This window comes from Natator depressus, chromosome 5, assembly GCF_965152275.1.
Source record: "Natator depressus isolate rNatDep1 chromosome 5, rNatDep2.hap1, whole genome shotgun sequence".
Lineage (NCBI taxonomy): Eukaryota > Metazoa > Chordata > Testudines > Cheloniidae > Natator > Natator depressus.
The window spans coordinates 44,153,161-44,281,725 of NC_134238.1; the positions used below are offsets into that span (position 1 = coordinate 44,153,161).

General features: G+C 42.5%; 2 protein-coding genes and 1 pseudogene across 2 annotated transcripts; 1 reads left to right on the plus strand and 2 right to left on the minus strand.

Moving 5' to 3' along the window:
* Window positions 1-23,849: 23,849 nt before the first annotated feature.
* On the minus strand, window positions 23,850-45,890 carry LOC141987385 (betaine--homocysteine S-methyltransferase 1). The gene is made up of 8 exons (XM_074952673.1): window positions 45,749-45,890; window positions 42,002-42,134; window positions 36,291-36,409; window positions 31,463-31,654; window positions 29,980-30,127; window positions 29,298-29,480; window positions 25,491-25,719; window positions 23,850-24,196 (listed from the first exon to the last, which is right to left on the minus strand). The coding sequence occupies exons 1-8, from the start codon at window positions 45,794-45,796 to the stop codon at window positions 24,004-24,006; spliced, it is 1,245 nt and encodes a 414-aa protein (XP_074808774.1). The 5' UTR covers window positions 45,797-45,890; the 3' UTR covers window positions 23,850-24,003.
* Window positions 45,891-46,124: 234 nt separating this feature from the next.
* Window positions 46,125-115,333, plus strand: DMGDH (dimethylglycine dehydrogenase). The gene is made up of 16 exons (XM_074952672.1): window positions 46,125-46,395; window positions 49,183-49,357; window positions 63,402-63,500; window positions 67,433-67,597; window positions 69,124-69,328; window positions 80,102-80,350; window positions 81,430-81,628; window positions 84,658-84,827; window positions 86,384-86,537; window positions 87,483-87,648; window positions 88,785-88,915; window positions 90,599-90,816; window positions 91,720-91,877; window positions 92,422-92,481; window positions 112,593-112,727; window positions 113,435-115,333. The coding sequence occupies exons 1-16, from the start codon at window positions 46,289-46,291 to the stop codon at window positions 113,648-113,650; spliced, it is 2,607 nt and encodes an 868-aa protein (XP_074808773.1). The 5' UTR covers window positions 46,125-46,288; the 3' UTR covers window positions 113,651-115,333.
* Window positions 57,064-58,131, minus strand: LOC141987889 (sphingosine 1-phosphate receptor 3-like; annotated as a pseudogene).
* Window positions 115,334-128,565: the final 13,232 nt, after the last annotated feature.

Below are 128,565 nucleotides of genomic sequence, written 5' to 3' on the forward strand. Positions count from 1 at the left end.
GGTTAATACAGTGGAATGTCGATTCTGGGCCCGGCAAACAAGCACAGATTGGTGGGACCGCATAGTCTTGCAGGTATGGGATGATTTCCAGTGGCTGCGAAACTTTCGCATGCGTAAGGCCACTTTCATGGAACTCTGTGAGTTGCTTTCCCCCGCCCTGAAGCGCAGGAATACCAAGATGAGAGCTGCCCTGACAGTTGAGAAGCGAGTGGCGATGGCCCTGTGGAAGTGTAACCCTTCTGCCCATCAGAGTTGGCAGCAACAAGGGCCGGGTTCAATATCTAGGGGATCCATTCCAATAACACAATGCAAACCGGCTCGAGCCCCCACCCAGTGACCTGGGACAAATATATACCACCCCCGCTGGGCGCCTCCAAGAGGCAATACTTCCCCTCTCGCAAGCACATAGTCTGAGTGTAGCAAAAGCCTTTTAATAACAGGGAGAAACAATGTGGCATTATGTTGGGGAAACACCACCAACAGGATTCATAACACAACCCATGAGCAAAAAAAAACCACCCCAAGCAAATTGGGGCATGCCCCTTTCCCTCGGGTTCTTGAGTCCCAGCACCCAAACGTCTCTTGAGTCCAGCAATCCACAAATCACCCAAAGTCCAAAAAGTCCAGCCCCAGAGTTCAAAAGTTCATCTGCATAGTGTTACTCCCCAGTCTGGCTAAAATGTGAGTGTGTGTGGGGAAAAGGGGTAAGGGGCACCTTACGTGTCCTGAAGCTGACTGCCCCACAGGGCTCTGCTCTGCTACGCTGTCTCATGAACGGCTCTGCTCCACCACGACCGGCTCCACTCTGCACCGCTCGCCGTCTCACGAACAGCTCTGCTCAGCTCGCCGTCTCACGAACACACCACTGTCTCACGAACGGCTCCACTCCACCACGACCGGCTCTGCTCTGCACCGCTCGCTGTCTCAAGAACAGCTCTGCTCAGCTCGCCGTCCCACGAACAGCTCTGCTCAGCTCGCCGTCTCACGAACACACCACTGTCTCACGAACGGCTCTACTCCACCACGACCGGCTCCACTCCGCACAGCTCGCCGTCTCACGAACAGCTCTGCTCAGCTCGCCGTCTCACGAACACACCACTGTCTCACGAACGGCTCTACTCCACCACGACCGGCTCCACTCCGCACAGCTTGCCGTCTCACGAACACACCGCTGCACTCTAGATCTTCTGGCTCCCCACTACTTGACACAGTGCTCAGTGATTTCAGCTCATAGTAGTGGGGGCCTTAGTGCTGGTGCACCTTAAGGCCAAAGTGAATGCAGCACAGTACCTGTAGCAAGACTCTTAATAGACCCAAAATTAGCTCTGACATTCCACAGTGGAGAGAGACAGAGGTGCAATTGGTGCTTCAGGCCCTCACAAAGGGGCCCACACCACCAGGTACTAATACCTGTCTCAAGTCTCTCTCAATTCACACAGTTTTGGAACCCATGACCCTTGCCTAGCGAATGCTACTTAGTTGATGGTGAGTCCCTCCATCATAGCAAAAGGCCAAGTACAGTTCCAAGCACAGTTCCCATAATCAGGGTAATAACAATTTATTCTTCCTGCCCCAATAACAGAGACACTGAGGATCCCACAGCAGCCGAAGTGACCATTTGGGCAGCTATGGCCTCAGTCTAGGCGGGGTGGGTGTGCCTATGCAAATGAGATCAGCCCCTAAAGTTTTTTTTTCCACAACTTGCCACACCTCACCACCAGATGTCAGGGTGGAGCTCACCCTGACACTGCTTACATCCTCCCCCCAGCCGAGAATTTGTCGTCCCGACAAATCACACGCCCTTTATACCAACTCATTGGTTTCCTCCAAAGGGCCTCAGGAAGCCCACTTTAGCTTCCACAAGCCTGTGTGCTAAATGTATTGGCTCCTCACTAGTCACCCCAGGTGCATCATAAGTTAACCGTTTCACTGGTCTTATCACCCTGTCTCGTCTATTGAGACTCTCTGTTGCCGAGGTAGGGGGAACATCCTCTTGAGTGACGGATGGAGAGGCTTCCCTGGAGGGTCCCTCGGCTACTGGCGTAGGCCCCTGCACTCCTAGTTCTAACGCTGGAGGGTCCAAGGAGCCCAGGGCATCCTCTACCTGTGTGTCTCCATTGTCCAATAACCTGTGTGTGTCATCACAGGGGGGTCTCATCAGCGGCACCGGGGTGTCAGAAAGGGGCCTAAATAATTCCGCCATGGGGTTTAGGGCGGAAGAGGGAAAACTCTCGTTTGGTTCAGCTGATCGAGTCTGAAATCTTGTCTCCATCCCAGGATACACCAGGGTTGTGTCTTCCTCCTCAGACTCACTCTCAGACGTGCAGAATAGGGGTAAGTTAGCTGCAGGGGGCCCGCTGTCTGTGTTGGATGGCGGCTTTGGTCTAGCACCTCTGTTCTGCCCAGCTGCCCTGTTGTGGCCCGTCTCATAAGGGATGCTTACCAATTCCCCCACAGGGAGCAAAAGGTTTCTATGCACCGTCTTTATTTGCCCTGGGCCGTCTTCAGGTTTGATCTTGTAGACCGGCAGATCTCCCAGCTTTTCCATCACCAGGTAAGGTATTGCCTTCCATCTGTCAGCTATCTTGTGTTTGCCAGCAATACCCAAATTTCGCAGCAGGACTCTGTCCCCTGGCTGGAGCTCCTGCGAACGCACTCTAGCATCATATCGATGTTTGTTGCGGTCTGCGTTCTTCCGAGCCGCAGCGGTAGCTAAGCGATAAGCATCCCGCAGCTTTTCCCTTAGTCGGGATACATATTGCTGGTGAGTTTCATAGCTATCTCCATCCTCTGATACACCAAAGCACAAGTCTATGGGTAATCTTGGTTCTCGCCCAAACATCAAGAGATATGGGGTGACTCCCGTAGCATCGTTCTTTGTGGCATTGTAGGCATGCACCAGAAATGCGACATGCTGGCTCCAGGTTGCCTTCTGCTCTGGTCGCAAAGTTCCCAACATATCTAATAGGGTTCGGTTGAACCTCTCTGGCTGAGGATCACCTTGGGGGTGATAAGGCGTTGTCCTAGACTTTTTGATTCCTGCTATCTTCAGCACCTCCTTCAGAAGGTGACTCTCAAAATCCCGCCCCTGATCAGAGTGTATCCGAGCCGGGAATCCATAGACTGAGAAATATTTGTCCCACAATACTCGAGCGACGGTGGTGGCCCTCTGATCACGTGTGGGATATGCCTGTGCATACCGTGTAAAATGGTCAGTCACTACTAGAATGTTCCCAACCTTCCTCTTGTCTACCTCTACCGACAAGAAATCAATGCATACCAATTCCAAAGGTTTGTTGCTGGTGATGTTCTTGAGATGTGCAGCCCTCGTGGGCAGAGTTTTCCTTTGAACACATCGAGCACAAGTCTCACATTTCCTGCGAACATCTTCAGCCATTCGGGGCCAATAGAACCTACTACGAATAAGTTCCAGGGTCCTCTCCATCCCTAAATGCCCAAAGTCATCATGCAGAGCCCTCATGGCCAGGGCTCTGTACTTTTTTGGCAGCACTAGTTGTGCTCGTTGTTTTTGTAAAGGGTCAGTGGTCATTCGGTGTAGCACTCCCTGAATCAGTTTTAGTTTGGTCCATTCTCTCAATAGTAGTTTACCCTCCGGGTTAGGTGGGACAACCGCAGCTGGGCTTCGCCCCTCCCTTTTGGCAAGTAGTGTATCACGAATGTCAATATCTTGCCGCTGGGCTTCTTGCCAGTCAGCTGCATTGAGCATGGGCAAAGGAGATTGGTCCAATGCAATATAGTTCACTGAAGCAGAAGGCATGCATTCAGGGGGCAGGCCCAAAGCTTCTGCAACACATACCTGAAGGCTCTCACGGGCCTCTGGCTCTCGGCGACTCACACTGCAAATAGCTCTCACGCCATCTGTGGGTATCACAGCAACTTCTGGAGCCTGTGGACGCCTGGACAATGCATCTGCATCTACATTGCTTCTCCCTGATCGGTACTGAATGCTGAACTCATAGCTAGCCAAGGCGGCCACCCATCTCTGCCCTGTAGCATCCAGCTTAGCACTTGTTAACACATAAGTCAGTGGATTGTTGTCTGTCCACACCTGGAACTGAGCACCATACAAGTAGTCTCGAAATTTCTCAGTGATGGCCCATTTCAGGGCCAAAAATTCCAGCTTGTGGGTGGGATAGCGAGTTTCACTATCAGACAATCCTCGGCTGGCAAAGGCTACAGGTTTACGTTTGCCTTCCACTTCCTGGTACAGGACTGCTCCCAGACCCTCCAAACTGGCATCAGTATGCAGGATAAAGGGTTTGCTTGGGTCAGCAAAAACTAGGACTGGAGCATGAGTTAGGCAAGTAATGATTTCTCGAAAAGCCCTTTCACATCTCTCATCCCACCGTGGCCCAAATGGTTCAAATGGGCCATAGTGTCTCTGCACAGGGGGCTTTGGAGACCTCCCCTTATTCTGGGACTTAGATTTGTTCTTGCTGGACTGATGTCCCCTGGTGAGATCGTTCAGAGGCTTTACAATCATAGCATAGTTTTTCACAAATCTGCGGTAGTAGCCACTAAATCCGAGAAAGGTCTTGAGTTCTCTGTAGTTATTTGGACGTGGCCATGTAGTGAGTGCTTCTATTTTATCAGGATCAGTACTCACACCCTCTTGGGACATGATGTGACCCACATACTTCACTGAGGTTCTGCAGAACTGGCATTTGTCAATTGAAAGCTTCAGACCATAATCCTCCAACCTATCAAGCACTTTAAGAAGTCTTTCTTCATGCTCCTCTAAGGTTCTTCCAAACACAATCAGGTCATCCAAATAAACTAACACTTGCAGTAAATTCATGTCTCCCACAACTTTCTCCATGAGACGTTGAAAGGTGGCAGGTGCTCCAGAAATCCCTTGGGGCATGCGTTCGAACTGATAAAACCCTAATGGGCAGATGAAGGCTGTCTTCTCCTTATCTTCTTCTCCCAGAGGGATCTGGTAGTATCCACTTCGAAGATCCAACACAGAGAACCACTGGCTTCCCAGCAAACAGTCTAAGGCATCTTGCACTCGAGGCATAGTGTACTGGTCGACCACAGTACGGCTGTTTAGGGTGCGGTAGTCAATACACATCCGAATTTTCCCATTCTTTTTACGGACTACCACAATGGGTGAGGCGTATGGGCTGTGGGACTCTGTAATGATGCCATTCGCAGCCAGCTCCTGAAGATGATGTCGCACATCTTCCATCTCAGAGAGAGCAATCTTCCTAGATCTCTCCCTGAAAGGTCGAGAGTCATGGAGTCTGATATTGTGCTCTACTCCTTTTGCACATCCCACATCCCACTCATGCAGTGAGGACACCTTGGATCTTTCACAAAGTTTCTTCCTCAGGCGATCTTTCCAGTCCTCGGACACTGGTGAATCTCCAAAGTCAAACTTTGCTGGGTCTATTGTGGGAACTTGAGTTTCACACTGGGGTTTTACAATCGACTCAGGCTCAAAGAGGTCTGCTATCTTTTGTCCTTGCTTCACAACAACATCACGACTCGTTTCATTAGCAATCAGTATAGTCACCCTTTCCTGGGCTTCAATGGGTAGAGTTATGACTCCACTGGGGACCAGCACTCCTTCAGGGAGCTCTCCTCCCATCGGCTGCTCTATCATTGCTAACGTCCGTTTACTGCCTTTCAGACAGGTACTCATGACAAGCACTCCTTGCTCCGTCCTTGCAGGCACTACTAAGGGGGTCGTGCCCGCGTACTTCAGTGCCCCAAGCGGTAGCTCAGATGTCTCCCTTTTAGCGCTCTCAATTTTCCTATAGGCTTCAGCACAAAGCGTATGGATCATCAGGGTATTCAGGTACTGGTCCCCAGCCCGCCTTCTGCAGTAATCCGCGAGTACCTTGAAGAGACTGGAGTTGGTCCCTATCAGCACAGACATATCAGAGGTCCCTTTAGGGTCAGGGCATATTAAGGCAGCTGTGTCTACCTCTTCTCTTACCCCAGCAACCTCCTCTGGGAATTCCAGGTGCACTATGACATACCCTTGGTAGGGGTATTCATCCATGCTGAGGCCACACAGGCCAACGCCAGTCAGTGGCTGTATAGGCAGGTGCCTAAGCATCTGCTGGTAGAATGACTGAAATATAATAGTCACTTGAGATCCAGTGTCAAGCACTGCTTTACACTCCACCCCTTCAATCCTCACCGTGACCTCTGCTCGAGGCCCTATCAGTCCTGCGGGGATCCCAGCTGGACAGTCTTTTCTGGGGGAATCTTCAAATCCTGCAGACCTGGGGGGTCCCCGTCCCCAGACCCTCTGGCAGCTACCGGATCTCTCCCAACTGATCCTCAGCTTTCCATACACTAAGGAGGGGTTTTCTTCATTACGGCACTTGGCAGCACTGTGTCCATCCTGACCACATCGGTAGCAGAAGAATTGACATTTCCCCCTTCGCCTGGGTTGGATGGTGGCTCTAAGTGCGGGCTTCTCAATCGCCACCGTTTGAGGCTTCTTATTCCTGGAAGTCTTAACTTGGTCAATGGTACTTTGCAGCTCAGCTATCCGTTCCGTCAGGACCTGCATTTGTTGGGCAAGTTCCTCTCTGGTGCTCACCATCAGTACACTGGCCGCTTGCAGTGGTGTTGTGCTGGCTGGATCCGATGTTTGGGCTTCCCAAAACTCACTGGCAGCCTGCCTTTCTTCCTCCTCTCTGACCTCTTTTATCAGCTGGGAGTAACTTGGGGGATGTTCCCGTCGTTCTCTTAGCTGGAGATGAAGTAGAATCGGGTTCTGATACTGAGTTCCTCTTACAATTTGAGCCAGTCTGGTCTGATCCATCTGCTCATGGGTTGTGTTATGAATCCTGTTGGTGGTGTTTCCCCAACATAATGCCACATTGTTTCTCCCTGTTATTAAAAGGCTTTTGCTACACTCAGACTATGTGCTTGCGAGAGGGGAAGTATTGCCTCTTGGAGGCGCCCAGCGGGGGTGGTATATATTTGTCCCAGGTCACTGGGTGGGGGCTCGAGCCGGTTTGCATTGTGTTATTGGAATGGATCCCCTAGATATTGAACCCGGCCCTTGTTGCTGCCAACTCTGATGGGCAGAAGGGTTACATTTTTGGGGGCTCGCCACACCTCACCACCAGATGTCAGGGTGGAGCTCACCCTGACACTGCTTACAGAAGCTTGCAGTGTCTGACTGCTACTGGTCAGTCAGGAATCAATTTGGAGAGGGCAAATCTACTGTGGGGCCTGCTGTGATTTCAAGTAACCAATGCAATCACTGACATTCTGCTATCAAGGGTAGTGACTCTGGGAAATGTGCAGGTCATAGTGGATGACTTTGCTGCAATGGGTTTCCCTAACTGTGGTGGGGCAATAGATGGAACACATATCCCTATCTTGGCATCGGACCACCTTGCCAACCAGTATATAAACCGCAAGGGGTACTTCTCAATGGGGCTGCAAGCACTGGTGGATCACAAGGGACGTTTCACCGACATCAACGTGGGATGGCTGGGAAGGGTACATGACACTCGCATATTTAGGAACTCCGGGCTGTTTGAGCAGCTGCAAGAACGGACTTACTTCCCAGACCAGAAAATTACTGTTGGGGATGTTGAAATGCCAATAGTTATCCTTGGAGACCCAGTCTACCCCTTGCTCCCATGGCTCATGAAGCCGTACACAGGCAGCCTGGACAGTAGTAAGGAGCAGTTCAATTACAGGCTGAACACATGCAGAATGCTGATAGAATGTGCCTTTGAACGTTTAAAAGCTCACTGGTTCTGTTTGCTGACTAGGTTAGACCTCAGCGCAACCAATATTCCCATTGCTTGCTGTGTGCTCGATAATATCTGTGAGAGTAAGGGGGAGACATTTATGGTGGGGTGGGAGGTGAGGCAAATTGCCTGGCTGCCAATTTTGAACAGCCAGACACCACAGCAATTAGAAGAGCACAGGTAGGCATGATGCGCATCAGAGAGGCTTTGAAAACCAGTTTCGTGACAATTGTGTTTCTCCTTGATGCAAACCCGCCCCCTTCGTTGATTTTAATTCCCTGTAAGCCAACCACCCTTCCCACTTCGATCACATCTGGCAAAGGAAATAAAGTCACTATTGTTTTGAAACTATGCATTCTTTCTTTATTAATTTTTGTTAAAAAGGAGATAACTGACAAGGTAGCCCGAGTGGGTTAGGGTGGAGGAGGAGGGAAGGACAAGGGCACATTGCGTATTGTAGCCACCTACAAATCAAACTGTTTGAATGACAGCCTTCTGTTGCTTGGGCCATCCTCTGGAGTGGAGTGGCTGGGTGCCCGGAGCCTCGCCCCCCCGCGTTCTTGGGCATCTGCGTGAGGAGGATATGGAACTTGGGGAGGAGGGCAGGCGGTTGTACAGTGGATGCAGCAGCAGTCTGTGCTCTTGTTGGCTTTCCTGCAGCTCCACCAGATGCCTTAGCATGTCCTTTTGCTCCCCCTTGCCTCTTCTCGTCGCGCTCATGTAATGCTTTCCTGGACTCTACCACTGAATGCCTCCATGCATTCAGCTGTGCCCTATCAGTGCAGGAGGACTGCATGAGCTCAGAAAACATGTCATCACGAGTGCATTTTTTTCACCTTCTAATCTGCGATAACCTCAGGGACAGAGATGATAGAGGGAGGATAGAAACATTTGCACCTGCAGTGGGATAAAAAGGGAGAGTAAAATTTAAGATGATACATTTCTGAGAAGAAAAGGAATCAAGCAATTCACAGCAGATAGCACATGTGCTTTAGGTACAAGGTCGCATTTTGCCTTTTATATTGAGCACCTGCCGGTATGGTGACACATCACACACAGCTGGGCAACAGAATTCGGTTTCCAGGCAGCCATGGTAAGCCAAAGGGTATGCGGGTTTGGCTTCTAATGCCTTCATAACATGTGGGAATGTTTTCAAACTGCAGCGTCCTCCTTTCCCTTAGCAAGCAATGCCGGTTGGGTTTGCTATTTAAAAGGAGGGACTGCAGTTTTCAGGTGGATATACAGCACACACCTCCCCCCTACCCCACCGCATGGCTATGGGATGATCCCTTTTAGCCAAGCGCAAACAGTCCAGCATGAACGGGGTCCTTTTACTGTTCCCTTACAAAAATTCCCCTATTTCAACCAGGTGACCATGACTGATATCACTCTCCTGAGGCTAACACAGAAAGATAAAGACCGAATGTTGCTTGAATGCGACCAAAATCCAGGACCCAGGACTTTGTGCTGCAATGATTCCAGACTACTTGCTACTGGGTTGGTATCGTAAAGTGTCCTATCATGGAGGACGAAATAAGGCAGCCCTCCCCAGAAACCTTCTGCAAAGGCTTTCAGAGGACCTCCAGGAGAGCTTCATGGAGATGCCCCTGGAGGATCCCCACTCCATCCCCAGACACGTTAACAGACTTTTCCAGTAGCTGTACTGGCCGCAAATGCATCCCAAGTCTTCAGGGCAAATCAAACATTTAACGCTATTGCTTTTAAACCTTGTACTGTAGTTACAAATGTGCACTCACCAGAGGTGCCTTCTCCGCCTTCAGGGTCGGGGATCCCACCTTGGGAGGGTATTGGCTCCAGGGTGATGAAAAGGTCCTGACTGCCGGGGAGCACGGATTCACCACTTGCCTGCTGCACATTCTCCTCCTCCTCCTCTTCCTCATCCACAAAATCCTCCTCCCTGTTGCGTGAGACTCCCCCCTTGCAGGTATCCATGGACAGTGGTGGGGTAGTGGTAGGGTCCCCCCCTTGAATGCCATGCAGCTGATCACAGAAGCAGCATATGTGGGGCTCTGACCCAGAGCAACTGTTTGCCTCCTTTGTCTTTTGTTAGGCTTGCCTGAGCTCCTTGACTTTCACGCGGCACTGCTATGTGTCCCTGTTGTAACCTCTGTCCATAATGCCCTGTGCAATTTTGGCATATATATTAGCATTTCTTCTTTTTGGTCAGAGTTCTGCCTGCACAGATTCTTCTCCCCATACAGCCATCAGATCCAGTGTCTCCCGTTCACTCCATGCTGGAGCTCTTTTGCGATTCTGGGTGGACTGCATGGTCACCTGTGCTGCTGAGCTCGCCACGCTGACCAAACAGGAAATGAAATTCAAAAGTTCCCAGGGCTTTTCCAGTGTACCTGGCTAGTGCATTGGAGATGAAAGTGCTGTCCAGAGCGCTCACATTGGAGCACTCTGGGATAGCTTCCGGAGGCCAATAACATCAAATTGCGTCTGCACTACCCCAAATTCGACCCAGCAAGGTCAATTTTAGCGCTACTCCCCTCGCCAGGGAGGAGTACAGAAATCAATTTTAAGAGCCCTTTAGGTCGATGGAACAGGGTTGCTTGTGTAGATGCATTCATTATAAAATCGACCTAACACGGCTAAATTCAACCTAACCCTGTAGTGTAGACCAGGGCTAAGAAAGATAGGAGTTTCTCTCCCCAGGATCTTGCTGTAATGGAGCCTACTGAACAAAGACTCTATGCTATACTTATGCGATGGGAGAATCCATCTTGAGAAGCAGAGACTCTGAAAAAGATTTGGGGGTTGTGCTGGATAATAAGTTGAACATGAGCTCCCATTGTGGCCAAAAGAGCTAATGTGATCCTGGGATGGTTAAACAGGGGAATGAGGAGTAGAGATTATTTTACCTCTATATTTGGCACTGGTGAAATTGCTTGTTATGGGGCTTATTCATTCACCCACTTACTTCCCTGGTCCTTCTCGCATGAACAGAGAGCAACAATACCCGAAGTCCAGAGGTGCAAACAATTCGATGTTTATTGGGGTGAACTTCCAGCAAGCATGATTCCAGTTTCCTTCCTTAGTATCCTCCTTCCCAGCTCTGACACCACAGAGCCTTACACCTGTTTCCCTGTTCCCATTCCTGCCCTTAGCCAAACATGATTCCAATTTCCTTACTCCCATTCCCTGTTCCCATTTCCCCCTTTAGCAAAACATGATTCCAATTTCCTTATCGCCATTCCCTGTTCCCATTTCCCCCACACACACACACACCCCCACCCCCATTCCCTGTTCCCATTTTCCCCACACACACCCACCCCCCCACTTCCTGATTGACTGCAGACTATATAGTAAAACTTGAGTTCTGCTTAGCTATACCTTAACCAATCACTTTCCTGAAATTTAACTAACCAATCCTAACATATTGTAACATGATTATGTAACCAATTATATCCCACCACCTTAATTAGTTTACACCCAGCAAAATTAATTATACAGCAGACAGAAACAATCACAAAACCAGCCAGAGATTATACAGACAAACAATAGCAAAGTGGGAACTATAATGACAAAACAATACAGAAGTGAGGATTTCACATCCCAGCTATTGGTGAGTTCTTGCCAGACAGGATGCTATCAAACTAAGTTTCCTTTTACATTTTCTAGGCACTTCCCTTTCTCTGGAGGTGATAGACACTATCAGGACAGGACTGTATTCCAAACAGCCCAATAGCATCTTATTTCAATGTGACTAGTTTGGAATGTGAGGATGTGACCGGTTGCTTCCCAGATTATGGCTGCTTCTGTTGCTTAGCCAAAGGCCTTAGCCTAAAAACAGGGCCTCAGACTGTCACAGTAAGAGAAGGACCTTATACTGGCAGACAGTGATTTTGATTCTTTCTTTTATACCTCTATAACTAGCCAAGTGATAAGAACACACCTAAATTCTTAAAGGACAGGCCTTTGCAGACAGGCCTGAATATCTATATCCTAACATTGCTCCGGGAATATTGCATTGTTCTGGTGTCCACAATTCCAGAAAGATGTTGATAACTTGTAGAGAGTTCAGAGAAGAGCCGCAAGAATGATTAATTAGTAGAGGAAGCAAAAGTGGATGGGAACCTGGGAGGCAGTGACCATGAGATGGTCGAGTTCAGGATCCTGACACAGGGAGGAAAGGAGAGTAGCAGAATACGGACCCTGGACTTCAGAAAAGCAGACTTTGACTCCCTCAGGGAACTGATGGGCAGGATCCCCTGAGAGAATAACATGAGGGGGAAAGGAGTCCAGGAGAGCTGGCTGTATTTTAAAGAATCCTTATTGAGGTTACAGGGACAAACCATCCCGATGTGTAGAAAGAATAGTAAATATGGCAGGCGACCCACTTGGCTTAACAGTGAAATCCTTACTGATCTTAAACACAAAAAAGAAGCTTACAAAAAGTGGAAGATTGGACAAATGACCAGGGAAGAGTATAAAAATATTGCTCGGGCATGCAGGAGTGAAATCAGGAAGGCCAAATCACACCTGGAGTTGCAGCTAGCAAGAGATGTTAAGAGTAACAAGAAGGGTTTCTTCAGATATGTTAGCAACAAGAAGAAAGTCAAGGAAAGTTGGGCCCTTTACTGAATGAGGGAGGCAACCTAGTGACAGAGGATGTGGAAAAAGCTAATGCACTCAATGCTTTTTTTTGCCTCTGTCTTCACGAACAAGGTCAGCTCCCAGACTACTGCACTGGGCAGCACAGCATGGGGAGGAGGTGACCACCCCTCTGTGGAGAAAGAAGTGGTTCGGGACTATTTAGAAAAGCTGGATGAGCACAAGTACATGGGGCCGGATGTGCTGCATCCGAGAGTGCCAAAGGAGTTGGCAGATGTGATTGCAGAGCCATTGGCCATTATCTTTGAAAACTCATGGCGATCGGGGGAAGTCCTGGATGACTGGAAAAAGGCTAATGTAGTGCCCATCTTTAAAAAAGGGAAGGAGGAGGATCCTGGGAACTACAGGCCAGTCAGCCTCACCTCAGTCCCTGGAAAAATCATGGAGCAGGTCCTCAAGGAATCAATTCTGAAGCACTTAGAGGAGAGGAAAGTGATCAGGAACAGTCAGCATGGATTCACCAAGGGCAAGTCATGCCTGACTAATCTAATTGCCTTCTATGACAAGATAACTGGCTCTGTGGATGAGGGGAAAGCAGTGGACGTATTGTTCCTTGACTTTAGCAAACATTTTGACACGGTCTCCCACAGTATTCTTGCCAGCAAGTTAAAGAAGTATGGGCTGGATGAATGGACTATAAGGTGGATAGAAAGTTGGCTAGATTGTCGGGCTCAACGGGTAGTGATCAATGGCTCCATGTCTAGTTGGCAGCCGATATCAAGTGGAGTGCCCCAAGGGTCGGTCCTCGGGCTGGTTTTGTTCAATATCTTCATAAATGATCTGGAGGATGGTGTGGATTGCACCCTCAGCAAGTTTGCAGATGACACTAAACTGGGAGGAGAGGTAGATACACTGGAGGGTAGGGATAGGATACAGAGGGCCCTAGACAAATTCGAGGATTGGGCCAAAAGAAATCTGATGAGGTTCAACAAGTTTCGTGACAATTGTGTGTGTTTCTCCTTGATGCAAACCCGCCCCCTTTGTTGATTTGTCCTGCACTTAGGACGGAAGAATCCCATGCACAGCTACAGACTAGGGACCGTATGGCTAGGCAGCAGTTCTACATAAAAGGACCTAGGTGTTATAGTGGACGAGAAGCTGGATATGAGTCAACAGTGTGCCATTGTTGCCAAGAAGGCCAATAACATTTTGGGATGTATAAGTAGGGGCATTGCCAGCAGATCGAGGGACGTGATCGTTCCCCTCTATTCGACACTGGGGAGGCCTCATCTGGAGTACTGTGTCCAGTTTTGGGCCCCACACTACAAGAAGGATGTGGAAAAATTGGAAAACATCCAGCAGAGGGCAACAAAAATGATTAGGGGACTGGAACACATGACTTATGAGGAGAGGCTGAGGGAACCGGATTGTTTAGTCTGCGGAAGAGAAGAATGAGGGGGGATTTGATAGCTGCTTTCAACTACCTGAAAGGGGGTTCCAAAGAGGATGGCTCTAGACTGTTCTCAGTGGTAGCTGATGACAGAACAAGGAGTAATGGTCTCAAGTTGCAGTGGGGGAGGTTTAGGTTGGATATTAGGAAAAACTTTTTCACTAGGAGGGTGGTGAAACACTGGAATGTGTTACCTAAGGAGGTGGTGGAATTTCCTTCCTTAGAAGTTTTTAAGGTCAGGCTTGACAAAGCCCTGGCTGGGATGATTAGTCCTGCTTTGAGCAGGGGGTTGGACTAGATGACCTCCTGAGGTCCCTTCCAACCCTGATATTCTATGATTCTATGATTCTAAAAGATTAGAAAACATGCCTTATAGCGGTAGACTCAGGAGCTCAATCTATTTAGCTTAACAAAGAAAAGTTTAAGGGATGACTTGATCACAATCTGGAAGCACCTACATGGGGAACAAATATTTAATAATGGGGTTGTCAATCTAGCAGAGAAAGGTTTAACATGATCCAGTGGCTGGAAGTTGAAGCTAGACAAATTCAGACTGGAAATAAAGCGTAGATTTTTAATGGTGAGAGTAATAAACCATTGGAACAATTGACCAATGGTCATGGTGAATTCTCCATCACTGACACTGTTTTAATCAATATTGGATGTTTTTCTAAAAGATCCGTTCTAGGAATTATTTTGGGGGATTTCTGTGGCCTGTGCTATACAGGAAGTCAGACTAGATGGTCAACAGTGGCCCCTCCTGGCCTTGGAATGTATTAATTATACTGTATATAATATTTATGGCATTATACTGTATAATTATTATTTATTAATAGCATTATTTTATGTATTTATACATCACCAAAATTGTGCATGGTGCTTTACAGATAAATTGTCCTTCTCCTCAGGAGAATTCATTCTAATGGCTTGCTTGTGCCCATTCTTATGTAACTCTACAAGGTGGAGGGGAGAGTGTAAGAAGTGTTCCTTCATCTCTCACCCCCCTGTGCAGAGGCTGGGTGCCATGCAGGTGTGGAGCACTGGGTTTGTTCCCTGTCTAAAAAAGGGTGGGGTAAAGTGAGTTAATGACCTTGCTTCCCTCCATGCCAGTCCACAGACATGAATGGAATCCTAGAAGCTCTAGGAAGAATTCTGAGTCAGATGGCCTGATTCTTAGAAGTGCTGAATACCTGCAGCTCTCAATGACTTCAGCTGTTGTTATCAGTGCTGCTCATTGCTAAAAATCAGGCCCTGTATTTCTTCTGTGCACTCCCACCCACACCATTTCCAAGACAGGACATAACTTAAAACCACAATCTGGCCCTAAATTCAACATCACTCAAAAATAGGGGATGACAGACACCAGTTGTGGGGTGTATGTGCCAAGCACAGTACATAACCAAATTAATTTAATAACACTGTTGGTTCTCTATGCTTGTGAGCTTGTTCCTTGACATAATAAATAATTTGAGAATTGATGTATCTATTAAAAAAAGACCACTGGCCCGGGCCTCTGAGTTGAGCATTGTTATTATTTTGCTGATAGATAATATTCTGCTGTTTCTTCCAGAAACCACTGAGGGGCAGCAGGTTTTCACAAAGAAAATATTATTTGCACCTTTCATAAGTAAGAAAATGTTGAATTGTGACTGACAGACTTAATTGTTTTAATGAATTTTGTGCATTAGCTCACAGAAGCTTATAACAAATATGCCATTGTAGGGAGACTCCACAGTAAATGTACATTGTTTTTACTATTTCTATAGTAGCATTGATGTGTATACACTCTATAAACAAGTAAAAAATAAATTGGAAGTATCCTTCAAGAGATGTCTGTGTAAAGCGCCCCTGAATGGCCAGAGGTGTGGTAAGATAGAGTACTTGAGTAAATTTATCAGCTCCCAAACACACAGCTTGGTATTACATTTGGGAATGAAGCCAGGATATTAGGAGACAAGAATAAGAAAAGCTATGATTTATTAACCTGCAGCTAGCCAGATGTGTAATGGAATAGGATGTTACCCACACATTTCTTGAAGCTTTAGATAAATAATTGATTGTTAACGAGTCATTTTATTAAACCAGATATTGTTCTAGATAGATTATTAAACCAAACAATGAATGCATACACAAGTACATAATAGGGAACACCAATGTACCCTGTTCTTAATGTTCCTGCTATAGTTAATTTAGCTATACCTATATATCCTGATTCTCCACTGCCTTGTATCTGTATAGTCTTTTACACCGGTGAAAAGTAGACTGACGTGGCGTACAGGAGTGGAGAATTCTGATTTATGTGCATTTTACATTCACTTTACCAAATAATAAATAACTATATAAGATGCAAGACAGCAGAGAATCAGACCCATGATTTTTTACTTTTATTTGCAAGATTAAAATAATTAATCAGTTTTGCCCTACAGATGAGGTTTTCTGTTTGATTCATTCATGAAGGTGAAAAAAACATGGGCCAGATCCTTGTCTGGCCAACCTGTTTTCTGCACAGGACCCAAAGAGTGGTGTGTTGGGCATTATGACACATATCTGCCTTCTCTTTCCCTGTAAAGAGCAGTGACCATCTTCCTGATACAACTTTTCAGCATTGCCTCAGGGCTGCTCTAAATTACATGAGCTGGTAACAGCCTACTAGGGGCCATTCTGCTAGCCCAAGATGATTGGAGTGCAAGGTGTTCTGGCCACACTCCTACACTCTTGGAATACAACCTATGCCAAGAGATGGGGAGGAACAGGTGATATAGAGCCAGCTGTGCCAGTTTTGTGCCACATGGAGATTCCTTTATATAAGGGGTATCCTTAGCTGACTCTTTAAGTCACCTTTCTGTCCCGTCTGTGCTGCCATAACAGTGCAAAGGGAATGGATCAAATCCATTCATCTCAAACAAGCAAAAGTTAATTGTCTCTCCAGTCAACAATGTGAATATTAATCTACATAATAATATTCCAGAAATGTCACTCTGTGTGTGTGTCACTCTGAACCCTGTTATGTCTTTAGAGTTAGTGTGAAGCAATGGAAACAGCTGCAAGCGTGGTTGAGGGCTCTTTTGTTCAGACTATCACCATGTTGAATCATCACTGGGTTCCATAGTTTGTTACCATCCAATTTTTAAGCTCTCAGCCATTTTGATTTACAAAGTACACCCATCCAGTGTACAGCTACAGCAAGGCATGTATCTATGCCATGCAGAGAGTCCTGGACCATTGTAATATCAGATAACTCACCCAATCACCACCCTCACTGTACAGCTAATTTGAATGCAACAGGTTCGTTAGTTATATGAAGAACACTGCACAGATGGTAGATTACTTGGCCCAACTGCCACACCTGTGGGCCCAGCTGCCATCCACACAAATCAACACAGATGTCCCAGCACAATCCCCTTAGACACAAATCAACACAACCATCCACACTCTACAATCAGCACACACAATAGACCCAAACACACCTACCCTCTCACCAGAACACATACCTCTCATTCACCACCTGTACAATTATTACAAACATCCCAGCACAATCCCCCCAGACAACAGCATAGTCAGTTTACAGAATAACTCCAAACACATATATCCCTGGAACCAGCAGAACCAGTCATACTAAATATTTAGATGTAGTACAATAATAGTAATAGGGTGGAACAATAATAGTGTGTCTGAGACTAGAAGCCTAACATACATAAAGTCATTAAGAAAGACAGAAGAAGCTTTAAAGAAAATGGTCCTGATTCACTCTGTAGTTCCAGGGGCAGCCAGGGGATTAGGGAGAAATTCCAGTTTCAGGACTCTCCACAGAAAACATACATCACTGCATTCTTACCTCATCACCTTAATTCTGTCCCATTGTGTGTATGCAGTATGGTACAGTGTTTAATTGTATGATCACATATTATTTTTTCCACAGGACTCAGTGCACAGGCTGAACTCACAAGGGAACAAAATGAAGGTTGTTTGGGCAACCCCTAAATCTTGCATCTACTGACTTCCAAGTACTTGCATTTGCAACCTAAATAATGTTATTTTATTGTAGTTTTTGTTTTGTTTATTTATGTAAATAGAGTTTGTTAACCAGTTAGCTATTGTTAAAAGATCTTTCACTTCATGTTTTCCCCATTGTCCTCGTCTTTATAATTAAAATCTATTTTTGTAGTGAGTCTGATTGACATATTACGTCTTGGTATTTTTTTTTTTTTTTTTGAGAAGTGCTGACTTGACCATGTGGTTTTTCTGAGGCAGGCAAAGTGAGGAGAAAGTAACAACCAAAGGCTTCATGGTTTGGGACTTAGTTACCTATGATAGGTCTTTTAAAGAAAATGCTTCCTTGCACAGTAAAAATACATAAGTGATTCTGTTTTCAAATGAAACCTCTTCAATTAAAAAACATTAGTCTCTCTGCCTGCGTATGCAAACATGAAAAGCAGTTTGAAATTAATTTTCTTCCCTTTTGTAACCATATAAAAACTCAAGGAGGCAGTGTTGGTTATGTTTTAAAAAACCTTGTGGATGAAAAGAATAACGATATTCAATTTATTGGAAAAAACAGTTTGTGTGGAAATCATGTGATCTGTTTGGGTGGACTTTCAGGAAGTTATACACAAGTGATAATTCTGAAGAAATGCTTTTTAATATTTTAGAAATGCACTAATTACTGCACAGGTAAATGAAAGTAAACTGGACAGTTTGGATCGGGGTTCTTGCTAGGATTGCCAACTATCTACTTGCACAAAACCGAACACACTTGCCCCGCCCGTCCTCCAAGGCCCCGCCCTGCCCTGTCCCTTCTCTGAGGCCCTGCCCCCATTCACTCCATTCCCCCCCCCCCCGTCACTCGCTTTCCTGACCCTCACTAACTCGCTCATTTTCACTGGGCTGGGGCAGGGGGTTGGAGGGCAGGGGGATGAGGGCTCCGGCTGGGGGTGCAGGCTCTGGTGTGGGGCTGAGGATGAGGGATTTGGAGTTAAGGAGGGGGCTCCAGGCTGGTGCTGAGGGATTTGGGTGCAGGGGGTGTGAGGGCTCTGACTGGGGGGTGCAGATTCCGGGATGAGGCTGTGGATGAGGGGTTTGGGGTACAGGAGAGGAGGGAGCTCTGGGCTGGGATCGAGAGGTTCGGAGGATGGGAGGAGGATCAGGGCTGGGGCAGAGGCTTGGAGCACGGGAGGGGGTGAGGGATGCAGGCTCCGGGTGGCGCTTACCTGAGGCACCTGCCGGAAGCAGCAGCATGTCCCACCTCCAGCTCCTACACAGAGGTGCGGCCAGGTGGCTCTGCACGCTGCCCCGTCTGCAAGCCGCCACCCCCGCAGCTCCCATTGGCCAGAGTTCCTGGCCAATGGGAGCTGCAGAGCTGACGCTTGGGGCGGGGCAGCATGCGGAGCTCCCTGGCTGCCCCTATGCATAGGAGCCGTAGTGGGGACATGCCACTGCTTCCAGGAGCTGCGCAGAGCTCCGCTGCACTGCTGACCAGACTTTTAACAGCCCGGTCAGTGGTGCTGACCGGAGCCGCCAGGGTCCCTTTTTGACGGAGCATTCCAGTCGAAAACCAGACACCTAGCAACCCTAGTTCTCACAACAAATTTTTTGGTGTCCTCAAAGTGTGGCTACCAACTCTTGCTGGTGGCCACACTGACACTTTTCCCTAAAATACTTGATTAACTTTAAGAAAAACAATTAAATAGCACATATACTCATCCACATCATTGTCATTTATTTATGTAGGGTTTTTTTTGCAGACTCAATAGTAAAAATATTACTGTGAAAAGTAATATTTATAGGTTTGTTAATATCAACCACTTTTCACAGGACACTTAGTAGCTATCTGGAAGACTGTGAAAAGTGATACTTGCATGTTTGTTAATATCAATATGAAGCCCTGGACGTGTGGTGGGGTGGGGGAATGGAGATGGAAGCAGTGGGGGACATGGTGGGTTGGATGTGCGCCGGGGAGGCAGTGGGGCCCCAGGGCGATGAAGGGGAGATGGGGGGCCAGGAAAGCGGTGAGGTCCAGGGGCGATGGGGAGGGGTACACCGATGCGGGGCCAAGAGAGAGGAGGGTGGGTGGTGAGCCCCGCAGCTGTGCAGCTGGAGCCAAGGGTTGGCGCCCAGGGGTCAGTGGCCCTGCTGTGCGGCCAGGGGTCAGTGCCCGCAATCAGAGCAGGAGCTGCGTGGCTGGGGCAGGGAGTTGGGAGCCCAGGGCCACTGCCTCCCGCCATGGCCAGAGCTGGGTGTGAGTGCCCGAAACCCTGCAGCCAGAGCTGGGTGTTGACACCTGAAGGGATGCTTTGCCTCCCTCCCCCGCTATCAACACTCAGGAAGCTGTTGTGGCCGCAGGGAAACCCTCTGGTGGCCACATGTGGCCACAGTGGCCGCATTTGAGAAACTCTGGTATGGATCATAATAAGTATATCTAGTTGCATAAAATGGAAACAAATTTGAGCTTTCACATGCACAGATTGTGGTTTATTGAAAACTGTGTTACAGTTGGACCAATCCTGAATTTTTGCCTCAGATCCCAAATGGCCCCCTCAAGGATTGAACTCACAACCCTGGGTTTAGTAGGCCAATGCTCAAACCACTGTTACAGTTGTGATCTCTCACTTTAATTTGGGGTGGGGGGGAGGGGGAGGGTGTTTCTTGGTCATGTTTGCAGACTCAAGGCTTTGTAGGAAGCATGTAATCAGTCTGCAGGCAGCCAGCCTAAAGTAAAGTGGGGTGAGTTGTACCTCTCTGTTTTTTAGGGAGCAGCCTACTTTTTTGTTTCTATTTTGGGGTTCTTGTGTGTTATTCTGAATTCTAGTAAATAAAGTAGTGTTATGTTGCAACCTTCTAGCAAGAGTATTTATGTTTTTAATCTAACTTCACTGTGTGTTTGCCATGGATATAGAGAAAGCTTCTCTTATTATTTGTTTTGCAGTAGCACCCACATTGTCTTTGATGCTTTCCATGCATATAAGAAAAGGCAGTCCCTGCCACTAAGACACGATTTTATAGACTGAGTCATGCTGGCAGACACTTTGCCTGTGCAGATTCTCACTGAAGTCAATGGGGCTCTGCACAGGCACAAAAGTTTGGTCACACAGATCCAACTGCAGCACCCAATCCTGCAAGAATGTGTGGTGAACGCTGCTGGATTATTTCTTTGACTGATAACTACGAGTCATGCCTTGGAGTGCATACTCCATCATTAGTCGTTACTGGCTGGGATGCAAAGATGTCACTACAATCTGTCAGCTCCCCAAGATTCAAAAGGGACTCGGATACGTTTGACCCATATGTAGATTTCAACCTTGTTGGAATTGGCAATGACAAGTTCTATGAAGCTGTGGCTTGCTTTACCCAACACCAAGAATTTTTCTGAGTCAGTATGACTCCTGAGCAGGTAGAGTTCCAGGGGCATGGTCAAAGATTCTCTGGTATGACTGCTTCATAGTATTGCCAGTCCAAATTGGCCCTAAGGACAACATAAAAAGCCCAGGGAGGAGCTCTTGGTAAAGTAGTTGCTGCCAGGATTCCCTTATGTCATACCAAACTGACTGTGTTTTTCGGTCCCCTGGCCAGTTTGCAGCTCTTCTAAATCAAAGGCCTCTTAGACAGTTCTGACTTCAACCAGGAAAAGGATCTTGTACAGAGCCTGTAAATGGATCAAGAGAGTGTAAAAGTTGTTTTAAGCCACCACTGCACGTGCACCTAACTTGTGCTGTGTACACTTTAACTGTAGCCAAAGATATGGCCCATGTTGTTTCTAAGTTCTTATGTCCTCCTGGTTTCTGGAGGAAGCCTTTCAGCAGGACTTAAGATGAGAAAGTTTGCAGTGTGGTGCAAATATACCTAAATGTAGGCTTTTAAGTAATCTGCATAAAAACTGTTTGGATACTTTCTTCATCTGTCTGAAGCGGTCTTAAAACAAAATCCTTGTACAGCAGCTATTTCAACCTATTGAAAAACATGCTGAAGGGAGACCAGTTTCTCTGCAGACTCTTATTGCCAGGTGGATGTGGTGCTCAAAGTAGTACCTGAAATTCTCTACTAAAAAGTTTCTCTGAGTTGTAGTCTAGTAATATGATTGTGACTAACGTGATGAAAAGCTTCTTTTGGACTACTCATTCCATGGAAACTCAGGTGTCATTTGTGAAGTGCTGTTTTCCTGGTGGTAGCAATTGTTTGCAGAATGCACTTAATGAGGCTGTAGTGACTCATTCAACTGTCACCATGTTTTACAAGGATAAGTTGGTGCTAGGGCTGCATCCGAAATTGTTTTGGAAGGTGATTATGAACTTTGTCATAATGAGCCAATCGTCTTGCCAACATTTCTCCTGGGCTTGCATGCACTCATCCCTATGAGCCCCTTCTCCACTAGTTCAATATCAAAATGTCCTGGGGTTTTTGTTTTTTTTTTGGTTTTTTAAAAAATCTGGAATGGTCTAAAGTTTCCACAGAGCTTTGTTTCTTCTGACATTAACTCATAGAGCTTTGCTACATGACCAAGAAGTCCATTTCTAAATGGCTCTCTGATTGCCACTCTCCCTTCTATGATCTCCTGGGCCTGTTGCTCAAAGGTTATTTAAAGGCATATTTCATTCAGAGGAGAGGCTTTGGCTTCAACCTCATTTGTTTTGGTATAGAAGGTTTCAAAGCAGCTGTGCAGGCTCCTCCCACATTTCCAAAACCATACTGCTTGGATTTGGAATCCAGACAGAATCTGGTTTAATTTTTTGGAGGACTACAGAACCCAATTTCTAACTAGGTTTATCCAAATTTTCCTGCCCCTTGAGTTCTCTATTGGGGGGGGGGGGGGTTGTCTCTACTTGAGAGAGTCACATTGTAAAAACTTTCCATGGAGGTGTTTTACTCCCTCCAAATACAGGACAATTTTCAGAAGCGTCATCTACTAGGGGGAGCTTCAGTTTGAGTGCCACCAAGCTGGAGAGAATTCTGGATCATGGTTTACTGGAGGTATATTATCCCTTCATAGTAATTTTTTTTTAAAAGCTCTTAGTTCATATGGTTTTAGGCATGCTAGGTTAATACCATTACTACTTCTGCCTATTGCACTTTGACATTTTTATTTTGGAAACTGGAGTAAAAAAAATTTACTTATAATTTTTGTTCTCTGAACATTTAATTAGCACTGTACTCCTTTTAAACCATCATGTTACCAAATAACAGCACTAAACAAACCCTAATGGTAGCTTAATTATTAATATGTCAGCCTTCCCTACCTTGTGTTAAATGAATTTCTAAAGAATCAGAATCACTGTCTGCCTGTGTAGGACCTTTTCTCACTGTGACAGTCTGAGGCCCTGTTCTTAGGCTAAGGCCTTTAGCTAAGCAGCAGAGGCAGCCATAAACTGGGAAGCAAATGGTCACATCCTTACATTCCAAACTAGTCACACTGAAATAAGGTAGTTTCGGGCAGTTAAAAAGATGATCCAATCTACCACCTCCAGAGAAAGGGAAGAGCCTACAAGATTTAAGGAAAACTTAGTTTGATAGCATCCTGTCCGGCAAGAACTCACTTAATAGCGGGGGCATGAAATCCTTATTTCTTTGTTGTTCTATCACTATAATCCCCATTTCCCTATTGTTTGTCTGTATAATCTGTCTGGTTGTGATTGGTTTACACCCAACAAAATTAATTATACAGCAGACAGAAACAATTAAGGTGGTAGGATAATTGGTTAGATAATCGTGTTACAATAGGTTAAGATTGGTTAAGGTATGGCTAAGCAGAACTCAAATTTTACTATATAGTCTGTAGTCAATCAGGAAGTAAGGGGAGGGGAAAAATGGGAACAGGAAATGCAGGTGGGGAATTGGAATCATGTTTTGCTAAGCAGGGAGGAATGGGACAGGGACACAGGCAAGGCTCTGTGGCATTAGAGCTGGGAAGGGGGACACTGAGGAAGAAAATTTTAATCATTGCTTGCTGGTAGTTCACTCCAATAAACATTTAATAGTTTGCACCTTTGGTCTTCGGGTATTGTTGCTCTCTGTTCATGTGAGAATGACGAGGGAAGTAAGTGGGTGAAGGAATAAGCACTAGCAGTCTTACAGAAATGTGTTTTATTAAGATTTGATCTCATTTGCAATCAAATTCTGTCTGCATTTAGCTTCTTCCATTACATATAAATGGATACATGGACATTTGTCTTCACAAGTTATTTCATGTGATGCAAACACATTTGGAAATTCTCCATACATATTTCAGGCTAATACTTAAGCTACTATATTGGATTTGAACGTCTGTTTCTTAAAGAGCTCCTTCAGCTGTTGTTCAGTTGTTGCTTCTTTCTGCTGCATCAGCTCTGCAGTGCCTTTCGTCACTCCCCAGTTATCTGGTTTTGACATTGAAGGACAATATGGCCTGCCTGAAGCAGGCAACAGATTCTCCCAGTACTCTTTTCTTGCCCTAAAGAAAGAAAAAATGTTTAATATTTTTAAGGAATGAGGCTGAGGAAATGTTACAACAGTCTAAAATATTTTAACAACTAGATCAAAATAGTCAGTGGATTTAATTCATTTGCATAAGTTTTAGCTCAATGTGAGGTCTGGATACAGGAAGAAATTTATGAAGATTGGCGGTGTTAAAAGAAGTGTTTTCTATTCTTTTAAAGCAACATTTTAAGCCACTTACCAAATAGGTATTAGCATGGTAGTCTATATTAATTCTATATCTTAGAAGTTGCTATGAATAACTTTCATGTTAATCCAAACCAAAACACATTACAATTCTTTCATTTTAAGGGGCCTCTCTAGTTTATGTTCCCAAAACCAATACAGATGCACTGAATTGTATTAACCAACAACAAATGGGGGGGTGGGCACAAATATCAAGACCAATCCTCAAAGTAGTCTGAGAAGACCCATTGGGCAAACAAATTAAAGCGTAAGAATTTATTTTTTAACATGCTATAAGGCATTTGTGACATTTCACACCATATTCTTTATGAAAATATGCTTATGATATGACATAACTGAGATGTACTTTATGGAAGATGGGTCTTTTAAGATATAATTGGAAAGGTTATAATTTACTGAAATGACAGGTTTCAGAGTAGCCGCCATGTTAGTCTGTATCCGCAAAAAGAAAAGGAGTACTTGTAGTACCTTAGACTAACAAATTTATTTGAGCATAAGCTTTCGTGAGCTTTGTTTAGCTTCTAAGGTGCCACAAGTATTCCTTTTCAATTTACTGAATGCGATTATCCAATGTGTATGCCTGTATTATTTCTGTATCTGAAGTTAGGAATATTGACTATGTATCTGTATTTCAACTGTGCTACTTTGGGGGACTCCCACTGCTAACATTTCAGGTACAACAATTGAAAAGCCAGACAAGGGGGATAGTCCATCAGCAAGGACAATGGACTGTGAAAAGACTTGGCCTTCCTGCAGACGCTCCATACTGCCACTGACTCATGGATGCTGTGATACTACTGAGTCAGGTGGTCTTGTCACCTGATACTAAACAGTATCTGGGACTTCTTGTAACTTTCCACTGGAAGGGAAAGGGGGTGGGTCAAGTTTGGGAAACAAAGGATTCCCACCTTATGTAAATCTTATTTAAGGGTGGGAAGGAAGGCAAATGGGACTTCTCCTCCTCTCCATGGCCAGTCTGCCCAAGAAGAAAGACTGCTAAAGCCACCTGAAGGGAGCATATTTAATGTGCCATTTAAGCGAAGTACTATAGTTATTATACATACCTTGCTCTGACCCAGGGTTTGGTATGCATGCTCAAGTTATTACCCCAGCTACCATGTTTCTCAGAAGCCGGTGGCAAAAATCCTCTTTCAGTGGCCAGCTCCTCAGCTATTGCTCTGATGTGATAAGGCTCAAATCCACAGCAGCCTCCAATGTATCGAATCCCTAAGTTATAGGCCTCTCTTGCATATTTTTGCACATCCCATCTCGTGAGAATTCTTGGCTCCAGAGCTACAATGATATGTGTCAGCTTTAACTGTAATACTTAGTTTTAGCAGATATTTAGTAAAATTGCTTTACATTTTCAGCTACAGTTAATTTCGCAAAAGTACAATGTCACAGGCATAATTGGGCTATTGCAGTAAAGATTTAAACACTGTTAATCAGGCTGGACGCTACTGATACAATATTTCATTACATTTCAGCTTTTAGGTGTTGGAATGCTCCTCTGTTGCATACTTGCCAGAAGTTTCCTTGTTCCAGAGGGATAAAGCCTGCCAAATTCTAATCTGACAAAGCCCTAAATCGAGTGCCAGCTACTAGGTGGGTATTTAAGTGTAAATCAGAGGTCACACTTAAAATACAGGCTTTATTCATATTTAATTTCTTATTGATCTTTACTGAGAAATGCCAGTACCTCTTAAAATAGTATGAGTGTTTAATTCTACTCAGCTTCTATGTATGTGGAGTAATAGCATCTCAGTGCTTTAAGAAGCCCAGTGTTAATGCCTGCACTTCAGAAAAACAAAACAAAACAAAAAAACACACAACCAACCACTTTGTGCCTGGGGAAACAGACTTCAATAACTTTAATCTACTATATCAAAAGGCTATCAACTCACCTGCAACTGGGTGAAACACACCAATAGCCCCTTGCACTTCTCACCTGCTTTTTGAGTGTGAGCTAGGGAACAGCAGATGTGGCCAGCTGCTCTGTCAGATAACAGGCTCAATAGACATTCAATTCCACCTACCACGTGGCAGATGGCCTCTATCCTACCCTTTGTCCCCTCTGCTGCTGCCTGGAGGGGAAGAGAAGACAGCTATGCTTCCCTTCTCCCCCAACCGTAAGTTACTTGCAGGGGATCAGAAATGCCGCATTGAACCAATGTAGATCTAGCTACTGCCTCTTGGGGAGGTGGATTACCTATGCTGATGTGAGAACCCTACCCATCGGTGTAAGTAGTGCCTACATTGAAGCATTAGTACATAAGATAAATTATGACTGGGTGGGATAAATCTCATGACTGGGATATTGGCATAGAGAGGCATAGCTTGTTCAGGAAGGACAGGCAGGATAAAAAGGGACGAGGTGTTGCATTATACATCAAGAATATATACACTTGTTCTGAGATCCAGGTGGAGGTGTAAGGCAGACCAGTTGAGAGACTCTGGGTAAATACAAAGGGGGTTTAAAAAAAAAGTTAGGGGTGATATCATAAGGGTCAGCCATAGGCCACCAAATCAGGAAGAGAAGGTGGAGGCAATTTGGATGAAAAATCATGAAATGTTAGATTTAATGATTTTAAAGAAAAAAAGGAAGGAGTGAGAGCAGCAGAATAAGGACAATGAACTTAAAAAAAAGACTGTCAACTCAGAAGACAGGTAAGGCTCCATGGGAAGAATTCTAAGGGAAACAGGAGTTCAGGAGAGCTGGCAGTTTCTCAAGGAGACAATATTAAAACGGCACAACTGCAAACTATTGCTATACAAAGGGAAAAAAAAGACTAGTTAAAAGCCATTAAGGAGCTTTTTAATGGTCTGAAAAAAAATCAAGAAGGAATCCTACAAAAAGTGGAAACATGCATAAATTAGTAATGAGGAATACAAAAGAATAGCACAAGCATGTAGATACAAAAATCAGAAAGACTGAGGCACAAAAGGAGTTACACCTAGCAAATGACATAAAAGAATCTTTTCATATTACCTTTTAATACTTTAGGAGGAGAGACAGGAAAGTGTAGGTCCCTTTACTTAGCAGTGAAGGAGAGCTAATAGCTGAGGACATCAAGAAGGCTGAAGTGTTTAATGTCTATTCTGCTTCAGCCTTCACTAAAAAGGTGACCAGATACTCAACACAATTAGTATTAATAAAGAGGAAGGAACGCAAGCCAAGATAAGGAAAGTATAGATTAAAAAGTCTACTTAGACGTGTTAGATGTATTGAAGTCAGAAGGGCCTAATGAAATTCATCCTAGGAACCTTTAGGAACTAGCTGAAGCAATCTGGAAACCATTAGTGATGGTCTTTGAGAATTCATGGAGGACAGGTGAGGTCCCAGAAGCCTGGAGAAGGGCAAACATAGTACCTATCTTTAAAAGGGGGAACCAAGAGGACCCAGGGCATTATATATATCAGGTGGTCTAACTTCAATGCCTGGAAAGATACTGGAATAAATTATCAACCAACTTGTAATAACCTAGAAAATAAGAGGGTTAGAAAGAATAGCCAGCAAGATCTGGCATAATTTTTTTCTTGACACAACCTACCTAATTTCCTTCTTTGACAAAGTTACTGGTCTAATGGATAGAGTTAAGCTGTCAATGTGATATATCTTGATTTTGGTAAGGGTTTTGACATAAGAAAATTAGGGAAATGTGGTCTAGATGAGATTATTGTAAGGTGAGTGCACAACAAGTTGAAAAACTGTCCCCAAAGACTTGTTACGAATGGTTTGCTGTCAAACTGGGAGGATGTATCTAATGGGTTCCAATTGCGTTAGTCCTCCGTCTGATACTATTCAATATTTTTGATAAATTGAGTGAGTAGGTTTATAAAATTTGCAGATGACACTAAGCTGGGAGGGGTTGCAAGCACTTTGGAGGACAGGATTAGAATTCAAAATGACCTTGATAAATTGGAGCGATTGGTCTTAATTCAAGAAGATGAAATGTAATAAAGATAAATGCAAAGTATTTCTCTTAGGAAGGAAAATATTAGATGCGCAGCTACAAATTGGGGAATAAGTGACTAGATGGCAGTACTGTGAAAGAGGATCTGGGGGTTATAGTAGATCACAAATTGAATTTGAGTTAGTATGATGCAGTAGCTAAAAAGGCTAATATTCTTGGGGGTATTAACAGAAATATTGTATGTAAGACACAGGAGGTAACTGTCCCGCTCTACTCAGTACCTGTGCGGCCTCAACTGGAGTAGTATGTCCAATTCTGGGCACCCCATATTAGGAAGGCTGTAGACAAACTGGAGAGAGTCCAGAGGAGAGCAGCAAAGTGAGAAAAGGTTTAGAAAACCTTAAAAATGAAGATGGGCGGGGGGGAGGGGGGGAGGAAAGAGACTTGATAGGTCTTCAAATAAGTTAAGGGCTGTTATAAATAGAAAAGAAAAAAAAAAAAAAAAAAAAAAGGACTCTGATCAATTGTTCTCCATGTCCACTAGAAGTAGGACAAAAAGTAGTGGGGTTAGTCTGCAGCAAGGGAGATTTAGGTTAGACATTAGGAAAAACTTTCTAATTATAAAGGGCAGTTAAGCTCTAAAACAGGCTTCCAAAGGAGACTGAAATCTTCATCACTGGAGGTTAAGAACAGGTTGGACAAACGTCTGCCAGGGATGGTCTAGGATTACTTGGTCCTGCCTCAGTACAGGGGGCTGGATTTGAGGACTTTGAGATCCCTTCCAGCCCAACAGTTCTATAATTCTAAAATTCATTTTGGTTAATATCAACTGCTCTGACTTTCCTTAATTTGAAATTCTGCACAATAGTATACGGATTGATGCCACTGCATGCACGGATACCACTGCAGCTTTTTCTTTACCAAACATCACTAATTTAAAAAAGGTCTAGGTCTTACCAAAAGGAAATTCTGGAAGATCAATAAAGCCCTGCTTCCCACAGTCAGGGGTATGGAAAGCAAGAGGCTGAGACATCAGATGTGCTTTCAGTTTAGCGGCCTCCAAGCCTTCTTTCATGAGCTTCACAGTTCTCAGGCAAGTCTCTGGATCAAAATGGCAGTTCACTCCAATAATAGAAGCACCTGTGAAGAAGACAACCTTCCAGTTACACGGCTTTCCAGGAACTGGGCAATGATGTAATAGCAATTAAAATTCTTAGCCAGAGTGCTTTGGAAGCAAAGCATTCAACCTCTACACTACCAGTACGACCACAAGCCAATCAGAGCAAAATCAAGTGGCAGGACAGGAGATAGAGACAATCTCTTAAGATCCTGCATGGTCCCCCCCACAGTATAAGTACACACACACACACACACACACACCGCCCTACCTCTTACGTTTCCAGGGAAAAAATTTTCACTGGACAAAAGACTATATAAAAATATATAGTCTTGTCTGGTGAAGATTTTTTCCCTGGAAACCCCAACCTCCCCTTTACACTAATTCTTATGGGGAAATTAGATTCGCTTAAAGTTGCATTTTTCAGGCACATAATTACAATGTTAAGCGAGGAGTTACTGTACTCCTAAAAATATATAAATATATTTTTTTAAGGAGTATATGGGGGAGGAAATTTCTTACCAGCCTTTACCAGTTGGACAGCACATTCTCCAGGTGGTACACCATGCAAGTCTCCCTCTGGGCCAATGCACAAGGTAGCTGCGACTGGCTTCCCAGATTCTTTTAAGGTTTCAACAGCCCATGCAGCTTCTTCAACATGTTCAAAATACTGAAAGAAAGTAAATCTAATCTAATTTTCTTGCGCATGAGGACCCAGCCTAAGTGTTACACACTTCTTAATCTCTACCCCTCCCACCCAGGTAGATTTCAGGGCCTGAGTCTCCTCATTTATATTGGCGTAACTATTGACTCCAGTAGTTACTCCTGACTTACACTGCTGTAAAGATTAACAGAATCAGACCCTCAGCCTCCGTTACTGGGATTTAGATCTGTTTGTACAATTTGTTCTGTGTAAATGGCTGCGCATAGCACCCCAGAGAAGGAATTATGCCTCGGAGGCATGATTCCTTCCCTATTCTCCCCTTGCTCCAAGTGGGTGGTCATTTGCTATTGGTTAGTGCCAGAAGCAGATTATTAACCCTCCTATCTCACCAGCTCTGCTGTTCTCTGCCCATTCCTTGTCTCCATTCACTCCCACTTGCCTGCATGACCCCTGCTTACCCTTCCTCCGCCTGTAGTGGAGATGTGGGGATATTACACTGGAGCAGAGATAGGAGGAAGGTGTTATGCCTCCTTATGCTCCTGTGTGGCCAGAATCTGGCGCTGAATAATCAAAGATCCTAATTCCACAAGGAATACCAAGAACTGTCATCAGCATCATTTGAAGGATTACGGGCCAAATACTAATGAAGATCTTTCACTTCAATTGAAGTGAACAGGACTGGGAAGTGCTTAGTGCCTCTCTGGATTTAGCTGCAAATGAAGACAAAGGGCTCAATTCTCCATTCTACCTTGTTCTATGGCCCCTTTACACCAGTCTGGCAGCATAAAGGAGCTTTTAAGGTAGCAGGCCTGCCCAGCAGGGAATGTTGCTGACAGAGTCTTCCCTAGATGGACAAAACTGACAGTTCCACATCGTCCCCCTCAGAGGATGTGCTGGAATGTGGCCAGGGGAATGGGACAATGCCTGGAGCACTGCTGCATCCAGCTATCATCAAGGGTCATGGGTAGCAGAGTGCAAGTTAGAACAGTCTTAAGGTTCCTCTAATTTAGGATGGTAGCAGAGAAGGCACACACAGTATGGGGAGGTGCAAAAGCGGGGTAAAGCCCCATCACCCTCCCCTTTCATTTCTGCACAGACCAGAACAGAGATTTGAGGTTAGGGTCTCGCTTGCACTCTACACTGCAATGTCTGCCAGTATTGTATTTGGAAAAATATATCTGCTACTATTTGCATAAGAGCACAGTAGCAAATTTTAAAGGAGGCATCAACATATACGTTAATTCCCAAAAAACTGACTAGAGACTTCAATTCTAAGGAAATTTGATCAGCTGGTAAATTGCATCAACTGAAGGCACTTTGTTTCTTTACAGTCGGATTTACCTCTGCAATTAAGAAGTCCACATTTTTTTTGGCAAAGACATCCAGCTGCTGTCGAAAAATTGCTTTAACCTCAGCTTCATCTTTGCCACTCAGGTATGATGGTGTCTGACTGACTCCTCCACCTACCAAAGCATCTCCTTCTTTAGCCACTTCCTTTGCAATGTCACAAGCAGCTTCATTCACAGTCTGGCCCTAAAATATGAGAACAGACTACATCAGTACTGATTTACTACAGAAATGCCTGCATTTCAGAAGAAAAATGAGTCTTAGGAACAATAATTAGTTTCATGTTCATTTCTAAAACTAATTTAAAATTTTAGACTTTGCTTCATTAAAACATTTTAAAGTACCAACTAATGCAGGGCCATCCTTACCCATACACGAAGTATGCAGTGGCATAGGGCACCAGGAAATTTGGGGCACCTACGCAGCTGCATGCTGCTCCAGCCCCTGCTCCTCCCCCATGCCCCTGAGCACCGCAGCAGGGCCGGGGCTGCAGTCACCTGTGGTGGGAAGTGCAGAGACCTGGCCGCAGCCGCACCGCAGGTGAGTGCTTGGGGGTGGTTCCCCCCTTCCGCCCAAGCCAGCCCCCGCACAAAGGCCTGGGGCCCCCCCACAGAGGAGCTGCTTAGGGCCCTAGAATAAAGAGTACCAAGTCTATCTGGTTTCTCACACCTCACAATGGATCATTAAGAAGTCTGTTGGTTAACCTGTTGTACTGAGTACCTGACTGGTTACTCACCAGTCATCACAGTACGGATATTTAAAGGTTGGTTGGGTTTTTTTGGTAAGTTAACTATATATAAAAAGACAACATATTTCCAAGAGATTTTCATCATACTAAGATGTTTTGGATCCCTCATAGTCAAGCCATAATTAAACGTAGTTAGTATGTAGACAACACCTCCATCAAGATATTTTATATAGCCACATATAAAAGAACCTCCTATGAATTTTCTGCTTCTAAAATAATGCTTATATAAGCAACTGTTTGGTTTTAAACAGATTCTTTTTTACAGTTCAAAAGACCACCTTTAGAGCCTAATATGGATATGTTTATATATATATTTTTATAAATTGAGAAGTGTTGCTTGTCTGTGGTTGTTATATTATAATTTGGAAACTCAAATTACTAAGCTGGATCTTTTACATACATCTGTGAGAATCAAAATAAATTTTAACTAGTGTAGCATTAATTTTCCCATTGTAAAGATAATAAATCAACAAATTTAAATATATGGTGTGGCAGAGCTCTGACCCTGTCCCCGTGGGTCCTGCGCTTCCAGGTGGTTTATGCTAGCCTCAGAGGCTCACTGTGACCCTCTAGGTAGCCCATCTTTCTCTGGGGCCAGGTACAGTCTACTGAGCGCTTTTCATCATAAGCCAGCAAGGAAGTTGGTGAGAGAACTTGCACAGTCTGTTGTCCCTATGGGCTTATTCCAGAACAGTTTAGCCTCCTGTCTTAACAGGGGCCTGTCTTCCCCTCCCAGGAGGTGTTTCTGTAGGGGCAGGTTGGGAGGAACCTGGGCCCACTCTCTACTCCAGGTTCCGGCCCAGGGACCCTAATAGCAACAGCTGTTGGGAGCGGACCTTCCACTGCCAGAGTTGCTACATTTCCCTAGGCCGCTTCCCCACAGCTCTCCTGTTTCCCTCTCAATGCCTTCTTCACCTTTACCTTAGGGCTCCCGTTCCAATGGCTTGAGAGTGTCTTCTTTACCCAGCCCTTCAACCATGCTTCCACTCCTCAGCCAGACTGGAGTGGGCCCTTTTATAGTATCAGAGGGGGCCTTAGAGTCAGGTGTTCACATTAGTTTAACAGCCTCACCTGACTCTTTGCAGGCTAATTGGAGTCATGTGTCCACCCTAGCCTGGAGCAGCCCCTGCTCCTGTCAGTCAGGGAACAGAAAACTGCTTATCCAGTGGCCATTGTATCTCCCTTCAACTCCTCTGCTGTACCCAACTGACCTGGGTCGATCACAATTGGTGTATAAACGAAAACAGATATCAGTACTTATGTAGACTGAAAGCCAAGTACCCCATACACCCAAGTTAGCAGTGCAAAGAGAATTTGTGAAAACAGATTAAACTGGGTGGAAAAACAACAATTTGTTTAAAAAGTCATGATTTGGGATTGATTGAACAAACAGCAAGGTTCTCCTTATAGGTATGGAAGCATGTCCAACCAACAGAAACAGGGATTTAAGTTAAAAAAAAAAATAGACTAAAGCATTCATCCTCTTTATGCAAACTCAATCACTTCAATCTGAATGACTTAATAAAAACATAGGTAAATATGGGTCCAATGTTAATGGGGATAGAAGAATTTAAGAAAAATGTTTATAGCAATGTTAGAAAAAGTCATTTGAAGGCATTCTGATCATAGAGTAATGTATAGCCACTCTGTTTTGAGAGGGAGTACTTGTGGCACCTTAGAGACTAACCAGTTTATTTGAGCATAAGCTGCTACTCTGAAATCTGTTTTGAGACACTCCCACATTGGGATCTTCTTGTCAAAACAATGCACAGTGCCACAACATGAGTAATGACTCAAGGCTCAATGCTTCCCCCCCTTTTGGGACATAAGCAACTCTTTTAGATCCCACTGGAAATTCTTTGTATCTTCTGGGTAGAATCAGGCTCAGCATATTTATCATTAACTGGATGGAAGTATGAAGTCAGGCTGAATATAAGTTATGACAGTCTAAGTGGGCAAGACCTGATGATGTGGTATAAGAGCAGAACTAAGTATCTCATTCTGATACATGCAGAGGCTTTAGGATAACCTTGATTTGTTAATTAGGCCCCAAATGCTGCCCCAGCACTTAACCTGTTAACATGTTGTTCCTTGACTTTAGCAAAGCTTTTGACACGGTCTCCCACAGTATTTTTGCCAGCAAGTTAAAGAAGTATGGGCTGGATGAGTGGACTATAAGGTGGATAGAAAGTTGGCTAGATTGTCAGGCTCAACAGGTAGTAATCAATGGCTCCATGTCTAGTTGGCAGCCGGTATCAAGCGGAGTGCCCCAAGGGTCAGTCCTCGTGCTGGTTTTGTTCAATATCTTCATAAATTATCTGGAGGATGGTGTGGTTTGCACCCTCAGCAAGTTTGCAGAGGACACTAAACTGGGAGGAGAGGTAGATACGCTGGAGGGTAGGGATAGGATACAGAGAGACCTAGACAAATTCGAGGATTAGGCCAAAAGAAATCTGATGAGGTTCAACAAGGACAAGTGCAGAGTCCTGCACTTAGGACGGAAGAATCCCACGCACCGCTACAGACTAGGGACCGAATGGCTCGGCAGCAGTTCTGCAGAAAAGGACCTAGGGGTTACAGAGGACGAGAAGCTGGATAGGAGTCAACAGTGTGCCCTTGTTGCCAAGAAGGCCATTTTAGAATGTATAAGTAGGGGCATTGCCAGCAGATCGAGGGACGTGATCATTCCCCTCTATTCGACATTGGTGAGGCCTCATCTGGAGTACTGTGTCCAGTTTTGGGCCCCACACTGCAAGAAGGATGTGGAAAAATTGGAAAGAGTCCAGCGGAGGGCAACAAAAATGATTAGGGGACTGGAACACATGACTTATGAGGAGAGGCTGAGGGAACCGGATTGTTTAGTCTGCGGAAGAGAAGAATGAGGGGGGGGGGATTTGATAGCTGCTTTCAACTACCTGAAAGGGGGTTCCAAAGAGGATGGATCTAGACTGTTCTCAGTGGTAGCTGATGACAGAACAAGGAGTAATGGTCTCAAGTTGCAGTGGGGGAGGTTTAGGTTGGATATTAGGAAAAACTTTTTCACTAGGAGGGTGGTGAAACACTGGAATGCGTTACCTAGGCAGGTGGTGGAATCTCCTTCCTTAGATATTTTTAAGGTCAGGCTTGACCAAGCCCTGGCTGGGATGATTTAGTTGGGGATTGGTCCTGCTTTGAGCAGGGGGTTGGACTAGATGACTTCCTGAGGTCCCTTCCAACCCTGATATTCTATGATTCTAACCTGAGTAATTTCTCAGGGCATGGAGATCTCCACAGGGATGAGGGGAGGAATTTCTTCCCCTCATAGAATCCTTTCCACGTACCAAAGGCTTGAGCAGGCAATGTGACCCCCTTCACAGGGAGAAGAATGAGAGGAACCACACAGTGGCAAACCCTCCATTCCCAAAAGACTTGCTATACAGGGCTCTTGCAGAGCCCTGAGCTAGAGTCCACACCCACTCCTATACCCTGGGGGCTCACAGTATCTTTCTTCTCCCCTCTGCAGCACAATCACAGTAGTTCTGCTGTCAGGGCCCCTCTTCACCTAAAGAGGGGGCAAGATTTACGACCAAAATCAATATTTTGGATCTACTGGTTATTGCTGTGTTGTAGAGGATATGCTCTTAGCACACATTCATTTGTTATCCACATATTTTCTCTGGGATTCGTCATAATTTCTAGGATTGGGTCCTTTCTCCAGATGCTGAAGGATCCCCTGTTACCACTGATCTTGCTGTTTGTGGATTCAGTCCTTAATGTACCCCATGTAAGATAACTCCAGATAAACTAAGTTCTTTAAGTTGAATAAAAATATGACTCAGTATTCTTTCCCCCTCTTCTCACTACTCCCCATGTTTTGATTTTTTTCCCCTTTGCCATTGTAAGCCCAAGGTCCTTCCTACCACTTCAAACTATGATATCAAAAGCCACACCCCCCCATTTGATTCGAATTTTTATTTCCATGCCCTTGAATATCACTAAATTAACTCTGACAAGCTGTAAAAAGAAACCTGTGTTCAAACCAGAGAAGAGTGTCCATTTTCCATAGATCACCATTAAAACCAGTGTTTTACTCACAGATATTTTCTCAGCTACATAGTTGCCCCTATTCTCTAATTTATCTTCGCTGGCATAAAAGGTGAATGTCTGTAAAACATCTGATCCAGCTCTGAGGAATTCCCGATGAAGCTGACGAACTGCAAGATATTAAAAAAGGCAAAAAAAAGTTTGATATGGTTGCTACCATTTTAGCACCTGCTTGCACAGTTACATGTTTATTGGTTAGGTTATGTTAACTTAGGAAAGGTTCTGAATTAATGGTATTGTAAAAAGACATCTACTTAGTTTTGGAGCAAGTACAGCATCTGCAGCAAACACTGCCACCTTCTCTGTTGATTTACCTCTAAACCTGGAGGGACAATTTATAGGGGAAAGCAGATAATTCAGTCTCCTTAGCCAGGCAAACAGCCTCTGCTGAGACTGTCAGTGATCTGTCTAGTCAACCATGGAGGATCTTTTACCCTACACTTACTCTGCCAGTAAGCTCACTCACTGAATCTTTGGCACCTTGCCTATCTTTTGCTGTACTGCAGATCTCCCAATCTGTAGCCCCCGAATTGACGTTTCTGCATGTACCTCAGAACTTGACAGCACTGCAGTCAGCCATTTTGTATGTTCAACCACTGGCAGCTGAAACCCAAACATCACATAACTAGAAATAGTTTTAGGGCCCTGAGAGGCAAAGCCATGCAGCTGCACGTTTGCAGTTTTGTCATCAGAATGGGAGTTTGGGACAGGAAGTTAAGGTTCCCCGAAAAGAGAAGGAATATTTGGACAGCCAACCTCAGTTTTAGGCACTTCTGACATGTAAGTTTTATTGTTTTTCTAATTAGAAATGCTTTTCTGATAAGGAGAATAATGAATTGTTATAGGCTAACAATTTCCCTAGAAACAGCCAACCAGGGACTATTTTGAGATATAGGCTTTCTCTGGAGAAAATTTATAAAAAGTTTAATTAGAAAGTGTGCTTTGGAGCAGTCTGAGGAAGTCTTCTTTGGGCAAGGATCTGATAACTAAGTTCCCCAGCAGCTAGACAGAAGGAGGGGCCCCCCAGAAGCCTAGCTGTTGATTCCTCAAGGCCATCTTAACTTTGGTAAATATAAAGTTTAAAGATGCTCTGAACTACTGTGACAATATTTGCGTGTGCTTAAGATCTAATAAAAAAAAGTACTTTTAGGTAAAAACACTCTAGTTTGTATCATATATCAGACAGAGGAACTGTGTCCCCACTGATTTATTCCTGACACCACCTGGAGAGAAACAGTTACGTTACCATTGCTTTGGGTTCTGAAAATCCTGGGTAACAAAGTGTCACTTAGCAGGATTGCTGTAAGGTGGTAAAGTGAATGGGAAAGGAAAGCAGATGTCAGCAAAAGGAAGAGGAAGTATGGAAAGAGATGAGACTAAGGGCATGTCTACACTTCTGGCTAAATCAGCACTGCTGTGATTGATGCAGTGGTGTCAATTTAGTAGGTCCAGTGAAGACACACCAAGTTGATGGCAGAGCGCTCTCCCATCGACTTCTGTACTCCACCTCCTTGAGAAACATAAGATAAGTCGGCGGGAGAGTGTCTCCCATCAACACAGTGTTGTGTAGACACCACTGTAAGTTGACCTAAGTAACGTAACTTAGATTGACTTACAGCTTTAGTGTAGACCAGCCCTTAGATCGGTGTGAGAAAGGGAACACAGCAACTGCCCAGGAAATTAGTCAATACTGAAGATAAGAGAACTGCTCTAGCCTGTGAAAAACAAAATAGTAGTTGTAGCACTGTGGCCACTTATTGCTGCCTGAGTGCCCCTTTTCCCTCTTTCACAGGGCTCCTTAAACTCCACACAGTCTAAAGAAAAATTAGAATATTCTCCACCTGTGGTCCAATTTATTCAGTCCCCAGGCACATACTGGCACTCCAGGTCCCAAGCCCAGTTTAGTGTCTCTCTTTCCTTAGTTGGGGGGTTCCTAGCCCTCTTTCCCAGAGCTGGGTCCAAGTTCAATGTCTCTGTAGGAACCAGTCTTGCTCCCTAGAGATGCGTCTTCAAGCCAACTACAGCTTCTCTGGTTTCTGTTTCCTGAGCATTTCCCAGCTTACCACCAGGCTTCCTGTGTGAAACAGCCTCTACCACTCTCTCTACCACCCTTTCTCTGCAGCTCCCTGCTGGCTTTCATATCAGAATCACCTGATTCCTCTCAGGTGGGGCTCATCTTGTAATCAGGGCTGGCTTAGCCCCAAACTCTCCAGCACACAGGCAGGCAAGCCAGCCTGTCACAGGAATAACTATCAATCTTGGAAATTAAAAAGCATAAAAGCAATATTTTATGTGAAAATGTTAGTGTACTGCCAAGCACCATCCTCTTACAGCCAGCAATTGCTATTCCCCCTTTTCTACCCAAACTTAATACTATTTATTATTTGTACAGTGGTAGCACTCCTGCCCTCAGGAGAGTAGAATATCTATGTACATGGTCAAGTTTGATTCCACTCAGTAGAGGACAGTGCTGAGCACACAAACCAGACCACTCTTATTAAAAAGAAAATCCTGCACTCGCACTCTGGAATAACCCAGGAGGCTGCTCTAACAGAACACTGCTTATACCAGCTATTACACAAGAACCAGTCAGGAACATAGCTTAATGCTCAGCTTCAGAGTTCTAAAAGTTCTTCAAATCCTGCATCAACTAGCAGTATCAAGTTTCAATCTCAAATCCTTTGAACAGAGGCAGTAAAAACACTCCAGGTGTGAGCAGCATTTATTTTTAATTATAATTTTAAAAATAGGTCATTCATTCTAAACAAAGGGCTACGTCAGAAAACTTTTAGGATCCACTAGTTTGTTTTTCTATCAGCCACTTTCCATAAAGGGTCATTGATACAGCTAGTCAGAAAATTGAAAATGCTTTTTACAATTTTCACAATTTTTGTCTAATTTTAAACAATTTCTGGCTAGCTCTCCTTATGGATCCTGTTTCTGCTGTGTGACACTACAGCACACCCTCTTCTAGTGCAGTAATACCCATCATTGTAGTATAGTATGCTGGTGCCTGTGTTACAGGATAAAATTAGTGCTGTTCCCCTGTGAGCCAGCAGAAATCGTACCCTACTCTAAAACGGTCAAAACATGTTCAAGACTCACCCCCTTCTGAGGGGTTTGTGTGTGTGAGCGTGCGCACATATGTGTTAACTTTATTTTAAAAAAAAAAAAAAAAAAGTATCACAAGAATACAGCCAACCATTCTCTGGCCTTAGAAACTTTAGTTGCAGCTATCTTAGTACAGCTGAGCATTTTGGGATGTATAAGTAGGGCCACTGCCAGCAGATCGAGGGACGTGATCGTTCCCCTCTATTCGACATTGGCGAGGCCTCATCTGGTGTAGTGTGTCCAGTTTTGGGCCCCACACAACAAGAAGGATGTGGAAAAATTGGAAAATGTCCAGCGGAGGGCAACAAAAATAATTAGGGGACTGGAACACATGACTTATGAGGAGAGGCTGAGGAAACTGGGATTGTTTAGTCTACGGAAGAGAAGAATGAGGGGGGATTTGATAGCTGCTTTCAACTACCTGAAAGGGGGTTCCAAAGAGGATGGATCTAGACTGTTCTCAGTGCTAGCAGATGACAGGACAAGGAGTAATGGTCTCAAGTTGCAGTGGGGGAGATTTAGGTTGGATATTAGGAAAAACTTCTTCACTAGGAGGGTGGTGAAACACTGGAATGCGTTACCTAGGCAGGTGGTGGAATCTCCTTCCTTAGAAGTTTTTAAGGTCTGGCTTGACAAAGCCCTGGCTGGGATGATTTAACTGGGTATCGGTCCTGCTTTGAGCAGGGGGTTGGACTAGATGACCTCCTGAGGTCCCTTCCAACCCTGATGTTCTAGGATTCTATGAGCTCCAGAACCTAAATTGTGCTAACCACAGGAGCCTTTCCCATGTCTTTTGTATCCTCCATGGGTCAATGGACTGTCAGCAAGGCTGAAATAGCATCTCCCTGAAGGGTTCCAACTTCTGCTAAGAGTCTGGGTCAATAAGAGAGCACACATTCTCTTAGAGCTCCTTAATAATGCTTGACTTGTTTTATCTACCTCTCCCCACAGGCTTCGAGTGCTCTTTGCTTATGATTGTGGCATCCCCAGCAGACTACAGTTCACAAAAATCAAGGAATTGGTGATGCAGGTGAACTAATAAAAAAAATTCATAAACATGCAAATTAGATGACTATCCCAAACAACCAGGATCCAAGCAGGATCTTAAATTTGTCAATATTTAGAAAGGAAGGATGGCCTTATGTTTTAGACACGGGCCTGAAACCTCTCAATTAATTAAAATTAATCAATTTTAAGGCCAGAAAGGACCATCACGATCATTTAGTCTGACCTCCTGCATAACAAAGGCCAACAAATTTCACCCAATAATTCCCAGCTGGGCTACAGATTTCCTAGGTGACTTCTGGCATGTCACAATCTCGCTGTACATTTTTAAATCTCTTTGTAAAAGTGGGATGTTACTTTCTTTGCCTGTCTTGTCTATTTAGATTGTAAATTCTTTAAAGGCAGTGATTGTTTCTTCCTCGGTGTACAGTGACTAGCACAATAGACCCCATCGTGGTTGGGGCCTCTAGCAACTACAGGAATTTTGACAATAATTTAAAAGTTCTTTGCAGTCATAGTTGAGATGTATTAGCTAAAGATGTGCTTTATTTTTAAAGTGTCATTATAAAACTCATTCAAATCATTTTTCATTTCAACCCACCAGGTGGACAAAATCTGACCTCACACATGTGACCAAGCAATAGTATTAGAGATCTTGCAAGGGTTTCAGTACCATGATAGCATTTTAAGTTGTTTACACATCTCACATTGTAGGCATTTAGGGCTCATTTCCGAACTCTCTAATCTCTGCTCAGGTAACATTTCTCACCCCTACAAAAAATAAAATAAAACCCTGTCCTCCCTGTCACCTGCCCTGCCTATCTCCCCCCTCCCATGTTCTCCTTTTCTTAGTCCTCATCTTCTCCTTCTATTCCTAGGCTCCCACTTTCTTCCTCAGTTCTTTTTTCTTTCCTGTCTCCTGTCTAGGGCCTCCATCTCTTATGTGCTTTCCTTACAAGGTAGGAGAGATTTGATACTCTGTAGCAGTTCTCATACCAACTGGCCCAGCCAGCTGCTTCCTCCATTTTCCACACTACTTTCTGTGTAACATGACCATGCAGGGTGGAGGAGCAAAAGTCAGCAGTGCAGAGGAGGCACCACACTGCACAGAAGAGGAAATGTTCACACTTCATATTAGTATATTTATAAATAGCATATAAAGTGTTAATAAATGTTATAAGCATCTTATAGACATGAGAAATAGGTTATCAGCACATTAGTTGCAAGTGTCAGATGGTTTTAAGCCCTGGTTAAAAGACACTGTGAGAAAGCTTCCATATAAAGAAAGAGACTCAAAGAAGACTGGAAGGATTAGAGTGAGGAAATAGGTCTATAAAATAACTAATGTTATAGAGAAGGCTACTCTGGCACTCCTGTTTCCTGTATTCAGTTTAAGGACACCACATTTAAAATGTCTCAAAGGAAATACTTTTCTACCTATTGTAAACTGGCTTGTGGAACATGCTGCCACAGGATGTTATAAGGACTATTAGTTTTTAAGAAAAGATTGTGTACATAAATAGCATCTACATTACACTTGTTATGCTATAATTTTCAATCCTCATGCTTTGAGGCAGAAGACTGACCTGCTTCTGGGTGTTCTACTGCAGCTTCTGGGGTCCAAGGTCCAGCTTTTACATAACCTCTCTTTTCAAGAGCTATCACAAATCCTCCATCTCCAATCACAATTTCTCCAGCATCTAGACGTTCTAGAATACCCTGAATAATAAAGGAGGAAAGGTTGATGGACTGTAGCTATGTAGTTTTGTAGGCTACACACTTTTCAAGATAGGGACTTGGTCATTCTTTGTTTTTTGGGAACAGCCAAGCATAATTTGGGGGCTACTGCAAACAGCAGCAGCGTCATGTTATTCTGTTTCTTTAAAGCATCTTTCAGGCTTAATCAATGGCAGAAAGTCAGTTGTCAAAAAAAGTAGGATTTTATTATAATAAGCATACATATAGTACCTAGGCTCCCGACTATTATCACAATTTTATTAAAAACCGAAAAATGCACTGTTCCCAAAAATCACAAGTGAAGGGCCCTGTCATGCTCCTGTGAAAGTAAATGGTTAAAATCCCACCCGTTATAAGCCCTAAGTGCTCCCAAAAGATTTGTTAACTTTTGGAAGAGAAACACTAGTGCATCAGACTTTTTTAGTAACTCATTTACTCTTCAGCTGAGATAAAAGGTCACCTAGGAAATGCTACACTTGTGATACAAAATGATACAATGAAGGTATCATGCCACAGTTAAAAAAGCATGCATGCATGCAACATTTCACTGACATACATATCTCATTTTAGCTTTCTGTGCAAGCTGTTTTCACTTGGTTGGATTTGTTCACACACATTTGTAAAAATCAAAGAGAATCTTGCCCATTTTGCATAGCCCAGAAGTTTAAAAAGATGCCAGGTTCCAAAAAAATTCAGCTTTTGCATGTTTTTCCCTGCCTCTTGTCTTGAATTGTAAGATAGTGCAAAGAAAATGTGTATAGTTTTCTTTTTATAATATGAACAATATTGGAGCAAGATAATGTTGTACTGGTTGTATCTGAAAATATTAGATGTCTCGTATTCCTCTCATTGGTTTACGTACCCCAAGACTTCTAATAAGTGTACCACAATTGCACAATATCCCTACATATTAGATTCCACATTTGGATCTCATATTTGTTTGTATTTTATTGAAGAAAAAAAAAAAAATCAGGTGTCCCCAGACATTTTCACAGTGACTACACAGTGATGGGCGTGTTAAGGCTAGCCACATTACCCTCCATATCTATCCTTTCCAGATGGCATAATACAGTTTATTGTTTTATGCAGTAGTATCTGAGCTCAGGAGGAAAATGAAAGCTTTGTGCAAGTACAGTTGTGTGTGGCTTGAAAGCCCTTGGTAGAAGACTTTTTCCACTTTTTAGTCTCCATCCTTTGATAGATTTTCTCTTTGAGAGGTGTAAAGTAAAACCTCTGTAATTAGCACTTCACTAATCCACACATCTCAAACTGTGTACAAAGAAGAGGACCAGTTATTTCTCAGCACAGCTTTGACAGAGATCTGAGTAAGCTCTCACATTAACTTTGTTCTACAAATTATACTGTAAGAACACTGATTTACATACTATTTGCATAAATATTTCAGACTAAAATGACATTTTCCAAATAAATGAACAAAGTAAATTGAATAATCCAGCGTCCCTGCTGTTTAAAAAGAGATTTGCTTTTGCACTGTGAGCCCGATACTGCTCCAGCTAACATCAGCAATGGAAGTTTTGACATTGATTTCAATGTGAGCAGGAACAGGCCTCAACTTGCAAAATTCAGCAACTCAGAAGGTGTTTCCCAGTCATTAATGTGCATTAGTGAATTTCTGTTGTAACTATAAAAGTTCAGAGCCTTTGTTAAGTTTATTGTTTGCAAATGAATAACTGAGTGCCTAGAATGGGCCTGGCCAAGAAAAGAGTAAATCTGCCATGTAGAACAGGGGTGGGCAAACTTTTTGGACTGAGGGCCATACCTCGGTATGGAAATTGTATGAAGGGCCAGCTGGGGCAGGGGATTGGGGAGCATGCGGGTGCACAGGGGGGAATGAGGGCTCTGAGTGGGGTGCAGACTTTAGGTGGGGCTAGGGATGAGGGGTTTGGGGTGCAGGAGGGTGCTCTGGGCTGGGATGGAGGGGGCTCTTGGCTGGGGAAGGGGTGCACAAGGGCAGGGCTCCGACTGGGAGTGCAGATTCTGAGTTAGGGCTGGGGATGAGGGGTTTGGCATGCAGGAGGGTGCAGTGGGCTGGGATCAAAGATTTGGAGGTCAATCAGGGTTGGGGCACGGGGTGGGGGGCACTCAGGGGTGCAGGATCCAGGCGGAACTTACCTGAAGCAGCTCCTGGAAACAGTGGCCTCTTCCCACTCTGGAGGCAGGGCCATGCTGCTCTGCCCTATCTACAGGCACCACCCCTGCAGGTCCCACTGGCCATGGTTCCCGGCCAATGGGAGCTGCAGAGCTGGTGCTTGAGGCAGGGGCAGCATGGGGAACCCCCTGGCTGCTCCTGCTTCCGGGAGCCATGCGGAGCTGCTGCACTTGCGGAGTGGAACGAGGCAAGCCCCTGACCCCGCTCCAATTCCGCTTCCCAGCGGGAGCTCAAGGGCCAGATTAAAAGGTCTGATGGGGAGGATGCGGCCCATTTTTTGCCCACCCCGATGTAGAAGATCATAATCTGGGTCTCTGTTTCCATGGTCTGCCAAGGAAGCTTTCACCGGGGGAGTTCACTTCAAAAGTTTAATGACGAAGGAGCGGGCTGAAACTTTAAAGGGGAGGAAACAGTGAATGTACATATCACCTCATGCATTAGTTACGAGCTACTACAAACTACCATGTACATGTTAATATGAAATATGGACACTATGTTTTAATGTGATAAGTTAAATCAAATCATACTCTTTAATGTGAACTTGTAAGCCATTATTCTGTTAAAAATGAATTCAAGGCAGTTTTTCCTGAAGCCAATTGCAGAGGTCCAAACCCCAGCCCCCCAAAACCCACATTTTTATTTAAAAAAAATTTTTTTTCAATCTCTGTGTGGGGCTTTCACCCAGCAAAATCATCATGGAAAACTAACTAAGGCTTTTTAAATTTCCTACCCATGCTACTGTGAGTGGGGGGGTCTGCAGACATTGCTAAGATTTCCAAATGGGTGCAACCCACGTTTGAAATTTTTTAGGTCTCCAAATGAAAAAAAGTTGAAGAACACGGTCCTCGGAAAGAGCAGGCCTGCAAATTTTGTTACTAAAGGTGACAATGCCTGTTGAACCTGCCAACTATAGAAACTGCTTCTCAGCCTCAAATTCTGGGGCTCTCCTCCCATGCCCTGGGAGGAAAGGGTCTGTGCCTGGAAGGAGGTGGCGGTGCCAGAGCGGTGACTCGTGCTGCTGTTCTCAGAGCAGGATTTAGCCCCACTCAGTTTGCATGACGGTTCTATTTCCCCCCCACCCCTCCTCAGCCATGCACTAGCAGCAGCCCCGAGTGGGAGCAGGGGATGGTGCCCGCCCATGGTAGATCAGCGAAGCGATCTTATTTGTTCTAACGCCGCTGCCTCTCCAGACTTTGCAAGTGAAGGCGCTCAAACCCTTAGCGGCAGCGTGAGCTTTGGCGGCCTCTTCTCCTTGGGGCATATCACAGGACAGCTGGAGGTGCCATACGCTGCTACCCCCAACGGAGCTGCCGGGCCGACCGCTCCAGTCCCCCCAGCGGCTACAGGGCGCCTGCACGTGGCACGGACTGGGGACTTCCTGCGCTTTCAGCGACTCCTAGGCCAGCGCGAGTCCCGGGGCCTTTACCTTCTTCTTGGCGTGCTGGGGGCTCTTTCCGCCAGGCGGCGCCTGCATCTTTCCGGGGCGTTAGGAGCGCTGCCTTTGCACCCAGCTTCCGACTACCGGCGGCGCTGCGAGACTCAGCGCGCCCCGTCCAGCCCGCCCCTTTATAGCCCCGGCAGAGAGGCGGGATGGGGGGTGGGTCCTGGGTGGCCGGCGCTGCGCCCAACACCCATTGCGGAACAGGCACCACCCTCCTACCCTAGCCCCGCCGCGGGGCTGCCAATGCTGTATGAGCCGCGGGCGCGCGGCGCTTTGGCCCCTTTCCCCCTCCGACGTGATGTAACTTCACACTCGCTGACAGGGAAGGCAGCAGGGACGTTCTTCGCTGGGGGTAGCTCTGTGCCCCCCCCCGCCGCAAGTCAGCTTTCACCCCCCCTCCCTCGGTCGGTGCAGGCGGACCCGGCTCCCTCCACTAAGGAGACTGGCCACTGGGGAGGGAGACCGTTTCCATCCCTGCCGAGTGAGCCAGCCCAGCCCAGCGCCTGCGAGGGTCCGACACGCGCCATGCTGCGAGGAGCCCGGAGGCTGCTCCCACCCCAGCTGCGAGGTCCAGAGCTCGCCTTACCCCGCTGGGCGCGCCCCCTTAGCAGCGGCTCCTGCACTGCGGGGCGGTGAGTCCTGCCTGCAGGCTACAGCCTGTGGTGGGGGTGGTTCGCGACGCGCGCTCTCCTCGGGTTTTTCTGGAGGGAAAATGTTGGTGCGGATAGAAGTACTGCGCTAGGCGAGAGCTTCCCTGTGCACAGGCGCTACTCCCCCCGCAGTTGTTGTATGACCCCGAGTGACAGAGGCGAGGGCGGGCGAGCTGACCGAATATAGGTCTTCACTGTCCCTAAACTCTGCCAGAGCCATTCCCTTCATGGTTTTAACAGCTGAACAGCAAGTTAAGTGTTGCAATTCACAGAAAAGAGGCACCCTCGAATCACACTAGTCTGCGGGCTTTGACAGCGAGGAAGCCTTTAAAATACTAGTGAAAAGGCGTCGGACAGTTTTGGCTTCATTACAGGTGAAGAGGGGAATCCATATTAGCAGCTAGTGCTAAAATTAAACCTATTCCTAGCAGCGCTGCATAACTTACACCCCAGAGTCTTAAAGGAGCTAACCAAGGAGCTCTCTGAGCCACTTACTTTTAATTTTTAACAAATCTTAGAAACCTAGGGCAATTCCAAAGGATTGGTGGAATGCTAGGGCATTTCCAATGCTTAGAAAGGGAACAACAGACCATTTTAGCCTGAGATCAATCGTCGGCAAAATAATGGACTGGTTAATCTGGGACTCTTATCAAAGAATTAGAGGCTAAAAATATAATTAATGCCAGTTTAGCATGTTTTTTATGGAAGGTAGGTCTTGTCAAGAGCTACCTTTTTTAAAAGAACAAGATTACAGCAACTATGTTGATTTACAAAAAGAGAAGGAGTACTTGTGGCACCTTAGAGACTAACCAATTTATTTGAGCATAAGCTTTCGTGAGCTACAGCTCACTTCATCGGATGAATAAATAATAAATTGGTTAGTCTCTAAGGTGCCACAAGTACTCCTTTTCTTTTTGCAAATACAGACTAACGTGGCTGTTAATCTGAACCATGTTGATTTAGTGTACCTGGATTTCTCTGTGGTGTTTGGTTTAGTACCAAATGACATTCTGATTTTTAAAACTGCATTAAGTGGAACCATCAGGGTACACCTTAGATGGACAAAAACGATCTCACTAACAGATCCCAAAGTTTAGTTAATGGAGAGATGTTTCTAGAGGGGTCCACCAGGAACTGATTCTTGATCCAACATTATTGAATATTTTTACCGATGATTTAGAGTAGACCATGATATATATATCTTTGCTGATATAGTTTGCAGATTGGTGGGGTAATAAATAACAAGGAGGACTGGCTACTGTTACAGGGTGCTTTGAATTGCTTGGTTAGATGGTCACAATCCAACAAAATGGATTTAACAAAGCTGAATTAAAGGTAATACATTTGGGAACAAAGAATTCAGGTTATACCTACAGGGATACTTGGTTTTGGAAAGCAATGACTCAGAACAGGATTTAGGGGTCATCATAGGTAACCACCTCAACATGAGCTCTCATTTCAAAGCTGTGATAAAAGGTCTAATGCAATCCTAGGATACATAAAAAGGTGACAGGTTTCAGAGTAGCAGCCGTGTTAGTCTGTATCTGCAAAAAGAAAAATACTTGTGGCATCTTAGAGACTAAACAAATTTATTTGAGCATGAGCTTTCATGAGCTACAAAAGGTGAATATCAGGTAGAAGTAGGGAAGTGATTTTGCTTTTGTACACAGCTTTGATAACGCTGCTACTAATACTGTGCCCAGTATTAATGTCTGCATTTCAAGAAAGAGGTAGAAATACTAAAGTTCAAAGGAGGGCCACAAAAATGATCCAGAAGCTGGGTTTTTTGTTTTGTTTTGTTTTTTGCCTTCCTCTGAAACATCAGAGGGTGGCCACTGTTGTAGATGGGGCACTGGACAGAGTGAACCAGTGTCATACAGACATAGAGTGTGAGGCCAGAAAGAATCACCAGATCATCTAGTGTTATGAGATGGTAAAGAGCAGTGGTGGGCAACCTGTGGTCGCCCCACTGCCCATCAGGGTAATCCGCTGGTGGACCATGAGACAGTTTGTTTACATTGACCATCCGCAGGCACGGCTGCCCGCAGCTCCCGGTGGCCACGGTTTGCCGTTCCAGGCCAATGGGAGCTCTGGGAAGCGGCGCAGGCCGCACGGACTTGCTGGTTGCTGTTTCCCACAGTTCCCGTTGGCCGGGTACGGCAAATCGCAGCTACTGGGAGCTGCAGGTGGCCGTGCCTGAGGACGGTCATTGTAAACAAACTGCCTTGCAGCCCGCCAGTAGATTACCCAGTCTGGCCGCATGCGGGCTGCAGGTTGCCCACCACTGGTATAGAGGGTCCTCTGCCGTAGATGCCTAGCTGGTGGTCTTGCTCAAATGCTCAGGGTCTTACTGATCTCCGGATCTGGATTCAGGAAGAATTTTTCCCCCAGTTCAGATTGGCAGGGACCGTAGGGTTCTTTCACCTTTCTCTGCATCGTAGAGCATGGATTACCAGCTAGTATCATCTGGCATATCGAACCTAATCAGTTACCTGCCATTCCAAGGGCACTGGGCATTGGTAACACCTCAGTCTCTTCTGTTCTCTGCCTGTGTCATACAACTGTTTAGTCTCCTGAGGACTGCAATGCTTAGTCTAAACCAATTTACTGGGCTCAACACAGGGGTGACTGGGTGAAATTTAATGGCATGTGAGATACAGGAGACGAGACTAGATAAAGGTAAATTTTTAAAGGTAACTTTTAACTACTAGCTTAGGTGAGAAGATGAAAGATCAATTTTGTGTCCTGTTTGTGACTTTCTTTTTCCAGGGAAGAAAAGCCATCTTCCTTCTTGGGAACTAAATGGAAAGATACAGCAGAGACAGTGATTATTGGAGGTGGTTGCATTGGTGTAAGTCTTGCTTACCACCTGGCCAAGGCTGGCATGAAGGATGTCATTCTGCTCGAAAAATCTGAACTGACGGCTGGATCTACTTGGCATGCAGTAAGAAAAATCTTGTTAATCACTAAGATCTCAAATACTAAAAGAGATTTCAGATGACTTGTAAAACCTGACAGTAGAGCAAAGATTTTATTTCCCCCACCCCATGGCCTTCCAGAAAATCAGTTTCTCTATTATTTATCTAGATACAAAGGATAGCACTGGATTCTGTTCCTAGATCTATGATAGACTCACTGTCTGACCTTTGAAGAGTCACTTAGGGTATATCTAGACTGCAGTCACTTCTGTGATTGCAGTTTGAGCCAAGACACTTGAGCTACCTTAAATTAAGCTAGATGGGCAGTGCAGCTCTGGCAGCGTGAGCTTCTGTGTGGGCTAGCCCAACGAGAAATAACCGAGGGTTCTGGGAGGATTTTTACAGCCTGCGCTGAAGCTCGTACTGGCACGGCTTTACTGTTCTGGCTCCCAAGATAGATAGATTAAAGCTTTCTTGAGTATGTTGACTGTGATTGCATCCTGTGATTGCAGTGTAGACGTACCCTTGAACTGCCCATGCTCCCCATCTGTAAAGTAGGATAAGTGTTGGTAAAGTGTTTTAAATCCAGGATATGCCCACACCTTGAATACTGCATGCAGTTCTGGTTGCCCCATTTCAAAAACGATGTATTAGACTTGGAAAAAGTACAGAGAAGGAAAACAAAAAATATTGGGGAATGGAGCAGCTTGCATATGCAGTCCCCGGATTAAAAAGACTGGGACTGTTCAGTTTAGAAAAAAGATGACTAAGTGGGGATATGATCAAAGTCTATTAAATCGTGAGTGGAGTGGTGAAAGTGACTAAGGAAGAGTTATTTACCACTTCACATAACACAGGAACCAATAAAAGATATTACCTCGCCCACCTCGTCTCACAAGAACCGGGAATCACCCAATGAAATTAATAGGCAGCAGATTTAAAACAAACATAAGAAAGTACTTCTTCACTCAGTGAACAGTCCACTTGTGGAACTCATTGACAAGGGATGTTATAGCCGAAAGTATAACTGGATTTAAAAAAGAATTAGATAAGTTCATGGAGGATAGGTCTATCAACAGCTATTAGTCAAGATGGTCATGGATGTTACTCCTTGCTCTGGGAGTCCCAAAGTCTCTTACTGCCAGAAGCTGGGACTGGACAGCAGGGGATGGATTGCTCCATAATTGCCCTATTCCATTTATTTGCTCTGAAGCATCCAGTACCGGTCACTGTCAGAAGACAGGATACTGGGCTAGATGGACCATTGGTTTGATCCAGCATATTCTTATGAGATTCTTGGAGGGATGATGCCACAGAAGTGAAAATAATTGTTAAAATTTATTATAGAAATGTGGCTATAGTTTGGGTTTTTAAACTTTAATTTTTACTTCTAAAGGAGATTTGTTATACTTAAAACAGCAATGCAAGAGAGCACTATAAATTAGAACAACAGCTTTTTTCTTAAGTTGAACAAAAATATTGTTGTCCTTCCTTCCAAACCTAATGTCCCATTCTGACACCAGCATTGGCCCTCTGTCAAGTGGTAATATAACACACATGCTTGTACTGTAGCAATACTTTATTGTACATATTTTTTTTTTTAGCCTAAGGAGGGGAGAGAAGCAGTGAGGAGGTGACATGGATTTCTTCTTGAATCCTCTGTCTCTGGCATCTGCATATGTGCAGAGAACAAAGCAGGACACAGAGGCCTGGTCTGTATTAGAAAATTAAGTAGGCTTAACTGTGTCGCTCAGGAGGTGTGAAAAATCCCTGAGGGGCATAGTTAAGCCAACCTTACCCCCTGTGTAGACAATGCTAAGCCGACAGAAGACTGCTTTCATCGACCTAGATACTGCCTCTCAGGGAGGGGCTGTAGCATTTCAAGTGTAGACAAGCCCTTAGAGAAGGGCCCAGAAGTATCTCAGGGTGGGATGTGTGGTAGTTACTGGGCATGCTCAGTAAGCGGTCTCTGAAGCTATGCAGAGGGTTTCCATTAAGGGCTAGAAGTCTAACAGATTCCATACAAATCAGTGTCTGAAAGCTGAGTCAGTCAGAGCTCAGTAGGGAAAGGTTATAAATAAGAGGATTTGGAGACTGCTCTGTGGACTCAGTGGCTGAACAGTACAGGACTAAGATGTGTCTATTGTGAGAGCTGGGTCCCAGAGCCTCTGCCACATTGGATCCAGACTCTCTATCTTGCTGAAAGCAGAGGAGATGACCAACTATGGACACCAGGACTGCAATTACTGCTGGCCATGGGGCTCTTCGGACTGTTGTTGCTGAATTGATTCTGAGGAGATGCTTGAAGAACTAGGTCTGAGGAGTCCAGCTGACACACATTGCAAAATCTTAATTGTTAAATGAGTACCTGGCTTCATGGAAAGCTTATTTGATCTCAGTGAGGGTTTTCCCAAGGAGGAGAATCAGTTGAGAATGGTGGTCTCCCTGTAGAGAGTAAAGGCTGTTCCTCTCAACCTAGCTCCAGGGAGGAGAACTGGGGGGTTTCTTTGTATAAGAATAATAGAAGACTGGTGAAAGCTGAGTACCAGCTTCAGGGAGGAGGGTGGGGTGGGGGTTCTTTGCATAATGCTGATGAAAAGACTGCTGTATCACAGCTCCTGGCAGAGAGCTGGGAGTTCCTCACTTTAAAGGAAGTTTCAGAGACTGTTTAGAATAAAGTGTCAACTCGGGAAACGAGAGTGGGACCAGAGCCCTAAGTGAAGGGGTTTCTTTTCTTGCTTGGTGGACTCTTTATTGAATAAAGGGGTGTTCTCTAATATGAAGCCTATGTTGAATTTATTGCTAGTCCCAGAGAGGGAGGGACTAAAATGGAGTGTCTACAATGTCATGACTGACCACTAGGGGCCAGCAGCAAGCAAGATGTGAGTCTGTTACTAGTCCTCTCTCTCCGTGATTTAACTTTGTATAATATTTTTATAAAAAGAAATCATGAGAGGACTGAGCTCTGGCCTATACTTTAGCCTACTTCTCCGCTGAAGTGCAGGGAAAGGGGAGTATATTAATTACATATATTACCTCAGGACCTGCTAACCCATTGCAGAATATTGGTGTAAGGCTCTGTGGCACTAGAACCCTGGTCTGTGGATCCTAGGTTGGCTGATATTCCCAAATTGCCACTGGGAGAGTGTGACGGTGCCCCGCATAATGTTTTATGGAAATATGCTTATGAATATATATGACATAACTGGAATATGTTTTATGCTGCATCTGCCATGTCACATATCTCTGTAAAGGTTATGATCTACTGAATCTATTAATCCCATTTGTATGCATGTATCATTGTTGTATTCAAAGTTATGAATATTGGCTATGTACTGGCTTGATTTCTAAGTAGCCTTAGTAGAGCATTTGGTCAGCTTCTTGAGAAAGGAATGTGCAAATTAGGTGCCCAATCAAGAAACACTCAAAGGGCAATGAATCTTGTAAGGCTCCAATCCACATAAGAAGTCTACCTGAGGACGTTTAAGGAAGCATGTGAACCATGGCTGCTAACTGTAAGTTCTGAGTCATGCATGGACATGTGACTTGCCCATGTGACTCCAAAACTCCATCTTGGAGCTGGACTTTGCATAGGAGAGAGGAGGGGGTCTCCACCCACAAGAGAGAGTCTGTTTAAGCCTGTGGGAGACCCCTCCATTTGGTCTTCAGCTGGCTCAAGAGATAGCCTCTCCACCCTCAGGGATACCTGAAAAAAACTGGAACAAAGGACAGTAACTACAGGGGATGTGAGTGATTGCTGGACCCAGACTAGAAGGAGACTAGTCTGTAAAAGGAAGCTTACTGGGTGAGGTTTTTATCTGTATTCAGTTTTGTTAGACATAGACTTGCGTGTTCTATTTTATTTTGCTTAGTAATTCACGTTGTTCTATCTGTTACTACTTGGAACCACTTAAATCCTACTTTCTGTATTTAATAAAATCACTTTTTACTTATTAATTACCCAAGAGGATGTATTAATACCTGGGGGGGGTGGCCAAACAGCTGTGCATATCTCTTTATCAGTGATATAGAGGGCGAATAATTTATGAGTTTACCCTCTAGAAGCTTTATACAAGGCAAAACGGATTTATTTGGGGTTTGGACCCCACTGGGAGTTGGGCATCTGAGTGTTAAAGACAGGAACACTTCTTAAGTTGCTTTCAGTTAAGTCTGCAGCTTTGGGGTATGTGGTTCAGACCCTGGGTCTGTGTTGGAGTAGACTGGCATGTCTGGCTCCGCAAGACAGGGTGCTGGAGTCCCAAGCTGGCAGGGAAAGCAGGGGCAGAAGTAGTCTTGGCACATCAGATGGCAGCCCCAAGGGGGTTTCTGTGATCCAACCCCAATGGGAGCTCTGAGGACAGTGCTGGGGATGGGGGCAGCACGCAGAGCCACCTCCCTCCCTGCCAGGGGCACGCAGAGACCTGTCAGCAGCCCACTGCTTCTGGGATCTGCGTGGGGCCAGCACAGGCAGGCAGCCTGCCTGAGCCCTCTGCACCGCCCTCCAGGAGCCACCTGTGGTAAGCACCTCCTGGCCAGAGCCTGCACCTTGTACCCCCTCCCGCACCGCAACCCCCTGACCCAGGTCAGAACCCCCTCCTGCACCCAAACTCCCTCCCAGATCCTGCATCCTCTCCTACGCCCTAATCCCTTGCCCCAGCCCAGAGCCGCCTCCTGTTTATATTCAAATTCAAATGGCTCATTACCAAGGCAACTGTTGTCTACTAATAAAACTCCTGGAATTTCTTGTTAAAAGGAAGTGGATGTGGTCTGTCTTTACTAGTATGTTCCAACCTCCAACAGTTTGAAAAAGTCTGAAGTCAGAAATAAAACACATCCGATAAATACCTTCAATCAATAAAATGACAACCACAAAGAGAAAGATAGAAGATGAACATTGAGAATTTAAAAATGATTGGACTGAGTCTTACGCTTTTATCGTGAGTTCAGCCGGACTCCCATTGTCCCTCGTTTGCAACGAGAAATTATCCAACAATAAGAAATCAAACCTAGAAAGACATTTTGAAAAGAAACATTTTGAAACCTTTCAGAGTAGCAGCCGTGTTAGTCTGTATTCGCAAAAAGAAAAGGAGTACTTGTGGCACCTTAGAGACTAACAAAATAACCTATCCAGCTGGTGATGTGAGGAAAAAAGCAGTAGAGGAGCTCCAACACAATGCAGAGCAAACAAGATTTACATTTGCTAAATGGATGAAGGCGCCAGGCGAAACCGCTACTGCTAGTTTCGTAGCAGCTCAAGAAATCGTCAAATGAGGGAAGCCATTCACAGATGGAGAATATGTGAAAGAATGTTTCATTAAAACATCTGAGGACCTCTTCGGCAATTTTAAAAACAAAGATGAAATAGTTAAGAAAATTAGAGAAATGCCATTATCTGCAAGACAATAAAGGACAGAACTATTAAGATGGCCAGAAACGTAACCAGCCAGCAGGTTAGTGACATTAGATCAGCAGCAGGTTTTTCTATTGCCTGCAATGAGACATGCATTGTGGATGACATTTCTCAGGTTGCCTTACTCAGCAGATACGTTAATGATCAAGGTCCTCAAGAAGAGTTGATTGCGTTGTTGCCACTCAAAGGACAAACTCCGGGTGAAGATATTGCATCTGCTGTCACTGAAAGTCTGAAACAGAAAGATATTGACATCAACAGAATAATTTCTGTTGCTTCAGATGGAGCACCGAGCATGAAGGGGGCACACAATGGTTTCTTTTCTTTTCTTTTTTCTTTTCTTTTCTTTTCTTTTCTTTGAAAAAGTATGGAGCACGATGTAATTTCATTTTGTTGCATAATCCACCAGGAGGCGCTGTGTGCACAAACCTTTACAGAGGAAATCTCAAAAGTAATGGAAATGGTCATGCAGCTTGTTAACAAAATAATGGCAAGCGCTCTCAATCATCGGCAGTTTTGTGAGCGTCCTCGAGAAGTCAACAGCCAATATTCTGATATTCTCTTCTATAACAAGGTAAAATGGCTTTCCAGAGGTACAGTCCTGGTGAGGTTTGCATCATGTCTTGAGGGAATTAGGGTGTTCCTCCAAGAAAAGGGCCTTAAATATGCAGCGCTAACGGATCCTCACTGGTTGCAGAAATTCAATTTCATGGTGGATTTAACTTCTCATTTAAACGTGTTGAATCGGAAGCTAGAGGGAAAAGGAAATACTGCAATTTTGCTTTTGGAAGAAGTTCTTTCATTTGAACGAAAGCTGTCTTTGTTTGTTAGGGACATTGAGATGGGCATGTTAGTGCATGTCCCAACACTGAAGCAATACAAACAAACAAATGACTATGACATTGATGTTAGGTTCCTTGCGGAAACAGTCATCAAAATGCAAGCTGCATTTGCTGACTGATTTCACGAGTTCAGAAGGGAAAAGGCCACTTTGTCATTTCTGTTGAAACCGCTTGAAGCTGACACTTCTGCACTGAATTTTTCAGCATATGCAGGAATCGATAGAATGCAATTTGAACTTGAATTAGCAGACTTGCAAGACAGGGATTTATGGAATTCAAAATTGAAAGATCTTGTCACTGAACTTGAAAATCTGGAAAGGCAGAAATCCTCCCTGGGGCTACAACACAAATGGTCTGAAATGGGCGACCTTAAACGGCAAGACCAGATTATATTCAACGTTTGGAATTGTCTACCGGATACGTACAGTCAGCTGAAGAAATACACATTTGGGCTTCTCTCAATGTTCGGTTCAACGTACTTCTGTGAACAAGTGTTTTCCCACATGAATTTTGTCAAAAACAAACTGAGGAGCCAACTGCAAGATGTTTGTCTTGAGTCCTGCTTGAAAATGAAAATCACGGCATATTCACCAAACATTGAGCAACTCTCTAAAGATGTGCAACAACAGAAGTTGCGTTAAAAGTATTGGTGAGTAGTAATAACTTTAATATGTTCAATTATTATTAGTTGATAAATTCTAACTCTACAAGTAGCTTCACGTGTGGTGCAGCTCTCGAAATATTTTGATCAAAGACGCACACAAAAACAGGCTCTTCTTTGAAAGGTTGCCAACCCCTGCTCTAGCCAATTAAGCCACCGTTGTCAGGTCTCCTCCAAGTTCCTAAACATTTTACATACAATGTACCTGTGACTCATCTTTGTACAACCCTCCATTTGAATTGTTTGTCTCGTAGTCTGGGTCCAGAGTCTCAAACAAAACTTGGGTCAACGATTTGGCCTTGTGTTTCTCCTCCGCATTGTCCTTGTGATCACATTCAACAGCAGCAATCTCTGTTGCCCTGCTCCCAAGACACGTCTCAAATTCTTATGTGTCAACAGTATACTTGTTTCTTTAGTTCCCGAAACCTCGCGTGTATGATGTCTCTTCATGAGCTGCTTGTTCTGGGGCTTTTACGCACTTCCATCTTTAATCAACAGGGCTGTAACCACTCGTCCTTTTTTATGCTGCAACTGTGTAATACTCTCTTAGCCAATAGTTTAGGACTAATGTTTCAAAAGTCCATTGGTCTCTCTCCCTAAGCATGGAGGAATTTTTGTTTAAGGGCACAGGATGACAGGGGCTATTGAACCCTGAGCTTTGTATTACTTTTATATTTTTCCTGAGGTAGTTCTCTTACAAAATTTAAAACTCAAATCAAAACAAGTGATATGATAAATAGGTAGTCTAATTTAAAATGGTTAATGTTTTTTCCTATGATTTAAGTGTGTGAAAATTGAAAAAAAAATTGTAATTAAATCCTAAAAAGCTATAGACTTACTTGGACTGTAATCTGCTTTGGGCTGAACAGGCTAAATCTGGCCTCTCTGGTGTTCACTAGACAGCCATAAACAAGGCAAAAGAAAACCCTCTGTATTTCCTTGCTAGCCATCGTGTAAATGCTGGGATGCAGCACAGAATTAGTGACTGCCCAGGCAATGAATCAATCAGCCTTGCATAAAATGGCGCACTCTCCATCTATGAGCAACACAATAAACAACAAGGAGTCATTGTGGCCATAAGCTTTCGAGGGCTAAAACCCATTTCATCAGATGCACTCCAACACGGCTATCCTTCAGAATAAACAATGGAGCCCATCAGACTATGAATACACTGACTACAATCACAAATGTCCGAAACAGTACCATCAATCTCTTCGAGTTGTTATGTTTAGTGACATTACGACTACTGGACTTTACCAGTGTCTAAATATGCACATAAAGGATGGTTGTCACCAAAACAGTAATAAAGATACTTATGCAAAATACAACCTGTTTCTTGGAATAAAGAGGAAATATTGTTGATCAGTCTGCTGAGTTATTGTTATTATTCCAGCCGAGGATTGGCAAGGTACCCAGGGAAACCAAGATAAGCCAACATGTTCTAATAAGTAGGAAAAACCATGTACTTGCATCATAAGACATCCTTTTAATCATACCTCTCAATGGCTATGGGTAACAAACTAAAAGTGGAAGCTCCTAGGGCTACAAACATACTGCCTTCCCTAATAAACCACATCATGTGGAACAGGCTCAAAGTTTTCTTTCCAGACATAAGAATGTTTACTTTGTAAACTATTCCAGTTAACAAATCACAAATTACCAATAAAAAAGTACACCCAGTTGTGAAATTTGTTTTTCCAAGGGTGATCAATACCATCAAGTCCACCAGAACTATGAGATTACATATAATCAACAATGCAACTTTTTAAAGTCCATGCAATCCGTTTCCTTTTCTCGTAGAATAAGTTTTTGTGTATAATTATAAATTAGCAGTATCAGAAAATCAGCCTCTTCATTTCCTTGAGGGGTGAAAATAGGCACTTCCATCTTTAATCAACAGATCTGTTCAAATGGCTCATCCTCTTTTATGCAATGGTTGTGCAATACTTTCTTAGCCAATAATCTAGGGTTGATACTTCAAAATACCATTGGCCTCTCTTCTTAGGTGGAGGAGAAACTTCATAGTATATTGCGGTGAGGGGGTTGTGAAAAGGGAAGTAGGTTGCACCCTTAGTATTGAATTATACTGTTGTTAGGATACAGTTTGTCAACAAGAAAAGGCATATGGATGTCCTGTTCCCCTTGTGTTTGTGCATGTGTGTTTAGGAATATAGGCAGTAGCTCATGTGGGCCATCGCAAAGTAGCCCCTGTACCCTTCTTAAATTGTGCCCTCTGCCACTTGGGCTGTGCCTTTTAATTTCCCCCAGGCACTCTGCAATAGGGCTTTAGTTGTCATAACACCTCTATTTTCTCACTATTTAATGCTGTAAAACATTTAGGGTTACAGCTTATATAAAAGTAAAATGTAAAGTGTTATCTGAAAACATAAAAATAATTCTTTACGGCCCTTTGAATGTAATGATAAACAAAAACAAAAAAAATGTAATTGTTGCTTTGATGGTGCTGCTACAAAATATCTCCATGCCTGTAGCCCCTCAAAATGTTTTTGTTAATTTTATTTATTGTTTCTGATAGTCCATTGTATGGGGGGAAATAATGCCTCATAAAGTTTCTGTATGACAAATGCTTGCTGATGCTAAAGCATGATAGCCAACAAAGAATGGCTACCTACAAAACTATTTCACAAAAAAGGTGTCTGTTATCACTATTCCCTTGAAATCCAGAACAGCTCTCTTATCCCTCTGGTCTGTAGTTCATGGTAAACTTTTAAAAGTTTATTTGATAAGATTAAAAACTGTGTGTTTAGCAAAAGAACGTGACAGTTTTAAATCAAGGTGGTGAAAGTCAGGAAAGGACGAGGAAGTGGGCTTGGAGCTGTTTCTCCAGATTACCATGTTAGAGGCTATGGCCTTATCTGTGAACTTCATGCAATGACAAAGCTATGCTGTTGTCTTTTAAAAAAAATTTTTTTAATTGTAAAACCCATACAAATTTTAAAGCTTTCTTTACAGTTTACAAGTAGAACAGGTTTTGTTTGTTTCTTTTTCCTGCACTTTTAAAATTATTTCTGTTCTCTTCCTTTTTCTGCAATTTTAAAACTTCCTTTCTGTCAGCCTTTCTCTCTCAAATCTGCTTTATTTTATAAATTATTTTAAAAGGGCTTATTCTCTGTCTACTGAACTTTACTTAAAATGTGTAAAAAACCTGTTTTCTTCTGAATATCTTCCAACTGTGACACATGAAAAAACTCACAAATCATTCAAATGCACCCAATAAAGAAAAATATTAAAAAATTTCAAAATTGCTACTGGGCCAAAAGTGTACATGTCCAAAAATGGGACAGGAGGGCAGGACATAAATGAAAAAAGGGTCATGGAAACTTGTCAAAATGTATATGATGAATAAAGGTGCAACAGTTAAACTACTTGCCAGCACTTTGGTCTTGATGGGTTGTAGTGGAGTTTCAAGGTGAAGAATTCTGTAGTAAGGGGGCAGACAAAATGGAAGAAAAAGCTCCCACAACAGGATGATGATTGTCATATTGTGAAGATTGTGATTGTCATATAGTCAACAGTTCTTGCTGCAACAGAATTTGGTGGTATTACAGTAAGACAATAAAATACTCTGCTTCAGAACATCGTGTTGTGATACAGGTTCAAAAGAGAATGCCTATTATGTAAAACTTCAAAATGACATAGTTGAAAAAGAGAGGAATGAAAGTTATTGTCAGTAGTTATGGCTCATGTCATCTAGATACTGGCTCATATAACAACTGTTTTGCCTGTAGTAATGCCACACTAGGCAGCACTTAAAATATATTTATTTATTTTATTTAGCACGGTACATGTTCATAACAGTTTTACAGACAATATAGCAATATATTGCTCCTGCCCCAAGGAGCTTACATTTTAATTCAGACAATATACTGCTTCAGATTTTCTCTTTCATAGTCCAGCCAGCATTGCTAGAACTAAGGGTCACAGTTTAAATCCATTGTATTTCTGTTGTTTCTGAGTGCTGAAACTTAGCTTGCAAGTTCTCAGCTCTGGAACAGTGTTACAAAATTTCAGATAAATTGTGTTAGCTGTTTTAGGCACAGTACTGTGAAAAAGTTGCTTGACTTTCATTTTATTTAAATAAAGACAATACAGAAAGCATGGATTTTACTCTAACATTAATAGGAGACACAACTATCAGGCCAAATTCTGCTCATATTTACACCCATCTAACCACCTTTGAAACAAGTGGTGGTTGCCTGGGTAGAAATGGGAGCAAAATTGAGCCTTTGACAGGTTCATAGATCTTTTCAAGCCCTATTCTACCCTGAATCACTGGAATCCCACCGAAGTCATTAGGGCTGCACAAGGAGTAAGTCAGTCTAGACAGAATCTGACCCTTTGTTTTTAATTTGAACAGTTGTTTTCTAAAGCAGTGCTTACCATGTATCATCCCAAAAAACCCTTTATGTAATATTCTTACTGTGCAAAATTCAATGTAGTATGCTGTTTAATTATTACAGAATACCTAATAGATCACAGCACAAAGAAAATAAAGTCATAGTAAGGTGTTCTGGTCAAATCTGTAAGGGGACAGATTGTGTGAATATGTGATGAAAGAAATAATGCCGGTTTCCATCAGAATGCTGCTGCGGTAATGGATGCAGTATAAAATCCAGAATAGAACAGAACTAAAATACAAGAAACTAAACATATAATAGGATTCTTCTGTAATTTTTATAAGGATGGATTTTGGCAATATCTGTTTTGATTTTTATATGCAAATGGTCACCACATCTAGATCTGCAAGAAGTTACCTTCTCAAATCAGACATATATAAAGGAACAATCTCCATCTGGCAAAGATAGAGCAAACTCTTCTTGGAATTGTAATCCTAAAGTAGGTTGGTCAGGTTATAATTGGCTCTAAATAGCACTCTTGAAACCAATAACATTCTTTATCTACAGCCAAATAGCACTCCAAAAAGTGTGAAATTCCTTCCTACATTTAAAAAGGTCAAAGATATTACTTCCAACTTGATCCCTGTAACTAAATGCCCATGGGTATGGGTATTATTGTGTGGTGAACACATCAGAGCCACTAGCAAATGGTTTGGGGAAGTAATTTGTGGCCCATATAACTAAATTATTATTACCAACAGTGATCACTACAACTGAATTTCACTGTATATAGAAGATTATTAAATACATCCAGGGGAGGAACAAAAGACTGATCAGGCAATGTTTGTACAAATAAAGGAAGACAGTACAAAGATTATGATATGAATTGAGAGCAAGCGAAATACATGTAAATAGCTAGAGAAAAATGAGTGTTTTAAGAGTTAAGATATAATTTATTTATTTCTTCATTTTATTGAGCAAAACAGTAGATTAGACCTTGAGGACCTAATTTTTAAGAAGTGATCAAGACATAAATTCATTGCAAAAACTGCAATAAAATTGCACTAGGTTCCGGCTCAAAACAATTAAAACAAAGACTTTCAGATTGTGAACAATATGGAAGATACTTATGGATCCAAGCCTTAGTAACAAAAATAATTCACAGTAACCACAACTGTAATATTTATGTTTAGGTGGATGGTTTTAATAGGTTAGATTGTTTTCCACGGGTCTCTTTTTGGGGATAAGGGTTTATACTGTTGTATAAGTTTTAAAATACCAAAAAAGAGAAAATCCTCATAATGAAAATTGGGAAACTACCGTTCCTTCAAAGTCATTGAATCTATCCCCCTGCAAGGGCAGAATAAAGTCCCTGGACAGAGCATTTCTAAGATATTGTTGAACTATTACCACTTTTGATCTTAGTGATGCTATATATGCTTCTTATGGCAAAGTATAAATTGTTATAGGAATAGCATTAAAATTAAATTCAATACAAACAGAAAGATGTTTTTAAATAAAACCAAACCTGCTAGCCTTATTCGAGTCCCATTGATTTGAAAACTTAAAGGCTTAAGAAAAATATACAATGCAAAGTAACTAGAGATGGCAAACTGAAAAATGTCAAAACCAAAAGTAGTTTTACGTATGTGCTTATTTGGAAAATGTAAAGTGAAACTGTCTGCATTCTTGAAAAAATTAAAAGAGGACTTTTAGGGAGACAGGATGTAATCAACTGTATTAGGATTCAGCCAGGATACCAGTGTTTATATCCCTCCTCTTGAAAACTCCATGATCTTTTTTATTATTTGTTTATATTTTATTGATTTTTTTCCTTCCAAAAATAAGAGAACAGACAAAAGAACAAAAAAGTGAAGGAAGGGAAGCAAGAAAAAGGACAAAAAGTGGTAAGCATAGGAAAGAAGAGCAACATCTCAGTTTCCAGCTAGCAGACATTAATCAAAGGTTTCTAAAAAGTTAGATCAAATCTTATCAAATGTGTCTGAGGTCCCTCTTCTCTTAAAAATTAGCTGTTTTTTAGATGCTAGGTCAGCCAGCTTCTTGTGCCAAGCTTCTGTTCCTGGAGGCAGTCTGCTCTTCCACGTTAAGCAGTGTAAGTCATTTGGCTGCAAGCACTGCTCTACAGAACCAAGCTTTCTGTGAGTTGGAAAGTTTCTAAGATGATGGAATATATCCCAAAACACAGTTCTGAGAAGTAATTTTTCAGGAGGGATCCGTTGTTATATTATTCCTCTTGCCTTCTTCTAACCAAAAGGATTGTATCCTGGGATTGTCCCAAAATATGAGCCAGTGTGGCTCCGGGGGACCCACATCTCCAGCAGCAGTATATTTTGGCAAGGCCCATGTTCTGTAGCCTATATGAAAGAACTATAGGATTTTTAGAAACCACAGCTAGTTGGGAACTCAGTTTTATGTCTCATCCAAAAGATTTATGTAGAAAAATGAATAATTTAAGCAAGGAATGAAACTATAGTAGAGAACAAGTACCACGGAAATATTGTGACTTGACAAACTGATGAGAGAAGACAGTTGGAAAAACATCTGTGCATGGAAGGAGAGTGCTGGTAAACTAAGAAACAATTTTTTTATAAATGAATTAATTAAATAAAAAGAACTGTTGGCTCCAGCCATGTGTTGCTTTTCTTTTTACAGCCATGTGTTGCTTTTCCTGACAATTCCTTTTGAATAACATCTGGGAAAAAAGCTGCCTAGAAAGGGGGAGAGAAAACAATGCATTTCCAGAAATACTCATATGTTGTTTTTTGTTTCTTATTCAAGGCTGGGTTAACAACTTACTTTCATCCTGGAATAAATCTGAAGAAAATCCATTACTACAGCATCAAACTCTATGAAAAATTGGAGGAGGAGACTGGGCAGGTGAATTAAACACTTTAAAAATGTTAATTCAAATCAATATTAGTCATGCTAAAAAAAAACTATGGGAAGATTTAGAATGGATACATTGTGTGTGTGCGTGTGCGCGCACATGCATATAAAGGGAGCTCTCATACCACAAGGGCTCACTTTGTCTGAATGTAGTTTGCTATTTGTATGTCTATCCTACATTCATTTTCTAGCATTTAACTCCAGAGTACTGTAGATGCTCCCCCACAATCCTTCTAACTCTTAAATAGAAAACAGATTTCAAAATTAAAACACTTATAACTGAGAAACCAAGCAGGCAAAGAGACTGCAGTATCATCTTTCTATTTGAGTTAAAACAGCATTCAGGAATGAGCAATCTGACAATTAGGCATTCCTGGTTTTAATTTAAATGATTTAATGCTGTCCGTAATTGAGAAGATTGCTGTAGTTCATCGTATCCATTTCAGAGCTGTGCTTCGCTTTGGTGACTATATCATTTTCTCCAGCCAACATTTTCCCTCCTTCATGTTTGACACTGCAACAAACACAGTGATTCTCTCTCACTTTGCTAATCTGCCAATTTGATAATTCTCACAAAAAACCCTGTGGCCTACCCTACTTTTCAGCAAGATTAAAGATGTTATCAGAATGCCAGAGTGAATTCTGCTATTACTAGATCTAATGTAGTACATGCACTCATATACTGGGAGGTATTAAAGCACAAATAGTTTAAACTAGGGCTGTCAGTTAATCATACTTAACTCACGCAATTAAATAAAAAAAATTAATTGTGATTAAAAAATTAATGGTGATGAATCACAGTTTTAATCCACTATTAAACAATAATAGAATACCAATTGACATTTATTAAATATTTTTGGATGTTTTTCTACATTTTCCCATATATTGATTTCAATTTAAACACAGAATACAAAGTGTACAGTTCTCACTTTATATTATTATTTTTATAACAAAGATTTGCACTGTAAAAATGATAAAAGAAATAGTATTTTTCAATTCACCTCATACAAGTACTGTAGTGCAATAGCTTTATAATGACAGTGAAACTTAGAAATGTAGAATTTTTTTTGTTCTATAACTGCATTCAAAAATAAAACAATTTAATACTTTAGAATCTATGAGTCCACTCAGTTCTTCTTCTTGTTCAGCCAATTGCTCAGACAAACAAGTTTTTTTATATTTATAGGAGGTAATGCTGTCTGCTTCTTGTTTACAATGTCACCTGAAAGTGAGGACAGGCCCTTTTGTAGCTGGTGTTGCAAGGTATTTATGTGCCGAATATGCTAAACATTTGTATACCCCTTCATGCTTCGATCACCATCACCAGAGGACATGCTTCCTGTTGATGACACTCCTTAAAAACATAATGTGTTAATTAAATTTGTGACTGAACTCCTTAGGGAAGAATTGTATGTCTTCTGCTCTGTTTTACCCACATTCTGCCATATAGCTCACATTATAGCAGTCTTGGACACAGCAAATGTTCTTCATTTTAAGAACACTTTCACGCAGATTTAACAAAACACAAAGAAGGTACCAATGTGAGATTTCTAAAGACAGCTACAGCACTTGACCCAAGGTTTAAGAATTTGAAGTGCCTTCCAAAATCTGAGCGGGATGAGGTGTGGAGCATGCTTTCAGAAGTCTTAAAAGAGCCACACTCCGATACGGAAACTAAAGAACCCGAACAACCGAAAAAGGAAATCAACCTTCTGCTGGTGGCATCTGAATCAGATGATGAAAATGCACATGCATTGATCCTCACTGCTTTGGATCGTTATTGAGCAAAACCCGTCATCATCCTATGGAATGGTGGTTAAAGCATGAAGGGACCTCTGAATCTTTAGCACATCTGGCACGTAAATATCTTGCGACGCCAGCTACAGCAGTGCCAGGCGAATGCCTGTTGTCACTTTCTGGTGACATTGTAAACAAGAAGCGGGCAGCATTATCTCCTGCAAATGTAAACAAACTTGTTTGTCTGAGCGTTTGGCTGAACAAGAAGTAGGACAGAGTAGACTTGTAGACTCTAAAGTTTTACATTGTTTTATTTTTGAGTGCAGTTATTTTTTTGTACATAATTCTAGATTTGTAAGTTCAACTTTCATGATAAAGAGATTGCATTACAGTACTTGTATTAGGTGAATTGAAAAAACAATTTCTTTTCTTTTTTACAGTGCAAATATTTGTAATAAAAATAATATAAAGTGAGCACTGTACACTTTGTATTCTGTGTTGCAATTGAAATCGATATATTTTAAAATGTAGAAAACATCCAAAATATTTTAAAAAAAAGAAGGGTCAATCACCTCTGCAACAGCACCCACCCACCTTGCCCTGTATTCTGTGGAAGGCACTCAATTGATACAGGAGTCATCTATATATGGAGGAGCTGGGCAGTGGGCAGGTTGAGTGTGGGGCAGGAGGGACATGCATTGTGCCTCCACTGGTCCCTCAGAGATTCTTCATGAAAGCTAATATCAATCCAAGTTGTATTAACTTTCTGCAGCCCCTTCTATGCAGTGGAGATACCCCTTAGAGTGGGAGGATTCCTCAGTCAGTCACCAGCTCAGTAATCTTTAGTGGTGCAGCTCCAATGGAGCCTTGCTGCAACAGAATGGAGAGGATATCTATTGCAGGGTCACAGAGTCGCCATGTGGATTGCCATGGCGTCCCAGTAGTCGCTCAGCCTGTTTGCAAGGGGGTTAGCTCCATTTCCTAACAGAACAATTAGAAGAAGAAATCTTTGTGATGTGGGGTGGGGATGATCGGGCCACAGTAAGTAATGTGAACAGGCACTTTCTAACTGGATTTAATTAATTATACTTCATTAAAATATCTTTATTTTTTCAGTAAAGATGTGTGGTCAGTTAACTTTTTATTGTTTATTTTGTAATATTGTCAATGTTTAAAATGCTGATTCTTATCCCTTTTGACCCAACTAGTTAGCCAAATTTAGGGCCCTGTGGGTTGGTTCTGTTAGGAGGAGAAATTGATGATGGAGTCAGGTATCTTTGTACACTGTTAGCAAATAAACAGGACTGCATCAAAGTCCTGTTTCTTTGAACACTGTAGGAATCAGCCGCAGGAGACAGTTTCTCTGCTCACAGCTCTAGCCAAGCCCCGTTCAGCCAGCACACAGTGCAAAAGCTCTGTCTGGGCTTTTCACAAGGCCATGTTCCCATTGCTTATTCAAGCAGTCTCTGGTTCTTCCTTGCTGCCTTTTCTCTCATTTTCTCTGGTCTTTCTAGTTTCTCTCTGAGACATGCAAACCTTCACAAAACAGTAGCCAGTGAAACCCCTTCGCCCACATTTGCCTTGCACATGCCTTTAATTTGGCTGGTGAGATGTGCCTGTGTTTGATGTAAATTGTTTCATAAAGGAGATTAATGGCTTCTTACAACTATCTTAAATGAAGGACAGTGGTTACATTCTCTGGTTTCAGAAAAGTTTACCCAGCTCATAATACTGACACTGAGATTATATTTGTATAAGATACTAAACATTTACTTTTAAATTTATCTGATCTATTTTTGAAAATGTATAAATAGGTGGGATAAAGCCCACAAAGTGGGCTCATTAATCCAATCTTAGAGGTTCAAAATTAATAGAGAATGATGAAATACGATACAGAGAATCTTTTTTTTTTCTTTTTTTTTTACAGCTTATTTTGAAGGTAGTGTACATTTAAGTAATATGCTCGCTCAGCTTAGTTAGGCTTTTATGTGGTTACAAATTGTTCCTTACTCCCCCCAATTTTACATTTGAGGCCTGATCCTTCAAGGGGATTTAGGGCTTATGATCACCAAAGTCAATGGCAAAACTCCCCTTGACTTCACTGGTGTAGGATCAGGCATTTAGACAGGGATGAGACAAAGTCCTAATGATAACTCATTCATTTATTTTTGCTATCCATGTTTTAGGCTGTGGGGTTTCATCAGCCAGGCAGCATCAGAATTGCTTCCACCCCTACTAGAGTGGATGAATTCAAGTACCAAATGACGCGAGCTGGTTGGCATCCAACAGAGCAGTATCTTATTGGGCCTGAGAGAATACAAGAGCTGTTTCCCATATTGAACATGGAGAAGGTAAAGAATAACATTTTGTGAAAACAACTTTCCTTGTGGTTAAATGTTGGACTTTCAAAGACATACTGTAAATCCAGGGCCTGATTCTCTTGTGCACTAAGGCCCTTAGTATAAAGGGTTTCGGCTCAAGCAGTGTAAAGGGGCTTAGTGTAAACGAGAATGAGCCACCTCCCCATGTGATTCTATTAAGGCAACTTTAACAGGATCCTCTGGGGGAGTTTCTATTGTGTGGGAGAGTAAATTCGGGAAGAAAGAGAAACGCAGAGCCTGTTCAGGACACAGAGCCGAGACTCAGATCCAAGTATTCTAGGAGAAAGCTCAGCAAAGGCAAATATGAAGGTTAAGGTTGGCATATTGTTTCTATTCTAAACCCCCTTGTTTAGTAGCTCAGAATTAGGCTTGGCAGAATTTGATTTTTACTTTTTTATAATTTTGCTGGGTAATATGAATGTTTATTTTTAAGCAATTTTTATTTTTATCAATTTAAATTTTCACAGTTGCAGGAAATTGGGATGCATCAGACAGTTGGGGGCATCTGACAGTTAGGGGTAGCTGACAACAGACATTGAGATTTAAAAAGTGACAGCTTTATAACTGAAAACACAAATTGTCAACATCACATGTCAAAATATACAAAGTAAATATCCTTAAATCAAATTTTAATCAGTTCTCAAGCAGCACTTTTCTTTCTTTGCCATCTGTATGTTTCTGTTATCATAAATGGAAATATTTTTTCATTGGTTTGTATGTGTACGGTGAAATCCGTGTTTACTAACATTTACTGATAAAAAATCTAATCCTCCCAAGCCTACTCATAATGAAGCAGTGCTGTCATGGAGTAGGATATGACATTGATACTGGAGACCAAGAGCCAGAGTGGAGGCACAGGGCTTCTGTGTGGATGATGGCTCCCTTCAGGTACCTTGGGATTTGCATAGATCCTAGGGATTCACTGGACTTGTGAGCAAGAACTGCAGCCCATTCTGTAGAAGCAAAATCATTTTTCTAGTGGAACAATTCAAGGGAACTCCATGAGGTGAAATTTGCAAAGATTTCCTCCCATTAACTCCCTCCTCGCTGGTTTTCCCATGAGAGGGGGTTATCAGGGCCATTATTTAATTTTTAAAATGTGGTAAATGTTTTAACAGCTATCATAGATTTTCATGGGATGAGAAATGATCATACTCATTTTAAAATGTGCAAATGATCTAAACCTTCTGAATGTTACTACTTATGTTGAATTGTCTGAAACCCTTTATGAGATTTTTGGAAGACATTTGACACATTCTGTTCATTTGGGTTTCTTTCTGAAATCTTCAGCCTTGGCCTCTATCTCTATGATCACAGATAGATTCTGATGCTGGAGAATCACACTTCTATAGGACAATTAAGTTAGCCCGTTGAAGTCTTGATAATATAATATACTTTTAAAATTTGTTTTCAGTTGACTCAAGAAATTCAGTTTAATATGAGATGCAATGAAAGCAGCAAATTTAATTTGAATTAATCTTGTGTGGTCCACTTAGGTTTTAGCTGGCCTGTATAACCCCGGAGATGGTCATATTGATCCCTATTCTCTCACTATGGCCTTGGCTGCAGGAGCCAGGAAATATGGTGCCCTGTTAAATTACCCAGTCCAAGTGACAAATCTGAGCCCTAGATCAGATGGGACCTGGGAAGTTGAAACTCCAAATGGAATAATTAGAACAAACAGAATTGTGAATACAGCAGGTAAGAATTAAAAAATACTTTGATATCTTTTAAAGTTTAAAAACTAACTGATATAAGATCAAGAAACTCAGACTAAGCAGTAGTACTCTACTATTTGTCTTGTAGTAACATGTGCAATATGTTTTCTAGCAACTCTCTTGTTCCTGGTGAACCCATAAAACCCATGATTTGGTATCAGGCTGTCCTGATTTTTTTTAATGGGCTCTTGCTTCTCAATAGCATTGTGGAAACTCAGTACTTAGTGGAAGAAATACCTTTCAATTATCCCTGACTAGACATTATTATTATTTATTATTTATATGGAACAAAAACTTTAATAACATTTCTTCTCTCTCTCTTTCTCCTGTGTGTCTCCAACAAAATACTACGGGTCAGACTATCCCATTAGCTTTTACAAGACAGTCTGGTGGTCTGGGTTGGGGTGGGTGGAAGGGATAAAATGCTACCTCTGCAGTATTGTCCCCTCTCCTTAAAATTATGGAACCCCACATGGGTGCTCCTTGGGAAACAAGCTGGAATGATCATATGGGGGTGTGGCAGGGAGTGAAGGGCTGGCTACTCTCCATTATATCTTTCCTCAGAGACCTATTGGGGTGCAGCAAATAAGATAATACTGATCCTTTCAGTTTTATCTTACTCTGTGTTGCCCTCAGATGTGAAATTGCACTTCCATATCTTGGAAGGGGAGGATTTTTACTGTTTATTTGACTGGTAGGTTAAATGTCCCCTTTTTAACAATATATTTTTATGCTCCAGAAATATTAAGTTAAAATGATTTGTATTTATTTTCCTCTGTATGTAACTTCTAACCTTCACTGTATTAAGTATTACTTATTCGATATTAAGCAATATGTAAAAAACTCTCCTTATTATATGTGGGTAGTAACACTGCATTTTTTAGTATGATTGCCCTATACTTGCCATTATAAGACCCTATGTTCGGTTGCTTCTAACTTTGCCAAACGTTAATCTTTGGGCTGAAATTTTCCATGCCTGGTGGCTGTTTCAGGTTGATTTTTTTTTTTTTCAAATTTCTGCCAAAACTGTTCAGCCATTTCAAAGAACGAGTCTAGGAAAAAATAAATTTTTTTGACCATGTTAAATTCTTGAGACCTTTTCTTTGAACAGTTCTAGTGCCCCCATGCTTTGGAGAAGAAACTTTAAATTTGGCAGGGAGTGGCCTCTGTGTCAGGGATGTGCCTTTTGCCTTTGAAAATCCACCCAAATTTGGCCAAGTTATAAGCCTTTGAAAAATGTTCGGTAGAGACATAGCAGAGTTTAACAGGTAAAATCTCCAAAGATTTCATCCTCAGAGTATGCCTGAACCTCTCACAGATCCTAGTGTTGACCAGACTGCATATGCATCAGCCTAAGGCTATGGGGACTCAGAAGGACTGCTTCCGGCTGCTCCAGGCTAGGGTGACCATATGGCCCGTTTTGGCCGGGACAGTCCCCTTTTTAAGCCCTGTCCCGACCGTCCCAACTCTTTTGGCAGAAGTGGGCATTCGTCCTGTTTGCTCTTGCCCACGTGATCAGTTGACAAGAGCAAACAGACAAATACCCACTTTTGCCAAAAAAGTGGGGTGTGGTTTGGAGGGGGTAAGCAGGGATGCCAGCCCCTTGCAGGGAGGGGAGGCAGGGCTCCAGCACGGGGCAGGTAGGGTTTCAGCAACTAGCAATCCCAGCCCATCGGGGGATGGGCCTCAAGCAAGTGGCTCAGTCCGGCAGTGTGCAGGGGGTGAGGGCTTATGCCAGCCACGTGGGGGTGGGGTGGGGGGGGGCAGGGCTTGGGCAAGCCCTGTGCTGTGACATATGGTCATCCTAGGCCAGGCATCAGCACTGGGAGAAGGGAGTGAGTCCCCACAACCCCCCAGGCCACGTGAAGGAGGAAGCTCTCTGATTCACATACAGAAGGGGACAAAAGCTGAACCAAGAGGGAGGGAGAGAAGTAAATGGGAATAAGGACTCTGGTGAGATTGGGACTGCAGTGAGGGAGAAACTGAGCAGGAGCTGGACAGGAGAGACTGGTACTGGTTGGGCAAGGAGATGGAGACTGGGAGCTGAAGGTGAGGAAGAAGGGAGGCTGGAACTGAGAGTCAGAGGGTGGGAAGGGGAGGCTGGGGCTTTTTGGGCAAAGAGACTGGGCCTGGGTGCTATATAGTCAGCTGACTGGGTGTGTGAGCCAATGAGTTGGCTGTGGGGAGCACCGATATTGCAGGAGCAAGTGGCACGGGGCGGGCGGGAGGGGGAGAAGACTGGGACTGTCTGGACAGGAAAACGGACTAGGAACCAATGGGGGGCAAAGGGGATGGGGGAAGGAGAGACAGATCTGACATGGAGATGGAGTGTGGATGAAGAACTGGGACTGGCTTGGCAAAGGCACTGGGACAAGGAGGAGGTGGAGTGGGAGACTGAGATTGTATGAGAAACTTGGGATGGAAGACTGGAAGTCAGTGGAGGTGGGGGGAGAAGCAGATAGGATGAGGAGCCAGGAACAGGGGAGTTGGCATTGACTAGGTAAGGAGACTGTGAACAAGGTGTTGGAGCAGGAGGGAGGAAGAGGGACAGGGTGTGGAGAGAGACTAGGAGTGGCAGGGAGATTGAGGCTCAGACAATGAGCCCAGAGGGGAAAAGTAGGACTGGCTGTGCAAGGAGACTGCGACTGAGATGAGAAGCCTGAGGAGTGAAGATTGGGATTGAATGAGCAAGGAGAAAGGAACTGGGAGAAGGAGCCAAGGATGAGAAAGAGACAAGGAACAAGTTAGAGGGGATGGGGCAGGAGGGGTTAAGCTTGGTGAAAATAGGCAGCAGTGTCTGTGTCCGCTACAGAGCTTGGAATGGAATTCAAGATTCCTGAGTCCGCTGTCAGCAAATTCCTCTGCTGTCAGCAAATATCTGTGAAGACCAGTGGTAAAGTGTATGTTTCATCCCCCTCTAGTGCTTGTCCGCACAGAGGATGACAAATGATATTACTATCAATTACTCCCTTAGCTTAAGCAGCAGAGGTTTGTGTGGTGGATCTAAAAGGTTCCAACCCCGCTGATGGCTGAGGTGGATGTCATATGATGCCACATGATGGAATTTCTGTTTTTTCTATTTTTAAAAAATCCTATGCAAGTATATACAAGAAAACTGCATTAAAAGAACATTATTAAGGTTGCAAAGTCAAGCACTCAAAAGTTTGGATATGCCAGAATTAAGGTGGTTCTTCCAACTGCTGTTAGGCCCCCTTGTGCACATGCATTGTAATAATCTTTAATTCCATTATTGCCTGCTATACTGCAGAGGACCGTGGACCTGCTCTGGGGGTGAATCAGAGTTGTATAGTAAATGGGACTGTTTTTGGTAGGACTCATTTGTTGCAGAAGTTGGAAACTGAAATGAATGAAGCAGGGGATTGCAGGAAAAGAAAGGATAGTCCCATAAATAAGAACACTTAGTGCTGTCCTGGGAACTGGATTCTATCCCTGCCTCTGCCATAGAATTCCTGTGTGATGCTGAGCAAGTCACTTGAGCCAAACTTCTTAGACCTGGTCACTATTTGTATGTTCCTCATTTTCTGGTAGCCCAGCTTGAGACCCTGGGGCTTTGTTTGCAGAAGTGCTGAGCTCCCACATCTGCACTGAAGTAAATGGGAGCTGTGCTTGAATATATGAAGTTCTATACAATGCCAAGTATTCTGCAAAATCAGGTCCTAGATAGCTCAGATTGGACACAAAATTGTTAATTTTTTTGCCTTAGTCAGACTGTGCATCAGATCTCCATCTATAAAATGGGGATAATACCACACCTCCTCTTCACAGTGATGTTGGGAAGATAGGTTAATTAATGTGTGTGAAGCACTCAGATACCGTAACGATGACCACGACAGAAAAAACGATGAGGTAATTAATTCTGTATTTAGAGCAGGGTTTGAATTCATGTAGTAAAGAAAGCCAATGGCCACACTTTGAACAATGAGAAAAAATATTGGAAGCTACTCATTAATAGAGCTCCATCCATCTTGTGTGTAGTATCTCACTGATGAGCACACCAGTGCCAAGGCAAACCCTATATTATGAACAGGACTATGCACAGCAAGGAGGTAACAAATTTCCTACTGATCTGCATAGCTGCAGCCTATGACTCTCCTGTCCTGGGAGGCTTTGTTTCTGCCCCAGCAGGCGGTGTGACATGGGAAACCAAAGACTGCATCTACAGCGTACAGGAATTGTGGTGTCTCTACACTTCCTGGAGGACTTAGTCTATTCACACTGTGTGCTGAATAAGATGGGACCAGTAAAAAAAAAGTTTCTGATCATTTAATTAGAGACTGTATCATATTTAAGGTTCCACAGACAACCTTGATACTGGTATTTTCTGTCTTTTGAGCACTTGACTTTGTAACCGTAATAACGTTCTTTTAACATAGTTTTCAGTGTAATTGTGTATGGAGTGATGGGACTGCCTACAACGGCATGTGGCCCATCAGCAATTGCTAGTAGCAAAAATCCCCAATGGCCGGAGAGGGAAACACTAAGTCGGGAGAGCTCTGAGTGTCAGAGAATTTTTTCCCAGGTATCTGCCTGGTGGGTCTAACTCAGTGGTTCTCAGCTATTCCAGACTACTGTACAGGAGTTGGATTTGCCTTGCGTACCCCCAAGTTTCACCTCACTTAAAAACTACTTGCTTACAAAATCAGACACAAAAATACAAAAGTGTCACAGCACACTATTACTGAAAAATTGCTTACTTCGTCATTTTGTCTGTATGAAATTTTAGTTTGCACTAACTTCACTAATGTTTTTTATGTAGCCTGTTGTAAAACTAGGCAAATATCTAGATAAGTTGATGTACCCCCTGGAAGACCTCTATGTACCCCCAGGGGTACACGTACCCCTGGTTGAGAACCAGTGGTCTAACTGATCACCATATTTGGGGTCGGGAAGAAATTTTCACCCAAGTCAGATTGGCAGAGACCTTGAGGGTTTTTTTCCTTGCTATGCAGCATGGGGCATAGATCACTTGCAGGTTTAAACTAGTATAAATGGTGAATTCTCTGTAACTTGAAGTCTTTAAACCATGATTTGAGGACTTCAGTAACTCAGCCAGAGGTTAGGGGTCTATTTCAGGAGTGGGTGGGTGAGGTTCTGTGGCATGCAGTGTGCAGGAGGTCAGACTAGATGATCACAATGGTCCCTTCTGACCTTAAAGTCGTCTATGAATAAGTAAACACACATAACTTTATAACCTTGTGCATGTTTTATCTTATGTCAAGTATCAAGAACACTGGGAGTGAAGGGATTTTCAGGCCTCTGACAAGTTCTGTCCCTCCCTGTCATCCTGTTCTTCCTCCCTTTATCTCTCACTGTCTTCCTTAGAGGATACCATGTTTTCTTCCCTCCCATTCTGTGCTTTTCCAGCTCATCCAGTTCTGCTTCAAAATGGTTTTACTCTTTCTTAATCAAACACATGCAGCCTGGCACTAGAACTGGATGAAACATGGGATTTCCAGTTTATGAGAAATACTGCTATTTCAAAATTTGAATATGGTCTGAATTGGGCTAAAACCAAATTTATCAAAATTTCCTGCTAACTGGAACTTCCCCAAAAAATTCATTTCAGAAACACTGACATAGTATTGTATTTCCGAAACTAAACATCCTCCCCTGACCCCAACAGCTGCTGAGCGAGACTGTCATTCTTGGGAAATTGTCATTATTGCCCAGGCAAGTGGCAGGAAACCCTTCTGCTGGAATCCTGCCTTTGATTTGCCAAAAGTTTGCTGGACCCGAGATGTTTCCATGAAACCTGTCGGGTGTTCTACAAATCGTTATTTTCCAGTAGAACTCTGTTTTATCGGAAAACTTCTGACCAGCTCTTCCTGGCACCTTTGGATCTCTGATATGCTCCAGAATCTTTTCCCCTGGCTGTCAGGTTCCAGACTTCCCTTGTCATCATTCTCAGAAGTTTTGAAGGCAGTGGGAGCTGCTGGGTTTTGGCAATCGGACCACTTACATGTCAAACTTCAGGCACCCATTTTCTGAAAACTTGGCATTAGAGCATATTGCTGAAGTTTGCACATTTAATAACTTTCCTTATATTTTATAGTGTGATTGGCATCCTTTTGGTTGTGTTGTCAATTGTCATTATATACAGCTTTCCTCACAACTGCTTTCCAGAGGTTATCATTATTTGTAAAGCCAATCTGCAGCCTTGTGAAATCTCTTAGGCTTTTTCATTTGCTTTGATAACTTATTAATCCAAAGATATGCTTGGCTAAGCCTAATTCTAATGTACAGCTAAGTGTTCAGCCAAACGCTGAACATTTAAAGTTGATATTGCTTAACATTCTACGTCAGGGTATGCAACCACTACTATGACCACTGTATGCTATTAACTTTCTTTCAGCCACCATTCACTCTTCATTTCAACCCCAGCCCTTCAAATCATTACTGTTAATTTTGATGCCGGCCATGGCTAGACTCATGTTGCTAACTCGAAGCACAGCAGGGTTAATCAGAGAGCTATCTGCTCTTTTTTTGGGCACAGTCAACATTTGCTGTGGAACTGGAATGAACAAGTTTAAACCAACTTGAAGCTGTTCCACTTGTGAGTTTTCTATTTTTAAATAAGCAGGCCCCTAATGAATAATCCCTGACATAAACTAACTGGTGTTGAACTTGCTGAGGAGGCTAGCAGTGTATTTATAATAGAGTTATTAATAAAACCTGAAGAAATGGTGATTTTATTTTAGATATGCATACTGCATATACAGATATTTGACCTCACAGCAGTTGTTCCATTTTACAACAGTTTGGGAATGTACTTAGAAATGGAACATTTAGTTTTTTTTAATTGAGTTATTTTTTCTTTTGCAATATCTTACCAGACTACCTGCTATGTAAATTTGCCAAACAATACTAACACTAAATATTTCTCTCTGAGATGTTTTTAATCACTTTGATGTAGAAAAATTCTAAAGGTATAAATTATGCTTTTGCTTTAGCTATCTCTCCCATGAGAGGGGGAGTTTGACATCTGCTTCCAGTTAGAATTTTTTTTCTGAGAGCACATTCTTTCTTTAAGACTTTTTTTTTTTTTTTTTGCACACGGTTCAGAATTTTTAGGCACAGAACCAGTGATGGATCCCAGCTGTTGCCCTGGGCTAATTAAGTAAGCAACAATTCAATACTGCAGTACTGAATCCTGTAGTCAACATAAAAAATAGTTAAGTACAATACCTGTATAAGTGGATTTAAAAAGTGGTGTTGAATAACACTGGAGGTTCTGCTTATGATTAACTCCATATCGGTTGTCGTCAAAAATCTAACATGAGATCATATACAGACAGCTGCACTATAGTAATATATTTCAGGAAATATCTTCAATTTTAAGAAGCTGTTTACGACATCTTATAGTGCACATTTTGAAAGGAACACAGTTAAGACTAGTAAACCTAAAATTAAATCTACCAGTTTTGTTTGTTTGCAGAGGAGGATATACATGTTGTGGCATCCATTTGCCCTTCTTGTTCTGTTTTTCTGTGAGCAAGTAAAATAATAAAAATTATTATAGTCCTGTTCTTGGAACATCAGTATGTCTTATTCCAGGGTGAGGCCAGACCAATGAGAGGCTATGTCACCACTTTCCCCATACCTTGGGTGTTTCACAATGCTATGCTATTGTAGCTCCCAACCTAGGCTGCTCACAAACAGCCGAACAGCAGGCAGATCACACCCTGAGTGTCTTTGTATAGCAGCAGCCCTGGTCCAGCAGCTCTGATCCCCAGCAGCCTTCCAGCAACACACCAGCCACACTCTGGCTTCCGCCAGCCTTGGTTACTGTGTGAAGGGTGCCCTAAAACACTCTCAGGCCTGAATTTTCACCAAAACGTGTTCTGCACTTACCAGCCCTCTCCTAGACAGTTCATATATTAAGGTTTGTTGCTCCTGTACAGAGTCAGTATTCAACAGTTTGCTACCTTACATGGAGTTACCAAACAGTTCAGTTTAAACGCAGCACTGGGTTGGTTTAGATTAAAACATAAAAAAAGTTTATTAACAAAAGAAGATAGGATTTTAAGTGAATTCAAGTATAGGAGATAAAGTTAGAAATGGTTACAAGCAAATAAAAGTGAAAACGCATCTAAAAGTCTAAAACTTAATTTAGCAAGTGTTGGTTCAAGGCTTTGTTTAAGACAGTCTTTCTGACCTACAGTCTTCCAGGAAGATGACAACTGACTTTTTCCTTCGTCAGGATCACTCCCAGAGTCCCACAGATGCTGGTGCCTTTGTCGTCTTAGGTGAAAGAGAGAGAAAGCATGGAGTTTTCTGCCCCTTCGATTTATAGTCCAGTGTACCCTTGAAATAGATTCTTCTGAAGATTATCCCTCAAAGCAAAGTTTATTCAATCAGTAAAGAAAGTGACATGGAGTCTGGTGGTAAATGAGGCTCCATGCTCTTTCTTACCACCTGTGTTTGCTAAAATGCAAATTGCTTGGTCTCCTGCCGTCTCCTCCCTCTGCTGTCTTGAGTACCCTGTTTACTACTTATATTTAAATTGAGGTAAAAACACATTTCTTTATTTAGGATAGATATGTTTAACAACCTTTTCCTAGGCTGGGTTGTGTGGTTTTGTATATGTGATAACATCATGCAGGGGGATTTCATAACTTTATATGTAATACTGCTACATACATATCACCATGTTATTACTGACCAGCACATTATTAGTTTTTAAATGATACATCATAAGGCATATTTTGTACAAAGATTACCACAGTAGTGTAGGGTGACCAGACAGCAAGTGTGAAAAATCAGGACAGTTATATCTCATATAACTGTGTATGTTTTCATTACCCATATAAATGTCTAACCCTCTTTTGATTCCTATTAAGGTCGGGGCTCAATTATATCTTGTGGCAATGAGTTGCAGAGGTCTATTATGTATTCTGTAAAGAAAATATTTCCATTCATGAATTTTAAATTTGTTGCCTTGTTCTTGTATTATAAAGAGGATATAAGTAGGCACAACTGATTTATCTCTTGTGTACCATTCCTTATTCTGAATATCTTTTTTGTTTCCTCTCTTATTTATTCTTCTCTAAACAGTGGTAGTCTTTTCAATCTTTTCTCCACAAAAGTATTCTATGCTTCTAACCACTTTTGCTACTTGTCTTTGGATGCCTTTTTTTCTCCCTTTACATTTTTAAAAAAGAGAGGGTGAGCGGAATTGAACAAATTATTCCAAGTGAGGATGTACCGCTGGTTTATATAAAGGCAGTATAATATCTTCTTTATTAATTTCCATCACATCCTTGTGCATACTAATATTACTTTCTCTTTTGACTTCCTGTGTGCACTGTTCAAAGATTTTCATTGCGCTGTCCTCACAAGTGCCCAGGCCTTTTTCTGAAGTGGTTACAGTTAATTTAGAACACTGTATGAATAGTACAGATTATTCTTTCCAATGTGCATTATCTTGCATTTGTCAGCAATGAATTACATCTGTCAATCTGCTGCTCATCCACATACCATGTAGCTTCTCCAGCCCACTGGGAAGATCTGCATGGTCTTCTGTATTCTTAACAAACATAAAAAATGTTGAACTCCAATGATCCCTAACCATCAGAAGGCAAAGGAGTCTTGTGGCTGCTTTAAGTTGTACCAAGGGCCCTAGAAACCCCAAGAATCAAGGGAGTATAAAGATGGCATAGCCACCTTTGATGAATCCCTTGGGTTGTAGGCATATTTGCAGTATTTTGGGGTGCACATTGTTGGGATTCCCTCCAAGACCTTTTCCACTAGGCTTATCCAGAACATCTTTTCCAGTTCTGGGAGAACACTTCATCCAGCCTTCTAGGATCCAAAGCACTCAGTTCAACTCCCCATTTTGTCACTCAGGTTCCTTTATTTGGCATACAGCAATGTAATGCTGAGCTGATCAGACTCAAATGCAGGGGATGGATGAAGGGTACATCACAGCTCCAAAGTTACACAGAAACCCTCTCTCTTTACATACATTTACACATCTCATTGAATTTACTGTACATTACATCACACATTTTTGGATTGCAGGAACCAATCCCAGCACAGCATGCTCTGTCCATGCATTGTCCATGTTCGACCTATTCTTTATCTCATGTCTACTGTCACGCTGTCCGGAGTGGCTCATGACTGTGAGGGCCCATCTCAGGGTGGACTGTCAAAAACAGGTCAGACACCCCAAACTAGTGGTATGTTCTATAATTAGATTTCACCAAGCCAGTAACAAATGTGAACTCCTGGATCCCTAATATCAGCCTTACCATGGAGTCACAGACAGTCCCCTTAGACTCTTCAGTCTATCTTGCCACCCAAGCAAGCTGGATTTAGTGATAAATGGTCACCTACACCAAAAACCACAAAATATTCAGGTTGCTTCCAATCCCAAGAGACCAGTCACTTACTCCACATCAGTTGGTACCCTAGATCTTACACCACAGACAATGCCTGTAGCCAATCCCTGTAATAAAATATCTAAAGGTTTATTAACAAGGAAAAAGAAATGAGAGTTATTTATAGATTAAAGTAAGCAAACACATCCACACAGATCTAAATCCCAAGAGTGACAGAGTTGTAGTAATCTGTCAATTCAAAATGGCTTTCAGGGCATACGCAGGGTTAACCTTTATTTTGAGTCTGATCAGCTCAGCGTAACATTGCTATATGGCAAATAAAGGTTACCTGAGTGACAAAATCCATTCACTGAAATTGTTTGCATATTAGCATAGTTGTTTATTGTGTTTCTTAGGCTTCTGGGCTCGTGAAATAGGCAGAATGATTGGACTGCACCATCCCCTCATACCTGTTCACCATCAGTATGTTGTCACATCAACTATTCCTGAAGTGAAAGTCCTGAAAATGGAATTGCCTGTGCTTCGTGACTTAGAAGGATCATATTATCTAAGACAGGAAAGGGATGGGCTTTTATTTGGTCCATATGAAAGTCAGGAGAAAATGAAACTACAGGAGTCCTGGGTAACAAATGGAGTCCCACCAGGTAATTTAAAAAAATTACATATATCTTCAAAGCTTGATAAACTATAGAAAATAGTTTAATAATATAAAGCACAGCAGAATATTTCCCTTTATAACACTTTCTTGTATGATGAGAAGTGGAAGCTATTGAAAATTTAGTTGCAACATATACTTTTTTTGCGTATCTTTCAAAATATGACTACAGCCTCTGTGAGAGACTGAACAGAAATAACACTCTGAACACGAAGACAGACTATTGTATATATGAATGAAATAGATCCATAAAAACAAAGGGCTTTGACCAGCACTAGAGAAGTCTCCTGTGCCTGTCCATCTCTTTCCTGCTTCAGTGTTGAGACTTTGTGTCGTTAATGATAATAATCATACCTAGCTCTTACATAGTGCTTCTCATCAGTAGATCTCAAAATGCTTTACCATTGCAGGTAATATCATTATCCCCATTTCACAGGTGGGGAAACTGAGACTCAGATAAGTAAATGACTTGCCCAAGGTCATCCAAAAGGTCAGTGACAGAGCCAAGAATAGAGTCCAAGGCCAAGTCTACACTACAGACCTATATTGGTATGTCTGCATCACTCAGGGGTATGAAAAATCCACACCCTTGAGAGACATACTTATACCGACCTAACCCCTGGGGCAGACAGAGCTATGTCAACAGGAGAAGCTCTGACAGAGGTAGATTAACTACGCCAACAGGAGAAGTTCTCCTGTCAGCATAGTAGTGTCTTTGCTACAGCAGCACAGCTGCACTGGTGCAGCTGTGCTGCTATAGCACTGTACCTGAAGACAAGCCCCAAGTCTCCTGAGTCCTAGTGCAGTGCCTGAGCTGCTAGGCCGCACTGCTTCCCCATAGATCAAGAGAAATAAAATGAAAGCTGACTTAAATCCAGTTGCCCTCAGTTTGTGCTCTTCTTACAGGGAAATGGGGTTTTGTGAGGTAAAGATAGAAAAGGTGTGGATATACAGACTGATGAATTACATACTGCTATTGCTTATATATATATATATTGTATGCATATATTTAAAACAAATATTTACAGTTTATTACAAACATATAATATGTATCAAATATTTGTGCAGGTTTTGGAAAGGAACTTTTTGAGTCTGATTTAGACAGAATAATGGATCATATTGAGGCTGCAATGACAATGGTCCCAGTCCTGAAACAAGCAGACATCATTAACACAGTTGCTGGTCCTATCACATATTCTCCAGACATTCTTCCTATGGTGGGACCGCATCAAGGTGTCAGGAATTACTGGGTAGCAATTGGCTTTGGGTGAGTAAATTCATCACACCATTAACTTCTGTCCATCGTGTATTAAAGTAAAGCTAATTACAATTGCATTCAATTTCAGCATCACTGACCTTGTTTTTTTAAAGTATACTGCACACTACCCTGTGCCTGCAAGTGGCCTCAACCATCTGATCTTGTGCATCTCCTTATATTCGGCCATATATTTGTCACCACTCCCACCCATCCTGTGGCTCTTTCTCACCAGCTCTTTTTCTGTTCTTGCTCCTCTTCTTCTGCAGCATGGAACAGTTAACCTCAAGGCCAATGTCATGAAATCAGTAGTATTTAACATTTTGTGTGTACCAAGATAGAATCTTGTCAGCACTGTTTCTTAGAGTACATCTTTCAGTTTATTTGTGCAAATAACTTTGGGCCATATTGGGCCACACAATTAAACACCCACAGCTGACTCAGGTCAACTGATTCGGCCTCCTGGGGCTTGTGCTGTGGGGCTGTAAAATTGTCATGTAGACATTCAGGCTTGGGCTGGAGCCTGAGCTCTGGGACCCCATAAGGGGGGAGTGTCCCAGAGCTAGCTCCAGCCTGACCCCAAACATCTACACAGCAATTTTTAGCCCTGGGGCCTGAGCACCATAAGCCCAAATCAGCTGACCCAAGCCAGCTGCAGCCATGCCACAGCTCTTTTATTCCAGTGTAGATGTATCCATTGTCTTCTCCATGGGCTATTTTGCAGCTGCAAAGGATTGTGCAATTCCAGTTGTGGCAAGGATGAGTAGAACAAACGAAGCTTAACATTTGAGGTGCTAAATGGAATGTTGTATGTTTTGTGGAGAGGGGTGAAGAAGTACGAAGCAGAGGGTACTAAAAGGGTATTGGGAGTATTGGCTGTTGTGGAAGGGGTGTGCCAGATGAGAGTACTAGGGGTGCCAGAGGTTGAGAAGATGGATACTGTAGGTGAGTGTTGTTGGATGTTAGAGGTAGGTGGTAGATACTGGGGAAGGTACTGTTTGAGGAGATCAGGTGCTGCTCATTCTGTCTCATTGTAATATTCTTATATTAACATTTTCGTTAATCATGGTCTACAACGTATTCACCCTAAATTCCTTGCCACATTCCGTTACCTCAGCTGATCATTGCTCCAAGATGAATGGATAATTGCCTAATCATCAGATCAGAATCCAGTAAGGCCTTATCCACTTTCTCTTCACTTTACAAACCCTCAAATATAAAACTATATAAGAGATTAAGATGCTTTCCCAGGCTCCCAAAATAAAATAGTTTGATCATTTTGAATTGAATGATTAAGTACACTTGCTATTTGAATTCAAGAAGTTTTAAAAATTTCACCTTTTAACTACACACTTAATATTCTTATCTAAAGCACTGGGTTCCAAAAAAGACTGCTTTATTACATTAATTGCACTGCCTGTGGGCCCTTTTCTCCTCCCACTTAAGTGACTTCAGTGGGAATAGGATTAAGGTCCATATTGAACTGACTGAAGATAGCAGAGAGGGTTTTATTCCTATTATAAACTTAATTTTTTTAAACAAGTATACATTTGTTTAGCTTCTGAATGTTGGGACCCAACGTTTAATGGGGATATTGGTGAGACAGGGGTATCTGTATTTCAGGGGTCATTTACACTCAGAACACTATAGAAGCAGATGTTTCCATGTATGTTGTAATTTTGTGTGTACATTGGTAGTCTTTATCTTAGAGTTCCCGGTCAGAACAGTGTGTTTGAAGTCTAAGCGAGTGTGTGTGGCTTTTTTTGTAATAATTTATTATTTGTGTGACGCCAACAGCTTGCTGCGCACTTTAGTGTGTAGACAGGTTAATAATTATTATGGCTGGGACTGGTATTGCTACATATTATTAAGGTTGCCAGACACTTCCCATTATAAGATCTAGTTTTCAGTTGTTTATAACTTTGCCAAACTTTAACCAGATAGCCTTGAAATTTTCTGTGATGGGTGTCTGCCTTAGGCCGAATATGTTTCAGCTAAAACATTTCATCTGTTTCTGAGAATAAGGCTCAGGAAAAATATATTGTTTGGCCCATGTTAAAAAACTTCTGGTGCTCTTTTGTTTGAAAAGATCTAGAGTCTCCATGCTTTGGAATAGGGACTTGAAATATGGCAGAGGGGTGGCCTTTATGTAAGGGATGTGCCTTTTGTCATCTCTGTGAAAATCCATCTAAACTTGTCCAAGTTATTAGCCTGAGAAAAATCACTGATCACATATGCTTAGTAGAGAATTGTCGGACCTTCATTACAGAAATCTCTGAAGACTCCATCCATATAGGCATGCTCCAGCCTTAGGCTGAGGTGGACTTTCCCTGCAATTGCAGTTTTCGGAGGCTGCGGGCAGGGTTGAGTCCAGGCGCTGGAAGTGAGAGCAGGGAGCTTGTCTCTCCTGTGTTTTCAACTGTTATCCAGGCAGTGTGATGAGGAAGCTGCCTGATTCAAGTTCAAAGGTGACAAGAGCTGGATGGGGAAGTGGATTGGGACAAGAGTCTGTGGAAGAGAGGTTAGGGGTATGTGGACTGAGACTGGAGGCTGGGAGGGAAGAGGGAAATTGGAACGGGGAGTTGAGGGAAGAAATGGGACAAGCTGGGCAAGGAGACTGAGACTGGGAACCACCAGACAGAGGAGACTGGAGCTGGTTGGGGAAGCAGACTAAGACTGGAAACCAGTGGGGTGGGAGAAGGGGAACAGAGAGGAGACACCTCTGATAAGGAGCAGAGATTTTAGGGGAGAACTGACACTGGCTGTGCAAAAACACTGGGATAAGGGGACAGGGTGACGGTTTTTCTCTGTCTCTGGGGAGGGCAATAAAACAATCAGAATAGAACTGCTTCCTGTAACCTCAAAGTGCCATCTATTAGAGGCAGCTAACTTGGTTGCTGAAAATGGAAATAACAGTGGCTTTGAGTAATTCCTAGACAAAACATTATCAAACAGTGCAAAGAGAATTTGTAATAATTGATGCCTTTTTGAAAAATTATTTCAAATGACTCAATATTGGAGGATTTGTTTCTGTTTTAAAGATATGGCATTATCCATGCTGGAGGTGTAGGAAAGTATCTCAGTGATTGGATCCTAGGTGGGGAGCCTCCTTTTGACCTAATAGAATTAGATCCCAATCGCTATGGAAAATGGATCACCACCCAATATACAGCAACAAAAGCAAGAGAGTCTTATGGATTTAACAACATTGGTAAGAAGATAATTTATAAAGCATTTTTCATATCCTGAAATATAGGACTTTGCACTTGTGTAAAACATCTCCTTTCTTTTGTTGTGGATTAATAGAAAGATGAAGCCTGATGCCCCACTGCCTTGCAACTAGTGTAGTCACTTAGGCCTAGATGCGCAAAAGGAATTAAGTGCCTAAGTCCTATGGGAACCACTCCAATGCACAAAACTGCAGCCAAACCCGGTAGGCGCCTAAATTTTCCAGGTAAAAGTTCCCTGGGTGCCTAAGTGTCTACCTCTGGGTATGCTCACTGCTACCTCACTCCAGGCATCTCTCCTGCCTGGGCCTCAGAATGCATCACAAAGCAGGGGAAGATAGGCATTTGGCTGGCTAAGTCATATCTGGGGCCCAATCCAGTAGGAGCCCTGTGAGCACATCTACCGGACCCTTCCATCTTACAATTCATATAACCTAGGCTCCAGCCCAAGCCAGAACGTTTACATCACAATGAAACAGCCCCTTAGCTCATGTCCTGTGAGCCTGAGTCAGCTGGCATAGGACAGCTGTGGGTTTTTAATTGCAGTGTAGACATACCCTAAGCTGTCTCTCTCTCCCCATTCATTGTACAGGGAGGCTAGGCACCTAACTCAGGTGCCTAAAAGTTAGGCACTGTGACATTCAGCATCACAACACCCGACTCCCTTTGTTCATGCAGACTTTGCAGTTGTGCAAAGTGAATGGAAAATGAATAGAAAACATTACCCTTCTGATTTGGTAGCATGATACCAAATACCTCTACAGAGGTTCTCAAACTGTGGTCCAGGGACCACCAGCAGTCCACGAGCTCCATTCAGGTGGTCCACAGATAGTTCTCTCTAAGGTGCACACCTGGACGGCCACACACAAGAGAATGAAGGGCCACCCACCTAATTACTGGAGCTGTGCAGGCATGGCTCCACTAATTAGGTGCCTGGACCCTGGAGAAGACGCACATGTAAGGTGAGGTGGTGGCCTTGGGGGGAATATAGGGTAGGTGCGAGGGGGCAGTGGGGTGAGAAGAGGGGGTGGGGGGAATTTGGGATGTGCAGGGCTGTGGCGGCCAGAGAAAGAGGTGACTTTCCCAGCTCCAGGGCTGCGGCTGCCGGGGAGAGATGGCCCTCCTTCCCAGCCCCAGCTTGGGGGCTGCTGCAGCAGGGAAGAGAGGGCATATCCATCACATTAGAAAGGTAAGATTACTGATATTAAAATATGAGTTGTGTGCTTTTATTTGTAGAACAAAAAAATGTTAACCATTATTAAGATTTTTTGTATATAGTGGTTTTATCCAAAGCGCTTTACAGTAGTTAGCTAATGGTACACACAACATTTAGAAAGGTCATTAAGCGGTCTGCCGAGACCTTCAGCAATTTTCAAGTGGTCCGCGAAAAAAAGTTTGAGAACCACTGCTCTAGAAATTTGCTTTGTAGCTATATTAGAAATATTTATTTTAGGTATGCAGTTGCTGACTTTTTTTTAACATGTTTTGCTTTCTTGGTGTACGATATCTAGTGTCCCTCTTTTCTTTTTTTCCGTTCTAGTTGGTTATCCTAAAGAAGAAAGGTTTGCTGGGAGACCTACAGAGAGAGTCAGTGGGCTTTATGAAGTGCTTAAATCTAAATGCTCAATGGGTTTCCATGCAGGATGGGAGCAACCTCATTGGTTCTACAAGCCTGGAGATGAGATTGGATACAAGTAAATGAACAATTACCAATTTTGTATTGGTCTATTGTCCTGAAGGCAAGAGTTGATTGAATTAGGATTGAATTAGGATTTTCAGTCAGTTTAGCCAAAGAAGGTCTCAGAAGCAACTCTTCTGTTATTTTTTTGGTTGGTCTGATTTTGTTATCTATATTTTAAAATCTATTTAATTCTAAAGATACATAAATTCTAAAGCACACACATAGAATTACACTGTAACCTTACTAACCGCAGCATGCAGCTGCACTGGCCGGGAGCAGACTAGAGAACAAACTGTAACTATAAAGTCACATTTCCTCCCTTACTCCCCACTTGTTCTGCAGGGAATAAATTATTTCACCTCTTTTCATGGAACTAACTTACTCCCTCTGTGCAACCGGTGAGTAAAGGTGGCGGGGCCCAGGATCCTCCCCACCTTTTTCTGCTCTCCGCTCCCTGCCTGTTTGCTTCGAGTGGGAGGTATCAGGCAAGAAGCCCTGTTTTCCCATCCTCAGCTGTAGTCACAATTTGAGCAAGGCTCAGCAGTGGAGTAAGGGGAGCCCTACTCTTCCCTGTGCAGCTAGGTGGGAGAAGCCTTCAACAATCTAACCCATAATAAAGGACTCAGCAAATTCAGCAGTAAATTTACCCAGGGTTAATTAATGAAGAAGTAGAAATTTTTTCTTACACTTTAACAATTCAAACTGTTACATAGTTTATTGTTGCCAATTTTGTTTTTGACTCTCATGTTAAATGAATTAATATTTAACCCATTGTTACACTGAGGAAAATAATGGATAAACTACCTAAAATAAGAGAGACTAGGTTCTAATGCTTTTGAATGACTTGCAAAACAAAGAATTTTGGGAATATATTTTGCTGAATAGATCACAAAATGGCTAGACTGTAATAACCAGATGTGTATTCTGTTTTTTTATGTGCGTAAATACTCTGTTTCAGACCCAGTTTTTGGCGCACGAACTGGTTTGAACCTGTGGGTCGTGAATATAAGCAGGTTATGGAAAAAGTTGGTGTGATTGACCTGACACCATTTGGCAAGTTTATTGTCAAAGGGAATGATTCGGTTAAACTGTTGGATCACCTGTTTGCAAATGTCATTCCAAAGGTAAATAGAACTGTGATAATGTTATTAATTTAGGTCACGCTGGAAGAGTTTCAGAAATGAGAGACAGGGAAGCAGAGGCATAATAATGTGATCATCTCTGTATTTCATCTCAAAGAAAAAACACTAAAGAGGAATCCTCTGGAAATCCTTTTGTGTCAAATGAGACTTTTTGCTAGATCAAGACTATACACAGCGGAGATTATATTGGATTAACTCAGAGTTGTAAACACCTCTTAGACACCTTTGGCAGGCTCGTGGCATGCTCATCCTTTTGGTACCAATTCCTGCATGCCTTATTCACATGACTCAAGGGGAACAATTGTGTGAATAAGGCAAGCACAATTTTTGGCTTTGATGAACAGCAAACTTAAGAAAAAAAAATTGGGATGTTAGATGGGGTGGGATCTGAGTTACTACAGAGAATTCTTTCCTGGGTATCTGGCTGGTGAATCTTGCCCATATGCTCAGGGTTCAGCTGATAGCCATATTTGGCGTCAGGAAGGAATTTTCCTCCAGGACGATTGGAAGAGGCCCTGGAGGTTTTTCACCTTCCTCTGTAGCATGGGTCACTTGCTGGAGGATTCTCTGCACCTTGAAGTCTCTAAACCATGATCTGAGGACTTCAATAGCTCAGACATAGGTGAGAGGTTTATTGCAGGAGTGGGTGGGTGAGATTCTGTGGCCTGCGTTGTGCAGGAGGTCAGACTAGATGATCATAATGGTCCCTTCTGACCTTAATATCTATGAATCTATGACTGAATTTGTGTTGGAAATCTATTCTTCAATCAATTTTGGCTTGAGAAAGTCTTCTGTAACATACACATAACAAATATTTATAAAGACCTTGACCAAACCTTTATTTCAAGCAACTCATTTTTAATTTCTTTCATATGAAAAATGTGAAATTTCCATTATAAATCATAATCCTGAGCAATAGGACATTAATCTTCTACTAATGAGGTTAAAAACAGAAGAAAGAGAGAGAGAGTCATACTTTCTAATATAAGTGATATGGTTAAAGATTTTTGTATAACTAATGTACACAAGCATTTTGTTTTCACATTTTGCACCAAGGACCTGCAAGAGCTCAAAGGATTTATTTTGCAAATGAAATTATTATATGTTCTACTATGTAGATGGGTGCTACAAATATAAGTCACATGTTAACACCGAGAGGCCAAGTCTATGCTGAGCTAACCGTGTCTCACCTGTCTCCAGGGGAGTTTTTGCTGGTGACTGGTTCTGGGTCAGAGCTCCATGATCTGAGGTAAGTGTGTATATAGGTAAATACAGTACACAGATAGATACATCTGTGAGTGATGCCTTATTCTGTGATTTGTTCTATTGGAATCAATGGGAATACTTGCATATTTAGGTACTAAACTTGAATAAGAGTGGCAGAACTGGCTCAATCTATTTATTTGTAAAGAACTTAAACAGTTTTGTTTGGTCCCCCAACTATGCTTTGGGATTTCTTAAGAAAACTTATCAGACTATATACTATAAGATTTTGAATACTACCTTCTTTATTTATTTTGTGAACTTTATGAGAGACTTGGTTGTTAAGAGTTAAAGCTGAACTTTTCACTAACAATTTAAATAATCTGAGGAATCTACAGTGTATGATTATGTCAGGAATGTGTATCTGTTTTAAGAGATTTCTTATGCTCACTGTGTTTACTGCTTGCTCTTCTTTGTTGCCTTTGTGGTTACACATATTTTGGATCTAAAGGCATATCCATTTTAAGTCCTATGATGCTTTCGACCCTCTACTCTAGGACCGCTGTTTCCCCTTTTAAAACCTCTCCTCTAACTCTGTACTAAACTGCCTCAATTATTGCACTTATCTATTGCACTTATCCTACATCTAAAAAAACTTATTTTACACCAGTTATTAACCTGCCTTTGTGATGAAGTATACACTGCAGTTGGGTCTCAAGAGGGTTCAGGGTTCCTGGAAAGAAACATACTCATAAATCCCTCCCTTTCCCATGCTCTTCTGCAGACTCAGGGATCAGGGAGGAAAGGGTAGAGGGCCTGCCAGGTCCAGCTGCTTCATTACCAAGGAAGAAAGGGAAGAAGGGGGAAGTATACTGGGGAAGAGACTGCCCTGAAAACAGTAGAATGTGGGTTGTGCTGTTCAGAGCAAATAGGCTTTCTGATTATTTTGGGACTGTTTGTGCCCCAGAAGAGAAGAACTGGGTCTGGAAGAGAGAATCTGGTGAAATGTGGCACAAGAAGTAGGATCCAGAATCCCCTTTTAGTTGTTAAAGCTGGGGAGTAATAGCAGCACTTGCAAGCCTTACTGCTCCAGCTATTATCATAGCAGTGGAAGCAACAGGAGCAAGAGCAGAAGGTTCTTGTCTGCAAATCAACAGCAGTGGCAGTAGCAGTTTCAGTAGCTCCTCATTTGCATGAACACTTTATTCTTTTTAGGGCCTCCACAGGTCATGATGGTGGTGTGGCTGATCACTATGCCCTCTTTCACACTGCCCTGACTATCCTCAGGCTCAGTCAGGTTGGTGTGGAGCTCCCCTCCCTGGGAATAGGCCTTAGGATTTGGCCCATCATGATTAATAATAAATAAATATTAGTAATTGCCAGATTAATGGGTTAAAGCAGGTAGTTTGGTCAATATGTCTGGCAGCTGCCTCATACCCATGACTTCCATATTGTTTTGTCTTTTCAAGCACTGCTGAATACTTATATGGCAATCTGTTTGGGCTCTTCATTATTTGTGTGTGTGTACATCGCCTAGCACAGTAGAGCTCTGATCTTTGATTGGGGCCTCTAGGCGCTACCACAAGTGCACAAGTTTTAATTATCATCATCGTACAGAACACTTACTTTGAATGTTACAATAAATCTATGGACTATGGCCCCAGGAACAAATGCTAAAATTGTTACCTTGAATGAGAATGTTAATAAAACTCTTGTCTTTCACATGCAGATGGATAGAAGAGGAGGCACTGAAGGGTGGATACAATGTTGAGATTAAAAATATTACAGATGAGATGGGAGTACTTGGCATAGCAGGTCCATTTGCCCGAAAGGTTCTCCAGAAACTGACCACTGAGGATCTTAGTGATTCTGCATTTAAATTTCTTCAGTCCAGACATATTAAACTTTCTGATATTGCTGCTACTGCTATTAGGATATCCTATACAGGTAAGAGGTAGGGAAAACAGACTATCAGAATAATTGGGCTGCCAGGAAAATAACTGGTATGACTAAAATTATGTTGAGAAATGAAACTGATGATGTGTTCGAAAGCATTAGATTAATCAAATTATAAATAGACATAAATGAGAGAGAAACGGTACGTTGGTTGTCAAACATTTTCTGGTTAGGAACTAAGAAGGATTTCCAAGATCTTTCAAACAAAAAAATACACCAAAGTGTGTGTATATATATATATATAATTTTTTTTTTACAGAACTAAAGGCCAGTTTTGAAAACTGTAATCTTTGGTGGGAAATTAGTGTTAAGGAATGATTTTGAATTACTACTAAATTAGTATCTGTAAAGTGCCTTGAAAACAGAAAGCATAAGTGCTAATTTTTTATTATTTCCCCTTTTTTTCTGTGCCAGTCACTTTTTATTTTCATTTGTCTCTATGTCCATCTCTACCATACTGAGCCAAATTCAGAGCTCAGTCTGAGGCAGTCCATGGTGGTGTAACTGACATCTTCCAGTTTATATATTACACCAGTGTAGACTTAGACTTGAGTAATTTACCAATTGATAATTTACATGTCCCTTAAACATCATCTCTGACTTTGGCCTTCTTTCCTGTCCTCTTCTTACTGAATCGTTTATTTCCCAGGTTTGGGTCATCAGTTTAAATTATAGTAATAGTGCCATTGTTTATGTACTGAGGCACAATTCTTTCAGGAGCTCCTGTGGGGAAGGGAAATTTCTGCACTCCCTTACTAATGTGTTCTGTGTAATAGGGAAATTTGGCCCTAATTTTCATAGCATTTATCTCTGGAGTAATAATGCTAGCACTAAATATATTGGGATTATTTAATTCTAGATTTGATTAGTCAGTTAACCTTTGTTTTATAACAGGTGAACTGGGTTGGGAACTCTACCATAGAAAAGAAGATTCTGCAGCTCTATACAATGCCATCATGGAAGCAGGCCAGGAAGAAGGAATCGATGACTTTGGAACTTATGCTCTGAATGCCTTAAGGCTGGAAAAAGCTTTCCGGGCCTGGGGGGCAGAGGTTTGAAAACACAGTTATTTTTACAATTCAGTTTTTTTTAAATATGGGTTTTAGTCACAACTAGATAGAAAGAGCTACATTTTGTTCTGGGTTTCTCAATCTGCAACGGAGAGAAATCAGACGGATTTTATTTTAGTCAGGGGAAACTACTATTATGATGAACTGTGCCTTTCCCACGTAAAAATAACTACTATACTCATTAAATTTCTGGCAGAGAAATATCTATTAGGGATGCACCTCAGTTGTTCATGGTTGTGTTGATTTCATTTTATTTTGACAAGATGTCTCATTTCTTATTGAGTTGTAGTTTTATTGTGTATGTTAAAACATGCTCCATTTTGTATTATGGATAGCATTAGGTACTCTGCTTAAAATTACACACGTGCAGCTCTCGGTGAATTGCACCTGGCTAACAGAAGAATTTAACCCACTATACATAAAAAATAAAAAGGATTAAATGGAAAACTAGAAACAAAAGAAGTGAAAACAATGGGGGAACCTGCGGGGCCATCACTTATGGATTAAATATTTATTTTTCTAACAGATGAACTGTGACACTAATCCTCTGGAAGCTGGACTGGACTATTTTATCAAGTTAAACAAGGTATGTCTGTATTATTTTAAAAGTTATGTTATCTGGAAGGTTCTTTCCATAAGCGTTTTAAAAGAAAAAGCAATTTTCTATGCATTGCAAATACAGATATTTGTAAATGGGTGAAGCAAAGTCTTAGTGTTACGCTAAAGTAATGCCTTTATTATAAGTAGCTTTTTTGCAAAAAAGGTTTAACATTTTTCTCCACGTTTGTTTTTGCCAAAATTATATATTAGATCAGACAATTTTAAATGTACCATCTATGTACATACGTACAAATACGAGTATGTACATCTTTTTAACATATTAAAATAATAGCATTTTCAGTAGATTGGATATTTGAAGACCCTCAAGGCAAGTATCATTTTTAAAGCAGACTAATGTACTAATGTACTAATTGCACTGCTACATTTGTTTTATAGCGAACCGGAAATGTTTCAATATGCCTTCTGTTATTTTATGAGTTATTCAATGCAGCAGTATTTTCTCTGATCTCATGTGATATTTATTCTGGTATAGTAAATATTGGCCTGAGCAATAAATATTTCAAAAGAATTGCTCAATGCGAATTTGATGAATTAGACACAATAAGCTAAATCAGTGTTAGCGTAAAACTTAGTTATAAAGCCACTGAAGAGATGGCATCAGCAAAATGGATTGTTGCATAATTCGAAATGTAGGGAGTGGGACTGGGCTCAGGGCATAATATTGGTTGTATTTAAATATAAACTACAGGAATTAACACAAGTTATACTTCTCTTTACTGACATAATTGTTTGGGGATAATTCATTGGCAAATTTTATACTGCATCAAACTTTATGTTCAAAATAATAGATGTAGTTATTGCTTTTAATGGGCCTTTCAAACTGTCTAACAATTAAAATAGTATAGGTTAGACTCTGCTTTGAATTATATCATGTGAGTCACTCCAGCTTTAAATTGGTGCAAATGAAATCAGAATTTGGCACAACTTGCCCGTTGTATCTACCCTAGTTATATAGATAATAGATCAGTTTTTTTCTTGGGGTTACACTTTGCAATCTGATTGAAGTCTACAGAATTTCTCCAGATGTACACTGATGCAAATGATCATCCAAGAGCCTGAAATATATATGCAAAGATGTTTAATAATTATTAGAGTCTATTTCTGAAGTAATAGTTAATTTTCTTTTAAGCAGTAACACAGAATTGGCAGTGCATTAAAAGAGCACCACGGTCAAATGTTGCTATCCAAAGGAAAGGTTCAGTGATAGCCATAAAATTATAAAGTCCAGTTTGTACAGAAAAATAAATGTGACAGAACCTTGTCATTATTTAGCAGTGCATATAATGGGCATGACAGTGACATCTGAAGGTTCCAGTTGTATCCAGAGTTTTAAAGCCATTTTATGACAAAGTATATCTCAAGTTTCTCAGGGTGTAATATTCAAGTTCACAGATGGTATCAAGAATAACCTAATACTCAGCACCAGGGTTAAAGCCCCTGCCTTACTTTCAGCTGTAAATGTCTTGTCGGTGCTGTCTCCCCTCGGTGCAAACATGATGGGTTCGTGCCAAAGCCCCCCTGGGGACGCGCGTCCTCTGATGTCAGCAGGCATGTCTGCAGTACTTTGTGACAGTGCATCCAATTGTATCTGTGATCTCTGACAGTCCACCAAAATTGCAACTTGGATTGTTGCAACTCTTCACAGGCGTGGTCATCATGTTGCTGTCTCACGCGACTGTTTTGGTACATCAATCGCAGGACTAACAGAAGCAAGGCCAATAGATCACGGACATCATGAGGTGGAAGATTCTTTACTTCTGTATTCTGGTGGCCCCAACATTTATATGGGGTAGCACTTCTACTGCAAAGTGAGGCCAAGTCCTCCCTGACAACCTGGATACCCATGTCTCCTCGTTTACTTACTGCATGTCTTAAACATTGGCACGGTTACCTCACTGTCATAGTCGTCTACACGCCGACAGAGGAATCTGTTGACTCAGTTAAAGATCATTTCTATGATCAATTGGAACATCTAGTATGCACAGTCGCTCCACATGATAATCTCATGATCCTGAGTGACATAAATGTAGTTACAGGCTCCCTGCGAACTGGGTTTGAACAGGTCATTATGGTTCAGGCACACCCAATGATAACTCTCGTTGCTTGCTTACATTCTGTGCCTCCCAGAATTTTTCCATTCTTGGGTCATAGTTCAAGCAGTGACGCATACACCAGATGTCATGGATCTCTCATGATGGCGTCACTCGGAAGGAATTGGACCACATCATTACATGCGATAGGCATCTCTTCGCCTCCTGTAGAGTATATCGTGGTGCAGAATTCGCGGTGAACACAGATCACCATCTAGTGGTCACCCGTATGGTGTTGATGCTCCAACAAGCAGGTAAGCCCTCTGCGATGATGAAGAAGTTTGACATCGACACACTGTGTGTGCCAGGTTTAGCCAACAGGTTTTGTATTGATGTCAGCAACAGATTCTCAGGTCTAGCTAATCTGCCAGATGATGTGGAGGTTGCCTGGTCCCTGTTCACCTCTACCCTCAACCAATCTGCTGAGCAGATGATTGGCTACAGGCATTCAGCATGCCAACCATGGCTATCGGAGGAGGCCTTCCAGATCATTAAATTGAAAGCCGCAGCCCGCCAGCAGGGTGATACGCGCACTCGTAATCAGCTGAAGCAAAAATTTAACACCCTGACACTCCGATATCACAAGGCATATTATAACAAAGTGGCGGATGATGTCAAATTTGGCTTAGCCAGGGGCAACTTGAAGCCAGCATTCCGCACCATTCGCAACCTCAGCGGTCAAGAGGTAGTTACTACAAACGGCATCCTGAACGACAGCCAAGGCCATCCATACAAATCGGATAATGACATTCTCTCATGCTGGGTGGAACATTATCACAGTGTCCTGAACCATCCTCCAGCTGCTGCTTGTTCAGAGCTGGATGATGTGGCAGTCACTGCAGTTCCGGATCCAGACATTTGTACTAATGAACCAACGTTGAACTGTGCCATCTCTAAACTGAAAAACGTACATGCAACCAGTGCTGATGGCACCCTCTCAGTGCTGCTAAAATGTGCTATTGATCTTGTAGCAGAATCACTTCTGGCCGTCTTTCATCTGGTGTGGAACTCTGCCAACCTCCTAGAAAGATGATATTGTGATCTGACTCTACAGGGGCAAGGGACCATGCAGCAAATGTAAGAGCTGCAGGCCGATCACCTTGCTCTCCGTTCCAGGGAAGGTGTTTGCGCATGTTTTGCTGGCACGCCTGGAGCCTTTGCTACATTGGAAGCACTGTCCCCAACAGTCAGGCTTTACAAGGAACATGTCTACAATAGATGCCATTTTGGCCCTTCGCTTGTTGTCAGAGATACAGCGCGAGTTCAAGAAGCCCCTGCATGTAGCGTAGGTTAATCTTAAGGCTGCATTTGATTCAGTAGACCATGTTGTGTTATGGAAGGCCTTAAAGGGTGTAGGTGTCCCTACCACTCTGCTGGACTTGATTAGAGAGCTGCATAATGGAACCACTGCCCGTGTTCATCGGGGAGCTGGATGTCAGTGCCTTTTAAATCAATATCTGGTGTTAGGCAGGGTTGCATTCTGGCCCCTGCACACTTTTGTCAGGCAATTGATTTAATAATGCAGCATTCCGTCATAGCTTTGAGATTGGTGATCTCTCACTCACAGACCTTGACTACATTGGTGACATTGTTCTTTTAGTACAGAGCCTCAACAAGTTTCATGAGGCACTCCAGCATATGGAAGAGGAGTCAGCTAAGATTTGTCTCCATGTTTCATGGTCAAAGATGAAACTGCAAAATCTAGGACCAGGTCCACCTGCGACTCCAATCTCTTTGAACAGCGAAACTGTTGAATCAGTTTCCAGCTTTTGCTATCTGGGTTCTATACTTACCAGCTCCTCCAATTCTCACACGGAGGTTCTCCATCGGATTGGCATTGCAGCATCTGCCATGGGCCGTTTACAAAGGATATGGAATCAACATCATCTTAGTATGACAACCAAGTTCAGGATTTATTCAAGCTGTATCCTTCCCATACTGTTGTACGGCTGCAAAACATGGACACTACACTTCGAGACTGGACAAAGCTGGAGGCTTTCCACACAAAATGTCAACGTCATATACTGGGCATAAAGTGGAATGACTTCATCTGTAATGCAGATGTTTATGGTCGCTCGGGTCTACAGACTACTGGATCCATTGTCCACAGGCTGCGCCTTACGCTTTTCAGACATGTCACAAGGATGCCACAAGACGTTCCACCGAGCGCCGTTCTCCAGGTGGCTTGTAACATCCAGGATAAAATTCCACCAACCGAGGGACGGAGGCCGTCCAGAGGCAGACCCCCTATTATGTGGGTTCATCAAGTCTGTTCCAATGTTGGACTCTCAGGCCATCAAACCTTTGCGGTTGTGCAGGAACAGACCAAATGGCGAACGATCACTACGGCCAACTGTCTGGCTAAGCGTTGAAGAAGAAGAGAAGGAAGCTGGAGGTTTTGGCAGCTGGGTGAGGACCATTGGATTTTTTGAGATTTTACAGTAAGCACATTAGCTGGGTGTTTCTCCTAAACTGATCTGTTGTGAAATAGTTAACAATGTTGTTGTTTGTATTGTCATCTTTAGATTTTAGAATTAACAACCCATTCCCATGAATTGGGCAACTACCATCTCTCAAAGGTATTGTTTAAGGCAGTCTGTAGGCCCAGGAAGACACCACTACTTCAGTTTATACTTGGTTCACATTTTCATGGTTATCTTTGGAACAGTAAGGGCTAGAAACATTTTTTTTAAACAAAAGCTAAGATTGTGAAGCATAATTCTTTGGCAAGGGGAGAATTCCAAGGCAAATTTCAGGACTTAGAATCACAGAATACATTGGGCCTTATATATGCAGAGGCATTTCTATATTCCTGTTGAATATTGTACTTGTATGTTATAAATGTGAAGGCATTATACAGGACTGTAAAGCACTCATTCACATAAAATGGTTGATTATGACAAAATAATACAACATTCTCAACAATAATTTATGGTTGTAATGACCCGATATTCAGTAACCATTTTTGAGCATTTATGGACATTACATTTGCCATGATTAAGAGAAGATACATTGGGAGGAGGTGGCAGGAGGACCAGTGCTTATTGGTAAAATTTCTAAAAGGGATGAGGCCCCACAAAAGGTCTCAAGGGCAAAGAGCGAAGTACATAGTGTGTTGTAATTAGCAAAAATGCGGTGTACAAAAAAAAATAGAAGAATGAAAAATTCATTCCCTGGCTGGGAAGTTATTGGACTTTTAGAATCAGGGGAAAGATCATTTTGAAGGGGAAACTTTCTCTGGCTGCTGCTTCTTCCCATGTATATAAATCACAGAGAAGTCTTTCTAATGGGATAATTATTGAGAAGCTTTGCAAAGTGTTTTCAGTTAAACACTCAAAGATTAAAATGATACTTTATCTGTGAAACACTAAGCAAAATCACAGGTCATTTTTACCATTAGGAACACTCAACCAGCCTCACATTATAGTGAAAAATTTCCATATTACTTCAAATAGCTTTCAGAAATGAACTTTCTTCAGAAAGATTTTCCATGTTTCCCAATGTCAAGATGAATGCAATATTGCCACTAGTCATCAAGAATACAACGATACAAAATTACTTACAGAACTGAATTTTCAGTTTTTCCTTTAAGCTATACACAACAGTGCCATCATCTGGACACCAGTTGCAATAACTGGGTAAAAAGAAAAGGAGTACTTGTGGCACCTTAGAGACTAACCAATTTATTTGAGCATAAGCTTTCGTGAGCTACAGCTCACTTCATCAGATAACTGGGTAGTTTAGTTTGTGGGAAGATAATTCTAGATAATGAGACACTCTGTGTTTCTACTGTCAACCTTTTTGACCCGTGTTGTTAGCCAATATTTGAAGTGTTGCAGGTTATTTCTGTTAGTAGGAGAGATTGATGAAGGTGTTAGGTATTTCTTTGATGCAATCCTGTTTATTTACAAAGAATGTATAGTCCTGTTTCCCCGAACATAAACACAGACATAGTATTATTTATGAATAAATAGTATTGTTTATTAATATAGCATCTTAGCCTTAGGCCATAGTGTACAAAAATAAATACATATTTAAAAATTAACACATTACAGTAAAACAAGCATGTTTAAAATACAAAAACTAAAAACACAAAATCAACCCTTCTCCTAAGTTCAATTAAACTTTTAAAATCACTCCCCATAAAAACAATATGCAAAAATAAAATAATAAAGGTTAGAAATACATTATTTCATGTACGTCACAAAGAACCTTTCTTTCATATTCTTTTTTCTTGGTTTTGCAGCTGACCAGGCAAATAGAGCAACCACCGTATTAATTAAACATTTTCATTACATGGCAAGTATTCTAGTTGTCGATCCCATGCAATAACAGGCATTTGAGCCAAGAATGGGGTTAACCATTTGTTTCTCAGGTAACAGTATAAGCTGCAAGAAAGTAAATAATTCATCCTGGCCAGACCTGTATGGACAAAAACAATTTGCTGTCTATGCCAGCATAACTCCCATCCAAATAGGCTGACAGTGTGGCTTGAAAGCAGAGAGCCATGAAGGCCCTCCCTAATGCACTATTGTTAAAAATATTGTATTTCTTGTAACCCTGGATACTCTTTAGATGAGAAAGCCAAGGATATGTATTTATTGCACAGACAACTGCTATATCCAATTGGTTGCGAATATTTTCCAATCTAAACATAAGGATTTCACATTCTTGACTCTAGTTCCAGCCCGAGCCTGTGCCCCCAGCCGGAGCCCCCCCCCTGCACCCAAATTCCTTCACGGAGCCCGCACCCTGAACCCCCTCCCGCATCCCAACCCCCTGCCCCATTCCTGAGCCCCCTTCTGCACCTAAACTCCCTGCACCCCCTCCTGCACTCTGAATCCCTTGGCCCCAGCCCGGTGAAAATGAGCAATTGAGCAAGGGTGTGGGAGAGCAAGCAATGGAGGGAGTCCTACTGCACCATCTGCTGCGAAGGCAAGGAGCTGCTGATGTGTAGCAATGCATTACCACGTCTGCCAGCAGCATCCAGGAGACGTACAGTGATGGTGAGCTGAGCGGCCTCCATGCTTGCCGTGGTATGGCGTTTGCGTGGGTAACCCAGGAAAAAAGGCACAAAACAATTGTCTGCCGTTGCCTGATGACATGTACCCAAAACCACCCGCGACAATGTTTTTGCCCCATCAGGCATTGGGAGCTTAATCCAGAATTCCAGTGGGCAGTGGAGACTGCAGGAACTGTGGGATAGCTACCCACAGTGCACCACTTTGTAAGTCGATGCTAGCCACGGTGGTGAGGATGCACTCTGCCGACTTAATGCGCTTAGTGTGGACATACAGAATCGACTGTATAAAATCAGTTTCTAAAAATCGACTTCTATAAAATCAACCTAATTTCGTAGCATAGAAGGCCACACACACTACTCATTGCAAGGTGCCGAAGGTAATGAAATGTGGCAGGAAAGAAAACAAACATTGGATCTGATTCTCTAGTGCCTTACATCATATGTAGTCATTTACAGCTGTGCAAAGTGGGTGTAAAATTCTGCTGTTCTGATATGGTATATTTTACACTCACTCTGCATTTACTTTTGACAGGTATAAGTGGCTACACAAGCGCTACAGCAGTGAAGAGTCAAGTCCATAGAGTGGTTGAGCAGCGATGTTCCCTCTAATTTTTAACAGGCCGTGTGCACAAAAAAAGTCTTCTGTGCTGCTGCTGAAGCAAAAAAAGAAAGAAAGCTGCTGCCGAAGTCGGAGTGCGCGCGGTGTTTTGCCGTGTGTGCGAGGTTTAAGATCTGTGTGCGCGCGCACACACGCACAGCTTAGAGGGAACAGTGTTGAGCAGTAGCTTCACAGCATGCTGCTCCTTGAACCAAAGACACATTGAGAGAGCCTTTTTTACTGGGAAAGGCTCAATAGTTTCACAGACATGGGGTCAGGGTGGGGTGAGAAGAAGCTGCAGAACAACCTGTCTGCAAAAGTAGCTGTGGCCCTTTGTTTACATTTTTCAGTACTTAGATGACTTAGTTTGTTTCAGTGAGACGATCCATGACCTCATAGTAGAGGAGGTGTTTGCCTAACAATAGCAAATGATTAATGTCCACCCTCCTACCACCAATGTCAACACAGGGGGCAGACCTAAAGGGTGGCATCGTTGGCATTTGCTAATCAGGTCCCCAGGCTCCCTGAGCAGTTCCAGCAGCTCCTTTTCCCCATCATAGACCCCCTTCTTCTCCACCTTGCTGGCCCCTTCAGAAGGAAGATGGCAGTGCTCACCCTACCTGCACCCGACCTAGAGTAGGGTGGACAGATTCCTTGTGACACCTCTTCCCTAGCAAGAGCGATAGAATGAAAATCTGGAGGGAGGGCATGAGGCAGCACTAGAGAAGAGCTGATGTAGTTGTGTGGTGTGCAGGTGAGAGAGATAGGGAGAGGAAGAAAGCCGAGGGTGTTGGGAAGAGATTGAGTCTTGGGTCAGAGGACTGTGAGAGTGATTCTGAATTGGTGGGGGTGTAGCTTTTTGTTTTGTTGGTATTCAGATTAACCTCTGGGTCTTACACCCCTTCGCATCCTGCTCCCAAAGTTGGTACTACCATTGGCACCCCTACCATTTCTTTGCCCACTGGGTCTTTTCCCATAATTCACCCGTGCTTCAGGCCAGCTTAAAATCTAGGGGCCAAATTCTCCATTGTTGTAACTATTAAAGGCAATTGAGTTGTGCTGGCAGAAAATTTGTCTCTAGATACAGACTGCTTGCAAATCACCTGAGAAAACCCAGGATGACTCCAAAACGCTATTGTCTGCATAGAATTTATGCATGAGTCACATTCACATTAGGGTGAACTAAAACTACCCATTTGGCTAGGCATTCTGAGCTTCAGTGGGGCAACTGGTCACGACAGTTTTTATCATATGCATATCGTTAGTCTGACTGCTTGTTCCTAGGAGTGGAGTTGGCAGGCAGAACAAAGGAACAGGGCAGTCTGTCCAAATCACAGCTAAGTAGGTCTTGTTTTACACTGACTGGCCTTGACTGTGTCCTCTTTAGATAACTGTCTTATCCAGTGTAACTATAACTTCAGTTTGGTGCAGGAAAGGAAATCTGTCAAATATTCTGCCTACAGGGAGATATGATCTTCAGTCATCCTGTTGGCAAGAGGGGTATAATTTGGAGGGTAGCCCTGAAATTATTCAAGAGTATCCAACTAAGAATAATTAATGTCAAAATATTGCATGGACTCTGTCTCCAGTGTGCTGTAATGCAATGGTTATAGCAGATTGCAGCAGATGTTGGTGCTGCCTTGCTCAGTTGGGCAGCTATGTATACAAAATTTGGCCTTGTGCCAAATTCCTAAGTAGTCTACCAAATCAATTACAGCATTTCATTATTAAAAGGTATTTGCATATTTCTGCTACCAACTATTTATCTTTGCTGAATGAGGTATACCATTTTTGGTTTTTAGAAGTCCAAACTTTCTCATTAGGCTAAGTTACTGATTCTTCTTCTTACTACAGAACTGTAAGAAGACATACGAACTTTGAAAAGTTCAGTTTATGATTTGTTCCCTTTTTCCTTCCTTTAAAGAAGAAAGCATACTTAGAAAAGGTTAGGATTAGGAACTGCCCAAAGAAAGTGTAAGAAACAAATGGCACTGTCCATAAAAACCAAACGTATTCTTGGCAGATACACTGTGAATTAGACTCTGCAAGGCACCCATCCATGCTATACCATGACAATGGTCCATGAATATTCATAGTAATTACATAGAAGAATGATTAAAAAAAAAGTTTGTGCATCTTTCAGTTACTAAAAAATTCAGCCCATTATAAACTCTCTTAGAATCTTAAGCTCATTGAATAGTAGCTTAGTTGGCAGAACATTTGGACACATTACTTAGAATGGTGATGTCTCATGCAAATCCTTTGGTTTCTTCAAATTGCTCACCCAAGTATTCTAAAACCTGAAAAGACAGCAGCAGCAGTTTGTATTAATAGATAATGATGATAATAATAATTAATAATAATAATAAACTTTGTGCTTACACTATATGTACTGCTTTCCATCTAAAGGTTCGTAAAGACCTTGTCTATACTAGCACCATATTGAAAAGCACCATATTGAAAAACCTGTTAAGACATTTTAACTAGTATGGGGTTAATCATGATTTTGCCCTTATTGTTGATAAGGAAGTCATGTTTAACAAGATAGCTGTTATGTTTAACCCTGGGGTTTTTCTTTTCATCCAAATCACAACTTGGTTATTTTAGGTTAAATTTACCCCTACTGTGATAAGGACAGTTGTATTGAACAATGTGTTAGCTCGTTGTGGTTAACCCTCAGGGGTAATCTAGGGTTAATTACAACCTGCTAACACATAATTAAGTATGACTCTTTGTGTACATGTGTTTAATATTGTCTTATTTAAAACTTGCTATTTAACAAGCTTTCTGACATGATGCTTTGCCCAGTGCAGACGTGGCCAATATGCTTTACAAACTTAAGTTAATTTAGCCACATTTCTCCTCAGAAGCTTTATGTTCCTATTTTACAATTTAGGAAACTGAGGCAAAGAGCACTTAAGTGGCTTGCCTTTGCAGAGGAGGCTCCTAGAAGGATGGCACAGAGCTGGCTCTGAGCCTATTAGAGAAGCCTATACTACTAAGGATATTCCTTGGTGCAGTTTTACTGCCTTTTTTCACCAACATTTGCAATAATCTTTATTGTGCTTAAAATGACTTAATGAATTAATCTCACCTGACTCTTAGGGCTTGTCTTCACTAGGAAAAAAGGTGTGTTCTTACCTTGTGTCATCTAACGTGTGGTACTAACACAAGGTAAAATCCTAATGAAGACAAGGCAGTTTGTAGTTTCAACCTGTGTTAGCAGGTCAGTCTAAACTCTAAGTTCCTTCCTGCGAACATGTGAAAACTCCAACTACCTTGTCTTCACTAGGATTTTGCCTTGTGTTAGTTGCCATGTGTTAGCTAACACGAGGTAAGAGCACACCTGTTAATGAAGATGCACCCGTAGTCAAGTCAGTGGATAAGTAGATAAATATGAGGTGAATACTGTGCTTATCTTGCTCTTTAAAAGGATTTTAGATTGGTCGTTAGCTTAAAGTTAGGATGTTTGGTTAGCATTATGCCTACCTCACATGCAATGCCTATGGAAGCTCCTGCTGGGGCAGCATATCTTCTACTTTAGATCTAACCAAACTACAATACTCCTGTGATTATAGGTACAGACTGTCATTATCCCATCTTACTAATGGAGACATTGAGAAAGAGAGGTTACATATGTTGCTCAAGGTCACAGAGGGAATAAGCATCGGAGCTAAACAGCTCCTGTGTCCTCAGCTAAGCCTACCAGGTCACACTTTACTCTGCACAGCTAAAACCTTCATGCTGGCTAAATAGTTAAGCTCCCTAGAAAATAATCTTTTCCAATTCCAACTCCAATTACCTGAAAAGCTTAGAGTGAATATTCTTTTAAAACTGAGAAAAGATAGAACCAGGTTTAAATTTACCATGACCTTAGAATTGTTTATCACCATTCCCCCACATATAATTCAACTTTATTCCATTTTTCCAGTTTTTGTTCTTATTCACTTATATTGAGTTATAATGTACCTTTTAAGTGGAATTTTATGTTACATTATACATTTAGAGTGAAAAACTAAATGGAATAGTTGCAATATACTGACTAATTTTCCTAATAAGAATAGGAAGCAGTTGTTACCAAGTATAGCCAGACATGGTTAGACTGAATCAGTTTCCTAAATCTTAATTTTATTTCAGTGGACAAAATCTAAAACCAAACCAAAGGTGCATAAATGCTGGAAGTTTTTTACCATATAAATCAGGGGCCATTTTAATCCAGCCCTGCAGTTCCCATTGGCCAATGGGAGCTGCAGGGTCGGCACAGCAGAGCCGCCTAGCTGAACCTCCGGGTAGGAGCTGGAGCGGGGGAACATGCTGCTGCTTCCAGGAGCCACTTGAGGTAAGCGCCGCCCAGAGCCTGCACCCCTGAGCCAGTCCCCCATGCCCCAACCCCCGCCCCAGCCCTGATCCCCCTCCCACCCTCTGAACCCCTCGGTCCCAGCCCAGAGCCCCCTCCTACACCCCAAACCCCTCATCCCCAGCCCCACCCCGGAGCCTACACCCCACCCTGCCCCGCCCCAGCCTGGAACACCCACATCCTGAACTCCTCATTTCTGGCCCCACCCCCGAGCCCACACCCCCTGCCGGTGTTCGCACCCCAACCCCAATTTCGTGAGCATTCATGGCCCGCCATACAATTTCTATACCCAGGTGTGGCCCTCAGGCCAAAAAGTTTGCCCACCCCTGATACAAGTGATTTGCATACCCAATTATTTTAGAAATCACAAGTCTGGATTAGTTTTGGTGAGAATTTCTTAAGATATAGTTTGTTGTTTATTTGTTTTTAAAAAGCATCGCAGTGTATTTTTTCAGCAGAGTACAGGAATCCTAGAGTGGATCATTCCTTGTCCACTCTTCCAGTCAAGAACATACAGTATAGCAAGAAGCAGGGATCGTCAGACTGTTATTTCCAGAGGAGTTGCATAGGATATGTCAGTGCAGAATGTGGCTATTATATGAAAATGCCAAAACCAGGTCCTCCTTGGTACTTGGAACTGGAAGTGTACCTTTTTTAAGCAGGCCTAAGCTTGACCTCATTAAAATTAATGGGAGAAGGATTTAGCCTTATATGTGTAATGAAAATAACAGTGAATGTGCTAGAAACATCTAGAATTTATATCTTGCAAACTGCCTGCTCTAATTGTTTTTGTACATTTCTCAAATTGATTAATTAAAAGGTGGAAGTCAAAAAAAATTTAGCAGTCATCCTTAGTGTGCCAGTGATTTGTATACTCAGTAGAGTTAACTGTCATCTATACAGTTAATCTGGAAGTGACCCGTTAAAACAATGCACATCTGTTATCAGGTCATACTCAAGGCTCTGATTATGCTTGCTGCATTAACCTTCATGCAAACTGTTTTTCCATTTATAAATGATTCATTTTTGGGAGTGTAGATTCCTCTGTAATTTTGAGTAGAAAGCACTGTGGAAATGAGAAATATTTAAATGAGTGGGTTTCTTCTTTCTTCATCCCTATTCCACCACAAGTAACTGAAGGGGAGTAATAGAAGCACCATGATAAATACTCCAGAAAAGAGAAGGGTGAAATGACGTGAGTTGAGTTCACTACAATAGGCACCATTTCAGTGCTATGTGATACTGTATTCCTCTGTGATGGACCGCAACCTTGTCGTGGTGGAGAAGCTTGCGTGGGCTAAAGACCCTCAGAGCTACATCATCTGGAGCTTTCATACTCCTGGTAGGGTCCCCCTTGGCAAGCAGATCTGTGGCGGGGCTCCTGACTAACCGCAGTCCAAACTTCACAAGACCCGAACAGTGGATGAGGTGCATACAGAGGACCTTTTAGTACTCTGTGGCTGTGAAGGTGGATGAGGGCTTCAGCAAGAGGCAGGCCCCTGGTTGTCTTGGATCTCCTTACTACTGGGTCAGGGTTTTCCTCCTGTCAACTGCCTGCGCACCAGTTTCCCTACGTTAAAAGATTTCACGCACAGGTCTCTGCCAAAGGGCTTGCACCTGCCCACACAAAGCCCTGTGGCGACGGATGAGTGCGGTGAAGACAGGAGCAGTGATTTCTGGGAATCTTTAGTCACAAATCTGCATGCAGGCGGCAGCTGTGTGACAGTCGTCTTGTGCTTGTATGAGAAAGAAGTTCATTTCAGTAGCAGCAGCTGTGACTGAGCAGGCCTTTTTAGGATCCCCTCTGCTCATCCCTAATGGGGGAGGGGCTAGAAAAGGTGCCTGACATAGGCTGTCTCACACTCTTCTGACTGGATGGCCGCATCCAGTGGGATCACTCAATTCCATGGCTGAAACAAGAGATATAAGGCAGTGAATTTCGCCACCTGGAACGTCCACACCCTTATGGACTCTCAGCACAGTGAATGCCCAGAAAGAAGAACTGCCATAATTGCCAGAGAACTGGCAAGACTCAACATTGACATTGCAGCTGTTAGTGAGACCCTCTGGGCCAATTAAAAGAGGATGGAGGTGGCTACACCTTCTTTTGGAAAGGAAAGTCACCTGAAGAGACATACAGATTCACGGGATTGGCTTTGCCATAAAAAATAAGATCGTCAGTCAGATTTTGGAGCTTCCCATGGTGATCGATGAGTATCTCATGACTCTTTGGCTCAAGCTCAGCAACAACCAATCTGCCACAGTCATCAGTGCATACACCCAGCACTTGATGATGAGGAAGATGACAAGGAGCAGTTTTATAGCACTCTTGATGCAGTCCTCGCAGACAAACTCATCCTCCTGGGAGATTTCAATGCCAGAGTCGGACCGGACTTCCAACTTTGGAGCAGCACATTAGGCAAAGAAGGGGTGGGAAATGTAAACCCCAATGGCATTCTCATCAGCAAATGTGTGGAGCATGATCTGCTCATCATAAATACCATCTTTAGGCAGAGTAACAAATTTGACACCACCTGGAAACATCTTCAGTCCAAACACTGGCACCTTCTTGACTATGTTATAGTCAGTGCCTGAGATTACGCTGATGTCCGTATAACATAAGCCATGAGAGGTACAGATCACTGTTGGACAGGCCATCGATTAATAAGGTCACTCTTGTATCTGCAGCTTGCTCCACCACACCACAAACACCCAAAGACTAAGCGAAAGCAGTACAACATGAAAGCACTTCAAGACCAAGCCAGCTGCGAGATGTTACAGCAACATCTATCAGAGAAACTCTCTGACTTGCCTGATAACATCATTGACATTCAAGAACACTGGGATCAACTTAAAAATACCATTCACAGTGTATGTGCTTAAACTATAGGATATTCCACTCATTAGCACCAAGACTCGGACGAAAACAACAAGGAAATCCTAGCATTAATTCAACAGAAAAGAACTACATTCTGTAACTGGCAAATGATTCCTCTAACCAACGAAAACATGAGGCTTATCATCTGCTCAAAGCTGAAGTCCAAAGGAGGCTACGTGACATCAAAAATAAGTGGTGGCAAGAGAAGGCCTCTGAGATCCAGGGTTTCATAGACCAGGATGACATGAGAAGCTTCTTTCAAGCAACAAAAGCTATATATGGGCGAAGCTCCAAAGGTCCAACCCTCTTATGTTCCCAGGATGGTTCCACCCGCCTCAAAGACAGTGAGGCCATTAAGCAACACTGGAAGGAGCACTTTGAGAGCCTACTAAACTGCGAATCCACGGTCTCTGAAGATACCATTCAGTCTTTTCCACAACGCTCAGCGATGGAATGCTTTGCTGATCCCCCATCTTCTGAGGAAGTCCGGTATGCCATCACCTAGACAAAAAATCACAAGGCTCCAGGCCCAGACGGCATCCCAGCTGAGGTTTTTAAAGCTGGTGGAACAATGCTCCACTGCAAACTTTGCCAACTCCTCGACAAAATCTGAACCTGCGAAGAAATTCCACCTGACTTTAAGAACACCCACATTGTTGCAATATTCAATAAAGGGGACAAATCTTTGTGCGGGAACTACAAAGGCATTGCCCTTCTTTCCATCGGAGGGAAGATCCTTGCCTGGATCCTATTAAACCACCTTCTGCCCCTTGCTGAGGAATTCCTCCCCAAATCACAGTGTGGCTTTAGGCCATCCCAAGACACAACTGACATGATCTTTGTGGCATGACAGATTCAGAAGTGCAGAGAGTACTCCTGAGGGCATTCTGCGCCAAAAAATTAAAAATTCTGCGCACATTTTAAAATTCTGCAAATTTTATTTATCAAATAAATGTGGAGGCTCCAGCATGGCACTGGGGAGCACAGGCCACTGGCTGCGCAGAGGTGGGAGATCACTGTCCAGCTCCTCCCTCCGGGACTCGGACTCAGTGGTTTGGCTGCACCCAACTCTAAGGACCAAGTCAGCCCCAGAAACACCCCAGGGTCCTGCCCCTCTGTGCCAGGTGCACCAGGAGTGGGCAGGCAGACTCAGCAAGGCAGGATCCAAGTGTAGAGGGGGTTAGTGTGAGAGGATACAGGTGTGGGTTGAGAGGGTTCTGTGTGGGGTAGTCTGGGTGTAGTGGCTCAGTGGGGGATCCAGGTGCAGGGAGGGTCTTGTTGTAGGTTCTGGATGTAATGGTAATGGGACTCTGCAGGGGGGTCCAAGTGAAGGTGGCTGGGGCTCAGCAGGGGAGGGGGTCTGAATGTCGGGGGGGATAGAGCTCAGCAGGGGGGTGCGGGTGTGGGAGGCTCAGTGTGGGATCCAGATGCTGAGGGAGTGGGGCTCAGTGAGGTGGGGATCCAAGTGAAGCTGGTTGGGGCTCAGTGAGGTGGGGATCAGGTGCAGGTGGCTTATCAAATTGATCTAGTGCAGAGGGAGTGGGGCTCATCAGGGGGTTCTGAGTGTGGAGGGGTGAGGCTCGGTGAGAGGGTCTGGGCATGAGGGGTTCTAGATGCATGGGGTTGGGCAGATGGGGGAGCAGATCCCTGTACAGGGATCCCGCCCCCGGCAGCTGAGGAGCAATGAGAGCAGGAAGCAGTGGGGAGGGAGTTTGCAGAGCTTCCTGCAGCCAGGGGAGAAATTCGGGGGTGGGTCTGACCCAGCCCCGGATGCCATGCAGAGGAAGAGGAAGCCCCGTCCTCCCCAACCCAGCCAGGACTAGCAGCTGAGCCCAGCGCAGGGTAGGGACCACCATTCGGGTCTTCCCCAGTCCCACTCCCTTCCCCACAGTGATTTACCTCTCTGCCAGCTGCCCTGGGCACCCGAAACATACTGCTGGGGAAGGTTGCATGACCACTCTTGTGGCTTCCCTTTGCTTCCCTGTCAGAAAGTCATTTTTCTGTAGGAAAGCAAAGAAATCTGCGGGGGGACATAAATTCTGTATATGCGCAGAATTCCCCCAGGAGTAGGAGAGCAACACCAGTAACTGTTCATGGCATTCATTGATCTAACCAAGGCCTTTGACTCTATCAATCATGATGCCTTATGGAAGGTGCTGTGTAGGTTTGGCTGTCCACAGAAATTCATTTCCATCATCAGACTACTCCATGATGGGATGACTGCCACCATTCTGTGCACCGGCTCAGAGACCAAACCATTCATCATTCGCACTGGTGTCAAGCAGGGCTGTGTCATTGCTCCAACACTCTTCTACATTTACCTTGTCCTGATCCTGATTCTCATGTGACTGCCTTCCTGATGGAATTGGGATTGAGTATCATATGGATGGTCAACTCCTGAATCTCCGATGTTTCCAAACAAAATCTAAGATCATGAGAATTGGCATCACTGATCCTTCAGTATGAAGATGACTGTGTCATTCTTGCACACACAGATGCCAACCTGGAAAGTACCCTAAATTTTTTTGCCGATGCCTATCACAGCCTGGGTCTCTCTCTGAACATTGGGAAAACCAAGGTACTCTATCAGCCCTCACATGCACAAATTACCCTTCGTACTCCACAAATCACCATCAGCGGAGAATCCCTGGAAAATGTGGACCATTTGCCATACCTCAGCATCCACCTCTACCGAACACCCAGCATTGACACAGAAATTGAATACAGAATCCACTGTGCCAGCGCATCCTTTGGAAGACTACTCAAACAGGTCTTCCATGATAGGGACCTGCAAACAGGCACCAAGATCTTGGTTTACAAGGCAGTTGTCATCCCCACCCTTCTATATGGGTGTGAGACCTGGATAACCTATAGATGACATCTCAAGCAGCTGGAGTGGTTTCAACAAGCTACCTCAGGAGGATTCTCAGGATCATCTGTGAAGACTGGCGCACTAACATCAGCCTTCTCTCTGCAGCCAACATCAGCAGTATAGAAGCACAAGTCATGAAACACTAATTCCACTGGTCTGGCCACTGTGTACATATGCCTGATACTTGTCTCCTGAAGAAGTACTCGTCTATCTGTTAAGTCAGGGAAGAAGGGCTCTCGGAGGGCAGTGGAAGAGCTTCACACACATACGGAAAGTACACCTTAAAAGGGAGGCATTAACCCAACAAACTGGGAGGACGCAGCACAGAACAGAACACAGTGGGACCACACCATACAGCTCACTTTGAGAACAGTTGTGCTCATGAGACAGAGAAGTGACAAAGGAGGAAAGAAAGGGAACAACAGTCCAGCCAACAACTATGTCTCCTCCAAGAGTACACCTGTCACTTCTGTGGGAAAATCTGCAGGACACGAATTGGGCTCCTCAGCCACTTAAAAACTCACCAATGAGCCCCCTTTACAGACATCATCCTCACATCGAGGGATAGCCAAAGATACTGTATTCCTCCAAACTGTGGGTCACAGTTCTCTCATGGGAAATTTAAAGGTGATTCAGCAAAGAAGATGGTCGCAGTGGGGGTGATTTGGTGTTCACATAGTTTAGTGCTGGCAGATTCCCATCTTTGTGTCATTATTTTATTACATGGAGATCTAAAGATACGAATTTTTGATCTATTTTAATAAATCAGATGGAACTTTTCTTTGTCAGTTTTCAGTCTGAACATCCAATAATACATCAGCATGGGCAGGAAAGGCTTGATTCTGTAAAGTTATGTTTATTTATTCAGCCATTACATATTTCTGTGTGGTGTATAGGATTTTGGTCAGAGTGTGGTCCCAGGTAACAAGGGAGACAAAGTTGGCACTGAAACTAGTTGGCTTGTGTTAGCTACGGAGCTGTAGCCATTTTCTTTAATAAATGTGTCCCATGTAATTGGGACTGTGATTCCATATAGCATGACATCTTTTATCTGCAATAACTTATATAAAACACAAACCCCACCATATCGTCCAACCCCTTTCATTAGAAAAACATTGTGAACACGTAAATTAAATATGTTGCAGTCTGAATGGAAGGGAGGGGTAGGCTGAATATACAGGCACTTGTTTGAGGAGTTACGCAGAAATTATTGCAATACTACTGAAACAGTCATTTACTCTGATTTGTCCTCTTGTTTCCTTATTTCCCTGGGCAGGACTCTCCTCTCTACAGAGATCTTTGAAGCTGGGATTCAATCTGAATCTCTTTTGTTATCATCTCTAAATGCTCCAATTTACCCAGTAACATGGGAAAGTCCCCCCAGTCATATTCAAGGCTCAGTTGTGTGTCTGTGCACCAGCTTACCTGCACTTTCTCTTTCTCACATTGACCCTTCCACTCTCTTCCTAGCTTCATTCACACATATATTGCCAGAGTGGTACTGCTGGTCTGTCACTCAAGCAGAAGACTGCCTCCTCCAGGAGGCTGCCAGAAGGGCTCCTCCGTTCCCACAGGATATTTTCCCTGATCTACTTGTGAGAATCCAGGGAGCTGCTGTTCCGCTTTAGCGAGGCTGAGGAAGAGGGCTTCAGCTGATACTGGGTAGGATGTGGCAGTGGAGGTGTATTAGATCCTGTGGGGAGGAGAACACACCCTGACACAGAACACCTTAGTGGGTAGGGAGGAAAATGCCACCTCCACACCTTGGAGCAGAGGGACCAAAGAGGAATGTGGTAGACTACTGTCACTCTTGCAGATGGCTTTTGTGTCCAAGCAGGATACAGGATCCCAGTGAGAGGCAGGGCCACAGAGGTCTGTGTAATGATGTGCCAATGGTCTAGATTATTTCATTGCATCTTGAGGCAAGTAATGGCATCCTGGCTCAGACTACTGATGGGGCCAGTTTAAACAGCCACTTCTGCAGTATACTGGATTTTATTGCACATGTAATTCTCCTGTCATTGGAATACTGGGTCTTATAGGTCTCAGATCTAGACAAAAAAAGAGGAAAAAATATCTGATTGTTTCATGTTTGTGGACAAGAAATAATATTTGCCAAAAGGTTTGATTTAATCTGTATTTTTATATAATGTTTAATTGACAAGAAAACAAGTGAAGACACATTTAAATACTTGCATCTATAACCTTGTCGCAGAGCTTGTATAATCATTCATCATCATTATCTTTCACTTTTTCAGCCAGCAGACTTCATAGGAAAGCAAGCACTGAAGCAGATTAAAGAAAAGGGCCTTAAACGGCGACTGGTGTATCTCACCTTGGAAACAGCTGGCGTTGATCCAGAGGGAAATGAAAGTGTGTGGCATAATGGCAGAGTAAGTACTATACATCACTTTACAAGAAACTAAAATTCATTCTCTAGGACTGGAATCCCACTTTGTGTTTCAGGTTACTTTTACTGGAACAGGACAGTTTGGGACAATAATATAATTTTTGAATTTCCATGTACCATGGCAGGTTCTAATTGTACACAAGAGTTTGAAATATAGAATCTCTAAATTAGAAATGGAAAAACCTCCAGTATTAGGTCACCTATTCTATCCTCTTGCAAGTACAGGATTCTACTTACAGTATATTTCAAAATTATTTGCATAAAAGAAAAGAACAAAACCACAAACCAACGTTTAGGCCACCAGGCCATCTAAGTACAGAGTAGATGATGAAACAGCCATTAACAGTTAATAAAAATATTCAGCATGAATATAAAATGTAAATAGCATTTGTTTCAGGTGAGATCTTAATCAAATATAATAGGAATTTAGCATCCTGTTGGTAATTTTTCCAGTGGTTCTTTGGGAGTAAGAAATTCCTAACTTACCTGATAGCACCAAAAATGGAGAATGCTATGAACTGTATGACACAAATGAGACCATGTATATTTGACTGTTGATGTTAGGGACACAAAAATATTTAAAGTATTCAAAATAGTGTAAGGTGTATTTTTAAAAGTAGAAGTTAGTATGGTACAAAACCCATTGAGTGTTGGAAATAAGGATAAATGTTTTGTTTTGTTTTTTTTCAGGTTGTTGGCAACACCACATCTGGAAATTACAGCTACAGTACCCGGCAGAGTCTGGCTTTTGCATATGTCCCCACAGAACTCAGCAAAGTTGGACAGAAGCTGGAAGTTGAACTGCTAGGAAAAAATTATTCAGCAACTATTGTAGAGGAACCACTGGTTCTGACCGAACAAACAAGAACACGCCTTCAGAAAAAGGGTGGGAGTGTCAAGGTGTAAACCCAGAAGGCAGTTACAGTAAATTCTCCAATATCAATTGGTTTGACTTACAACCATGAAATACAAAGGAGTCAAACTACTCTGGTTCCCAATCATTAAGGGTGAGATTCTCATTTGCCCTATACATCCATGTAGGGGATTAAGGGGATTTAAGATGGCCCCTTGATTCATTGAGTGGACTACCCACATCACTGCTCTGAGCACAGGGGGAGGAGAGCAGGCTCCTGTGGACACGTGCTCCCCCATCCTCCCAATGCTTGTGGACAGGAAGCGGGTAAAGAATCAACGGTCATTACTCAGCTTCTCCACACTCTCGCAAGCAGAACTGAGCTGGTGCAAGGGGGAAGTAGTCTGCTGTTAGTATGAGCCAACAGCAAATTATTTCCCTTCTTTCAGGGTCACTTTTCTTTCCCTGGTATGCTCCTGGGGCAGTGCAGCTACACATTGCCCTTTCCCTGTAGTCTTGGCAAAGTCACAGCCTTGTCCCCAAAGGAATAGTTACTTAGTTCCACATGGACACATTCTGAACAAAACTGAAGTTGCTCTTGAACATTGGCTTTAGAAATTATTTTTTTAAAATTCAAACTGAGTAGATAATATTTTTTCTTCAGCTGTGTTATTCTGGAAGAACTTTTGGTGGAAGATAGAAATTCAGTCCTTCCTAATCAAGAAATTCTAGAAAGGCCACTCTTCCTATTGATTGAGTATTTTGCCATGGATCAGCTAGTAGACCATATGCAACATTATTCAACATACACAATATTACTGCTCAATTTCTGGACACAATCAAAACGTACAAATTCTTGCACCATTTTTTGTTTAGTTCTTCCTTTCTCGGTTAAAAATTAAGCGATGGTGACAATGTGTTGTCATATACAAATAATAAGTGAACATATGTATTTAAACTGCAGTATTTCATTCAGTGTTGTTTTTGATCATCTCAATAAGCAAGATTTTGGATACTGTAGGAGAATATAAACATTGGAAATGTATTAAATTATTATAATAAACTTGTTAATTCCATAAAATATTCAGCATCTACTGAGACACAACATGACCATAATAATGCCATCCTAAAAAACCTTTTTAAAGGCTAGAATATTTGTTCAGATAGCACTCAACATTAGGCTGTTGATAGTCCTTTTCAAAGATCGTTGACACAGAAAAAGGGCCCAAAAGTGCATAGCCTTCCAAAGGAATTGGAACCTTCTAAACCTTCAGCAAAGAAGCAGAGGATAAATAGAATATGCCAGTGGAAACACTGTTTGAATAATGAGCACCTACATTTGTCAAAGATTTAATGCAAGTTGACATTACATTTTGCAGTTCAGAATATCCTTTTACAAAGCAGGTCAAACTAAAGTATAAGAGCTGACAGGCTTGCACATAGAGCTATCTTGAGTGAAAAATCCATTTGGAAATTATTCTCTGTTATATATTCATAAGTGATTTAGGGCCATTTTGCTGAACGAATCAGAGATTTTTTTTTTCCTAAAGGTGACATTATTTGTAACTGAACACTTTGTATACGTTACTTTGCAACTTTTTCCCCCCTCTGGTCTTTAAAGAAAACTAGAATACAAAACAAAGCACTGCGATTTTATTTAGAGCAAGGGAAAAAACCCCTAGGAACACAGGGTATTTCTCAAGAACATCCAAATTCACTATTCACTGATATGCTGGAATGTAGAGTACAGTAATTACTTTAAAAAGAAAAGGAGGACTTGTGGCACCTTAGAGACTAACAAATTTATTTGAGCATAAGCTACAGCTCACTTCATCGGATGCATTCAGTGGAAAATACAGACTGAATGCGTCCAATGAAGTGAGCTGTAGCTCACGAAAGCTTATGCTCAAATAAATTTGTTAGTCTCTAAGGTGCCACAAGTCCTCCTTTTCTTTTTGCAGATACAGACTAACAGCTGCTACTCTGAAACCAGTAATTACTTTGAGGCTCACACTTTTATCTTCCTTATAGGCTACAGTACACAGAAACATTTATCAAACAATTGTGGAAGTCACCTCTGCTTCAGCAGTGACTTCCTCATTTACATGTTGAAGCTAGATGCAGGGTTGCAGTTTCCTGGCTGGCTTGGGAAAAGGTGCTCTGAACAATGTGTGGACCAGCCAGTTGGAATGCAGGAGCTGGAGAATGCCACTAGCTTCTTTCACTACCTTGTAAGGCCTGGGCAAAAGCTAACCAATTGCAATCCATGTTCTCAAAGGAGTTCAGAGACTGTTCACTGTATGCATGTCTGGGGATGCATAGTACTCCAACTGGGGTGAGGAGATGAGGCAGGTCTGTAGACCAGCTGCACTGCAGGGATCCATTCTATGATTCAACATTCATGTTCTGCCTTCTGCACTGTGTATTCAACTACACATCTGCACTATCCTGTACTTGGATAAATGGCTAAAAAGCCCCAACTCGGTAAACACTTAAATGTGAGCTTAAGTTTAAGCATGTACTTAAGTCCATCCCTGTTCAGCAAAGAACTTAAATATACACTAAGTGCTTTGCTGAATTGGGAGCCAAGACCCAAAATTTGCCCTTCAGAATCCTGGAGCACAGAAAGATCCAGCAAGCTCTAAAGACTGTGAGGATTTACACTCTAAAGAGGGAACTAGCCCAATACTGCAGAAAGTAAATACTGATCACTTCCCCTTCCTGGATGCTTTCCATTGTCAGCCAACAGGTCTTAAGTTTTGTCTGGATTGTTTCTCAGCCAGTTAACTCTCATCTATTTTTAAGTCTGAGGCAAAGGATGGGGGAACAGAACAACTGTGGGAAAAGATATAAAGTAGAGTAGTATCTCAGCATACTGGTGATAGGCCAAAACATCTCAATGTCCCTCATTGGCCTTAACTGTGACAAATGGGATACCGTAGGGAGCTCGCTGCAAGGATAACTAGCTACAACACCACTCCTTGGCATCTTCCAGAGGAAAGAGTGGAACTACCACGTTGCGTCCATACTGTAACTCCCACTTGTAAGTCAATGACTCATAATCAATTATGTGAAAGGCTGTTGATAGTAGTGTTTAACATGAAACAAAACAAAAGAGGAACTCACTCATTTTGACAGGTTTCAGAGTAACAGCCGTGTTAGTCTGTATTCGCAAAAAGAAAAGGAGTACTTGTGGCACCTTAGAGACTAACCAATTTATTTATCACGAAAGCTTATGCTCAAATAAATTGGTTAGTCTCTAAGGTGCCACAAGTACTCCTTTTCTTTTCACTCATTTTGGTGGCTGTCATCACTTGTCTAGATATGTAGTGTTGTATCATCTTGTGGTCACAGGATGCAGCAAGAGGACGTGAATGGGAACAAAACTGTATCTGAAACACATTTTTGTTCCAAGCAGATTAATTAAACAAGTGTATATAGATGGAAAGATTGTAATGGCTTTCTGCACCCCTATTTCTAGCAATGCCACCATTTAAACTTAAGTGGGGTAGAAAATTTGTAATAATGTAAAAAGAGACAAGACTTGGAGGGCCAGAGATTCTTTAGAAATACCCAATTAAATATCCTGCATATGAAAAGATTAAGGTATTTTTGAGAGACAGACTTTGTAATAATATAATATGTGTCATTTACCTTTTTTTATACCAGTATTAAGATCCAGAGAAACTTTTGGACATTACTCGTATACCTGAATTACTGTACTCAGCTCTTATATACCAGGATGAGATGTGCCTTAGAAATACTTTATACAGAATTAGAAAAAATATGGATTCCATAATTTTGTCCATCTCTATAATGATTTCATTACCATGGATCTCAGTGTAGTATTTATTATATGGTATCTGTCTGAAACCAGCTTGACCCGAAGGACACAGAAAATATATGTTGGCCCAGAGTTGCCTTCAGCACTGCCATTTCCAGTCCCTGTTGATGTCTGCGGTCTTGTAGAAAATTCTCTGATCTTGATAATATTTTCTCCGGATCTTTCAAGTGGAAATAGAACTAGCAGGTTACTGACAGTAGCACTATCCAGCCCTTGACTGTGCAGAATAAACTGTTTGCTATGTACGTTTGAGTCAATTTAATTTGGTGTTTGAACTTCTGTGTTATCAGAAGATTCAGACAAGAGAGCAGAGACTTTTGGAGGAGTGGGATAAATAATTAACAACTTAATAAACTCTCCTAATGGAGGATGTTTACTCAGCTACATCTGAGGGAAGGGAAGAGAGTGGAGACCTTTTGAAAAGAGACAGAGGTATTATGAATTCTTTATATCTAAGCTATGTTTTCAACAAAACCGCACACAGGTTCAAAATAATTAATTGTAATGAACAAGAGTTCTTTGCAATAGGTAAATCTTGCAAATAATGACATTCAACCCGTTAGTAAAAAGATAGCTAACTCAGCAATGCAATGAACTAAAGATGAAGGCAGGCAAAAGTCAGAAGTTCCCAAACTTTTTTTATAATGTGGACCACATGTTAACAAAGAGAAAGTCTTGTGGGTTCCTCCACTCCCATTCATGGTCAAATAACGCTGTGTCAACTACAGCATTACAAGGAAAAGGAATATTAAGAAAGTATTGTTGCCCATTTTTCCAACAGTGGTGGTGTAGTCTGACACTAGCATCTCCTTTCTGCTGAGCGCTAGCAGATGTCCAAGGCTTTGCAGGTCAACTTTCCAGTGGAGGAGAAATCAGCAACATAAAGTCAGGGTAGAGTCTAAGTGTGACTTTTTTATTTTCACATCATACCTGAAACAAAGGTGGCCAAACAGCATGCAGTCAATCCCTTCTTCCCAGAATCTCAGCCCAACACCAATGTCTGGTTCCCAGAGAGCACTGCTACCTCAGGAATTGACTCTAACCTGTGACCAAGGCAGAAAACAAACACCCCGGCTGCTTGCCCAGAACCCTCTCCAGCAGCCACTGCTTTCAACAAAACCTGCATAACAAAAACTAATGCAGCACATCTTCCCAAGACCGAACATTTGCTGACATGAGAAGAAAAACTTGTGACTATGTAAAACAGTGCCAACTGCTGCAACAGCATTTATGTATTCTTAATTGTCTTTAATGTCAAACAAGTTTAATCATACTGTCTGATTTTGCTTTTAAATTCATCTCCTCCTCCCTTCTGTTCCATTCCTCTCTCCTCTGAACATTGCTTTTTCGTCTGGACCTCCTCTGCCCCAAACATGATCTGCCAGCCATCTAGTCCTCTTCTCCCTGCCCTGGCCTGGCTAGCTGATTCTCTTTTCTTCTGGACACTTCTCTCCTATGCCTCTTGTTAGCTTGTTTAAAGTTGCTTATACAGGGCTCCAGTTTCTACCAGCTGTATAAGCAGCTAGAAGCAATAAGGACAGTCAGCGCCAGGTGCCCAGCTACACATCACAGTCCACCCCTAGTCCACAGACCACACTTTGAGAACCAGAGAGATAAGTCTGAACATGCTAATAAAGATATATTATTGCCTTATGCTGACTTCTTCAAATGACTATAAATCATGGATCTCTCAATTACACAGAAAGTTGCTAGCCATGGAAGGAAACTGACAAGGTATTTGACCCTAACAGAGATATCTTTTCCTACAACTTCATGATAACATTTCATTGAACTTTTTGTCTTTCAGTGTCACTGTATTTTTATGCTCCTGGGGCTCTACACACACTGCTTATTGTCATATATAAATTAATTAAAAATGTGGTGTCAGAAGGCACTACTATAATCTTCAAACCAGAAGGAAATCCCTTGGGATTTGTTTATATACATTCTGGAAACTTTGTGCACCTGGCCAATGGGACCTTATTCACAGGAACAGCAATTTGCCTTTTACAGAGGGTTGCTGGTCAGGGAGGGGGGGAAAAATCAGGTTAGAGTCTGTCAAACTCAATTTTCTTCCTAGTTTTACTGATTAATTTTATTTTTCAATATGGATTTTCCTCTTTTACCCACTGGCTGTACTGGCTTGGGAGTTTACACGAGCACAGTTTCAGCTAATTGTCAGACACATGACTGTTTGATCTGTAAATGGAAACTGAAATTCTTGAACAAATGATAAATTAAGCAGAGGTTGTAGCTATTTCTGCTCTTTCACAGAACCCACAATGTTGGCTTTTACATCAAGATGATAATTTGGTAAATAAAGTCAGCAGTAGTTTATTATATTTACTCAGGTTGCCTGAGAAGATTTTCCTGCCTGAAAAAATAACTCTGTTGACATAGCTGTTATTTCTGCTGCTGGGTTGCTTCACTTCCCACACATTAACAGTCACAAGTAATACGTTATAGCAATGAAACTGGCTGAGCTTCCTTCATTGTGCATGTGGACACAGCATTAAATAATGGCCCAGATACCCCTACCCAGGGATTACATCATGCCATCCGTTTAAAGGAGAATTCTGCCATTTACTTGCATGGAGACAAAAAAAGCTCTTTGAAACAGAACCTTGAAAACAGTTTGTGGGGAATGTAGCTTAAAATAGATGGTATGATTTGGCCCACAATTTTTAATTTTTACTATTGTGTTAAATAAACATTCAAATTGTTAAGTAAAAAGAGATAGTCCACACAAATCAGTAACATCTTTAAACCTTCCACTGAAAAAATAAAAGGTAAAGAACATATCAAACCAAATATACTTCTCTTTCTTATCCTAATAGCATCATGAGCTTTGTCTGTATATATATCTATCTGCATTGCTAATGTGCCCACCTCTGTAGTGCCAAGGTGTTATCTACACAAATAAAGACATCCCTACAACCATTTAGTTAGATTAAATTCATACAGTTTTAGCATATTAAAACTTGGGGAAAGCAACAAACAAAACTTTTACAGTTCCCAGCAAAGAACAGTTGTGAACCCAATGTGGCAGAGGAGAGATTGACATGGAGAGATTCATTCTATGCCAGTGATGAAAATATGAAGTAATCCAAGAAATATATTTCTTTAAATTGTTAGAAATGCTGAAAGACTTTCCATTAAAGAGTGAAGAAGCAAAATCGTTTGTATATGTTGATTAAAAAGAAAACTTGTGCATAACCCTGTGGGCAAGGAAAGAGTGGTAGAAATAACACTGTAGCAACCTGCTCCCAGATCAGGAATAAACAGCAATAACAAATTGGGGATGAATCCCAAATGCATTCTGAAGATGCTTAATATAGTTTATCTACCTCTGGAAGAGACCTGAGATTTCTATCCAAAATATTTGTGTAGTTCCGAAACTGTGGTCAATGGAGTACTTTCTGGTGGTCCACAGAAAGCAGTTTGGACACATAGGCCCAGATCCTCCAAAGTATTTAGGCACCTAACTCCTAATTAAATCAGCCTTTGAGGATCTGGGTCATAGTGAAGGCTCTCTTCCTTGTTTCCAACTTTTGTATCACATTTAAAGAAGCTGAAGTTACATTAAGTACTTTCTTAATATTTTTTTTCCATTAGAAGCCACAGGGATGTTATTAGATTGCAAATGGGAGGAGAGGTAGTCCACCCACCCACTCATGAACGCGAGGGGAATTGGTCATGAGATAATCTCTCTATTAAGATGTAGTAGTCTGCACTATGAAAATGTTTGAGAACCCATGCTTTATTTGTATCATGAGTGTTGTCAAAGTGAACAAAATGCCTCATATATCTCTGGCATATCTCCTTGAAGGGTTATGCGCTGTCTCCTCATCACTTTTTAATGGAAAATCTTTTATCATTTCTGGAAATTTGACAAAATACTTGTCTCACACTTTGGGACATTGGATTAGAAAGTGTCTCTCCATCTCAATCTCTTTTCTGTCACATTGGTTGCACATTGGTTACTCTCTGAGTTTGCACTGTACTCTGTGTCTCTCAATTTCTAACAGTTTATAATCACCCACTTTGTATTTGAAGAGAGACTGCTAACGTGATGGCTCTGTATAGAGATCTGTAGCCATCTGTCTTTTTATTTTTGATTTGTTCTTCCCAGAGATTAGCACATTTGGTGTTTTTTTAAGTTTTTGAGCTAATTATTTTACCATCACTCAGTTTCAAGTGGGATTGTCTGTTGATCTGGAGGGATAGCATGTTAAGGCCTGGGAATGATATAGTTGAGTGGATTATTGTGAGGGGGTAGTCTACCCTTAAAGGCAGTAGGGCCTAGTGGTTAGCCCACCCTGACACTTGGTATGGCCTTTTAAGAATTTGAAATGTCCAATAGAAACATATGAAGACCTAAAGGGGGATAGACATCGAGAGGAAGAGGTCCTAGGAAGGAGTAGAAGAAGTTAGAAGACATACAGCGACCAGGAGCCTGGCAGAGCAGGTGAGGCTAGGCTCACCTCTTCCCCCAACTAATTGGGTATAACTGTGGGAAGAGGAGCAGCATAAAGGCTGCCTCTTGCCTCAGAATAGGGTAGGGCTAGGGGATTGGGATTGGGCTGCGCTGGGGCCGGATGGGGAGGCTGTGCTAGCTGAGCTATGCTTTGAGGAGAGATGGAAGATATAATGGAGAATACTGAAACCAGTCTAGAAAATTATGCAGGAAATCGTGGAGAGGAAGACAGGTCACAGGTTAGGAAAAAGAAAAGGGTGGACATGCCAGAGCTAGAAGAAGCAACAGCAGGCAGAAAGACAGAAAAGAAAAAAGAGAAAAATCTGTTATAATAATTAAATCACTAGTCAAGGATGTGAAGATAGGGGATATAAACCCTCTGAAAGTGGTAGAGTGGATTTAAAAAGTGCTGGAGACATAGAAAGAGCTAGAAAACTGCCAAGAGGAGGCCTATTAATCAAATGCAAAAACAAGGAAAAAGTGGGAAAGACTAAAATGCTAGGGAAACTGAAAGTGAGCTGCCAACTGCCTAAGTATCTGACAGAGACAAGAGAAGTTGTATATCTATCAAAATGACTCAAGAGGAAGTAAAACAAGGCATAGGGGATGATAAGGTACTATGTGTTGAGGGGCTAGGAGGGGAAAGAAAGCCATCCACAGCTGTGCTAGTTGCATTTAAAGGAGAAACCCTTTTTGGACAAATCCATATATCCCACTCCCAGTCAGATGCTACAGATGCCAAAGGTTTGGACATATGGCAAATGTATGTAAAGGGAAAATTAGATGCAGTAAATGTGGAGGGGAGCACTCCTACAACAATTGTGTGGAAAAGTCAGAATTAAAGCTTAACAACTTGTTGTAGCAACCAGACAAGGTACTAACAAACTTAAACAGGACTTTATTTTTAAAGTGGAAACCTCTTTTCCAAGCAGCTGCTGCACCCTCGGTAGCTCTCACTCCGCCTCCTCAACTTCCCCCCCACTTCCTGTTTCCTGTCCTTTCAGACTCCCAACAGCCAGTGCTCCCAGTTCTGATAATTACAAGCAGCATCTAAACACCACATTCCCTCCTCTCTTAAGAAACTCTCCCAATTAAAATAAACATTTTTGTTCCAACCACAGGAACAAATATGAAACAAGACGCTATACTGTTGGCAGAAATATTACACTGAAAACACTGTAGATACTACGTAACATAGTCTCTAGTCCAGACAGGTGGTCGTCTGGGTCTGACAGGTGTCTCTCAAGCCCTGGTTCCAGTGTAATGTCTTGTTGTGTTGATACTACGGTGAAGTCATCCAGTGCAGACTGGGTGTTGGCATAATCTCCTCTTGGTGCATAGGCAGGTGCAAGATAAGCAGCATTCCATACCCGCTTCTTATCTTGCACCTGCCTATGCACCAAGATAGGTGTAAGGTCCCTTCTTCTCTATGATTTTAGGAGGAGCTGTGAATTTATGGTCCCCTTTGCATAAAATACCAGGTTTTCGTATTCTAACGAAGGAACCACAATCAAACTTTGGTTCCTTAGCACCCTGCCGCTTGTCTGTGAAAGCCTTATGCTTTGCTTGGTTCTGTTCAACTGTTTTTCTCATATCATCCTCGGTTGGGGCATCGGGTCGTACCTTTAACAATCCAGCAATGTTCAGTTTAGTATTCATCTGTTTCCCATGCAGTAACTCTGCGGGTGACCTTTGCGTTGTGGCATGTCATGTAGCCCGGTATGCTTGCAAGAAATCGGTAGTGAAGGTTATCCACAATCTCCCTTCCAGTTTAGCCATTTGCAAGCTCTCTTCAAACGTCTGTTAGGTCGTTCGATTTCCCCATTGGCTTGAGGGTAACATAGGGATGACCTTCTGTGTAAAATGTTCCTCTCTGCTTGAAAAGTTTCAAACTCCAGGGAAGTAAATTGACTACCATTATCTGAAACCAGTTCTTTGGGGTTACCTTCCCTGCTAAAAACTGGAGAGGAACTTAATTACTGTAGCAGAAGAGATTTGCGATGTAAACGCCACCTCAGGCCATTTACTGAAATAGTCTATTAAAGTGATGGCATAACAGCAGTCAATTGGAGCAGTATCAAAGGGTCTTACAATGTCAATTGCCACTTTTTCCCATGCAGATTCAGGAAGAGGAACTGGCTGTAATGGAGGGGTACATGTCACTGCTGTCTTATCATGCATTTGGCAAGTGACACAGGATTTTATGAGTGCTTCAGTTTGAGAGTCCATCCCTGGCCACCAATACAGATCCCGTAGTCGTTGTTTGGTTCTGACAATTCCTTGATGAGTATCATGTGCCAGGTGTATGAGTTTTGACTGAAATTCTTCTGGCACAAGTAGCCGGTGTGTACCTCATAGCACACAGCCATCAAGCAAAGTAAGTTCATCCTGAACTCTAAAATAAGGCAGCAAAACTGGGTCAAGGCTTTTAGGGTTACTGGGCCATCTCTTTGTCAGAAATTCCCATAGTTTTTGTTGAATTGGACACTCAAAACAAGCAGCTTGAAATTGTTCATTTGTAACTGCAGTTAGAGTGCTTGTAATAAGCGCAACTACTACATCCTCATCCTCCAGTGGACCATCTGGTGAAGGCAAAGGCAGGCAAGAAAGGCAATCAGCTACCACATTTTGGTTTCCAGGCTTATATTCCAGTTCATAATTGAAAGAGTAGTCTTGCAGACCATCTAGCAATACAATATTCTGCTCTTCCCAGTCCTTTCATGGTGAGCAATGTCATCAAAGAGCTGTGGTCTGTGTGCAACTTGAACGTGTGGCCCCACAGGTAAGTTCTCCATTTTTCAGTAGCCCAGACGCAAGCAAATGCTTCTTTTTCTACTGTAGAATATTTCCTTTCAGCATTACTTAGTGTCCTTGAAGCAAATGCAACAGTCCTCTCTGTGTTGTCCTCATGAAGTTGTGTGAGGACAGCCCCAAGTCCATAATCAGAAGCATCAGTAGTTACAATTGTGAGCAATGCAGGAGTGAATAGTGCAAGTACTGGACTATGTACAATCAAGTCTTTCACCGTTTCGAAACTAGCTTGTGCATCTGTTGTCCACACTAAGGTTGAACTTCTCTGTAGTAATCCCCATAACGGTTCAATGACAAAAGCATAATTGGGAACGAATTTTGCATACCAGGAGGTAAGACCCAAGACAGAACGTAAGGTTTGCATATCTGTTGGAGGCAGAGCATTTGAAATTGCCAGGATATGATCTGGATCAGGTTTTAGTCCAGCATGTGAAACTGTATGCCCCAGAAAGGAGAGTTCAGTTTGTCTAAATTTGCATTTGGACCTATTGAGCTGGAGGCCTGCTGTGCTGATGCAGTTTAGTACAGACTGTAGGTTATTGTCATGCTCCTCAGAAGTATTTCCAAACATGATAATATCATCCAGATAGCACTGAACTCCATGTTGATTCTTCAGAATTAATTACGTCATTTTTTGGAAGGCACTTGGGGCAGATGCGAGACTGTATGGAACACGGTTAAAACGAAATAGTCCCTCATGTGTAATAAATGCTGTGAGGTCTCTGCTATCTTCATGCAACATAACCTGGTAGTATGCGGTCTGCAAAGCAAGAGTAGAAAATATCTTTGCTCCACAGAGTTCTGCAAATACTTCTATGTGAGGAAGAGGATGGCTGTCAATCACAATAGCTTTATTTGGCTCCCTTCAGTCCACACAAAGGCGAATGCCTCCACCCTTCTTCTGCATCACTACTATAGGTGAAACCCATTCCGAGGAGTCAATCTCTTCAATAATGTCCTTTTGAACAAGTTTTCTAAGTTCCTCTGAAACAGCTTCCCTGACTGAATATGGTAAGCGCCGTAACTTCTGTCATACAGGCATCACATTATTCCACATTTTAACTTCATGCAGAAACCCAAAAGCACAGCCGAGTTTCTCCTCAACCTAGTGTTGGGTCCCAGCTGAAACTGGTGTGCGTACCGCAAAAGTACTTTGCTGAGGAAGATAAATAAGTCCATTAACTACCCTGAGATTTAAAGCAGCCCATAAATCTCTGCCAAGGATAGGAGTGCCTTTGTGAACAATGTAGAACTCTGCAGTTACACAGCAATCACCAAAAGTAACTATTGCTGGCAGGCAGCCACGTACTGGAATATGGTTTTTCAAATAGCACACCAGGTGAAGTTTGGGTTCAGTAAGAGGCACATGGATAAAGTAATGCAAGTAGATGGAATCAGGTAGTATAGATACTGCTGAGCCAGTGTCCAACATTAGGTGAATAGAGTGTGATTTGCCTGAGGGTATGGCAGAAATATTTACAGTGCACTTTATTTGTTCTGGAATGTGTGCAGTAGTGATTTTGTCCACGCTCAGCACATTAAAATCTGGTATTGTAACTGCATGCACGTGTTGATTGAACTGGCTGCTGCGACATACTTTAGCAAAATGCCCAGTCTTTTTGCAGTGATTGCACTGAGCTACTTTTGCCGGATATCCTGTGTAGCTTTCAAGGTATTGTGGGGATCCACAGGGAAAGCATGCTTTTACTGTATTTTGAATTTGCTGATTTGGTGCTTTTCCATTAGTTTTCCTCTTGCAATCATTTGTCTGCAGCGATAGTGAACTTTTCTGCAAAGGAGTCACAGCCTGGACTGTGCCTCCTGTATCCATGCTCATTATTTTGGCTTCAGCAGTAGCTGACTCAATCTGAGTAGCAATGGTTATTGCTTTTTTTAAGTGTAAGTTGTGGTTCTAGAAGTAAGTGTTCTCTTACACGAAGCATGGTTGTTGTCTCAATGAGCTGGTCTCTAATCATCTCATCTGCCATATTCCCAAAGTCACAAGTTATAGTCAGACTCCTTAGGGAAGCAATATACTGTATTATAGTCTCCCCTGTTTTCTGCTCCCGCTGGCAAAATCTGTAGCGATTAGCTACTACATTCACTTTTGGCACAAAAAAGTTCTTTAATGCAGTGAGTGCAGTCTCATATTTATCATCTGCAAGGGGAAAAGTGTAAAATATACGCTGCCCTTTTGCTCCAAGGCAGTGGATTAGCAGAGCACGCTTTCTTACTTCAGAAATCTCTGTAGCAGTGATTGCAAGCAGATAAGTCTCAAACATATGAATCCAGGCAGTAAAAGCAATTGGAGGCTCACCTGGGCTTTGCTGAAAGGGTGCAGGTGGATTCAGAGGCAGAAGATCCATCCTCGTGGCCAAAATGTTGTAGCAACCAGGCAAGGTACTAACAAACTTAAACAGCACTTTTTTTTAAAGTGGAAACCTCTTTACCAAGCTGCTGCTGCACCCTCAGTAGCTCTCACTCTGCCTCCTCAACTTCCCCCCCTTCCTGTTTCCTGTGCTTTCAGACTCCCAACAGCCAGTGCTCCCAGTTCTAATAATTACAAGCAGCATCTAAACACCACACAACTGGGAAGGAAAGTGCAGTGCAGCATACAGAGGCTGCACAACTTCACAGCAAACAAGAGAAATATAAAAAAAAGTTAAAATGGCATATCATATGCAGAAGTTACTGGAAGACAATCTAAGACTGTAAGAGGAAAGGAAACTCAGTAAGATGAAAGAGAGAAACACACAACAGAATAAATCAAACGATATAGTGAGTGATACAGGGAAAATAGAAGATGTATTATGTATAGCCAAAGATCAAAGTAATAAATTGCACATCAAAGACAGGGGAAAAACAGAGCAAATTAAAATTATAGTTAAGTCCCTACATGTTAGCAACTTATCAGTAGAATGACTCCATGCTCCAAGTGAAGGAAATACTGAAGGATAAATAGAATGGTATGGTACAATTTACTGTTGAAATGCTCAGAGCCTAATAGCACATGGACAGGAACTAAAGAAAATTATCCTTGATAAGGCTACTAAAGCTGGTATCATTTGCATACAAGAAACAGGGTTAATAGGAAAACTAAATTTCAGAATCCTGGGATATGGCATCTAAAGGCAAAACAGAGAAGTGGGAAGGTGATGAGGAGTATATACATTCATTAAGGAAAACCTAAATTATCTTGAAATTAAGGTTAAGAAACTAAATATAAAGTATAATACTATTGAGATCCCAATGCAAAATAAATCTGCACCTTTGAGAAAATGAGAGATTAAGGATTTGACAGAGATAGTTGAAGATGCAACAGACTCATATATTATATGTGGAGAGCGAAACTGCCATAACACATTGTGGGGACGTGGAAAAATGATAAGAACAGCAAATGTCTAGAACAATTCATTGATGAAAATAATGAATTCATTGAATGATGGTACACTCATTAAGTTTAATGCAGCCAATGGAAATCTCTCCCATTTAGACCTGGGAATTGTGTCCCCAGTGCAGCTGGAAAGTCAACAAAGAGGAGGGAATGGGAAGTGATCACTTCCCTGTACTTATAGTATATCACAGTAAAGGCAATGTTGAGGATGGAGGAATATTTAATACTTGGAATATTAAAAAAAAGCAAACTGGGACCTGTTTAAAAACAAAGTAGTGAAAATATTAATGAACAATGTATAAGTGATGACACTGCAGAGTCTGGTAGCCATAAGGGAATCATGATGGCCGCAAAGTTACCTATACCTAAGATTTCAAGTCACCCTAAAGGTAGAAACAATGTACCATAAGATAACGAGGAGTGTAAAAAGCAACTAAAGAAA

Bases quoted from the DNA above. Each gene is read 5' to 3' on its own strand.
- LOC141987385 (XM_074952673.1), bottom strand. From the start codon at position 45,796: ATGCAGGCGCCGCCTGGCGGAAAGAGCCCCCAGCACGCCAAGAAGAAG. The intron at 30,128-31,462 runs GTAAATCCGACT...ACTTTCTTTCAG, and splicing joins TGGACTTCTTAATTGCAGAG to TATTTTGAACATGTTGAAGA. The intron at 25,720-29,297 runs GTAAGACCTAGA...ATATCATTGTAG, and splicing joins TCTTCCAGAATTTCCTTTTG to CTCTGGAGCCAAGAATTCTC.
- DMGDH (XM_074952672.1), top strand. From the start codon at position 46,289: ATGCTGCGAGGAGCCCGGAGGCTGCTCCCACCCCAGCTGCGAGGTCCA. The intron at 80,351-81,429 runs GTAATTTAAAAA...ATATTTGTGCAG, and splicing joins AACAAATGGAGTCCCACCAG to GTTTTGGAAAGGAACTTTTT. The intron at 112,728-113,434 runs GTAAGTACTATA...GTTTTTTTTCAG, and splicing joins GTGTGTGGCATAATGGCAGA to GTTGTTGGCAACACCACATC.